Genomic DNA, 144,179 nt, shown 5'->3' with positions numbered 1-144,179 from the left:
AAAACTCACCAACGCCTCTTCTTCTTCAGGCTTTGGCACATTTCCAATTTTTATTAATACGTCCTATCCAGGTACATTCCGTTTGATATGGCAACCGGTCTTCCTGTGACCACCAGAAACAGCAGAAAGCTACGGGCACACCTCAGCACATCACAGAAGCCAGCTTCCCCGCTACGGACTCTGTCTATACTTCTCACTAACATAGCAAAACATTCCGCAAAATCAAAGACCCAATCCTCCCCTGACATTTTCTCTTCTCCACTCTCCCTTAGGGCGGAAGGTACAAAAGCACATATGTCTAGGCTTAATGACAGCTTCTGCCCTGTTGTTATAAGACTTCTGCATGATACCCTAGTATAATAAAGTCAACTCTTGACCTCACAATCTACCTCATTATGATTTTGTACTTTATTGTCTACTTGCACTACACTTTATTTTGCATTGTTATTGTTTTCCCTTGTACTACCTCGATACACTGTGCAATGATCCGATCTGGATGAACAGTTATGCAAAACAAGCTGTTCACTCTACCTGGGTAAATGTGACAATAATAAGCCAATTCCAATTACCTCTTTCAAAGACCTGACAGACCCAGCAGAAATCTTCTTTGCCTCCAATTTGTCTTTGGATGAATCTTGACTTAATTTCTGGTTGGATGCAGGTTCACAGCATGGCTTGTGAGGCATCGCTGTGGCTGTTTGACTTGATTTGTGCTGTATGTTAAGGGCCTTCATGTTTTCCTTTCCTGTTTCTAAATAGAAATTTTTTTTTAACATAAGAATTAATAACATTGCTCAATGGTCATAAAGTTCCTCTATTTTCAGTCAAAATAATTGGTTAATCTGATTTAATTTGAAGAAAAATAGAAATACATTTCAATGAATGAACCAACATCGACCAGATTTAATTTTCATAAATTCAACCTTCTCCTTTTCCTACTTTGAGTACTTTTTCCTGATGTAGGAAACACAAAAACATTCCTTGAAAAACAGAAATGCAGAATATTCCCAACAATTTTAAAGAAATGTGCATTATCCAACTTGACAGGACATTGGACACCTGGAAGGTTCATACAGCCAACTGATTAGAGCTAGGCAGGTGGTCACGTGACTGGCAGGAAATGACAAAGTAGTGGTGGCTGGAGTGTGGAGGAGGGGGTCCATACAGCTAGGCACATGCTCGTGGATTAGTTATAAAGTGACACTAGGCACAGGAGTGTCTCTACATCAGGTGACTGGCAGAAAATGATACAGTAATGATGGTTGGGCTGTGGTGGGGGGGTGGTGGTGGGTTAGTGGTTGGAGGTGTTGGCCAGCCTTACTGCTTTTGAGTCTGGTGGTGCTGGCATGGATGCTACTTGAGAGTGGGACTAACAACGTCATGTAGTTTCTGAGAGATCCAGCTTAATGTTTTTCATTCTTCCACAATCCATCCTGAAAACATTCATGCATTAAGCCATTATTCAAGGCAGAGCCAAGACAGTTAATACATCAGATAACTATTGAACAGGGAAAGGACAGCAAAACTCCTTCCAGAATGCCATGCATGCCTATTTCCAGTAGGAGGGCAACCAAGAGTAGAGGGTCTGGATTTCCCTTCATTAAAGCCTAGTGCTTTTGTTACCATTAACGAAACCATCACTGACTGTCAATCAAATTGAGTTAATATTTGCCTTGACATTTCTGTCCTTTTCTCAGATCCCACCCATCTCGCTCATGGACTGTTTGTTCCACTCCCGTCAGAGGGGAGGCTACGTACCATACACACCAGGACCACCAGTCTCAAAAACAGTTACTTTGACAGTTTCTATTTGCATAATATCCCTTCTTTTGCACATTGCTTGACTGTTAGTGTTTGGTTCTTTATGTATAGTTTTTTTTTAAAAAAGGAAATTCTGATATATTTCCATTTGCCTGTAAATGCCTACTAGAAAAGTGAATCTGAAAGTAGTATCTGGTAATATGGACCCAGTGGTCTCTGCTAGATACCTCCTGTACCTAACAAAGTACGTTCATGGTCTTCTGCTGCTGTAGACAATCCACTTCAAGGTTCCAAATGTTGTACATTCACCATTCTCTGTAAACTCCAGAGACCGTGTGCATGAAAATCTCAGAGGATCAGAAGTTTCTGAGATACTCAAACCACCTCATCTAGCACCAAGAATCAATCCACAATCAGAGTCACTTGATCACATTTCTCCCCCATTCAGATATTTGCTCTGAACAACAACTGAACTTCCTGACCATGTCTGCCTGTTTTGACGTATTGAGTTGCTGCCACATGATTGGCCGATTAGATACCTGCAGTAGTGAACAGATGTACAGCTGTACTTAATAAAGTGGCCACTGTGTACATGTACTTCGAAAATAAAATTACTTTGAACTTTGACTATTAAAATATTTAGAACAATATGGACACTTCTATCGTCAGAACTTTGGGTACAAGGTAGCAGGTGTTAAATAGCTCAGAATGTGATTAAAGAGATGGGATGACAACAAAAAAAAGAAATAGTAAAATGTTAACAAGACACACAAAATGCTGGAGGAACTCAGCAGGCCAGACAGCATCTATGGAGAGGAGTAAACTGCACTGATGAAGGGTCTCGGCCCGAAACGTTGACTGTTTACTCTTTTCCATCGATCTGCATGGCCTGCTGAGTTCCACCAGCATTTTGTGTGTGTTGCTTGGATTTACAGCATCTGCAGATTTTCTCTTGTTTGTGATTAAAAACTTAGTAATGTATATAGAGTCCCTGACAAAAATGTCCAAAATAAAACAGAAAGCAGAAAGCAAACATGCACTGGAAGAAACGAGACATGATAAAAAATTATCAAAATATGGCAACAAAAAAATTAATACCAGAAATTAAACCTCAAATAGTTTAACATTCTTAAAACAATAACAGAGGATTATGAGGTTAACAGACTTACAGAATTATAGTCCAAACAAAAGGAATACATTTATAATGAAGACAAAAGTAGAATTCATATGGATACCCCATCTAGTAAAATGCAGACAAATTGGAAAAATATTCTAATTTGAATTAGAATAACTCGTGTTATTCTGTCATTATCTAATGATAAAAATGACACTGCTCTGACATTAAATAGATAGAAAATGGCAGGGTTCAAAGTTCAAAGTGCATTGATGACCAGAGTATGTATACATTATACAACCTTGAGATTCATCTCCTTACAGGCAGCTACAAAACAAAGACATATCCACAAACACATTCTATGTTTTCAATTTACTTCATGAATCACAAACGATACAAATGCACAAAATGCTAACTACCTTTCATTGCTTTCTCTTTCAGAGGGAGTGAAGGTTTGGTTGTTCTTTTTAGCTCTGTCGCCTGAATGCCCAAAAAACTTTTGGTGCTTGAAGTTCTGAGAAGTGAAAAAAATTATTAGCAGGCACAATGACTATATTCTATATCCAATGTTCAGAAGCAATTTTAGCAAACAGGATTTCTTAAGTCAGAGAAGGGTACGGGTAACACATTGACTTATTAACTTGCTTCAGAAATTGGCAAGTTTGTATCACAAAACCAATTTGTTTAAAATTTCACTTGTTTCTTAGAGCACTAATAACTGCTGAGTAGTTTATACAGGCCTTACATGCATGAAGGTGGATAAGTCACCTGGACCATATGGACTACATCCCAGGGTCCTGAAAGAGATGGCTGAAGAGATTATGGAGGCATTAGTAATGATATCTCAAGAAACACTAGTTTCTGGAAGGTTCTGGAAGACTGAAAAATTGCAAATGTCACTCCACTCTTCAAGAACAGAGAGAGGCAGAGGAAAGGGAATTATTGGCCAGTTAGTCTGACCTCAGTGGTTGGGAAGGTATTGCAGTTAATTATAAAGGATGAGGTCTCAGGGTACTTGGAGGCACATGATAAAATAGGCCACAGTCAGCATGGTTTCCTCCAGGGAAAATCTTGCCTGACAAATCTATTGGAATTCTTTAAAGAAATAACAAGCAGGATAGAAAAAGGAGAATCGGTTGATGGTGTCTACTTGGATTTTCAGAAGGCCTTTGGCAAGGTGCCACACATGAGACTGCTTAACAAGCTACGAGCCTACAAGCCCATAGTATTACAAGAAAGATTCTAGCATGTAGCTGATTGGCAGGGGGCAAAGAGTGAGAATAAAGGGAGCCTTTTTTGGTTGGCTGACGGAGACTACTGGCGTTCCATAGGGGTCTGTGTTGGGACTGATTCTTTTTACGTTATATGTCTATGATTTGGATGATGGGATTGATAGCTTTGTTGCAAAGTTTGCAGACAGTATGAAGATAGGTGGAGGGGTAGATTTGAAGAAGTAGAGAGGCTACAGAAGAACTTAGACAGATTAGAAGAATGGGCAAAGAAATAGCAGATGAAATACAGTGTTGGAAAGTGTACAGTCAAGCACTATTTTCTAAGTGGAGAGAGAATACAAAAAAATGAGGTGCAAAGGGTCATGGGAGTCCTTGTGCAGGATTTCCTAAAGTTTAATTTGCAGGTTGAGTCTGTGGTGAGGAAAACAAATGCAATGTTAGCATTCATTTCAAGAAGGCTAAAATATAAAAGCAAGGAGGTAATGTTGAGGCTCTGTAAATCACTGGTGAGGCTTCACTTGGACTATTGTGAGCAGTTTTGGGCTCCTTATCTGAGAAAGAATGTGCTGAAACTGGAGAGAATTCGAAGGAGGTTCACTGAAAAGATTCCAGGATTGAATGGCTTGTCATATGAAGAGCGTTTGATGGCTCTGGACCTGTATTCACTGGAATGCAGAAGAATGACTTCTCCGTGGATTGTCACCTTGTCACGGTGGAGAAGCTTGTGTGGTCCTGAGATCCTGAGAGCGATGCTGTCTGGAGCTATGCTCCTGGTGGGGTCACCCATGGCGGTAAGGTCGAGGGTGAGGTCCCTGACAAAGAACAATCCAACCAAGACCTCAACGGTGGAACAGGCGGACGAAGTTACTTCGAACTCAACGGCTGTGAAGGCGGATGAAGGCTGCAACAAATCCATCAGCTCCAGTTGTCGTGGTTTCCATGCCATTGAATCAGTTGGTTGATTTGTGGAGTATCATGTGCTTCTTGGAGTGCAACATCAAGTACACATTAAACAAATACACGCACAGGCGTCTTCACTCTGTGGGCCACTTCTTCAGAACGAAGACCATCATCCTTGACCTCAAGGGATAGCCACGACAACGAGTAGAATGAGGGGTGACCTCATTGAAACCTATGGAACGTTGGAAGGCCTTGATAGGGTGGATGAGGAGAGGATGCTGGCTGATGCAGTCAATGTTCGAAGGGTGTGTTGCATTGAGTTTTGTCACACAGAGATATATCAAAATAAATCTCTCTCTCATGCACGTAAAGACTCCCGGGCACTATTTTGAACAGCAGAAGAGCTCTGCCACGTGTTAAGACTACTAATTCTAAAATGACTTATCTGGCCATTACCACATGGTGGACAAGAGAAAATCTGCAGATGCTGGAAATCTGAGCAAAACACACAAAACACTGGAGGAATTCAGCAGGCAAAGCAGCATCAATAGAGTACAGTACTCCAAGTGGGATCTGACCAGGCTCTGATATAGTGGTAACATTACTCTTAAGCTCAATCCTATGATTGATGAAGGCCAATGCACCGTATGCCTTCTTAACCACAGAGTCAACCTGCGCAGCAGATTTGAGTGTCCTATGGACTCGGACGCCAAGAACCCTCTGATCCTCCACATTGCCAAGAGTCTTACCATTAATACTATATTCTGCCATCATATTTGACCTACCAAAATGAACCACCTCACGCTTATCTGGGTTGAACTCCATCTGCCACTTCTTAGCTCAGTTTTGCATCCTATCGATGTCCCACTGTAACATCTGACAGCCCTCCACACTATCCACAACACCCCCAACCTTTGTGTCATCAGCAAATTTATTAACCCATCCCTCCACTTCTTTATCCAGGTCATTTATAAAAATGACGAAGAGAAGGGGTCCCTGAACAGATCCCGGAGGCACATCACTGGTCACCACCTTCCATGCAGAATATGACCAGTCTACAAACACACTTTGCCTTCTGTGGGCAAGCCAATTCTGGATACACAATGCAAGGTCCCCTTGGATCCCATGCCTCCTTGTTTTCTCAATAAGCTTTGCATGGGGTACCTTATCAAATATCTTGCTGAAATCCAAATACACTACATCTACTGCTCTACCTTCACCATTGCTTTTAGTCACATCCTCAAAAAATTCAATCAGGCTCGTAAAGCTCAACCTGCCTTTGACAAAGCCACATTGATTATTCCTAATCATGTTATGCCTCTCCAAATCTTCATAAATCCTGCCTCTCAGGATCTTCTCCATCAATTTACCAGCCACTGAAGTAAGACTCACTGATCTATAATTTCCTGGGCTATCTCTACTCCTTTTCTTCAATAAGGGGACAACATCTCCAACCCTCCAATCCTACGGAACCTCTCCTGTCCCCACTGATGATGCAAAGATCATTGCCAGAGGCTCAGCTATCTTCTCCCTCACCTCCCACAGTTGCCTGGGGTACATCTCGTCCAATCCCAATGACTTATCCAACTTGATGCTTTCCAAAAGCTCCAGCACATCCTCTTTAATGTCTATATGCTCAATCTTTTCAGTCAGCTGTATGTCATCCCTATAATCGCCAAGGTCCTTTTCCGTAGTGAATACTGAAGCAAAGTATTCACTAAGTACCCCCGCTATCTCCTCCAGTTCCATACACACTTTTTCACTGTCACACTTGATTGGTCCTATTCTCTCACATCTTATCCTCTTGCTCTTCACATACTTGTAGAATGCCTTGGGGATTTCCTTAATCCTGCTTGCCAAGGCCTTCTCATGGCCTCTTCTGGCTCTCCTAATTTCATTCTTAAGCTCCTTCCTGCTAGCCTAATAATTTTCTAGATCTCTATCAATTACCTAGTTTTTTTAACCTTTCATAAGCTTTTCTTTTCTTCTTTACTAGATTCTCAACAGCCTTTGTGCACCACGGTTCCTGTACCCAACCATCCTTTCCGTCTCATTGGAACGTACCTATGCAGAACCCCACGCAAATATCCCCTGACCATTTGCCACATTTCCCTGAGGACATCTGTTCCTAATTTATGTTTCCAAGTTCCTGCCTGATAGCTTCATATTTCCCCTTACTCCAATTAAACGCTTTCCTAACTTGTCTGTTCCTATCCCTCTCCAATGCTATGGTAAAGCAATTAGAATTGTGATCACTATCTCCAAAATGCTCTCCCACTGAGAGACCTGACACCTGACCAGGTTCATTTCCCAATACCAGATCAAGTACAGCCTCTCTTCTTGTAGGCTTATCTACATATTGTGTCAGGAAACCTTCCTGAACACACCTAACAAACTCCACTCCATCTAAACCGCTCACTCTAGGGAAATGCCATTCAATACTGGGGAAGTTAAAATCTCCCACCACAACAACCCTGTTATCATTGCATCTTTCCAGAATCTGTCTCCCTATCTGCTCCTCGATGTGCCTGTTACTATTGGGTGGTCTATAAAAAACACCCAGTAGAGTTATTGACCCCTTCCTGTTCCTAACTTCCACCCACAGAGACTCCACAGACAACTCCTCCATGACTTTCTCCTTTTCTGCAGCCATGACATTATCTCTGATCAGCATTGCCACACCCCCACCTCTTTTGCCTCCCTCTCTGTCCTTTCTGAAACACCTAAAGTCTGGCACTCGAAGTAACCAGTCCTGCCCCTGAGCCATCCAAGTCTCTGTAATGGCCATAATGCGATAGCTCCAGGTATTGACCCACACTCTAAACTCATCCACTTAGAGCAGTGGGAAGTGGGGTGTAAATAGTCCTGTATAATTATAAATCTTCCCCTTGCTAGTAGTGATGTGGTTTTTAATGCATGTGTTGCCATCTCTCTTGAGAAGATGTTCTATTCACCAGGGTAAACTGCACAGCCCTCCTGGGGCTTCACCCTGTCAGGTCTGCCTGCGGTTCAACTTGCCGAATTCCTTTCGCATCTGCTTGAAATCCCTCTTTACTTTCACTTCACGATTTTTTAAAGGAAGATAATGTTCTAGAATACAGCCAATGAGCCATTTTGGGCATAATGCATCCTAAATTTCGCAACTCAGCAATGTCAAGTAACACTGGAGTTTTTCTGCCTGCCTGGGTCTGCTGTAGACCAATATTCAGTACACCTACACTATTGTTCATAGTAAGAGATGTGGAAAGCATTATGCATGAAAAAGGAAGCCTGGTTGCTCTTGTATTCATGGGTATTAAAGCTAAGGATGAAGACGAAGAGGGCCCAGAAATCTCAGCACTAAATACTAATTAATGCAGTCCAACCAACAATGCAACAGATGTTGATGCCCTGTATATCTGTGGAACAATAGGCAAGGACAGATTCAAGGCTGGACCGTAATGACAGCCGTTTGAACAGCCTAATGTTTGCTTCCTACTTTCCACCTGAAATCATTGCTTCTCCCGGGGCACAGCTCCCCCTGTTAGCCACACCAGAGATCACAATAAGCCAGCTGCAAATGTTCAATATCAGCTGACAGCAATGTGGGGATTTTAATTTGTCTCCTAAGGGCTCAATGAAGCTGAAGAAAATAATGTTGGGAATACGTGGTGTAGATAGGTTGTGCTTAGCCAACATAGCTCCCAGATTTCATACCTTGTTCTAACCTGCAAACCACCCTAGTAACAAACAGCACTCTATAGCCTAGATTGTACTACAGGGAGCAAAGATCTGCAGCTAATCCTGCCTCTCACATCTTTCGATAATGCACGTTACCCTTTTGAAACATGCTCTCTGAAGTATTCTAAACTCTGCTAGAATGTTCTGGAATTAAGTACCACCACCTAGATATTTGTATTCACATTTCTGAGGGAATATGCATTCCCCCTCCCCCTCTTACTGCACCTCTACCACACACTTTCCCCCTCTCCCCTCCACCCTCTTTCCACTCTTTCCACCCCCTCTTCACCTTCTTCCCCTTCCTACCCCTCTGCCCCCCCTCTCCCCCCCCCACCACCTTTCACCCTCTTCTTTTCTGCCTCTCATTCTGTCAATGACAATAAAAATAGCTGAAACACAGAGCAGGCCAGGCTGTATCTGGAGAGTGTGAAACAGGTTTAATATTTCCAGTCATAATCCCTTTGTCAGGAGTGGGAAGCTCATTCTGCCAGTTTTCCTGTCCCTCTTTCTATTTGTACTCTCCTTTTCTCCCCCATCTCTCTTTGTTTCATTATCTCAGTGTCAGAGTTCTATCCTTTGCCTCTCTCTCCATCCCCCTCAGTCATCCTGTTCTACACCGGTGTCAGATTTACTGTAATGCCTCTCTGTTCCTTCTGCTTCTCATCAAGGTGCAGCTAAATGAGAAGGAAGGGGCTTGGGGCCGACTGGGGGCAGAGGAAGACCCCCGGGTTCTCAGTGCACTGATGTGGTGCTGGCTGGAACACCTCAAGGTCAGTAATCTGTTGAAGTAAAAGACAGCCCAGGTTTGCTTTGGTTCTTACAGTCTGCCACACCAACACTAACATTTGTGCATTTGCCCCAAATTTTACCCTTCATGGTTCAGAAGAAAATCCAAAAAATTACTGGTAACCTTTACCTACTTTTTTATTTCCTGAGTTTTGAAAATCAGGGAGCAGAACAGTAGCGTAATGATGAGTGCAACTCTTCCCAGGACCAGAAACCTGGGTTCAGTTACCACTGCTGCCATAAGGAATTTGTATGTTCCGCCTGTGACCACGTGGTTTCCTCCGGGTGCTCTGGTTTCCTCCCACAGTCCAAAGACAGACCGGTTGGACGGTTAATGGGTCATTGTAAATTGTCCCATGATTAGTTTGGCATTAAATCCAGGGTTGCTAAGCGGTGTGGTTCAAAGAGCCGGAAGGGGCTACTCTGCACAGAATCTCAATAAATTAATTAAACTCAAGCTCTCAAAGTGTACTAATGGGATTTGAACTCCTGTTTACTGGTTTATGATTCTATGCTTCCCACCCAGTAACACATCAAATAAATCCCCCTACTGCCCATGCTTGGTGGAATCTGCCTGTTTTGTTGGTCCATTCAAGTTGGGAGTCTGTGCAGGTCAATTCACACACATGGACAGGGTGAACCAGTAGAGAGCACAAGGACTGTATCCACACGAGGAGCCTGCTTCACTGGGAAAGAGGAAAGGAAATTGGGGAAAGGGATGGGAGACAGAGAGAGAGAATGAATGGGATTGGACTGGCCTCTTGATTTGCTGCTGACAAATCTTTATTCCCCTCACAGGAGCCAGTGCTGAGATCAGACGATGTGGTGACACTGTTGTCAAAACCAACAGACAAGCATAATCTGTGGGGTTTGGAAAAGGTGGGTGCTTCTTAAAGTTGGGTTGATGCACCTCGTGACCCTGATTTTGTGCACTTGTCTGAGATTATTTAAACCTCAGGATTGGTCTCACAGTTGGAGTGTCTGTGTGTGCGTGCGTGTGTCTGTGTGGTTTACCTGTGTACATGTGAATTGATTCCCTCCAATAGCAGATTCTATGAAGAAAATTATGGTTGTGAAGCATTTATGTTTCTATACTAGTAAGACAAAGACCTGCACTAAGATTAGACAAAGAGGTTAAAATTTTACTATGGCAACTAATCAATCTGAATTTAGCAAGTTGAACAAATCAGACAAACATTGGGTTACTTGTAAACTTCATCCAGTGTCTGGTATCCTTAGCAATGTCTTTTCCAACAGAGATAGTAAGACATCATAAATATCGTAATGTGTGTGTCCCTGCAAGCCCTCAGCATAAACCATGAAGCTTTATAATCGCAGATCCATTGTGGAAACATCACCCTCCCTCGCCTGATAAATGACTGTTCTGCAGAGGTTCAAGAAGGCTGCTCACCACCGATACTTCTCTCAGAGCAATCAGAGATGATGAATGAATTTGGATATTCCTTTTCACATGCTCAAGTTGTATGATTGAGTTAATGAAACATTTTGTTCTCCAGGTGTTCTACAGACCCTGCACCATGAATAGAAAATAAAGTCCAGTATACTTTTTGTTTGGTACCCTCTAGTTTTACTCTGCTTTATGGTCCAAGTGACGTTGGGTCTCTGCTTGGAGTCTTTGCCCCCAGTTGGACCTCCTCCCCATCGGCAGGTCAGGGGGAAGGTGAGGTTGCACCCATTGTGAGGCCGTGGGAAGGTGCTTGGATAACACGTTGGAATTGGCTGCCGTGCTTCTTTTTGGTCCATTTTTTGTGCCTAGATCTGGAAATATGGTGCTTATTGCTTCTGCGTCACAGACTGATCCATGCTTTTCCCCAACTCTTTTGTCTCTCAGTGCCAGGAAGAGACAATAAACTGCATCTTGGATTGCATCAGTAAGTTCACTGGATTGCCCTCTGCATTGGAAGATCCCATAGTCTGCAGGTTGATCCAAGCACTGACTCAGGTAGGAACTTTCAACCCCCATCCCAAGTCAGATAAGGAGCAAGAGCTCAGTGGGCTGAGGCTTCCTGTTTCAATTCTGCAGTCTTTCATTTCCATTTAGGTAACAGGAAATTACACAAGTTTCCATGCATTGAAAGCCTGCTTGCTCTTACAATGACCACTGTCAAAGGTCTGAAATTTAATTCACTGTTGGTGCAATCTTTTGCTCAGTGGATCACAGTTTCAAATGCAAATTCAAAAGCTTCAGCCCACAAATTAGGTCGACTCACTTCCGTGTTGTTCTGCGTGGCTGGGCAGTCTTTCAGAAGAGGATTTAACCTGTCCACTCATGTCTGTGTTAAATAGCCAATAATTATATTTCACACAAGAGCTGCAGAATCTTACCTGATATTTTGCACACTGCAGTTCTGAGGAGACATTGGATTGCATAAGAGGAAGGGAGAGTTTAAAAGAAGCAAACGGGGCAGTCGGCAGTTAAGACCATCAGACAAAGGAGCAGAATTAGACCAATGGCCCATCGAGTCTGCTCCGCCATTCAATCATGGCTGATCCGTTTTTCCCCTCTTCAGCCACACTCCCCGTCCTTTTCCCTGTAACATTTGATACCGTGTCTAATCAAGAACCTATCAAGCTCTGCCAAAAATACCCTCAATGACCTGACCTCCACCGTTGCCTGTGGTAACAAATTCCACAACTTCACAATGCTCTAGCTAAAGAAGTTTCTCGCATCACTGTTTTAAATAGATGCCCCTCTCTCCTAAGGCTGTACTCTCTTGTCCTGGACTCCCCGACCATGGGAAACATCGTTTCCACATCTATTCTGTCTAGGCCTTTCAACGTTCGAAAGGTTTCAATGAGATCCCCCTCAGCATTCTAAAATACAGCGAGTACAGACCCAAAGCCATCTAACATTCCTTGTATGATAACCCTGTCATTCCTGGAATCATCTTTGTTTACCTCCTCTGAACCCTCTCCAATGCCAGCGCATCTCTTCTAAGATGAGGGGCCCAAAACTGTTCACAATAGTCAAGGTGAGGCCTCGCCAGTGCCTTATAAAGCCTCAGCGTCATGTCCCAGCTCTTGTATTCTAGACTTGAAATGAATGCTAACATTGCATTTGCCTTCCTCACCACTGACTCCACCTGCAAATTAACCATTAGGGTGATCTGCACAAGGACTCCCAAGTCCCTTTCATCTCAGATGTTTGGATTTTCTCCCCGTTTAGAAAACATTCTGCACATTTATTTCTGCTACCAAAGTGCATGATAATGCATTTTCCAACATTGTATTTCATTTGCCACTTTCTTGCCCATTCTCCTAATCTATCTAAATCCTTCTTGATCCTACCTGTTTCCTCAACACTATCTGCCCCTCCATCAATTTTCATATCATCTGCAAACTTGGCAACAAAGCCATCTGTTGCATCATCTAGATCATTTATATACAGCAAAAAAAGAAGTGGTCCCTAAACCAACCCCTGCGGAACACCAGTAGTCACTGGCAGCCAACCAGAAAAGGGTCCTTTTATTCCCACTTGCTATCTCCTACCAATCGGCCAATGTTCTAACCATGCCAGTAACCTTCCTGTAATACCATGGGCTCTTAACTTGATAAGCTGCCTCATGTATGGAACCTTGACAAAGGGCTTCTGAAAATCCAAATATACAACATTCACTGCACCCCCTTTATCTACCCTACTTATAATCTCCCCTAAGAATTCCTTCAAGTTCATCAGGCAGGATTTTCCCTTAAGGAAACCATGCTGACTTTGTCTTAGCTTGTCCTGTGTTACCAAGTACTCCATAACCTCATCCTTTACACTTGGCTCCAACATCTTCCCAACCACTGAGGTCAGGCTAACTGGTCTAAAATTTCCTTTCTGCTGGCTTCCTCTTTTCTTGAAGAATGGAGTGACATTTGCAATTTTCCAGTCCTATGACACCATGCCAGAATCCAATGTTTTTTGAAAGATCATTACTAATGCCTCCATAATCTCTACCACTACCTCTTTCAGAAACCTAGGGTGCAGTTCATCTGGTCCAAGATACTTATGTACCCTTAGGTCTTTCAGCTTTTTGAGTACCTTCTTCCTTGTAATAGTAACTACACTCACTTCCCTTCCTCAAACCCTTCAACATCTGGCACACTGTTAGTATCTTCCACAGTGAAGGCTGATGCAAAATACTCAGTTAGTTCATTTGCCATCTCCTTGTCTCCTGTTATTATTTCTCCTGCCTCATTTTCTAGCAGTCCTATATCCTCTCGTCTCTCTTTTATTTTTTTACATACTTGATAAAGCTTTTCCTAACCACTTTGACATTGTTTGCTAGTTTGCTTTCATATTTCATCTTTTCTCTCCTAATGGTTCTTCTAGTTGCTCCCTGGAGGGGTTTAAAAGCTTCCCAATCCTCTATATTCCTACAAATTTTTGCTTTGTTTTATGCCTTCTCGTTTTTACATTAGCTTTGGCTTTCATTGTCATCCACAGTTGTACTATTTCACCATTTGAATATTTCTTCATTTTTGGAATACATCTATCCTGCACCTTCCTCATTTTTCCCAGAAACTCACACCATTGCTGCTCTGCTGTCATCCCTGCCAGCATCTCCTTCCAATTTACTCTGGCCAACTCCTCTCTCATACCACTGTAATTTCCTTTACTGCACTGAAATATAGTTACATCAGACTTTACTTTCTTCCTATCAAATTTCAAAGTTAAACTCAATTATATTGTGATCACTGCCTCCTAAGGGCTCTTCTACCTTAAACTCCATAATCACCTCTAGTTCACTAAGTAACCTCCAATCCATGTAGCTGATCCCCTAGTCGGCTAAATGACAAACTGCTCTAAAAAGCTATATCATAGGCATTCAACAAATTCACTCTCAAGATCAATTTCCAGCCTGATTTTCCCCAACCTACCTGCATGTTGAAATCTCCCATGACTATCATAACACTGCCCTGTTGACACACCTTTTCTAGTTCCCATTGTAATCTGTTGTTCACATCCCAGCTACTGTTTGGAGGTCTGTATATAACTGCCATCATGGTCCTTTTACCCTTGTAGTTTTCTAAACTCAACCCACAAGGATTCGACATCTTCCGATCCTATGTCACATCTCTCTATGATTTGATGACATTCTTCACCAGCAGAGTCACACCAGCCCCTCTGTCTGCCTCCCTATCCCCTGTGATACAACACGTAACCCTGGCATTCTTCAGACACAATTCACTGATGGCCCAGCATCATACCCAAAAAGTGTAACATGATCATCCACCTTATTTCTTATACTCCGTGCGCTTATAGATAACACTTTGGGTATTATATTTGCTACCCTTTTTGATTCTGCATTCCTAATGCACTGATACTCACCTTGCTGCCTGCAATCATGTCCTATCATCTGCCTGCCCTTCCTGACAGTCTGACTGCACACTATCTTTACTTTTTTACCACCTGTCCTATCCTGAGTCCCTTCACTCCGGTTCCTAACCCCCTGCCAAATTAGTTTAAACCCTCCCCAACAGCTCTAACAAACCTGCCCATGAGAATGTTGGTCCCCTTCAGGTTCAGGTGCAACCCGTCACTTTTGAACAGGACATACCTCCCCCAGAAGAGATCCCAATGATCCAAGAACCTGAAGCTCTGCCCCCTGCACCAGCTTCTCAGCCACGCAATAATTTGCCGAATCATCCTGTTTCTATCCTCACCGGCACGTGGTACAGGCAGCAGTCCAGAAATTATTACCCGGGAGGTCCTGTTTCTTAGCTTTCTACCTAGCTCTCCAAATTCTCTTTTCAGGACCTCTTTGCTTTCCCTTCCTATGTCATGAGTAACAACATGTACCAAGACATCTGGCTGCTCTCCCTCCCTCTCCAAAATGTTGTGGACATGATCCAAGACATCCCTGACCCTGGCTCCTGGGAGGCAACATGCCATCCGGGTGTCCCGTTCATGTCCACAGAGCGTGACATAGGATCAGAAAGTGTTGAATCATTGTGGATAGAGCTAAGGAACTGCCAAGGTGAAAAGACCCTGAAGGGAGTTGTGTACAGACTCCCAAACAATAGTAAGGTTATGGACTACAAATTACAATTGGAGATAGAAAATTCATGCCAAAAGGACAACGTTACAATAGTGATCAGGTACTTCAATATGCAGGTAGATTGGGAAAGTCAGGTTGGTGCTGGATTACAGGGCAGACAATTTCTAGAATGCTTATGAGATGGTTTTTTTAGAGCAGCTGTGGTTGAAGCCACTGGAGGGTCAGCTATTCTGGATTGGTGTTGTTTAATGAACCAGAATTAATTCGAGAGCTTAAGCTAAAACAACCCACAGAGGAAAGAGATTATAGCATGATTAAATTTACCCTGAAATCTGAAAAGAAGAAGCTGATGTCAGATGTATCAGTATTACAGTGGAGTAAAGGGAATTACAGAGGCATGAGAGAGGAGATGACCAGAATTTATTGGAAAAGAGCACTGGCAGGGACGATGGCAGAGCAGCAATGGCTGGAATTTCTAGAAGCAATTAGGAAGGCACAAGATATATATATATCCCAAAGAGGAAGGTGTATTCTAAAGGAAAGATGGCACAATTGTAGCTAACAAGAGAAGTCAAGGCCAACAAAAAAGCTAAAGTGAGGGCAGAAAATAGAGCAAAAATTAGTGGGAAGTTAGAGGATTTGGAAGCTTTTAAATACCAACAGAGCAGAACTAAATTAGTCATTAAGGTAAAGATGGAATACGAAAGTAAACTAGCCAATAATATTAAAGAGGACACCAAAAGTTTCTTCAGATATATGAAGTGTAAAAGAGAGGCAAGAGTGGATATCGGACAGCTGAAAATGATACTGGAGAGGTAGTAATGGGGAACAATAAAATGGCAAACGAACTGAATAAATATTTTGCATCAGACTTCACTGAGGAAGACACTAGCAGTATGGTGGAAGTTCCAGGTGTCGGGGGCATGAAGAGTGTGAAGTTACCATTACTAGAGAGAAGGTTCTTGGAAAACTGAAAGGTCTGAAGGTAGATAAGTCACCTGGACTAGATGGTGTACTCCCCAGAGTTCTAAAAGAGGGGGCTGAAGAGCGTGGAAGCATGAGTAGTGATCTTTCAAGGAATCACTAGATTCTGGAATGGTTCCAGAAGACTGGAAAATAGCAAATGTCACTCCACCCTTCAAGAATGGAGAGAGGCAGAAGAAAGGAAACGATAGGCCAGTTAGTCTGACCTCAGTAGTTGGGAAGATGTTGGATTGTTCAAGACAAGATCTCAAGGTGCTTGGAGGCACATGATAAAATAGGCTGCAGTCAGCGTGGTTTCCTCAAGGGAAAATCTTACCTGACAAATCTGTTGGAATTTTATGAAGAAACAATAAGCGGGATAGACAAAGGAGGATAGGTTGATGTTATGTGCTTTGATTTTCAGAAGGCCTTTGACCAAGTGCCACACATGAGACTGCTTAACAAGCTACAAGCCCATGGAAAAATTCTAGCACGGATAAGGCAGTGGCTGATTGGTAGGAGGCAAAGGGTGGGAATAATAGGAGTCCTTTCTGGCTGGTTTCCAATGCCTAGTAGTGTTCCACAGGGGGTCAGTGTTATGACAGATCCCTCTACATTAAACGTTAATGATTTGGATGATGGAATTGATGGCTTTTTTTTTTTTGCAAAATTTTACAGACGACGTGAAGATAGGTTGAGGGGCAGGTAGTTTTGAGGAAGTAGTGAGGCTACAGAAGGACTTAGACAGATTAGGAGAATGAGGAAAGAAATGTCAGGTGGCATAGTGCTGGGAAGCGTATGATCATGCACTTTGGTAGAAGAAATGAAAAGATTTGACTATTTTGTACATGGGCGGAAAATACAAAAACCTGAGGCTCAAAGGGCCTTGGGAGTCCTTGGGCAGGATTCCCTCTCGATTAATTGGCAGGTTGAGTCTGTGGTGAGGAAGACAAATGCAATGTTAACATTCATTTCAGGAGGTCCAAAATATAGAAGTAAGCATGTAATGTTGAAACTTTATAAAGTTCTAGTGAGACTTCACCTGGAGTATTATGAGCAGGTTTGGGCCCCTTATCTTAGAAGAGACATGCTGAAACCAGACAGGGTTCAAAGGAGTTTCATGAAAGTGATTCTAGGATTGAATGGCTTGTCATAGGAAGAGCTTTTGATGGCTCTGGTCTGTATTCACAAGAATTCGGAATCAGAAGAATGAGGGGTGACCTCATTGAAACCTATCAAATGGTGAAAGGCCTTGATAGAGTGGATGCTGAGAGAATGTTTCCCATGGGGGGAAGAGTATAAGACCAGAGGACACAGCCTCAGAATAGAAGGGTATCCTTTTAGAATGGAGATCAGGAAGAATTTCTTTAGCCAGAGAGTAGAGAATTTGTGGAATTAGTAGTTGCCGAAGAGGTGGTAATGGGGGACAATGAAATGGCAGACAAACTGAAAAAGTATTTTGCGTCAGTCTTCATGGTGGAAGACACTAGCAGTATGGTGGAAGTTCTAGGTTTCAGGGGTCAAGAAGTCTGTGAAGTTACCATAACTAGAAAGAAGGTTCTTGGGAAACTGAAAGGTCTGAAGGTAGATAAGTCACCTGGACCAGATTGTATACACCTCATGGTTCTAAAAGAGGTGGCTGAAGAGATTGTGGAGGCATTAGTAATGATCTTACAAGAACCAGTAGATTCTGCAATGTTTCCAGGAGACTGGAAAATTGCAAATGTCACTCTACTCTTCAAGAAGGGAGAGAGGCAGAAGAAAGGAAACTACAAACCAGTTAATCTGACCTCAGTGGTTCAGAAGATGTTGGAGTCGATTATTAAAGATGAGATCTCAAGTTACTCGGAGGCACATGATAAAATAGGCTGTAGTCAGTATGGTTTCCTCAAGGGAAAATCTTGGCTGACAATTCTGTTGGAGTTCTTTGAAGAAATAACAAACAGAATAGACAAAGGAGAATAGGTTGATGTTGTGTACTTTGATTTTCAGAAGGCCTTTGACAAGGTGCCGTACTTGAGGCTGCTTAACGTGCTACGAGCCCATGGCATTACAGGAAAGATTCTTACACGGATAAAGCAGTGGCTGGTTGGCAGGGGGCAAAGAGTGGGAATAAAGGGAGCCTTTTCTGGCTGTTTTCCAATGCCTAGTAATGTTCCACAGGGAGTCTGTGTTGTGACAAATTCCTGTACATTAAATATTAATGATTTGGATGATGGAATTGATGGCTTTTTTGCAAAGATTGCAGACGATATGAAAATAGTTGGAGGGGCAGGTAGTTTTGAGGAAGTAGAGAGACTACAGAAGGACTTGGACAGATTCGGAGAATGGGGAAAGAAATGGCATATTGAATACAGTGTTGGGAAGTGTATGGTCATGCACTTTGATAGAAGAAATGAAAGGGTTGACTATTTTCTAAATGGAGAGAAAATACTAAAAAAAAAATGAGCTGCAAGGGGACTTGTGAGTCTTTGTGCAGGGTTTCCTAAAGGTTAATTTGCAGGTTGAGTCTATGGAGAGGAAGGAAAATGTGATGTTCACTTTCATTTCAAGAGGACTAGAATATAAAAACAAAGATGTAATGTTGAGAAGTTATAAAGCACTATAGAGAGCGGTTTGAGCCCATTATCTTAGAAAGGATGTGCTGAAACTGGAGAGGGTTCAAAGAAGGTTCATGAAAATGATTCCAGGATTGAATGGCTTGGCACATGAAGAGTGTCTGATGGCTCTGGCGTTGTATTCACTGGAATTCAGAAGAATGAGGGGTGACCTCATTAAAACCTATCGAATGGTGAAAGGCCCTATAGAGTAGATGTGGAACGGATGTTTCCTTTGGTGGGAGAGTCTAAGACCAGAGGACACAGCCTCAGAACAGAGCAGTGCCCTTTTAGAACAGAGATGAGGAGGGATTTCTTTAGCCTGAGAGTGGAGAAGCTATGGAATTCTTTGCCTCGGGCAGCTGTGGAGGCCAAGTCTTTATGTATATTTAAGGCAGAGGTTGATACATTCTCGATTGTTCAGGACACAAAGGGTTATGGGGAGAAGGCAGGAGACTGGGGCTGAGAGGAAAATTGGATCAGCAATGATGAAATGTCAGAGCAGACTTGATGGCCTAATTCAGCTCCTATATATTATGGTCGTATGCTAGAACATTAGAGACTGGAACTGGAGATCCTCAGGGATGAAATTCATGCCAGATGATGTTTTGGATGAGGGGGATTGAGGGGCTTTAAAGGGCCGAAGCATAAAATAGCAAATAAGAAATGACTGAAGAGCAATCAGCCAGTATTAACAGAAGAGATATAAAGCAATTCAAAAAGAAAGGTTAGGAGCTTACCATATACATTAAAGTTAGTGCCTTTGACACTTGGAACGACATCTTAAACATCCTGGTTTCAGACAAACAGTCCCCAAGTCACAAGTACCCATATTTCCATTTTTGGATAACTAACAATGTCTGAAATCTGTTGTGTTAATACAAGTTGCAGTGCAATTAGAATCAAATTTAATATCACCAGCATATGTACTGTACAATGCAATACATAACAGAATGGAAAAGAAAATAACTGAATTACAATAAATCAATATATAAATAATAGTTGAATTAAATTAGCACAAAAATAGAAATTAAAAAAGTAGAGAGGTAGTGTCCACAGATCAGATGGCAGCGGGGAAGACGTTGATACTGAATCACTCAGAGTCTGCCTTCGGGCTTCTGTACCTCCTTACCTGATGGTAGCAATGAGGAGAGGGCATGTCCTGGGTGAAGGGGTGAAGGGGCCGCTTAATGATGGATGCCACCTTTTTGAGACACTGCACCTTGAAGATGTCCTGGATGCTATGGAGGCTTAGTGCCCATTTGGAGCTGACTAAGTTTACAACTCTCTGCAGCTTACTTCAAATCAGTAACCAACGCACCCCCCCCCCCCCCACCCATACCTGACAAGGCAAGGTATTCTCTTAGTAATTGTACAAGGTTTTGTTTTGTGTTTCCTTCCGTCCGGTTGCATTTACTCAGCCTGGAATCAATACAGATTATTCTAAAAGGTGAAAAGGCTTCCCAAAAGGAAATGAAACTGAGAAACATAAATCCATGCTCACTGGGGTTTGGATAATCTAATTGATAAGTACAAAGTTCTGAAAAAATTTGATTGATTTGGTGTTAAAGAGGCTGTTTTCTCCTGCTAACACACACACAAAATGCTGGAGGAACTCAGCAGGCCAGGCACCATCTGTGGAAAAAAAGTACAGTCAAAGTTTCGGGACGAAACCCTTCGGCAGGACTCTTGTCAACAGCGTTTCAGCCTGAAACGTCGACTGTACTTTTCTCCACAGACGCTGCCTGGCTGCTGAGTTCCTCCAGCATCTTGAGTGTGTTATTCCGGTATCCAGCATCTGCAGATGTTCTCATTTCTTCTTGCTGAGGTTCTGGAACAAGGAAGCATTGTCTCAGGATGAGTAAAAAAGCTCTGGAAAATACATCTGGGCAATCATCTGTAATATTTTCATTGTCATCCAATCTAAGTATCATATAATGTGTTTACCTCATTTCCTTTTTAACCTTGTTAGATTTAGAAGAGTCATCCTCATCAGTGTCCCAAGGACTTGAATCGACAGCACTTCCCTAAAACAGTCACTTACATAATCAATGCCAAAAATAAACTCCATCACGGACTTTTTTTCATTCAATACACTGCATGAAATTCTTCAGTTAAGAAAAAAAGCAGTATTTTGTTAGTTATAATTCCTCCTCCTTACTTTTTAGAATAAGAAAGCACATCACACCACTATGAAAATAAAAAAAACTGCAGGTGCTGAAAATCTGAAATAAGAATTGAAAAATACTGAAAACATTCAGCAGATCAGAGAGTATCTGTAGAAAAAGGAAAAAGAATTAATAATTCAGAGCATTGAATTAGATTGGATACCCTAACAAAAGTTTTAAAAACACATCCAAGTACACACTAACACTCAATAATTCCATCTGACATTTAAACCGCCAGCTTAATTGTTTCTACATTAAGAATGAGTGCCACAGTGATGAGACTTTAATCTAGAAAAACTTTCATGATGTGCATTAATTCCACATGCTCTGCAAATAAAGTTTATCTGCAACACGAATAGTAACGTGCGACTTAATTCTGCACGATTCTGAAAATCCGATCAGAACCTTTCAAACGACTGTGGATTCTGGTTAACTGGGCCATCGGTTAATTGGGACAGCTGTTTACTTGGGACAACTCCTAAAGAACAAAAACTAAATTGTGAACGTGGCCAAGATTCCTTCATTTATTGGGACACTATGCCACTCAATTGTGACAGGAAACTGTTGCTGAACAGTTTCTAACTAGCATCAGCCTTATGTGGCCATTAGACACTACACCATGCTTAGAGTGAACAGTTTTTAAATGGTGTCAGTTGCATGTGTTTGTGTTCCAAAAGTAGTGATTTTTGTCACTCATAGTCATCAAGAAATAAGCAATAAGAAATTCAGAACTATTTTGCTCACCACAGTTTCCAGCATTCAGGCTTGGAGATACCGGAAACAGATACAAGTGATAATGAAACAATTTCACTACTTCTACAAATTAAGAAGTATGAAGAATTTGAAAGTGTTGACAATCATCCTGAATGTTACAATGAAAATGAAGATTTGGAGGATGTAATCATTGAAAATTGTATGGAGGCAGTCCATTATCTGCACTAGGTGTCTGTGCTAATTTTGTTCATATACAGTCAATCAAAAGAACACAGCAGATGAATTCCTCCATTGATAACTATTAGGAACCAATACATAGTTTCATAGTAATAGAGATGTATTGGTAGTATTCTAATTTGTTCTGTATTTCATTTAAATACATAAATTGTTACTTCAGTTAAATGGTAGTTATCTTTTTTAAATCTTTTAAATATTTCCATGAAAACTAATTTGGGCAGCCACTTAATTGGGGCAAAATGTATGGTCCTGATGTGTCCCAATTAACTGGAATGCCCTGTATGTGCTTCCTACTGGGTATCTAAGCAAAGTTAATAAATGTAAAGTGAGCTAAGTAACTTCACAATGCAAATCCAAGGTAAAATGCACAAATTATACAATCTTTAACTACTCATGAACAGTTGACAAATGGCAGAAAACTCAATGAGTTTTTCCTCTAGTTTGCATTTGTTAAAAGGCCCAACCTTTATTGGGCTAAGCCCAGGAAAATCAGAGTCATTAATCTTCCTGTTTAATATTGAAACTGAGACATCACTCCTTCCCGCACCTCCTACTGTATTCCCCTCCATTCATCCTTTGATAGTTTTCAATGCCCTCAACAGTCCCCCGCTCCTCAGACTTTTCCCCCAGTCTCTGATCTGCTTATTTCTCTAAACTTTTCTTCAAATTACTTCAAGATCCTAATCCAATCTACTCCCCAGCATTCCTGTTTTCCTCCTTACATCCTTGCTCATGCTTCCGTGGTCTTCCTTCTGATCTTCACCATGTTCCCCATTATTTTCCCCTTACCAATCATCTCTACCCCTTAGCCCCACCACTCTCCCTCATGGTGTCGGGTACTAGGGAAAGATTGCCTTTGAGAACAATTATACATGCGAGGGCTGACCTACAGCAGACAAGACTTTGAGCCACATTCAGAAGAAAACAAGACACTCCTGAACTTGATCTTTTAGATCCAGACACACTATACCACTGTTCTTCTGTCAAGACATGAATTACAAAAGACCCACACCATGGTTAACCAAGCTCTCTTGGCTAACATCCATTCCATAATACAATTTAGAAGAGATTAGCTGGATTGCCTTTATGCTGCTCAAAGAGCATCAAGAGGCGCAAGATGATCACTGTATTTACAACAATACAAGAGTTGTACCTCATAAAGTTAAATGTCTGTTAAATACTGGCTCGTCCTGAACACAAGAAGGTGTCAAAGGTACAAATCCTTTCACTCAGATCCATTTTCAAAATAACAAAAATGTTTGAACTGAATACACTATAACGCAAAATTCAATAGGGCAGTTACTTTCACATCAAATTTCCATACCTGTAGAACAGAAGCCTTGAGCTTGCTTATAGCAATGTTCTGATTGCTGGAAACTCGGCTTTCTATAGAGCTGAATTCAGTTTCACTATCCTGCTTTACAAGCAAAAAGAGGTGTTTGAGAATTCCGGAAAACTTGTCTCACACTGACATCTGATCCACCATGCACTGCACTTCGTTGAGATGGAAACTGATCATTCAGTCACACAGAATATCATGGAAGATAAAATCAGCAAAATATATCCTTATCCAAGCTGGAAAAAATAGTGGAATATTACTTTAGGCAAACACATTTCTAAGACACAAGTGGACATTGTAAATCCATAGCACTCTTTGAGAAGTCAATCAATCATATCCAAACCTGCTTTTACACAGGTAATTGAAAACTATCTACATTGTCCTCCTGTTTCCTCCACTAGCTTTATCTTTCTTTTTTAAATTAATACACAAATGAGATGGATATCTGAAATTTGTATTAATTCTTTTCATAGTCTTGAACCTCCAAATCTATAATTCTACGCGATAGGGCCCGAAATACAGTGGACAGCAGAGGTGATTAAGAGTGAAAGTATGTGAATTCATGGTAATAACTATAAGACACTCCTTCTCTTGGTCAACACAATGTGAATATTAAGAGATGATAGCTCTTATGATTCACAAAGAGCTGAATTAAGTTACAGGAATCCACGAACCACCACAAGAGCAGTCTATACAACACTCAAGTCTCGCACATCTGCTGAAGCAAATGTAGATCTATTTTAAAAAATAAACTATATTGCCTCTATTTAGAGTTGTTCAATCTGTACACTCACAATTGTATTATTTTTTACTTATAATAAAGTTAAATTTTAAAGTTGGAAAACAGAGGGCATCTGTATTTCCTTCAGAAGAGATGCAAGGTTTGTGACTCTGGAATGGCTAGTTCACATCGCTCATTTTACATCCCACCTCTTCATCGAGGCCTTGCTACAGTCAGACACAGGCTGCATGATGAGAACCTGCATATGGATCTGAATGTGATACTAACATGGGGGGCCTGCGGGGCCACCAGTAGGGATAATTACCTGAAATTTGTAAAATCCAATGTTCGTGCATTAATCATATGTCATATCACTGGGTTGTGGGCTACCTAGGTTGAATATGAGGTGTCCTTCCTGCAGTTCGCGTTGAGCCTCATACTTACAGTGGAGAAGGCAAAGGACAGGAAGTGAAATTAAGCTGCTATGCAACTAGTCGTCCAAGTAGAAGATGAAAAGAGGTGGGAGGAGAAGATATGACTAGTGGTCAAATCTTGTTGCATCTGGCGAAAATCTGGAGGAACAGAGGAAATGTGAGCAAAGGTTCCATCGACCACAGAAGAAGGGTAGCCACATTTTCTAAAAAGTAGGAAATTACAGATTTTTTTGTCTGCCTCCACCTAACAGACATATGACTGTCTCCAAACTCCACCTGTTTCCCTTATCCAGCTCACTCAATCTGCCTGTCATCATTCACCCCTCCATGATCTACTAATAAACCACAGGCTCTTTTCCTACTTTCAAAATTGCTGGTGAACGCCGCAGGCCAGGCAGCATCTCTAGGAAGAGGTACAGTCGACGTTTCGGGCCGAGACCCCTTGCCAGTCCTGACGAAGGGTCTCGGCCCGAAACGTCAACTGTACCTCTTCCTAGAGATGCTGCCTGGGCTGCTGCGTTCACCAGCAACTTTGATGTGTGTTGCTTGAATTTCCAGCATCTGCAGAATTCCTCGTGTTTATCCTTTCCTACGTCTCTCTCTCTCTCTCTCTCCACCACCCCCCCCATCCCGGCTATCTTCCCTTTCCATTCTTAATCCTAACGCAAGGCTTCAACCTGAGCCAACATTTCCTTTGTCCTACAGATGGTCCTCAACAGACTGAATTCCCCCAGCAGACTGTTGCTCCAGATTCCAGCATCTTCAAATAAAGCCACATATTAAATAGAGGTTTTCTTTACAAAAGATTCCCTGTACAACTGTTGTCTTCCAACCTCCAAGAGGACCACAAGCTCGTTGTGGTTTGGTGGCTTGCATGCCTCAAAGACCTGGAGAGCTGTGTTGGCTGGAGTCAGGCTTTACACTTCGGCTCTTGGTAGGGTCACCCATGCCAACCAGGTCAAAGGGTGAAGTCCGGGCTCACAGTGGTCCACCAGTCCTCCAGGTTTGGAGGTTCAGCTTAGGGCTAACAACCCTGACCGGTCAAACAAAACTGTTAGGGAAACAGCAATGAAGAATCCTTCAGCTCCTGAGTGCGATGGTAGTCCTGAGTCTCCACCCGAGACTTGTGTGACTGACAATAGTGAAAACTGAAGCCTTGAACACCACCAGAGACAGAGGACCTTCATTGCTGCCCTAACGGGCTGTAAGTAAATTGACTTCCAAATGTTAAAAAGGACATTTATAAAAGAGGTTTTGCAAATACTATTATATTAAAGAAGAAAAATTAACAGCTTAGTGCAACAAAATTCATTTAAAGATTTGGGTACAAGTGTTTCATGGATTTACAGGATGTAATTTAGCTTCCTACATAAAACAGAGAGTTTTAGTCTGTTGATTATTGCCACTGAGCAATGACATGAACCGCAGCAGAACAGCAAACCGGTAACTCATTCACAGGACCTGTGCGGAAAGCGACGAGGTGAAGGCGGCATCCACTGAAAAGGAGTTAGATAGGTGGGTAAAAATTTGTAAGGACACTAACAATAGGGAGTTCCTTTCATAGAGTGTCAACACAGCCATGACAGGGCAAATGGCTACAATCATTCTATAATCAAATTACTTAAACCAAATCTAACACCAACTTCAGTTCCATTACAGAAAATATTGAGTATGTAAGGTTAATTAGCCATCCCCATGGCCGATTGTCAGAATAGTACATTTTACACAGAAAATCTCAATGTAAGCATTTCTAATGTAGATTAATTCAGCTCTTGCGTACAATATTTCTGAAATATTTACCTGGATAACATAGTTAAGATTCCCTCTTTAAAAATAAATTCCATACATATTATAAATTAAAATATGATTCAATATTAAGTGAAAATATGATTTCATTTTAAATTAAAATATGATAATATTTTAAATGAAATACATATATTTTTTAAATCCTGCATGGTTAATGTTTCTACGATTCCATTCTTTGAAAGGCATGCACCCTTTGTTGTTTATGACTTTACAGCTTCTGTCATGTTTCCACTCCCTCTCTATATTTACTTTATATTCAAGTCCAGGAAATGACCATTAGCACATCGTAGGACGCAAGCCTGCAAAAGCTTAACTCTGCAGCCTGTTTATACTACAGATTGTTTCGGAGTCCTGTGACTGAAGGGAGTGGAAAGGGAGAAATGTAGCTATACTCCTGCCAAAAGATTGATGGTATAAAGTCAATCCAGGAATATTTACAGTTATATTTCACCATTGCCAAACAGTCTGTTAAACCTCATTGTCTAAATGAGGAACGCTCACTAGAATAATATGCAGTCTCATGTGTCTCCAAATAAGAAGAATGGTTGTCAATATCAATGGAATCTTAAAACAAAACTTCACTTTCAAGAAATATAAAAAAGGCATGGCACAGTACTGGAGTGGTTAGCACAATGCTCTACAGCACAGACAACCCGGGGTAATTCCTGTCACTGCCTGTAAGGAGTTTATATGTTTTCCCCATGACTGCATGGGTTTCCTCAGGGTGCTCTGGTTTCCTCCCACAGTCCAAAGATGTACGGGTTGTTAGGTTAATCGGTCATTGTAAATTGTCCCGTGATTAGGCTCAGATTAAATGGGACATTGCTGGGCGGCGTGGCTCGTAAGGGCTGGACGGGGCCTATTCCGTGCTGGATCTCAATAAGTAAATATTGTAGATTATGAGAACAAACATAAGGTACAAATTTGGAAATGATATGATAGTTTAAAAGGAAAGAAATTTTCTTGGTAAATACTTACTGAGATACGTGACTGAGCAGAAGCTGCAAAATTCTTGGCTCTATCTTTCTGACCCAGATCTCTGTGAGCCATTGTGTCAAAAAAAGCAGTTTGCAAGGACTGAGTACCAAGATGCCTTTACGGCTACTGTATGTCTATAACAATCCAAAGAGAGGTATGTGTTAATTGCGGGCCACAAACATGAGAAAATCTGCAGATGCTGGAAAGCCAAGGCAATACACACAATGTGCTGGAGGAACCCAGCAGCCCAGGTAGCATTTATGGAAAGGAAAAACAGTTGACGCTTTAGGCTGAGACCCTTCATCAGGCCCGATACAGCAACTGTTTATTTCTTTCCATAGATGCTGCCAGGCCAGCTGAGTTCCTCCAGAATTTGTGTGTTGCCTATTAATTAAGAGCATTCTTTGACAATGGTTTTCTTCTTTGAATAGACACACTAAGAAAAATTATTACTTATTTGTTCATTCAAAGGACAAGCTGTAGAGATTTTACAGATTTTTACAAATAAATATTAACACCATTATACAAAATTAATTTATAAATTTTGATGCAAGTACTTCATGGACACAAGATGCAAGTTAACTAGGTCTGAACTTTGTATACAAACTAGAAATTCTTATTTCAGCTTCTTATTGCCATTGGGCAATGGCAGAAACTGCATCAAAATAGTAAACTTGAAAACTGATGCGCAAGAGCTGCTATGGGAAATACCAACACTACCATTTAGAAAACAAGCATTTATTCTTCACCTATTAATCAATGTCAGATCTCCAACCATCTGCGGCTAACAATCAGTATCTCACAAGCTGGGGAATCTCAACGTGACTGGTTCTATCTTTGGACTTCATGTGAGGTCCAATCTATTCAAAAGACAACTAGTATTCCTCTAAACTAATAATGTTAGTTATTAGTTATTTACAGTAATTATTAGGATGGCACGGCAGCATCGTGATTAGCACAATGCTTTACAGTACCCAGGTTCAGCTCCTGCTACTAACTGGAAGGATTTTGTACATTCTCCCTGTGACCATGTGGGTTTCCTCTGGGTGCTCTGGTTTCCTCCCACAGTTCAAAGACATACCTGTTTGGTAGGTTAATTGCTTGTTGTAAATTGTTCCAGGATTAGGCTGGCATAAATTGGGAACTGCTGGGAGGTGTGAAGGGCCTACTCTGCACTGTATCTCAATTAATAAATTATCAACATTTTCCTACTTTTCTGGACTAACCATTACCTACATATATTGGGTTTAGGAGACAACATAGAAGGGAAGTTACTGTTAAATAGTCTCCAAACATTTGAAAAAGAATAACGACCCTTTATAAAGCCTGTTTGATCTTTAAAAATAATTTTACCCAAAATATTCTCCAACCGATTGTCCATTAACATAGAACATAGAATAGTACAGCACATTACAGGCCCTTCGGCCCATAATGTTGTGCCGACCCTCAAACCCTGCCTCCCATATAAACCCCCACATTAAATTCCTCCATATACCTGTCTAGTAGTCTCTTAAACTTCACTAGTGTATCTGCCTCCACCACTGACTCAGGCAGTGCATTCCACGCACCAACCACTCCCTGAGTAAAAAACCTTCCTCTAATATCCCCCTTGAACTTCCCATCCCTTACCTTAAAGCCATGTCCTCTTGTATTCAGCAGTGATGCCCTGGAGAAGAGGCGCTGGCTGTCCACTCTATCTATTCCTCTTATTATCTTGTACACCTCTATCATGTCTCCTCTCATCCTCCTTCTCTTCAAAGAGTAAAGCCCTAGCTCCCTTAATCTCCGATCATAATCCATACTCTCTAAACCAGGCAGCATTCTGGTAAATCTCCTCTGTACCCTTTCTAATGCTTCCACATCCTTCCTATAGTGAGGCGACCAAAACTGGACACAGTTGTTTTTTTTTTGTTTTTTTTTACAGAATTAAGAAATAGAAGCCTCATAGAAAGTAGAGGGTAAATTACCTTTCACAAAAGAATCCTTAAGCATTTCCAACATATACGGAGTAAGCAATTTTCCAAATTTTTTGTAAAATTCTACAGGATAGCCATCAAGTCCAGGGGCCTTACCAGATTGCATTGAAAAAATAGCTTTATGAATTTTGGCTTCAGTAATTTGGGCATCAAGAGCTTTTTGATCTTCAACAGAAATTTTAGGAAAAGCAATCTTTCATAAGAAAGCATTCATTTTAGAAGAACCTACTGGACATTGAGATTTATAAAGTTCAGTATAAAAATCTTGAATTTCTTCATATTCCCAAGCCAGGGTACCATCTTTCCTACAGATTTTCAAAATTTGCCTTTTGGCTCTCCAGGTTTTTAATGGAGATACAAGCAGTTTATTATTTTTATCTCCAAACATATAAAATTGGCTCTTTAACAAATCAGAATTAATTTCATTTCCTTTATCTTATTTGCACCAAGCAAGAAAAACTGAAACATAATTAGAGGTCTTATGGAAGGCAAATGCTACCTTCCAACTTCGGTGATTTCTCAGGGCTGTTTTGGGAGCAAGGCCTTTTCACTGCACACTGGTAATACCAGAAATTATTTTAAAGAAAATTGCACATGTCCTGGCAATACCTTTTTCCAGCCCTGTCATCACCCTCTTAGAGGAAGAGAACATTAATTTTGATGAAACAAGGCATTCAGGTGTGGAAATATTTTGTTTCTTTTCAAAAAAATATCAAGATAAAGTATAACAACAAAAGTTTCTCTTGATTTGCACATGTACTCTGCTATTAACATAAAATTCCCCCCCCCCAAAAAAAAATAACAGTACCTAAAACAAATGGCTTACAGCACCAACAAGAAAAAAAATACGTCGATGCTGGCTATCCGAGCAACACACACATAATGCTGGACTACAGCACCATCTTACATGTGATTTTTCTCTGTCTATTACATTTCCCCTCTATTTCACTTTCTGGATCTAGAGCACAGATGTTCTACGGTGGTGCAGCAGGCTCTCAGCTCCAGCAATCTGATCGACAGGGGTAGTCGGTGTGCAAACTGAACACTCTGCCTGTGACTTTGTGCGTTTCCCACCGGCGTTCTGATTTCCTCCCACATTCCAACGATGGGCCAGCTGTTTCTGTACATTGCTCTTGTTGGACTGTGTGGTGAAAATAAGCGGAGTGTGGAGAGAAGTTTGGTGTTGGTTAATAAGTAAGGGAGAAATTAGGTTATAAGAAAATATGGCAGAGAATTTGACTGATGGAATTGCTCTCGGTTTGCATGGACACTTTCTGTATCATATGGAAATATGAAATACTGTACTTCAATCCTAAATCATTTTATTTCAGTCTCCATTGCTCACTTTTGTTAGTCAAGGAGATACCTTTTAAGCACAATTTTTGTGAGATTCCCAGGTGCAACATGACATTTCTGTATTATTATTATTACTTCAGTAATTTAGACCATCATCATCATCATCATCATCAGGTGCCGTGCCCAGTTTGAGCTTTGACTGCCATGGCCCACACACTCCTGTTTCGGGTCAAGTGGATCAATTCATTGGTACTCATTTCTAGTTCTCTGGCTGCTGCCTCCAACATCATTTGTCTTTGTCTTCCTCTTGCATTCTTCCCTTCAATCTTTCCCATATTTACCGTGCATTCCAACTCCTCTTTCCTAATCACATGTCCAATGAAGTCATGTTGCCTTTTCATGATCTCATACATTGTTTCTCTTTTTGTGCTTGCTCTGTTCATGACATCCTCATTAGATATTCATTTTATCCATGATATTCTTTGCATCCTCCTCAAAAACCACATCTCTGCTGCTACGATTCGTTTCCTCATGTTACTAGATATTGTCCAACATTCTGAGCCATATAACATAACTGGATAAGCGTAACATTTCAGTACTCTGAGGCTGGTTGTCATGCCTAGTTTAGTGTTGGTCAGTATACTCTTCATTCTCGTAAAGGTGTCTTTTGCCATCCCTATTCTTCTTTTGATGTCCATGTCGCACCTGCCATCTGGTGTCACCCAGCTTCCTAAGCAGCAAAAGTTCTGTACTTGTTTTATGTCTTCCCCGTTTATTCTCAGCCTGCAGATGGAATTCTCCTTCTTTTTGGATATCACCATACATTCTGTCTTTTTGCAATTGATAGATAGACCCATTTTTGCACTTTCTTCAACGATTATATCAATTAAATTTTGTAGTTCTTCCTCCGTACTTGCAATTAACACAGTGTTATCTGCATATCTGAAATTATTGATGTTTTCACCACCAACTTTGATTCCCAAAATGTCTCTTATTTTTTTGTAATATTATTTCACTGTACACATTAAATAAATCAGGGGAGAAAGCACACCCTTGTCTAACGCCTCTCTTGATTTTCGTAAACTGACTCCCTCTCCATCTATTCTAACAGCGGCAGTTTGTTCCCAGTACAGATTTCTGATTAGGTGGAGGTCTTTCAAATCTAGATCTAGAGTTTTCTGTAATATTTCAAATAACTTATTGTGCTTCACTTTATCAAATGCTTTGGTGTTGTGACGATATCCTGAGTTATTCATTATGGAGTGTGAGTGAGTGTGTGTGTGTGTGGGGGTGGGGGGGCGGCAGGGAGACTGACCGACTTACTTATTTGATTTGATTTCTGGTGCTATCACTTGGACTTTTCCAGATCCACAAGCATCTTGGATGGTCTTTAAAGTCGGTATTCATAATGACCTGATTATTCATCTTGTACCATTCTACCCATTTCTCACCTCTTTCATTTCTTTCCCCTAGTCCAAATTTTCCTATAGTATTTCCATCAGCACCTTGTCCTACTTTAGCATTTAGATCTCCCATGACAATAACAATATCTTGAGATTTGTGTCCATTCTTTGCTTGTTCAAGCTCTTCATAGAATTTATCTACATCTTCATTTGTTCCATCTGTTGTTGGTGCATATACCTGTATAATTGCTAAATCAAATGGTTGTCCTCTGAATCTAACAAGGAGCACTCTTTCTGATATTGCCCAATGTCCTAAAACACTTTTTGCGATGTTTTCATCCATAAGAATTCCTACTCCATTAGTATGGGATGTTCCACAAGGATCAATTAGTGTTTTATTTCTATTCTGACATGTTCCAGCACCTATCCAACAAACTTCGCTAATTCCCATGATATTAATCTTTAGTCTTTCCATTTCATTTATCACATTCTCCAGTCTTCCTGCTTGATATAGGGTTCTTACATTCCAAGCGGCAATAATTTTCTTTTGAGTTACTTGAATTTTATGAGCAGTGGCTTGATGACGGTCGGGGATCCCCTGCCGGCCAGAATCAACCCTACCGAGCGAAGCATCTTCAGAGTTGTCTTGAAGATCCTTGTGACACTGTTGTTGTGTGATACATTTTGTGAGTTTGACCATGGTTTTCTTAGCAAATAGATTCTAGGAAACCTAGTATCTAGCAATGGTGGGTTGCTATTGCCTTCTGTTGGGCAAACTAAAGAAATCAGCATTTCTCTTCCCAAATGTTCATCTGCCTGTACTATAGCCATTGACATTTGAGGTCCTAGCTCATCCGCCTTCTCCGTCATAAGTTCAGTTACTGAACCTGCCGGATCTGCCATTGGCCTTCACTCGTATCCTGAGCAGGAACCCTTGCAGGTGCTACCGTTCCGGGCCAGAGCAGCCCTGGGAGCAATGAATGACTAAGGGGTAACTCCACTTTCCCCAAAGCTCTGAAAGTCTCCAGTCAGAGCCTCATTACCAGTTGCAGTTTAGAGTCAAACCCAGGTCAAAATGTAGACCATAGGATCATAAGATATAGGAGTAGAACTGGGCCATTTAGGACCATTGAGCCTTCTGCACTGTTCAATCATGGGTGATCCAATTTTCCTCTCAGCCTCAATCTTCTGCCTTCTCCCCATATCTCTTCATTCCCTGACCAATCAAGAATCTATCAATCTCTGCCTTAAATAGACCTGATGATTTGGCATCCACACCCACCTGTTGATTGATAGATTATTGATTAGTACATTTCCACTAATTTGCTATGTGGGAAAAGAATGAAGTTTGGAGAATGAAATAAGACGAAATACAATATTTCATTTTCCATGTGACACAGGAGGCCATGCGTATAATTGAAAGGGTAATGTAAAATGTTCAATTCATACCAACTTCCATGTGGTACATTATCTGATCAATGGAGAAAAACACAGATAAAATTAGACCTGCAGGCCTTGTGCGTCTGTGTAAGTTTAGACAGTGAGGAAAAGCAGCATTAATTCATCAAACCTGTGGTGAGAAAAGTATCGACAAGGATGGCAGCAATGAGAATGTGAGAGTCAAATGACTGGGAGAATGGAGTAGGTGTACAAATAGACATAAAGCAAAAACAAATCTTGTAAACTCCAAAAGTAAAACACTTCAGATGGAAGGCCAGTGAAAGGCCAATGCTAACAGTTTCTCAATGAACAAATGCTACGAATCAGTTGAGTACTTCCAGATTTTCTGGCAGCATTACTTATTAAATGGTCTGTTATAAATAAACTGCCCCAGTTAAATCCTGACCCCCAAGTGCTGTCGACGTAAAGTTTACACATTGTCCCTGGGATCACCACGGTTTCAGCTTCATGCTCCAGTTTCCTATCTCATCCCAAAACCATGTGGACTGGTAGGTTAATTTACACAGCCTTTGTGTAGGCCAGGTGCCCCTCAATCCTGCTTTGCCATTTAATATTATCACAGCTGATCTTCCCCAAGTCTCTACCTTCTCTGTGCCAAGTGCTCATGGCCTTTGATCCTCAAACTTTCATAAACATATCTACCTTTACTTTAAATACTTCTAACTCATGGGTATCCACTAGGATCTGGGGCAGAGAATTCTACATAAAACCCCCTTTGCAAAAAAAATTTCTACATAAATCAGTTTTATATGGCTGCCCCTATATCATGAAACCATGTCCCCGCTTCAAGGTTTTGTCTAGTTAAAATATTTCAACATACACCCTGTCATCCCTTTGGATCAATTTTTTCAATAAGATCACTCCTCATTTTTCTCAGTTCCCACAGTGTAGCCCTGATACAACAGAACTCTTATTTCTTGAAATTTGTGCTTTTAACTGCCTCCAGCGATGCTATTTCCTTCCTTAAATAAGGAGATTAAAACTGTGCACAATACTACAGGAGTGACCTTATAAACACACTGTACAACCGTAAAAAAAAAATCCCTATTTCTAAACTCCAACCCCTTTGCAATAAAGGCCAATATGCCATTGACCAATTTGCCTGATAACCTTCTTGACTCATGCACAAGAACAGCTGAGGTTCCTCTTTGTCCACTTGTTTAACTTTCTGCCTTTTAATTCTTCTCAGCAAATTGCACTTCCCACATCATCATAGACAATAGGTGCAGGAGTAGGCCATTCGGCCCTTGGAGCCAGCACTACCATTCATTGTGATCATGGCTGATCATCCACTATCAGTATCCAGTTCCTGCCTTATCCTCATAACCTTTGATTCCGCTATCTTTAAGAGCTCTATCCATCTCTTTCTTGAAAGCATCCAGAGTCTTGGCCTCCACAGCCTTCTGGGGCAGAGCATTCCATATATCCACCACTCTCAGGGTGAAGAAGTTTTTCCTCAACTCCGTTTTTACTCTTAAACTGTGGCCTCTGGCTCTGGACTCACCCATCAGCGGGAACATGCTTCCTGCCTCCAGCGTGTCCAATCCCTTAATAATCTTATATGTTTCAATAAGATCCCCTCTCAGCCTTCTAAATTCCAGAGTATACAAGCCCAGTCGCTCCAATCTTTCGACATATGACAGTCCTGCCATCCCGGGAATTAACCTTGTGAATCTACACCGCACTCCCTCAATTGCAAGAATGTCCTTCCTCAAATTTGGAGACCAAAACTGCACACAGTACTCCAGGTGTGGTCTCACCAGGACCCCGGACAGCTGCAGAAGGACCTCTTTGCTCTTATACTCAATTCCCCTTGTTATGAAGGCCAGCATGCCATTAGCTTTCTTCACTGCCTGCTGTACTTGCATGCTTGCTTTCAGTGACTGATGTACAAGAACACCTAGATCTCGTTGTATCTCAGCAAATTTTTATCCACTGATGATTCTCTATCTATCCCAATGCAAGTCACAATAGACCTTGATCTACTTTCACATCATTAGCCACTGCCAGACTTTACAGTCTACCACCTCCTCCAGGTTATAAACATATAAATAACTCATGGCCAAGAACCAGTCCCTGGGGTTCTCCACTATTTACATAGTTTCAACCTGAAAAAGGCCCATTCATTCTAAGTTTCTGTTGTTACTCAACTTTCAATCTAAGCTAACACACTTCATGTAGCACGAACTCTTCTCATGCACCATTTTATGTGGGACCTTGTCAAACATTTGAATACTCAAATACAACACATCTATAAATTATAATTGGTGCACCCTGTACTTCATAAAAAAAATCAAGCAAATTTGTTCAATATAATTTTCCTTTCATGAAATCATGGTTTGATTAGATTAACCTTTCCTACAGGACAGGCTTTCTTCTTCTTTGATTATTGACTCTAGCATCTAACCAATAATACATATAAATTTAATACATTTATATAAATATTTACTGTATCTAACAACTTCACTTTATATCTTTCTTCCCACCCTATCCACCTGTACTGCTGCCACAAAACAGCAAATCTCACAACAGATACCACTGATGTGAAACACAAAAAAATGTTGTCAGATTGTTAAAAGTCTATTGTTCTGTGTTTGAAAATAGGTATCAGTGAATCTCCATTGTCTTTTTTAATGCAAAGTTCCAAATATTCATTGTTGGTAGATGAAGAAGCTATTTCTTCTCTCCCCTTGGTGTTTGACCCTTTATCCTGAGAACTCCTCGTTCTAGATACCTCAGAGGGAAAACATAATCTTCACATCTACTGTGTTAAACCCATTAAAAACTTTGTACACTTCAGTGAAGTGGTAATACTGAATTCAATGCAAAATTGAATTTGTCGTGTGGCTGAATAAGGATCTGGAATACAAAGCATCTTGTCCAACTTTTAACATCCTCTCCAAACAAAAACATTCATGCTCATTGTGCTTTAGACGGTATTGTGTATTTGCCTAAATAACGAACGATTAATTGGAAACAAACAAGAGAAAATTTGCAGATGCTGGAAATCCAAGCAACACTCACAAAATGCTGGAGGAACTCAGCAGGCCGGGCAGCATCTACGGAAAAGAGTACAGTCGATATTTCTGGCCGAGACCCTTTAGGTCGTGATTAATTGAATGCTTGCTTTGCAAATAAAAAATGGTCTTGAGTGTTTAAATTCACAACACTATTCTCTTCTATTTTATAGTATATAATAAAAATGGGACTGCATTGTTTCCGAAAGATTTAGCAATGAGCCCAAATACGGTATTTCTATTCTTGTTGCTAAAGTCTTATTCATAATTTTAAAGTCGTATTGTTAATTCGGTGCAGGGATAAGTGGATCCCTCCAAAGTAAGACTAACTTAACAATATTTTTAATTGTAAAAGTCTCTGAAGAAATCAACGTTACCAGGTTTAAACTTAGAGCTAAAGGAAATTAGCTTCAAGATTTTGCTTTCCGGTCGGGGAAAAAGGGAAAACAAACAATAATTTTAATCCAATATACATTCATGGGTGAAACTGGTCAATGTTGGAACCACTCAACAGGTTAGGCATCTGCGCAATTTAGCTTTTAAAGTCATTCTAGGCTTATTCGTAACACCCCAACACCAAGTTGGTGGCTGCAAATTATAAACATAGCAACTTTCTGTCACAAATTACTTACATATATAAAAATATAAAAGAATTCGATAACTTCACAACAATGCTCTTCACGAAATACTTGTTCGGCCGGCCTATCCGCTCACATTGATGCCGCAAGACAACTTTCACGAGAGAGACACCAGTGATGTTATACCTGATCCTGATCAACACGCACAATGTTAAAAAAAACTCTATGTCTGGCGGCATCTACGGAAATAAATAAGCCAACATTCGTTGATGAACAAACACTCAATCACGAACAAACAAACATTCAATGATTCCGATTCTGATTCTAAATCATTGTCCTGGAAAACAGGCACCAACATGCAAACAACCGTCATATCTGGTCCAATCAAACGGCTCCTTCCTTTGAGCTCAATGGGAAGCTGTGAGAGCCAATCAGGAGTCTCGAACCAAGAGGTCTTGGTTTTCTTTGAATTGCCGACCGCTCTAATTTCACCCTCAGAATTGTAAGTATTTTTAAAAGATCTTTTTACGAAGGTCGCGGTCAGAGTTACCTGTTATGAAGTGGGATTCTCGTTAAAACGGATCCATTTTGCGTAATGGTTTGCTGTTGCACCGCTGTAAATAACATAATTACTGTTTTTTTCCCCAAAAAATACTTGTTGTAATGTAATTTGTTGTAATAGCAGCTCTAATGTAGTACTCGACTGAAAGTGCATCACAGAAACTATTACCAATGTTATCTCCTATCACACTGGAGATATACACCATAAGAACACAGAATTAGGCCACTCAGCCCATCAAGTCTGCTCTGCCATTCCATCGTGGCTAATTTATCATTCCTCTCAACTCGATTTTCCTGCCATCTCCCTGTAACCTTTAATGCCCTGACTAATCAAGAACCTATCAACTTCCACATTAAATACACCCAATGACTTGGCCGCAACAGCTGTCTGTGGCAATGAATTCCACACATTCACAAAGTTTTCCTCATCTTTGTTCTAAATGGGTGCCCCTCTGTCTGAGACTGCCTTCTGGTCCAGATTCATCACCATAAGAAACATCCTCTCCACATCCATTTAGGCCTTTCAATTTTAGCTTTCAGTGGGGTTCCCTCCCATCTCCCCCCCTCCATGCTTCAAAACGCCAGCAAGTACAGGCCCAGAGGCATCAAACACCACGTCATACATTAACCCTTTAATTCCTGGAATGATTCTTGTGAGCCTTCTCTGGACATTCTCCAATGCCTGGACATCTTTTCTAGGATATTGGTTGCCCATGAATCCATGATGACGATTCAGTTTGTGCAGTTCATCTGATGTGCCTTTGGAGGTGACTGCAGAGGCAATTCTTGACTGGCATAGACATTTCACAATGGGAACAAGGGAGTTTCCCTGATTCCGTGGCCACGGCTTTTAATGCTGCTTTCCTCTTCTGTCGGGTGGTCTCCAGATCCCCGTGACACATATCTTCTTTGAGCAAGTTTAACCAAGGTGCAGCAACCAGTTCTGTCTCTTGCCCTATGTTCCCAATGCCGGGGAGCAAGCTGTGTATAAGCTGGCTTTCATACAGTCTTCATCCCTGTTACAAGATCTTTCAGGGTGTCTGCTTCCCTATAATAACTGGCCATACAGCACCTGCTTAGGGAGTCCGGCTCCTCCATGCATGTAACATGGCCGGCCCTGTGCTTTCAGGAGTATGGTATCAACACTGTTAGCCTTTACCCTGTTGAGAACTTCTAGCTTTGTAAAATGGTCATGTCAGCCGATACCCATGACAGATCTCAAGCTGCCATGAGGAAGTACCCCAGCACTTTGAGTTGCCTTTTGTATACGGCCCACCATACAGAAGACTAGTGAGGACAATAGCCTTGTTGTACAAGTTGATCTTAGTGGACATCTGCTTAGCATGTGATCACAGGCAGCCCAGGCTCTGACTAGCCTCATCACTGGGCGATACTGCCAAGGTATTTAAATTCCTTTACTACTCTCAGTGTTCTGCCTTCGATGGTGATGGAATACGGCACGTCTAGGGATCCAAGAGCAGGCTAAAATAAGGATTCTCTTTTGTTCAGACAGATGGTGAGGCCAAACAGATGCAACATTTCTGCAAACCTGTCAATAACCAGTTGCAGATCTGACTCCGTGTGGCCATTAGAGTGGAGTCATTGGCATAAAGCATTTCCTAGCTCACAATACTCCCAGTGTGGTCCAACCAATGCCTTATAATGCCTCAGCATCACATTCTTGCTCTTGTATTTCCAGTCCTCTGGAAATGAATGCTAACATTGCATTTGCCTTTTTGAAAGTTAGATAAGTCACTGGGACCAGACAAAATATACCCCAGGCTATGTTGGGAAGCACAGAAGGAGATTGCTGAGCCTCTAGCGATGATCCTTACATTATCAACAGGGACAGGAGAAGTACCAGAGTATTGAAAGGTGGCAAACATTGTCCCCTTGTTTAAGAAAGGGAGTAACCCAGGAATTTATAGATCAGTGAGTCTTACTTCAAAAGTGGGCAAGTTGTTGGAGAAGATCTTGAGAGGCAGGATTTATGAGCATTTGGAGAGACATCATCTATTAGGGATAGTCAGCAAGGCTTTGTCAAGGGCAGGTCGTGCCTTATGAGCCTCATTGAATTATTTGAGGATGTAACAAAACACATTGATGAAGGTAGAGCAGTGGATCTAGTGTACATGGATTTCAGTAAAGCATTTGATAAGGTTCCCCATATAAGGCTCACTCAGAAAGTAATGAGGCATGGGATCCAAGGAGACCTTGCTTTGTAGATCCAGAATTGGTTTTCCCACAGAAGGCAAAGGATGGTTGTAGATGGTTGGTATTCTGCATGGAGGACGGTGACCAGTGGTGTTCCGCAGGGATCTGTTCTGGGACCACCCCCGCCCCCCACAAGTCTTGGCCTGGATTTTGGGTTCAAACCTGTGCAGGTGAAACTACTGGGCAGAGGTTTAAGGTGAGAGAGGAAAGTTTTAAAGGAAACCTGAGAGGCAGATTTCTCACACAGAGGAAGATGGCTTCCTGGAATAAACTGCCGGAGGAAGTGATAGAGTCATACTGTCCTTTGGTCGAGCTTCATGCCAACTGCGTTGCCCATTGAGCTTGTCTCAATTGCATGCATTTGGTCCATAGCCCTCTGAATTTCTCCCCTCCATCTACTTAACCAGGTGGCTTGTAAACAGTGCTAATGCTCCCCCCTCAACTACTGTTCATGGCAGCTCGTTCTAAGTATGCATCATCCTACTGTAGACAAGGACCGTATTCTCCAGAGTGGGAAGATTAAGGGGTGACTTGATTGAGGTATGTAAGTTCATGAGGGGCCCAGAGAGGGTGAAAGTACATCGTCCTTTTCCATTGAGGAGGTCCTAAAAACTTTGAAATAAATGTACTTTGAAGTAGGTACATGGAAGAGAGAAGTTTGGGGGGATATGAGGCAGATTTAGGCATATGAGACCAACTCAGAGAAGTGCCTTGGTTGCCATGGAGTGTTCCGACAAGAACTGTCCTTTGTTATTCAAATAACAAGCCATGGGTAACAAAGGACATTAAGAACATCCTGAACGCTAAAAAGAGGGCATTTAGAGATGGAAATAGGGAGGAGCTGAGGGCAATACAGAGGGACCTGAGAGCCAGGATCAGGGAGGCTAAAGACAGGTATAGGAGGAAACTTGAGTGGAAGCTCCAGCAGAACAACATGAGAGAGGTCTGGAGTGGGATGAGGAAAATCACTGGGTTCCAGCAAACTAGCAACAGCATTGCTGAAGGCAGTGTGGACAGGGCCAATGAACTTAACCTGTTCTTTAACAGATTTGACACTGTGGCCCCTGCCCATCCCCCACATGAGCCATCTGTTGTCGGCCCCCAACCAACACATATTCCACTCTCCCCTCCTACCCCTCCTCACAGTCCCCCACCCTGCTCTCATGACTATAACCCTTCCCCACACGAAACCACCACGGTGGGCTTCACAGCTGAACAGGTGAGAAGACAGCTGAAACATCTCAACCCAAGCAAGGCTGCAGGCCCAGATGCTGTCAGTACCAGGGTGCTCAAAGCCTGTGCTCCTCAGCTATGTGGAGTAATTCGCCATGTCTTCAACCTGAGCCTGAGTCTCCAGAGGGTTCCTGTGCTGTGGAAGACATCCTGCCTCGTCCCTGTGCCGCGCCTCAGCGGCCTCAATGACTACAGACCGGTGGCATTGACCTCCCACATCATGAAGACCCTGGAGAGACTTGTTCTGGAGCTGCTCTGGCCTATGGTTAGGCCACACTTAGATCCCCTCCAGTTCGCCTACCAGCCCCGACTAGGAGTTGAGGATGCCATCGTCTACCTGCTGAACTGTGTCTACGCCCACCTGGACAAGCCAGCGAGCACTGTGAGAGTCATGCTTTTTGACTTCTCCAATGCGTTCAACACCATCCACCCTGCTCTACTGGGGGATAAGCTGACAGCGATGCAGGTGGATGTTTCCCAAGTATCATGGATTCTTGATTACCTGACTGGCAGACCACAGTACGTGTGCTTGCAACACTGTGTGTCCGACAGAGTGATCAGCAGCACTGGGGCTCCACAGGGGACTGTCTTGTCTCCCTTTCTCTTCACCATTTACACCTCCGACTTCAACTACTGCACAGAGTCTTGTCATCTTCAGAAGTTTTCTGCTGACTCTGCCATAGTTGGATGCATCAGCAAGGGAGATGAGGCTGAGTACAGGGCTACGGCAGGAAAGTTTGTCACATGGTGTGAGCAGAATTATCTGCAGCTTAATGTGAAAAAGACTAAGGAGCTGGTGGTAGACCTGAGGAGGGCTAAGGCACTGGTGACCCCTGTTTCCATCCAGGGGGTCAGTGTGGACATGGTGGAGGATTACAAATACCTGGGGATACGAACGGACAATAAACGGGACTGGTCAAAGAACACTGAGGCTGTCTACAAGAAGGGTCAGAGCCGTCTCTATTTCCTGAGGAGACTGAGGTCCTTTAACATCTGTTGGACAATGCTGAGGATGTTCTATGAGTCTGTGGTGGCCAGTGCTAACATGTTTGCTGTTGTGTGCTGGGGCAACAGGCTGAGGGTAGCAGACACCAACAGAATCAACAAACTCATTCGTAAGGCCAGTGATGTTGTGGGGATGGAAATGGACTCTCTGACGGTGGTGTCTGAAAAGAGGATGCTGTCTAAGTTGCATGCCATCTTGGACAATGTCTCCCATCCACTACGTAATGTATTGGTTGGGCACAGGAGTACATTCAGCCAGAGACTCATTCCACCGAGATGCAACACAGAGCGTCATAGGAAGTCATTCCTGCCTGTGGCCATCAAACTTTACAACTCCTCCCTTGGAGGGTCAGACACCCTGAGCCAATAGGCTGGTCCTGGACTGATTTCCTGGAATAATTTACATATTACTGTTTAATTATTTATGGTTTTATTACTATTTAATTATTTATGGTGCAACTGTAACGAAAACCAATTTCCCCCCGGGATCAATAAAGTATGGCTATGACTATGACTATGGAGCAGTTCAGCTGGAGGTCCTGTTTTCCTGCAGTATAACTCTGTAACTCTAAACAGTATATATAAACAGTTTCTCTTCCTATTGAATCTCATTCGGAACACTCTGATTCCCTCGTCCTTCATTGTTCAGAGATTTATGATATTGGTTTGGCAGCTGTTACCATTATTGCAAACTCTGTCGTACATCAGGGAGAAATGCTGCCAGCTGTGTCATTTGCTAAGACACCCTTTGAATAATTAAATGCAATTAAATGATGAAAATAACATCCCATCTGTTTCAACCAATTATGAATGTAAGAAGATGTTTCAAAGGATTCCCATGAATTCTGAACCAGCCCAGTCAACTCTGCTTATGACAGCAGACTGCCCCTTTTACGAACTCAAAAGCCTCATACAGTAACTATTTTGCAAAGACCACAGAATGGAGCTTCTGCTCGGCTGAAAGGGTGTTGCTGTTATCAAAGTTAAAAATACGCGGCCCAGGACTGAGAGTCGTGTCCAAGGTTCAGATGATCAAAAGCTCAAGATGGATCAACAGGCATGGCAAAAGGATGAGTGAGGGGAGTGGGATTAGAGTGAGGGTAGGGATAGAGTGAGGGGAGTGGGGATAGAGTGAGGGGATTGAGGATAGAGTGAGGGGATTGGGGATGGAGGGAGGGGATTGGGGATAGAGTGAGGGGATTGGGGTTAGAGTGAGGGGAGTGGGGATAGAGTGAGGGGATTGAGGATAGAGTGAGGAGAGTGGCGATAGAGTGAGGGAATTGGGGATGGAGGGAGGGGATTGAGGATAGAATGAGGGGAGAGGGGATAGAGTGAGGGGAGTGGGGATAGAGTGAGGGAAGTGCAGATAGAGTGAGGGTGTTTCACGGTAGAATGAGGGGATTGGGGTTTAGAGTGAGGGGAGTGGGGATAGACTGAGGGGAGTGGGGTAAAGAGTGTGGGGAGTGCAGATAGAGTGAGGGGATTGAGGATAGAGTGAGGGGAGTGGGGATAGAGTGAGGGAAGTGCAGATAGAGTGAGGGTGTTTCACGGTAGAATGAGGGGATTGGGGTTTAGAGTGAGGGGAGTGGGGATAGACTGAGGGGAGTGGGGTAAAGAGTGTGGGGAGTGCAGATAGAGTGAGGGGATTGAGGATAGAGTGAGGGGATTGGGGATAGAGTGAGGGGATTGGGGATAGACTGAGCGGATTGGGGTTGGAGTGAGGGGATTGGGGATGGAGTGAGGGAATTGGGGATAGAATGAGGGGAGAGGGGATAGAGTGAGGGGAGTGGGGTTAGAGTGAGGGGAGTGGGGATAGAGTGAGGGTGTTTCACGGTAGAGTGAGGGGATTGGGGTTTAGAGTGAGGGGAGTGGGGATAGACTGAAGGGAGTGGGGTAAAGAGTGAGGGAAGTGGGGATAGAGTGAGGGAATTGGGGATGGAGGGAGGGGATTGGGGATTGAGTGAGGGAAGTGCAAATAGAGTGAGGGGATTCGGGGTAGAGTGAGGGGATTGGGGTTTAGAGTGAGCGGAATGGGGACAGAGTGAGGAGATTGAGGACAGAGTGAGGGGAGAGGGGATAAAGTGAGGGGATTGAGGGTTGAGTGAGGAGAGTGGGGTAAAGAGTGTGAGGATTGGGGATAGAGAGGGGATTGGGGATTGACTGAGGGAAGTGCAGATAGAGTGAGGGGATTCAGGGTAGAGTGAGGGGATTGGGGTTTAGAGTGAGGGGAGTGGGGATAGAGTGAGCAGATTTGGGGTAGAGTGAGGGGATTGGGGATAGAGTGAGGGGATTAGGGATAGAGTGAGGGGTTGGGGATGGAGGGAGGGGATTCGGGATAGAGTGAGGGGCGTGAGGATAGAGTGAGGGAATTGGGGATAGAGTGAGGGGATTGAGGGTTGAGTGAGGGGATCGGGGTTAGAGTGAGGGGATTGGGGTTAGAGTGAAGGGATTGAGGGTTGAGTGAGGTGATTGGGGATAGAGTGAGGGGAGTGGGGATAGAGTGAGGGGATTGGAGTTTAGAGAGAGGGGAGTGAAGATGGAGTTGTCATGGTCCGGTCCGTGAACTACGCATTCCAGTTCACGGTCCGGTCCGTGGACTCAGGACTCTGGGCCTTCCAGCTGTCCCTCACTTGATTGAGTTAAGCATAGGCACCTGATTTCCATCTTGGGGCTTGCAATATAAGTAGCCTTGGGGGTAAGTGTGGGCTGCTGGTTTGTCTTGTCAAGATTCCCTGGGAGTAACCTGCTGGTGGAAGGCTAGAGTGGCCACTTGCTGTCTTTAGGCTGTGTTGGGTAACCATCCCCTCATTCAGCCTTGCTGTCAGTAGTTGGAGCTGTTATTGTGGTATGGATTCAGCTGTTTCCTGGGCCAGCTGAGTGGCTGCCTGCCACTCTGAGCTAGGTAGGGATCTGGCTATTTCCATAGCCAACTGAGTCTCAGAGCTTCCCTGGAGCAGAGATGGAACTGTCTGTTGTTCTGTGGTGTTTGACTCTTCCTCGCCTCTGTGGGGTAAGCCAGGCTGTTTTGCTGTTGCCCTGGGGGGGGGGGGGGGAATCTGTCTTGTCTTATCCTTGCCTCTGTGGGGTAAGTCTGGATGTTCTGTTACTGGACGGAGGGACCTGTCCCACCTTGGTGTGGAGATGAAGTTGAATCCTGGCTCTGTCTGCGTAATGTCCTGTCTCATGTTGGTGTCATGTTAAAGATGAGTCCTGGCTTTTTGAAGGATGAGTCCTGGCTTTTTGAAGATGTATAGTTCCCAGTCTGTCTCTGAGTTCCAGCCTCTGAGTTATCAGCCTCCACAAGCTCAGGATCCTGGACCCTAGCTGGCAGCCAAGCTCTGAGGGTCCCAAGCCAAGCCCCAAGAACCTAAGACCCCAGCCTCAAGCCTCGAGCAAAGACCCCAGCCTGTGTCCAAGCTCAGGCCTCTAGACCCCAGCCACGTCCTGTCCTGAAGCCATGTCATGTCCTTGCCTGGTTCTGGGGTCTGAGCTCGAGGCAAGACCCAAGTTCTGGGTCCTTGTCCAGTCTCCGGCTCGGAGTCGAAGCCTTGTCTCCTAGTCCATGGTTTCTTGTCCTGGTCCCGCTTTCCCTAGCCCAAGTCTGCGTTCTTGTCCCTGCTCCTGGTCTGAATCCTGTCACGTCCCTACTCTAGTTAAGTCCTGTTCCTTGTACTCCTGTGTCTGGCATTTTGGGTCTGTTCCCAGCACCCCCCCAATTGTGAGGGGAGTTGGGGGGGGTGGAGTGAGGGGAGTTGAAGGAGGGACATGGAGTGAGGGGATTACAGGAGGGAGTGGGTGGGGTGGGGGTGAGGGTAGAGCGAGGGGGATTGGGGAGGGAGTGAGGATGAAGTGAGGGGATTAGAGCGAGGGTGGGAGCAAGGGGAGTGGGGGGTGGGAGCAAGGGGAGTGGGGATAGTGAGGGGACTGAGGGATTGGGAATAGTGAGGATAGATTGGGGTAGAGTGAGTGGATTGGGGATAGAGTGAGGTTAGATTGAGGGGGGGTGGGGTTGGAGTGAGGGGGCTTCATGTGAATCCATGGTGTAAAATCTTTTGGTGCTCAATGGCAGGGATAAAGGCCTGTTTTGATTACTTGGAAAATTCAACACAATGTCCCAAATATTCCATATATGAGGAATGACATCATTTTCTGACATCAATATTAAGATAGACATGCAAATTTGCATCAGAATCAGTTTTATTATCACCAGCAAGTGTCATGAAATTTGTCAACTTAGCAGCAGCAGCAGCAGTTCAATGCAATACATAATCTAGAAGAAAATAAGTACAGCATATGTATATTGAATAGATTAAAAATTGTGCCAAAAACAAATAACATATATTTTAAAAAGTCAGGCAGTGTCCAAGGTTTCATTTAGGAATCAGATGACAGAGGAGAAGTTGTTCCTGAATCACTGAGTGTGTGCCTTCAGGCTTCTGTATCTCCTACCCGATGGTAACAGTGAGAAAAGGGCATGCTCTGGGTGCTGGAGGTCCTTAAGGACGCTGCCTTTCTGAGACACCACTCCTTGATGGTATCCTGGTACTTTGTAGGCTAGTGCGCAAGATGGACACGACAAAATTTATGACTCTGCAGCTTCTTTTGATTCTGTGCTGTAGCACCCCCACCCCCACCATACTAGACAGTGATGCAGCCTGTCAGGATGCTCTCCACAATACATCTATAGAAGTATTTGAGTGTATTTGTTGACATGCTAAATCTCTTCAAACTCCTAATAAAGTATAGTTGCTGTCTTGCCTTCTTTATAACTATATCAATATGTTGGGACCAGGTTAGATCCTCGAAGATCTTGACACCCAGGAACTTGAAGCTGCTCACTCTCTCCACTTCTGATCCCTCTATGAAGGTTGGCATGTGTTCCTTTGTCTTACCCTTTCTGAAGTCCACAATCAGCTCTTTCATCTTGCTGACGTTGAGTGCCAGGTTGTTGCTGTGGCACCATTCCACTAGTTGGCATATCTCACTCCTGTACACCCTCTCCTCCATCTGAGATTCTGCCAATAATGGCTGTATCATCAGCAAATTTATAGATGGAATTTGAGCCATGCCTAGCTACACATTCACGATAGGGATAGAGAGAGTAGAGCAGTGGGCTACGCACACACCTCTGAGGTGCGCCAGTGTTGATCGTCAGCGAGGAGGATATGTTATCACCAATCCGCACAGATTGTGGTCTTCCGGTTAGAAAGTCAAGGATCCAATTGCAGAGGGAGATAGAGGCCTAGGTTCTGCAACTTCTCAATCAGGATTGTGGGAATGATGGTGTTAAATGCTATAGTTGATAAACAGCATCTTGACATAAGTGTTTATGTTGTCCAGGTGGTCTCAGGGTGTGAGAAGAACCATTGAGATTGCATCCGCCCAGTTCAGGGTGTGTCTAATTTTTCCAGTGATGAACAACAACCTGAAACTGTCACTGTCACACATTATTCTCAGTAAAATCAAATTTAAATTATGCATTACCAAAGAAAGCATCATGGAGTTAAGTTTCTTGCCATATAACTCCTGAAGGAAAAAGTTTTCTTGCAAAGTTATTTCAGTTATTTCTGTGAAGAGCTAGATTAAAGAAATCTATTTCACAACCTCACATTCTGGGTTAAAAACTGATAATAATAAAGTCCAGCAGTTGCCTTAGTATTGGAAAAATAACATGTTACTGATTCAAGTGGCTGCCATTCAATCAGAAGTTAACTTCCAGAATTTCTTGGTTTTTTTTTTGATATTCCAAATGTTGAAGATCCAGGGGAAAAAAAACTACTTAAAGTCTTTAGAGGCATAAGAGTACAGATGCTGCAAATGTGGAGCAATACATGAAAGAGCTGGAGGAACTCAGTAGGTTAGGCAGTGTCTATGGAGAGAACTGAACACTCGACATTTTGTGTTGAGGCCCTGTATTAGGGCTGGCTATCTTTCCTCTTTGTGTTGTTCTCTAAGTCACTCTCTAACGTCCTCTAAATGAGAAGCAGGAAAATGTTACCTCCCTTCTCTCTTCACCAGTACAGCCAAGGGGAAATTCCAATTCAATTAATAAAAAAAGCCAAAAATGTGAATAAGTAAAAAGAAATGTTTTGAGTTTTGAAGGTCAGATAGTAAGAAATTTGAAGAAGCATATGTAAAAAAGGGGAACTTACTCCGGAAGGAGCTCAAATGTGGAACTCTAATACCAAGCACACAAGTGGTTGCAAAAAAGTAACTAATAACAAAGTTGGACATAAAATCTAACAGTTTTATTTCCACTTGTGATCATTTCAGGTCTCCAAATTACAAAAAGGACGGACACAGAAGCAAAGGAAAAGGTGCAAAGAGAGTGCATGGGCCACTGACAGCAGCTCCCCAAAGTCCTCTGTCCTGGGCCAGTCTTTCCAACTGTCCCCAGGTGCAGCCCATCTTCTGAGATCCTTCCTCTCCCAGGGATGGGGTCTTTGGAGCTTCTGTTGGCGTTTCTGTAGCTCTGGGTTTTTAACGGGAAGGGGTTGCAAGCACCATGTCCAATCCTCCTCCTTTCACAACCAGGCTTGGGACCATCCATGGAGGAGTTGGTGTAAGCAAAGAAAAATCTCAGATTTGTTTCTTTTCTATTCATTACTGCTGACCAATATTCTCTGATCAACATGCCTCATTGGTCAATGTTAGACAACAGTCAAACATCAGCCTCATTGTTCCCACTTCAACTCTGCTTCCCATTCCCATTCAGATATGTCCATACATGGACTCCTCTGCTGCAATGATGAGGCTAAACTCAGGTTGGAAGAGCAACACCTCATATACCGTCTAGGTAGTCTCCAGCCCCTTGGCATGAACATTGAATTGTCCAACTTCCAGTAATTCCCTCCCCCTCGCTTCCTCTATCCCTATTTCACTCTGCCCCTTCCCCCAGCTGCCTATCATCTCCCTCATGGTTCCACCTCCTTCTACTACCCATTGTGTTTTCCCCTATTCTTTCTTCACCTTTCCTGCCTATCCCCTCCCCCACCCCTTTATCTTTCCCCTTACTGGTTTCTCACCTGGAACCTACCAGCCTTCTCCTTCCAACTCTTCCTCCATCTTCTTTATAGGGCCTCTGCCTCCTCCTTCTTCAGTCCTGACGAAGGGTTCCGGCCCGAAACGTCGACTCATCGTTTCCACGGATGCTGCCCGACCTGCTGAGTTCCTCCAGCGTGTTGTGAGTGTTGCTTTGATCCTAGCATCTGCAGATTATTTTGTGTTAGCCTCATTGTTCTGACTTTGGAGTCACAGAAAAACTAGAATAAGATGTCCTTCCCTGATGGGGAATAAGTGAACCATTTTAGATTTTAACGACAGCCCCATAGTTTCCTGGCTGCCACTCTGAGCCAGTTCCCAGCTGTCAAGTCAGGATTCAAATCCTGGTCTCAGTATCATTAGTACAGTCCATTGTACGCCAGTTCTGTGATTTAAATTGAATTCTTTCTTATAATCCCAGAACCTGCCAAAGAAAAGAACTACCAAGGTATTATTTTGAAGGAGAGTTGTTTTTAAAGGATAGCAGTTAAGTTGTGCACAGCGAAGTAATAATGATTACTTTCATTGATGCTGAGAAATAAGTATTGGCCAGGACACTGGAGTAAACTCACTATTGTTCTTTAAATTCCTCGGTGTTATCATTTCGGAGGATCATGTAAGTGCCATTCAAAGACAGCATGGCCTTGCCTCTACTTTCTTAGAAGTTTGTGAAGATTCAGGACTTTCATATGATGAAAGACTGGATCAACTAGGCTTATATTCATGGGAATTTAGAAGATTGAGGGGGGATCTGATTGAAACGTATAAAATCCTAAAGGGATTGGACGGGCTAGCTGCAGGAAGATTGTTCCCGATGTTGGGGAAGTCCAGAACGAGGGGTCACAGTTTGAGGATAAAGGGGAAGCCTTTTAGGACCGAGATGAGGAAAAACTTCTTCACACAGAGAGTGGTGAATCTGTGGAATTCTCTGCCACAGGAAACAGTTGAGGCCAGTTCATTGGCTATATTTAAGAGGGAGTTAGATATGGCCCTTGTGGCTAAAGGGATCAGGGGGTATGGAGGGAAGGCAGGTACAGGGTTCTGAGTTGGATGATCAGCCATGATCGTACTGAATGGCAGTGCAGGCTCAAAGGGCTGAATGGCCTACTCCTGCACCTATTTTCTATGTTTCTAAAACTTAGACAAATTTCCATAGATGTGTGGTGGAGAGTATATTGACTGGTTAAATCATGGCCTGGTATGGAAATAACAATGCCCTTAATTGGAAAAGCCCACAAAAAGTAGTGCATATGGCCCCATCCATCATGGATAAAGCCTTCCCCACCATTGAGCACACCTACATGGAGAGCTGTCGCAGACAAGGACCTCACCAATCAGGCCATGTTCTCTTCTCGCTGCTGCCATCAGGAAGGAGGCACAGGAGCCTCAGGACCCACACCACCAGATTCCAGAACAGTTATTACCCCACAACTGTCAGGTTCTTAAAAAGCAGGGATAATTTCATTCAACTTCACTTGACCCATTACTGAAATATTCCCACAACCTATGGACTCACTTTCAAGGACTCTTCATCTCATGTTTACTATTTATTGCTATTTATTTTTTATTATTGTATTTTTATTTCTTCTCAGGTTAAGCTGGGAAAACCTGAGCTACAGGCATAGCCAAGCATACTCAATTGTCAATTGCTAGGAACTTTCAGACTGTTCTAACGGTGTTTAATATTGTGGCTTTGTGAAGATTTACATAAATATTACTTTGTAGCCCTAATTGTTTAATGCTATTGAGTATTACTTTTGGGATGATACCAGTTGTACACATTACTATTGGGACGATATATACCCTGTTCATAAGACCAAAAGACCATAAGGTATTGGAGCAGAATTAGGCCATTCCGCCCATGGAGTTTGCTCTGCCATTCCATCACGGCTGATCCCAGATTCCACTCAACCCCACACACCTGCCTTCTCCCCATATCGTTCGCCCTGACCGATCAGGAAACGATCAAATTCCATCTTAAATATACGCACGAACTTGGCCTCCACCGTAGTCTGTGGCAGAGCATTCCACAGATTCACTACTCTCTGCCTAAAAAAAATTCCTCCTTACCTCTGTTCTGAAAGGTCGCCCCTCAATTTTCAGACTGGGCTCTCTAGTTTGGGATATCCCCATAATAGGAAACATCATCTCCACATCCACCCTATCTAGTCCTTTCAACATTCAGTAGGTTTCAATGAGACACCCCACCTCCCACATTCTTCTAAATTCGAGTGAGTGCAGTAGCAAAGCTGCCAAACACTCCTCATATGTTAACCCCTTCATTCCCAGAATCATCCTTGTGAACCTCCTCTGGACTCTCTCCAATGATAACACATCCTTTCTGAGATATGAGGCCCAAAACTGCTGACAATACTCCAAGTGCAGCCTGACTGGTGCCTTGTAAATCCTCAGCATTGCTTTCTTTTATATTCTATTCCCCTTGAAATAAATGCCAACATTGCATTTGCCTTGTTTACCACAGACTCAACCTGTACATTAACCTTCTGGGAGTCTTGCAATGAGGACTCATAAGTCCCTCTGTACCTCTGACGTTTGAACCTTCTCTCCAATTAAATAACAATCCGCACTGTTGTTCCTTTTACTACAATGCACTATCATACATTTCCCAACACTATATTCCATCTGCCATTTTTTTTGCCCATTCTTCCAATTCGTCTAAATCCTGCTGCAATCGTTTTGTTTCCTCAGCACTACCTACCCCTTCACCTATCTTTGTATCATCAGCAAACTTTGCCACAAAGCCATCAATTCCATTATCCAAATCATTGACAAACAATGTGAAAAATAGTGGTCCCAATTCTAATCCCTGTTCCAAAGAATTTCAACTTCCTCTTTTAATACAGCACATTTCTGGTGTTTTTCATTTATTGATTTCTGAAAGTTATGTGTGTTTGGAATGGCTATATCTATTAAATAATAATTATTATTTTATTATTTCTTTTCATTCTTTTTGTATTTGTACAGTTTGTCTTTTGTACATTGGTTGTGTGTCTGTCCTGTTGGACGCAGGTTTCATTGATTCTGTTGTGTTCCTTCTATTTACTGTGATTGCCGGCAAGAAAATGAATCACAGGGTAGTATGTGGTTATATACATATAGCCATGCACTTTGGTGACAAATTTACTTTGAATTTGGGGTCTTTAACGTCCTCCTGAGAAAATGGGCTTGTATTGAGATACCATGTGAAAGATGATCAAACAGTTCCCTCTGTACCTCCCAGAAGCCCCAGCCTTTATTTTCATTTTGTTTTTTTTTTAAAATCAGGGCATCACTGACAAGACCAGAATTCGTTACCCCTCCCTGATTGCCCTTGAGGAGTTGGTGAAGAGTTGCCACTGAATCAGCGAAGGTATTCCCACAACGTAGTTTGAGAGGGATTTCCAGGACCTGGACCTGGTTATGATGAACGTACTTCCAGGTCAGGATTGTATGTGACTTGGAAGTGAGTGTGTGGGTCGAGTGCTCCTGCACACCTGCTCCCTTTGTCCTCCTTCATGACAGAGAATCTACAAGTTCAAGTTTATTGTCATTCAACTGTGCACATGCCAAATGAAGCAATGTTCCTTCAGACTAAGGTACACAATACAGTACTTACAACTCACACACACAATATATAAAGTAATATTACCACAAATAAATTAACAAATAATAAGGTGCATATACAATACAAGTTAAAAAGTAAACAGTGTACTGCTACTGGCACTTCACATGTGATGAGACCTGGGTTGTGGCAGGGAGTTCGGTAGTCTTACGGCCTAGTGAAAGAAACAGTTCCACATTCTAACAGTTCTTGTCCTAATGATGATAGATAGTACACATTGCAGTTCTGTGCAGTGGTGCTGAAGGGGTTGAATGTTTAGTCTGGGGATGGAAAATGTCTAGACTGGGCGAATGGAATACTCATCAAATAGGCCGCCTTATTCTGCATTTCTTTGTAATCAGAATGGAACCTGAAACCATAAGCATCTGATTCAGTCAAGAGTCCAAATGACAAATGAGTGATATTGAGAAAAGACTGAACAGACTAGTTCACCTTTTTTTGGCAGGCAGTTCCCCAACGTTCCCTTTTCTAATGGTCTTTACCCAAAGAGCAATAAGAACTTGGAACTTATTGGCCACAAGGAACAGTTCAGAGAATTAGCATTCAGCAGTTAAGGGGAAATGGAAGAAAGTAACAGATTGATACATTGATGTATTTAGAAGAATGGAAGAAGGTTCATAGTCATAGTATTGATCCTGGGGGAAATTGTTTTTTGTTACAGTTGCACCATAAATAATAGTAATAAAATCATAAAAAGTTAAGTAGTAATATGTAAATTATGCCAGTAAATTATGAAATAAGTCCAGGACCAGCCTATTGGCTCAGGCTGTCTGACCCTCCAAGGGAGGAGTTGTAAAGTTTGATGGCCACGGGCAGGAATGACTTCCTATGATGCTCTGTGTTGCAGCTCGGTGGAATGAGTCTCTGGCTGAATGTACTCCTGTGCCCAACCAGTACATTATGTAGTGGATGGGAGACATTGACCAAGATGGCATGCAACTTGGACAGCATATTCTTTTCAGACACACCGTCAGAGAGTCCATTTCCATCCCCACAACATCACTGGCCTTACGAATGAGTTTGTTGATTCTGTTGGTGTCTGCTACCCTCAGCTTGCTGCCCCAGCACACAATAGCAAACATGATCGTACTGGCCACCACAGACTCATAGAACATCCTCAGCATTGTCCAACAGATGTTAAAGGACCTCAGTCTCCTCAGGAAATAGAGACAGCTCTGACCCTTCTAGTAGACAGCTTCAGTGTTCTTTGACCAGTCCCGTTTATTGTCAATTCGTATTCCCAGGTATTTGTAATCCTCCACCATGTCCACACTGACCCCCTGGATGGAAACAGGGGTCACCGGTACCTTAGCTCTCCTCAGGTCTACCACCAGCTCCTTAGTCTTTTTCACATTAAGCTGCAGATAATTCTGCTCACACCAAGTGACAAAGTTTCCTACCATAGCCCAGTACTCAGCCTCATCTCCCCTACTGATGCATCCAACTATGGCAGAGTCAGCAGAAAACTTCTGAAGATGACAAGATTCTGTGCAGTAGTTGAAGTCGGAGGTGTAAATGGTGAAGAGAAAGGGAGACAAGACAGTCCCCTGTGGAGCCCCAGTGCTGCTGATCACTCTGTCGGACACACAGTGTTGCAAGCACACGTACTGTGGTCTGCCAGTCAGGTAATCAAGAATCCATGACACCAGGGGAGCATCCACCTGCATCGTTGTCAGTTTCTACCCCAGCAGGGACCAATTGTGTCCTGATATTATAAATTTTTGGGGACACTCAGAAAATACTGAAGGAACTCAGCAGTCCAGGCAGCATCTATGGAAAAGGGTATAGCTGAGACCCTTCAGCTGTCCTGATGAGGGGTCACAGCCCGAAATGTTGACTGTACTCCCTTCCATTGGTGCTGCCTGGCCTGCGGAGTTCCTCCAGTATTTTGTGTGTGTTGCTTGGATTTCCAGCATCTGCAGATTTTCCCTTGTTTGAAATTCTTTGAGATCACAGACTGATTACAGCACCAATGAAACCACAAGTCTGCACTGAGCCTATGTGAGTGCAATACCCACCTTTCCCCTCACAGCCCCAATCTGTTTTTCCTTTTAGTTATTTATCCAGCTCTCTTCAGAATACCACAATTGAATTTGTTCCACATCATTCCCTTAAGGTGTATTTCAAAGACTCACTACAATATGTTTTTCTTTTGCAAATCATCTTAATGCCTCTGCCCCACAGATCTTGACGTCACTAAAAATGAAAGGAGTTTTGTGCTGACTACTTTTGCTACCCAGCCTTAAGAATTTTAAATACTTTTATCAGTTCTCGTTGTAACACTCACTCTTCCAGGCCGAGTACCCTCAGTGTCTAAAATCTGTCACACAATTAAAAGGAGTGTTTCGCTGTTAATTATGCCAAACATGCGAGAAAGACCTTAGGTTCCTTAGTGTAGGGGATTCGCAGCCCGTTCTTTAGCCAGAGCCTTCAGCAATTTGGGTATCGAGGGAGAGAGGAAGAGGAGAGCCATCCGCAGTACCACCGATGCGGCAGAGAGGGCCTCAAGATGTCTGTGGCTCAAAAGAGGGGAGCCATGGAGTCATAAGTAGCTAGCCATCTGGACACAAGCTGGGGTCTGATCAGCCCCGGCTAGGTCACCTGCAGGAGGCTGTATGATGTTGAAAGACCCGAAACACCCGATGATTCCAGGAACATCACTGAAGATGTGTTCAGAAGCATCAATAGATGTATGTACACAGGTCTCATTAAATCTCTGCGTTTAGGACTGACATTCCCACTAGGTCACTGGTTTGTTGAGAATAGCAAGTCAACGTAATATATATGGCAAAGGGTTGGAAGAAAATAGCTTAATATAATAACTTCAGTTGTTCACCTTCTCCCTGATATCCTACACTTTCAAGAGGCTGCATTGCAGGTGTTACTGGTTATAATAATCGAGTTAAAGTGAGTCAGTGGTAGAGAACAGAACAGTAAACAGTACATTATCTGCAGAAGAAAGCGTCCTCTATTCTGTCCCAGTGTCGTATTAATCCCATCTAAGTGTTCCTAAGGTTACAGAAACCAAGATGTCAAGTGTATTCTTGTGGACACAGTCTGTTTAGTCTCATAGGCTTGGATGGCCAGGTAAACAAAAGTGTGGAATTAGTGGGTCAAAAGCCCTGCTTCTGTACTTCAAGATTCTCTGAACGTTCAGGTGGATGTTAAAAAATTCAGAAGGCTGGGCTCATTTGTCCTGGCTTACATGTCTCACTCAGATAACACTATCCAAAAATAAAAACAGAGGGTCAAAAATCCACAGGTCTCATTTTTGATTCTACCCAATGACTGAGAATGTTTAGGACAGAAGATTGCAAAGACCCCAGCCTTCTAATTGTAGAAGTAACAATACTAAACCGCGTCTTAAACAGCCAGCACCCGATCTGACAGGCTATACGCTTCTACACTTTTTGGCCTAAGGAAAGAGTCTCTTGTTATCTTCCATGTCATGTGTTCCAATAAAAAATGTTCTTTCAGAGTCTTCTAAACACGAGAAAATATGGTTCCACATATGCCCTATTTGCCAATATAATATTTCATTAAGTACTGATAGTTTTAGTCGGGCATTTCTCTTTTCATTGTACCTTGCAACATGTGACAATAAATCAATTACCAAAATTAAATTTGAAAAATACGCTCGGTCGAGGTATTTCACAGCTCGGGTTGAGACCGCGTAAGTGTGCTGCAACTTTATCGCGAGTCCTGTCTCTCGCGGCTCCCGAGTTGTATTTAAGGTGGGCTGCTATCATCTTCCTTTAAATAAACTGCTGTTTCCAAGGCCTCACAATTCGACCTCGACAGTCGCTTTTCCTTGCCGGTTTCTCACCTGCGTTGGAAGAGCCCTGGCTCAGGAACCCGGAAGGGTGTGGACTCGGCAAGAACAGCTGTAGGGTCGGCGTCATTTTCACGGTCAGATTGTTTTAGCTCAGTTTGAAACTCAGGAAGTGAGGCTGGGTCTCTCACATCCTCTATCTGGAAGCTCAAGGAGGAATAAACTCCGCTTTCGATCTGACTGCCACCAAAGGATTGCCAGCCGAACAAGTAAGAGTACAGAGCAGACGTGCTGGGAACCAACAGCTCCTCTTGGCAACAACATAAAAACGCGGAGAAACACCTAGGTGAGAAGGGAGAAAATCTGACGCTGGCTCGCAAATCCGAATCGACCGGCTCAATGTTCCTGTGATCAGCTCGTCAATTTCCGGTCCTCTCTCGGGATTTGCGGTAAGAAAATCTGTAACTCGACCTTTTAGCTACTTTGGGAGTTATAGTGTGAATATTTTTTTTTAGCTCAAGTCAACAACTTCCGTGTTGTTTTTTGTACGATTCCAAGCGCGCTGCAGGTATAGTTACATCATTGTGTCTGCTGACAGCAACCGTCATGAGTTGACGGTATTTGCAAATGTTAGGAGCTGTCAGTTTGTTTGTGGGGAGGGCGGTAAAGTGATTTGAATATTTTAAACGTTTATTTTACAAGTTTGAATAATCTGTCGTTTTGATATTCGTGGGCTTGATCTTCACACTTCTGAGGCAGCAAACACTGCCGGTTTTCTGCAGATAATGGAGTTTTCTCCTTGATGATTGCCTTCAGTGAGAGATGGCTCCTGAAATATTGGAGATAGGTCTGGTTGTGGATTTTTACATTCGGACGGTGTTGTTGAATAACGAAGTGTCTCGGAGCGAAACGTCGACTGTTTACTTTTTTCCATAGGCGCTACCTGGCCCGCCGAGTTCCACCAACATTTTGTGTGTGTTGCTTTGATTTCCAGCATCTGCAGATTTTTGCTTGCTAGCGAGGATAGATGACACTTCTTCTTTTGTCGTTTTCAAGAATCCGAACCATTGTTTCCCATGCTTCATCGAATGAGTTAGTGATCGTTCGAAGTTTGTAGTGTGCGCAAACGAAATCACAGATGAAGCGTGGCTTGCAGTGAAGGTAAAGTAGGTTGTGCAGGTTCCCAGCAGGAAGCTTGTTGGAGGTAAGATGCAGAATTGTATCACGGAAGTTTTCAAGATTTAAGATTGTTTGATTGTTTAATATCCTGTACACCATAAGAGATAGGAGCAGAATTAAGCTATTTGGCCCGTCGAGTCTGCTCCTCCATTTCATCGTGGCTGATCTACTTTCCCTCTCAGACCCGTCTCCTGCCTTCTCCCGTATCCCTTCACGCCCTGACGAATCAAGAATCTATCAACATCTGCCTTTACATACCCAATGACTTGGCCTCCACAGCCATATGTGGGGAATTTCACAGATTCACCGATCTTGGGCTAAAGAAATTCCGCCTCATCCCCATTCTAAATGGACGCCCATCTATTCTGAGGCTGTGTCCTCTGGTCTTAGACTCTCCCACCATGGGAAACATCCTCTGCACACCCACTCCGTCTAGTCCTTTCAACATTCAATAGCAGTAAATGAGATCTCCCCCTCATTCTTCGGAGTCCCAGCCTATCAAATGCTCCTCATGTGACAAGCCATTCAATCCCAGAATCATTTTCATGAACCTCCTTTGAACCCTTACAGGTGGAAAGAGAACAAAATAAATGTTACTCCTGATCTAATGCAGCACAAAAAAACACAAAAGATAAAGAGCATAATAATAATGAAAAGCACGATAAGTATAAATATATAAGATAGCTGACACAGAGATGGATTGTATGTCCATAAAGTGACATTAGGCTGTACATAAAGTGAAATAATAAAATACTGGGGCAGTTAGTAAGTGGAAGTGTTGCTCAGCCTTACTGCTTGGGGAAAGTAACTGTGTTGAGCCCAGTTGCCCAGGCGTGGATGCTATGTAACCTCCTTGCTGGTGGGAGTGGGACTGACTTCATGATGTTACTGGCCCCTTTCCAGCACCTTTCTGTGTATACGTCCCTGATGGTGGATAGGTTGTTGCCGGTGATGCATTGAGCAGTTTTGACTACCCGTTGTAGAGCCTCCTTGTCCCTCACAGTGCACTGGACATAAGTGTTGGGACGGTACCAACGATCCTTCCTCAGCACCAGTTTAGGAATATTATAAACCTGATGGTTAAGATCACAGCTTGCATGCCATCAAGAGCCAGACAGAAGTTGGAGGCAAATTTCGGCAGCCTGTCAGAGTTGAAAAGTTTGGTCCATATTTTCTTCTTAAGTGACAGGGTCAAAGCTTTCATCAAACGGAAAAAGACTATGGGTGGTACTTGATGCTATTCCTGCATTTCTCCTGAAAGTAATAAGCAGTGGAGCTCTTGTCCACTGTGCCTGTAGTTAGACAGAATCCACAATGGGTCAAACGAGTGCATCTTTGGCCATTGGGGGAAGACAGTTGAAGAGGAGCTGCTGGTGATGACTTTGGCCAACAGCTGTTGTTATTTCTGCAGATTTGTTTCCTTTCTTGAAGATGCTCATGATTACAGACTGTCTGAAGTCCCCTGCAATGTCCTTCTATTCCCAGATGTTGGACATAAAGTTCTGAGTTTGTTCCACTGAAACTCTTCCTAGCATTTCTCCAGGGTTAGCAATTACCCCTGGGCCTTATTTTCTAATTGTCATGTAGCCTTATCTAGTGTTTGTTGGTCAGGTGTTGCAGTGACTTTGTATTGGATAGTTTGCTGTGGATGGATTCAAGAGCAATCACCGGTAAGAAAGTTTTGAAGCAGTTCCTTCCTGTGACATAGATTGCTTCTCTGTTCCTTAATTAGTTCACCTACATTTTTAGCTCTCAGTGTTTGCACTGCAGATGACCTTGATAGATTCCATTCTTGTCATGGTTGTCAGCACATTTCTGGATCCCCAGTACTTTTTTCCCCCCAATCAAAGGACACTTTATGTTTGTGATTATTTAGCTTCTGATTCTCCCAGACATTCTTGTCAAATGTCTTGATAGAAAAGCCAAATGCCACCTCCTTGGTGCTAATTCAAAGTAGTCCAGGTGCAGATGCAGTGTGTACACTCTACAGCGATAGTCACTGGCTTGCTTAGATGATATCTAAGCAAAGCAATTTTTGCCGGTTCTTTGAGGCCATCCACATTAATTTTCTGGCAGCATTGTTCCTTTTACTACCATTGTTATAGACCAAATTGCGAGACATAAGAGAGCAGGTTAGACAGTGGTCAGTACAACAGCCTTATCATGGAAAATGATGTGGACATCATTGTGGTCTCTCACTCTGATGATGGTAGTGTCACATTTTACAGTGCCAGTGACTGGAAGATAGGGTTCAATTCCTGCTGCTCTCTGTAAGGAGATTGTCCATTTTCCCTCTGACTGCAAGGGTTTCCACCAGGTGTTCCAGCTTCTCCTACATTCCAAACGTGCATATATTGCAACGTACTACTACTACAAAGCAACAAATTTCACAGCATATGTCAATGATGTTAAACATGATTCTGAGGGTTCTGATTCTGGGAGTTGTGGATAAAAATGGTGACACTTGTGGGCTGTCTCCAGCACATCTCCAGACTGTGTAGGTCACTGAGAGAAACAATCAGCTTCACTGTATGTTTCAATGTACGTGGCAAATAAAGCTCATCTTTAAATCTTAAAATCCAACAGGTGCCAAAGTATATTTAATGGTCACCTGAAGCCCCATCTGCAGTCTCAAGTTTATATGAAAGTTACTTTTGAAAATCCATGGCATATCAGCATCCACCCAACATTTCTAGAAAAGCTTTACCTGACATTAACGAACGATGCTGATGATACTAAACTACTTGAGATTATGAGTTAAAAGGAAGGAGAATGTAAAGAGAGGACAAGATGATACAGATAAGATGAGTGATTAAGCAAGAACGTGCAGGTAGAACCTAGTATGGAAAAATGTTAAGTCATCCATTTTGCTGGATGTTACAGAAAAACATTATTTGTCAAGTGGTGGGTCTGCTGATTTTTGAAGTGATCTTGGTGTGCTAGTAAACAAATCAGTAAAGGCCAACGTGCAGGTAAAGCAAATGGAATTCTGGCCTATTGCTCAAGTCCTGATATGATCATATTATTGTTTGTGGGAGCTTTCTGTGTCCACATTGACTGAAAAAAATCAGTAGTGTTTTACTGCCTTCAAAGTGCTCAGGTACTTCCTGGAATCAGGAAAGAATGTAACAATGGACAATAAGGACAGTGTATTTGTGCACAAAGTATGAATATTGGGAAAACTTTTGATAAATCATCAAGGGTTCCAAATTGGATCCAGAATTAGCTTTGTATCAGAAAGCAAGGAATAAATGCTTAGCAGGTGTTGCTGTTACTATGAGTTAAAGTAAAGGTTCGATCTTCCTGGATTCCTTTGTCCAGCACTTTTGCTCCACCTGCAGGAAGCAGGATTTCCTGATGGCCAACTACTTTTAGTTCCACTACCATTCCTATTCTGACATGTTGTTCTATGGTTGCCTCTACTGGCATGATGAGGCTACCTCATTTTCCATCTGGATAGCTTCCAATCTGATGCCATGAATATCACTTTCTCCATCTTCCAGAAATTTCTCCCCCTCCTCCCTCTTCCTTTTTCTATTCTGATTCCCCCAGAAAATCTTCTCTCCTCCTCACCTACCTATTACCTTGCTCTGATGCCCTCCTCCTTCCCTTTCTCACATGGTCCACACTCCTTTCCTATCAGATGACTTCTTCTTCAGCCCTTCACCTCCCAGCTTCTCATGTCAACCCCTCTCCCCCATCCACTTACCTTCCCTCTTACCTGGTTTCACCTATCGCCTTCTAGCTTGTGCTCCTTCCTCTCCCCCTCCCGCCACACCCACCACCTTTTTATTCTTATTCTGGCTTCTACTCCCTTCATTTCCAGTCGTCATGAAGTATATCAGCCCAAAATGTTGGCTCTCTATAGATGCTTCTCGACCTGCTGAGTTCCTCCACCATTTGGTGTATGCTGATCTGGATTTTCAACATCTGCGGAATCTCAAGCAAGAGAAAATCTGCAGATGCTGGAAATCCAAGCAACACGCAAAATGCTGGAGGAACTCAGCAGGCCGGGCAGCATCTATGGAAAAGATTAGAGTTGATGTTTTGGGAACTTTTGTGTATCTGGTACTGGAAGACTCTGAAGAGTGTGATTCCACAAGGCTCAGTACTTTGTCCCCTCCCTTTTGTAATATCCGGGAATTTAAATGTAGAGACTAGGATAAAGAAGTTTGCACATTATGTTAAAAAATGGTCATGTGGTTGATGGCTGAGGAGCAAAGCTTTAGATTGAGGTCTGATCAGTTGCACAGAAAAGTGATGAATGGAATGTGATCCAGAGAAAAGCATTTGGAAACAAGGGAATAGATAGTAAATGGACTGATTTTAAGGAATTTTTAAAAATAGAGGGACCTTAAATTTAATAGAACATGCTTAGAAATCCTTAAAATGACAGGATGTTTCCTTTTATTAGCCAAGGTATAGCATACAAGAGCAGGAAAATTATACCAGAATTGTTTATAACAGAGCAGTGTTAATCTGTGTACAGTTCCCGTCACCAGGTTACAGAGAAAGTGTGTTTTTTGCGGTGGAGGCTATGCAAAGGAACTTTACAAGGATATTGCAAAGGCTGGGAATGTTATTTGTGATGGGAAAACTGGATGGGCAGCAATTATTTTCTTTGGAATAACAAAAGCAGAGCAAGATTTAAATAAGGTGTAAAACACTGAGGAATCTAAAAAGAATAAACAGGAAAGAGCTATTTTCTATAGGTGAGGAGTCAAAAATGGGGGCTGTGCATTTAAATTACTAATGGAAGGGTTAGAGGTGAGATGAGGTGAATCTCATCACCTGAAAGAGTGTCACAGACAGAAACCCTCTTCATTTAAAAAAAACTGTACTTAAGAAATGAACTTGAAAAGTTGTGACCTGCAGGGCTACAAGCTTTGCAGTAGAAAGAGTGATTGACTTGCTTTTCTTTCTGTTGACTGGCCTAGATACAGTGAGCATTATGTGTTGTAAACTTTCAACAATATTGATACATTGTCTAGTGGGAGGACATTTCCCCCAAAATGTCAAAGCACCTCCCAAATTGGATGGTAAATGTTTACTGGCAGTCAAAGTGGTAGGATATTTGATGTGTGATACTCTATCAGAAACTCAGATGGCTGGTTAGATTTTCATAACGACAGAGAAGATGAGCTAAACCAAGATGGAACTGAGGTGAAGTCAAGCCTGGCTTTTTAAGGCCCGTTATTTGAAGCGAATGATGCACACCAACAGTCTGGAGGTCCTGAAAGTGTAGAAACAGGGATGTTTTAAGGTATTGCAAATAGACACTAGGTGCAGGAGTAGGCCATTCGGCCCTTCGAGCCAGCACCGCCATTCACTTTGATCATGGCTGATCATCCACAATCAGTACCCCGTTCCTGCCTTCTCCCCATATCCCTTGACTCCAATATCTTTAAGAGCTCTATCCATCTCTTTCTTGAAAGCATCCAGAGAATTTGCCTCCACTGCCTTCTGAGGCAGAGCATTCCACAGATCCACAACTCTCTGGGTGAAAAAGTTTTTCCTCAACTCCGTTCTAAATGGCCTACCCCTTATTCTTAAACTGTGGCCTCTGGTTCTGGACTCCCCCAACATTGGGAACATGTTTCCTGCCTCTAGCGTGTCCAATTCCTTAATAATCTTATAGGTTTCAATCAGATCCCCTCTCATCCTTCTAAATTCCAGTGTTTACAAGCCCAGTCGCTCCAGTCTTTCAACATATGACAGTCCCGCCATCCCGAGAATTAACCTCGTGAACCTACGCTGCACTCCCTCAATAGCAAGAATGTCCTTCCTCAAATTTGGAGACCAAAACTGCACACAATACTCCAGGTGCCCCACCAGGGCCCTGTACAACTGCAGAAGGACCTCTTTGCTCCTATACTCAATTCCCCTTGTTATGAAGGCCAACATGCCATTAGCTTTCTTCACTGCCTGCTGTACCTACATGCTTACTTTCAGTGACTGATGAACAAGGACGCCTAATCTTGTTGTACTTCCCCTTTTTCTAACTTGACACCATTCAGATAGTAACCTGCCTTCCTGTTCTTGCCACCAAAGTGGATAACCTCACATTTATCTACATTAAACTGCATCTGCCATGCATCTGTCCACTCACCCAACCTATCCAAGTCACCCTGCATTCTCATAACATCCTCCTCACATTTCACACTGCCACCCAGCTTTGTGTCATCCGCAAATTTGCTAATGTTACTTTTAATCCCTTCAACTTTATCATTAATGTATATTGTAAATAGCTGCGGTCCCAGCACTGAGCCTTGCGGTACCCCACTAGTCACCGCCTGCCATTCTGAAAGGGACCCGTTAATCCCTACTCTTTGTTTCCTGTCTGCCAACCAATTTTCTATCCATGTCAGTACCCTACCCCCAATACCATGTGCTCCAATTTTGCCCACTAATCTCCTATGTGGGACCTTATCAAAGGCTTTCTGAAAGTCCAGGTACACTACATCCACTGGCCCTCCCTTGTCCATTTTCATAGTTACATCCTCAAAAAATTCCAGAAGATTAGTCAAGCATGATTTCCCCTTCGTAAATCCATGCTGACTCGGACCGATCCTGTTACTGCTGTCCAAATGTGCCGCTATTTCATCTTTTATAATTGACTCCAGCATCTTCCCCACCACTGATGTCAGGCTAACTGGTCTATAATTCCCTGTTTTCTCTCTCCCTCCTTTCTTAAACAGTGGGATAACATTAGCTACCCTCCAATCCACAGGAACTGATCCTGAATCTATAGAACATTAGAAAGTGATTACCAGTGAATCCATGATTTCTAGAGCCACCTTCTTAAGTACCCTGGGTTGCAGACCATCATGTCCTGGGGATTTATCAGCCTTCGGTCCCATCAGTCTATCCAAAACTGTTTTCTGCCTAATGTGAATTTCCTTCAGTTCCTCTGTTACCCTAGGTCCTCTGGCCACTATTACATCTGGGAGATTGTTTGTGTCTTCCCTAGTAATGCCTAGTATTGGCATTAAGAATAAGAATTGGAAGGTGGGAAGGGTTGTAGTGAGTGTGTCTGTCCCCCCCGTCACAGGAGTATCCTTCTGGGGTATGGAAATATTCTTATCAACTGTGCAATGTTTTTCACAACTGCATAATGTGTCATAAATCTTCATGGTTATAGAACAAACAAATACACTAAAACGTCAGGCAGCAGAAATTTATCTGGCCTACTAAACTGTTGTCAGTGTCAATGTGATCAAACGTCACCCAGCTGTCCTCAGTCAGGAGGGGCTATCTGATTTTCTGAGAGAGGCAGAACCATGGCTAACCCATTACTAATTTCAAGCCTTCAGGTGGTGAAAGTTCATTTAGGAGTGTGCATTGAAATGCTTTCTCTTTTAAAATGACTTATACACTCGACCAGGAACTTGTTTTGAAAGTGAGGAAAATGTTAGAGCTTGCTGCACAAGCAAACAATTTGTTTATTTTTCATAAATTCGTCAGCTTCTGGTTTAAAATCGCTATCGAAACAAACCCCACCGGTTGAGATGAAGGGTGTGGAGCTGAACTGTCGACTGTCTACTTCTCTCTACATGTGTTGTCTGACTCACCAAGAACATCCATCTTTAACTTCGCGTGGTATTTCTTATTTTTCCCCAAATCTTTCAAAGTGAAATAAGTAGAAATTATCATGCAGATTATCATAAACCCTCCAGCAAAATTAGATGCAAGATTTCAGTCTTTTACATATTGGTGTACGCCAGTGTTTGTTTATGCATAGTTTTCGTAAATGTTATTGCATTTCTGTGTTTTCCTGTAAATGCCTATGGGAAAATGAACCTTGTGGTGGTATATGGTAACTACTGCAGTTGTACAAGGTCTTGGTGAGACCACACCTAGAGTATTGTGTGCAGTTTTGGTCCCCTAATCTGAGGAAAGACATTCTTGCCACAGAGGGAGTACAAAGAAGGTTCACCAGATTAATTCCTGGGATGGCAGGACTTTCATATGATGAAAGACTGGATCGGCTAGGCTTATACTCTCTGGAATTTAGAAGATTGAGGGGGGATCTTATTGAAACATATAAAATTCTAAAGGGATTGGACAGGCTAGGTGCAGGAAGATTGTTCCCGATGTTGGGGAAGTCCAGAACGAGAGGTCACAGTTTGAGGATAAAGGGGAAGCCTTTTAGGACCGAGATGCGGAAAAACTTCCTCACACAGAGAGTGGTGAATCTGTGGAATTCTCTGCCACAGGAAACAGTTGAGGCCAGTTCATTGGCTATATTTAAGAGGGAGTTGGATAAGGCCCTTGTGGCTAAAGGGATCAGGGGGTATGGAGAGAAGGCAGGTACAGGGTTCTGAGTTGGATGATCAGCCATGATCATACTGAATGGCGATGCAGGCTCGAAGGGCCGAATGGCCTACTCCTGCACCTATTTTCTATGTTTCTATACTTTAATAATAAATTTACTTTGACTCTTGTCAGCTCTTTTGTTGTATTTGCATAAATCTAATGCTCGCTAATCAGAAAGGTCTGCAGGCAAATGTGAGAAAAAAGTCTTTTGCACAGAATTACATAGAATGAACAACACAGAGACAAAAAAAAATGCCCTTACTAGTTCATGCCAGTGTTAATGTTGCAGTGGGTGTTCTCCCACCCCTCTCAATCTAAACCTCTCAGCATAACCTTCCATACCTTTCAGAGATTCAGGGAAATTTTGTGGCCACTTATTAAGCACAGCTGTACCCCTGCTCATTAATTCAAACATCTAACCGGACAATCATGTGGCAGCAACTCAATGCATAAAAGCAAGCAGACTTGGTCAAGACGTTCGGGTGTTGGTCACTCTAAACATAGAATTGTGATCAATGTGACCTTGATCGTGGAGTGATAGTTAGTGACAGAAAGGGGTGGTTGGATTACCTCAGAAATTGCTGATCTCCTAGGATTTCCACATACAACAGTTTCTAGAGTTAACAAAGAATGTGTAAAAAAAAACAACAAAAACATCCCCAGTGAGGGTCAGTTCTGAGGGTGAAAACCTTGTTAATGAGAGAGGTCGGAGGAGAATGTGGGTGGAAACACCCCGTTAATGAGCGAGGTCGGAGGAGAATGTGGGTGGAAACACCCCGTTAATGAGAGAGGTCGGAGGAGAATGTGGGTGAAAACCTTGTTAATGAGAGAGGTCGGAGGAGAATGTGGGTGGAAACACCCCGTTAATGAGGGAGGTTGGAGGAGAATGTGGGTGAAAACCTTGTTAATGAGAGAGGTCGGAGGAGAATGTGGGTGGAAACACCCCGTTAATGAGCGAGGTCAGAGGAGAATGTGGTGAAAACATCCTGTTAATGAGAGAGGTCGGAGGAGAATGTGGGTGAAAACATCCTGTTACTGAGAGAGGTCGGAGGAGAATGTGGGTGAAAACACCCTGTTACTGAGAGAGGTCGGAGGAGAATGTGGGTGAAAACACTGTTACTGAGAGAGGTCAGAGGAGAATGTGGGTGAAAACACCCTGTTAATGAGGGAGGTCGGAGGAGAATGTGGGTGAAAACACCCCGTTAATGAGAGAGGTCAGAGGAGAACGTGGGTGAAAACACCCTGTTACTGAGAGAGGTCGGAGGAGAATGTGGGTGAAAACACCCTGTTAATGAGAGAGGTCGGAGGAGAATGTGGGTGAAAACACTGTTATTGAGAGAGGTCAGAGGAGAATGTGGGTGAAAACACCCTGTTAATGAGCGAGGTCAGAGGAGAATGTGGGTGAAAACACCCTGTTACTGAGAGAGGTCGGAGGAGAATGTGGGTGAAAACATTGTTGTTAATGAGAGAGGTCGGAGGAGAATGTGGGTAAAAAGTCTTGTTAATGAGAGAGGTCAGAGGAGAATGTGAGTGAAAACACCCCGTTAATGAGGGAGGTCGGAGGAGAATGTGGGTGAAAACATCCTGTTACTGAGAGAGGTCGGAGGAGAGTGTGGGTGAGAACACTGTTAATGTGAGAGGTCGGAGGAGAATGAGGGTGAAAACACCCTGTTAATGAGAGAGGTCGGAGGAGAATGTAGGTGAAAACAACCTGTTAATGAGAGAGGTCAGAGGAGAATGTGGGTGAAAACTCTTGTTAATGATAGAGGTCAGAGGAGAATGGCCAGACTGGTTCAAGCTGACAGGAAGGCAACAGTAACTCAAACAACCACCTGTTACAACAGGGATGTGTCGAAAAGCATCTGTGAACACACAGCATACTGAACTTTGAAGTGGATGGGCTACAGCAGCAGAAGACCATGAACATACACTCTGTGGCCACTTTATTAGGTACAGGAGATAGCTAATAAAGTAGCCATTGAGTTTATGGCACCGAGGAGAAGCTTTGGACCATCATACCTATGCAATTTCTCCTCTCTTTGTCCCTCAGCTTCTTTCAAGAAAGGCTTAAACTTTATATTGTAGAAAGCAGGATGAGGCTGTAGACCATTGAGTCCCTGTGCCAGGTCTGCCATTCAATAAGATTAGAGCTAATCTTTTGTATTAGTGCTATTTTCCTATGCTTATTCCATGTTTCATGATTCTCCTTAACATCCAAAAATCTATTGATCTCCGTCTTCATTGAGCCTTTAAAGCACTCATATAGAGGATTCCAAATACTTACCACCTTTGTATAAAGAAATTTCTTAGTAAATCTGTGGTTTCCATTCTGGCCTAGTGAGTCACTTTAGTGCCTGCAGAAGCAAGGCATCCTTGATGACATTATCTAAGAAGAATAATTTCCCAAGTTATCACAGCCTACTCATGTCTCATACCTTTGTACTTTCCGATTAAAAAACATAATTTTAAACTTTCATGTAAAATTCTGTCACCTTCCCTAAATGTCCCTTAACATTATTAATTAACCCATACTTGTTCATCAATACTGGATCTAAAATGGCGTGAATGCACTTTGGTTCCAGAACATTCTGAATTAGAGAACCATCCTGTATACACCATGCTATTGGTGCAAATTTAGTTTCTTTATAGTAAATGTAAACTAAAGTCTCCTATGATTATTGTATTACTTTGGCTCCTTGCACTTTTAATTTCCTGATTTATATTAATTCCTGCATTTGTATCATTCTTTGAGGGCATGTAAATGACAATTGTTCTGCACCTTGATATTTCTCATCTTTTTCTAACTGACTAACTAATTTTCTCCCCTCTTTTCTCCTCCAACTTTTTTTTCCCCTCTATACTGATGACCCCATTCTTGATCATCCAAACCCTTGCTCCATTTAAATACAGGTTGAGTAGTCCTTGTCCGAAAACCTCCAAAATCTATTTTTTTTAAAAAAACACTGACGTAATGTCACAAGTGGAAAGTTCCACAAGCACAAGGAAGTTTCCCAGGCGATGTGCTGGTCTGTGCGTGCCACAGACAATTCTGGAAAGTGACCTCACATCTGTAACGAACAGAAATTAATGACAAATAGAAAAAACACTGCATAAAGTGAAAAATGAAGATCTTGATCGTGTATTGAAAGAATGGATTCATCAGCATTGAGAGTGAACATATGCCGCTTACTGATATTAGCAAAGATCATGAGACTAGCAAAGCTCTATCGTGACAAACTGAAAATTGAATATTCAGCAGGCTGGTTGCAGAAATTTAAGAAAAGTCAAAGCATTATTTTTTTTTAAATTTTAAAGAAAGCATCTGCTGATCATGAAGCAGCAGAGAAATTCATTGATGAATTTGCGAAGATTGTCGTTGGTGAAGCTCTAACACCTGAACAAGGCTACAACGCTGATTGTTTTTATACCTTACATAAAACCTTTAAAAAAAAATACAAAAGCAACGTACTGCAATACGGCATCGTAGGTGGGGACTGAAAGCATGCCATTGTTTGTTCTTCAACAGCTGATTCAGGTATTCTCCCGATGCTGCTATGCTGCATTTGTTATCCTGCACACATTATACTTTCATTATATTAATGGTCTGTAATAATTTTTACTGTTAAGTATATTTGTGTGATGAGCAGAAATAGGGCAAAGACTGCTTACCAGTAGCACATACAGTCAGTCATAAATGATAGTGATCCCAAACTATCACATTATACACTCCAAAATCCAAAGAAATTGGAAACATTTCTGGCCCCAAGCAATTTGGATAAGGGTTACTCAACCTGTATTTAATTCCACACCTTGGTCTGTTTCTAACTCTAAAATAACTTGCTTCTAGATTGTGCCCATTTATTTTTAACTTCTTACCACATAGTTTAAAATTCAAGTTTAATTGTCATTCAACCATACATGAATACCCATGAATACAGCCAAAGAAAACAACGTTCCTCTGGAACCACGGTGCTAAAAACAGTACTAACAGTCATACACAGCACAAGTACATATAAGCTAACAGTAAAATACAGTCACACAAAAAAAATAGTCCAAGCCCTTGAGTCCATGGATGTTGCAGCAGTCTGCAGTTGAACACAATACAGCCTGTTACATACCTCCTGGATGTCTTGTGACTGTCTTATGACCATGATGTAAGTGAGTATCTTATGAGCATGATGTAATGGTCTTGCGGAGGTCACATGATGTAATTTTCCCGCCAGTGAGGTCACATGATGACCTGTTCTCAACAGGTGTATAAAGGAGAACTCTGGTGTGACGCAGTTAGTTTTCAGTTTAGTTTTGTGTTAGTTACTCTGTATTGCTGCGTATTCGGATTATGACGCAGTTTTGTTTTAAAGTGGAGTTCTACTTTCTATTGTAAGTAGTGTTGGAGAGTGAAGACCTTACTAAAGTACAGGAATTTGCCGAGTCGAGTAAAGCTGATATCGTTTGGCGGTGTTGGAGAGGATCGACCTTTATTGGGTCTTCATTCAAGAAAAAGTGACATGCAACTGAGATATTCCCTGCTAAAGTAGTAAGGATAGTGCAGTGTCTATTCTCCAGAGGAAAAGGTCAGCTCCTTTAAACCATTTTATTTCCGTCGTTGTGAGTCCTGCAGACAAGGCAGGTTCCAGCTGGGATCAGCAGTACCGTCACATCTTCGAGGAATTCTTTGCTTCAGGAAAGTCTCTCCTAATTGACTGTATAAATCTCTTGGACTTTCAAATTTACCATTTTAAGAACTGTGTTCGAATTTACCACTTTAAGAACTGTTCCAGAGTTGCCGTATAGCAGTTAACTTCCGGTTAAGTTAGTCGTTCAAATGCATTTCGCTATTTTTGAGCAGAGTTTAATAAATGTTTGTTTGTTTTTATAAAACCTGACTCAATTCTATATTCATTGTTGCCGGTCACGTGACACTGCCAAGCAAACACTGAGGGCCAGCATTGACTCCACCTAAATGCCATGCCACACCAACCCTGGTGGGGCACATCGACTCTGCCCCTCTTCTGGCCGACTGCAAACAGGCGATGCTGCCGCTTGAGTCCGAGGCCTTTGATGATGGATGTCATGGTTTGGAGCTGTCACCTTTTGAATGTCTCTTGGATGCTGAGGAAGCTGGTGCCTGTGAGGGAGCTGAGAGAGTTTACAACTTTTACAGATTTTTCCAATCCTGTACAGGTGCCCCCTTCCATACCAGAGAATGATGCAACCAATTAGAGTGCTCTCCATGGTACATCTTTAGAAATTTGTGAGCGTCAATACCAACTCTCTTCAAACTCCTAATGAGATATAGCTGCTACTTTGCCTTCTTGGTAATTGTATCAATATTCTGGACCCAGGAAAGGTCTCCAGAGATGTTAACACTCAGGAATCTGCAACTGCTCGCCTTTTCCACTTCTGATCTCTTCTGAACGGTAGTGCACAAGTTCGGTGAAATTCCTATGCACTCTCTTATTATGTTTCCTGGGGGATGGACACAAAGGCAGATTTAGACTTGGATTTAATGCTGTCTAAGTAGAATAATGACTCGCGCCAACTTAAAAGACTGAAAAAAACAGAGGAAATAACAGAAAGTGTCACTGTCTTCGTACCCAGCAACTTCAGGAGTAGAAGCGAAAGTGGTGTCATTCAGATAGAAGAAGTGGTTGGCAGAGAGACATGCTACTTATCAACAAATCATAGTAATTATTGTGTTTATTTAATCACTCATGGACTTTTTTTATTGAGGTCATAACTATTCAGTGTTGATCATTACAACTGAATTGAAATGTGTGTGTTCACATGGAATTGTGACTCTATTTCTGTAACAAGAGAAAACCTGCAGACGCTGGAAACCTGGCCAGCACACACAAAATGCTGGAGGAACTCAGCAGGCCAGGCAGTATCCATGGAAAAAAGCACAGTCAACTTTTCGGCCCGAAACATTGACTGGATTTTGGTGTTTTGTCTGGAGTGGTTGTTTGTATTCACCCTGAAATGATAGTGATCTGAAGAGAAGGAAGTAGTATCTATAAAGTACATTTCTCTCTCTACCAACCTCCAACTCTGCACCCCATTATGTTCCGGTATTTAAACTGAAGTCGATAGTGTAGACTAGAGCTTGCAGCTCCTGGGAAGCTAGTTCAATTCTGACCTCGAGCTGTCCACGTGGAGTCTGCCCATTCAGCATGTGACATGCAGGTTTCATTCAGGTATTCGAATTTCCTTTCACGTTCCATACAGTGCCTATAAAAAGTATTCACTCCCCTTGGAAGTTTTCATGTTTTATTGTTTTACAACATTTAATCACAGTGCATTTAATTTGGCTTTTTTGACACTGATCAACAGAAAAGGCTCATGTCAAAGTGAAAACATATTTCTACGAATTGGTCTAAATTTATTACAATTATTAAACACAAAATAATTCATTGTATAATTACTCACCCCTTTCAAGTCAGTATTTAGTAAATGCACCTTTGGTGGCAATTACAGCCTTGAGTCTGTGTGGATGGGTCCCTTATCAGCTTTGCACATCTGGACACTGCAATTTTTCCCTTTTCTTCTTTACAAAGCTGCTCGAGCTCTGTCAGATTGCATGGAGATCATGAGTGAACAGGCCTTTTCAAGTCCAGCCACAAATTCTCAATTGGATTGAGGTCTGGACTCTGATTTGGCCACTCCAGGATATTAACTTCCCTTTTTTTTAGTCTTTCCTGTGTAGCTTTGGCTTTATGCTTGGGGTCATTGTCTTACTGGAAAACAAATCTTCTCCCAAGTCGCTGTTCTCTTGCAGATTGCATCAGGTTTTCCTCCATAATTTCCTTGTATTTTGCTGCATTCATTTTACCCTCTACCTTCACAAGCCTTCCAGGGCCTGCTGCAGTGAAGCATCCCCACAGCATGATGCAGCCACCACCATGCTTCATGGTAGGGATGGTGTGTTTTTGATGTTGTGTGGCGTTTGACTTACACCAAACATAGTGTTTAGTCTGATCACCAAAAAGCTCAATTTTAGTTTCATCAGACCATAGAACCTTCTTCCAACTGACTTCAGAGTCTCCCACATGCCTTCTGGCAAACTCCAGCTGAGTTTTTTTCAACAGTGGCTTTCTCTTTGCCACTCTCCCATAAAGCTGTGACTGGTGAAACACCTGGGCAACAGCAGACTGTTCTATGCCCAGTCTCTCCCATCTCAGCCACTGAAGCTTGGAACTCCTCCAGAGTTGTCATAGGCCTCTCAATGGCCTCCCTCACTAGTCCCCCTCTTGCACGGTCACTCGGATTTTGAGGATGGCCTGCTCTAGGCAGATTTACAGCTGTGCCATATTCTTTCCATTTCTTGATGACTGACTTAACTGTACTCCGAAGGATATTAAGTGACTTAGAAATTTTTTTGTATCCGTCTCCTGACTTGTGCTTTTCAATAGCCTTATCGCGGAGTTGCTTGGAGTGTTCATTTGTCTTCATGTTGTAGTTTTTGCCAGGATACTGACTCTCAAGCAGTTGGACCTTCCAGATACAGGTGTATTTTTACTACAATCAATTCAAATCCTGAGACACACACAAAATGCTGGTGGAATGCAGCAGGTCAGGCAGCATCTATAGGAAGGAGTACGGTCCATGTTTCAGGTCAAGACCCTTCATCGGGACTAACAGAAAAAAAGGATAGTAAGAGATTTGAAAGGGGGAGGGGGAGACCCAAAATGATAAGTGAAGACAGGAGAGGGAGGGAAGAAACTAAGAGCTGGGAAGTTGCTTGGCAAAAGGGATACAAGGCTGGAGAAGGGGGAGGATCATTGGACGGAAGGCCTTGGAAGAAAGAAAGGGGGAAGGGAGCACCAAAGGAAGATGGAGAACAGGTAAGGAGTTACTGTGAGAGGGAAAGAGAGAAGAAGAAAAAAAAATTAGAGATGGGGTAAGAAGGGGAGGAGGAGCATTAACAGAAGTTAGAGGAATCAATGTTCGTGCCATCAGGTTGGAGGCTACCCAGACGGAATATAAGGTGTTGTTCCTCCAACCTGAGTGTGGCTTCATCTCGACAGTTGAGAAGGCCGTGGATAGACATATCAGAATGGGAATGGGACATGGAATTAAAATGTGTGGCCACTGGGATATCCTGCTTTCTCTGGTGGACAGAGCGATGGTGTTCAGCAAAACGGTCTCCCAGTCTGCGTCGGGTCTCGCCAATATATAGAAGGCCGCATCGGGAGCACCGACGCAGTATATCACCCCAGCCGACTCACAGGTGAAGTGTCGCCTCACCTGGAAGGACTATCTGGGTCCCTGAATGGTGGTGAGAGAGGAAGTGTAAGGGCATGTGTAGCACTTGTTCCGCTTACAAGGGTAAGTGCCAAGAGGGAGATCGGTGGGAAGGGATAGCGGGGAGCGAATGGACAAGGGAGTCGTGTAGGGAGCGATCCCTGCGGAAAGCCTCATTCTGAGAGCAGATGCGGCGGAGACGGAGGAATTGCGAGAAGGGGGTGGCATTTTTACAAGTAACATGGTGGGAAGAGGAATAGTCCAGGTAGCTGTGAGAGTCCATGGGCTTATAGTAGACATCAGTAGATAAGCTGTCTCCAGAGACAGAGACAGAAAGATCAAGGAAGGGGAGGGAGGTGTTGGAAATGGACCAGGTAATTTTGAGGGCAGGGTGGAAGTTGGAGGCAAAGTTATGAATGAGGCTTTTCACTCCAGGATGAAGGAGATGTCTTCCTCTTTTAAAGAAAGGGGCTTCCCTTCCTCCACCATCAACTCTACTCTCAAACTCATCTCTCCCATTTCACACACATCTGCTCTCACCCCATCCTCCCGCCACCCCACTAGGGATAGGATTCCCCTTGTCCTCACCTACCACCCCACCAGCCTCCCACTAGGGATAGGATTCCCCTTGTCCTCACCTACCACCCCACTAACCTCCGTGTCCAACATATAATTCCCGTAACTTCCACCATCTCCAACAGGATCCCACCACTAAGCACATCTTTCCCTCCCCCCACACTTTCTGCTTTCCGCAGGGATCGCTCCCTACACAACTCCCTTGTCCATTCGTCCCCTCCATCCCTCCCCACCGATCTCCCTCCTGCACTTATTCTTGTAAACGGAACAAGTGCTACACATGCCCTTACACTTCCTCCCTTACCACCATTCAGGGCCCCAGACAGTCCTTCCAGGTGAGGCGACACTTCACCTGTGAGTCCGCTGGAGTGATATACTGCGTCCGGTGCTCCCGATGCGGCCTTCTATATATTGGCGAGACCCGACACAGACTGGGAGATCATTTCGCTGAACACCTACATTCTGTCCGCCAGAGAAAGCAGGATCTCCCAGTGGCCACACATTTTAATTCCACATCCCATTTCCATTCTGACATGTCTATCCACGGCCTCCTCTACTGTTGAGATAAAACCACACTCAGGTTGGAGGAACAACACCTTATATTCCGTCTGGGTAGCCTCCAATCTGATGGCATGAACATTGATTTCTCTAACCTCCTCCCCTTCTTACCCCATCCCTAATTTTTATTTTATTTTTTTCTCTCTCTTTCCCTGTCACAACAACTCATTGCCTGTTCTCCATCTTCCTCTGATGCTCCCCTCCCACTTTCTTTCTTCCAAGGCCTTACGTTCTATGATCTTCCCCCTTCTCCAGCCTCGTATCCCTTTTGCCAATGGACTGTCCAGCTCTTAGCTCTATCCCTCCCCCTCCTGTCTTCTATCATTTCGGGTCTCCCCATCCCCCTCCCACTTTCAAATCTCTTACTATCTCTTTTTTCAGTTAGTCCTGACGAAGGGTCTCAACCTGAAACATCAACTGTACCTCTTCCTAGAGATGCTGCCTGGCCTGCTGCATTCACCAGCATTTTGTGTGTGTCGCTTGAACTTCCAGCATCTGCAGATTTTCTCGTGTTTGGGGAAATACCGTGACTGTACACAGGAGATCTCTATTTAACTGAATGTGTGTCTTCTAAAACCATTCGGCTGAACTAGTGATGATGTGGTGTGTTGCATTAAAGAGGGTGGATACTTGTGCAATCAGTTATTTTGTGTTTGATAATCTGTAATTAATGTAGATCACTTTATAGAAATCTGTTTTCACTTTGACAGGGAAGAGCCTTTTTCTGTTGATCAATGTCAATTAAAGCCAAATTAAATCCACTGTGATTCAATGTTGTAAAACAATAAACCATGAAAACTTCCAAGGGACAGGAGCAAACACTTTTTATAGGCACTGTAAATGTGTGGATTGGTAGGTCAGTTAGTTTCCCTGAGTGTGTACTTGAGTGATGGAAACTGGGGGGAATTGATGGGAATGTGGAGAATATCAGATGGATTTGTGGAAAGTGAGTACTTAGTGGTCTTGGTGAGCAAAAGGACTGGTTTCAAAGCTGTATCTCTCTGACTGTAATCTTTCAGCAAGACAGCATACTGTAAATCTGAAAGACTAACAGAAAATGTTGGAATCATTCTTTAGCTGAGGTAGAGCGTTTATTATCTATTTAATTATTTATGGAGAAACAGTGTGGAACAGGGCCTTTCGGCTGCTGGCCCCACCTCCCAACCACCCCCAATTTAACCCTCGTCTACTCACAGGACGATTTACAATGACCGATTGACTTCTGCTGGACTGTGGGAGGAAATGGGAGCACCTGCAGCAAACCTGCACGTTCCACGGGGAGGATGAACAGCTTCCTTACAGATGATGTTGGAATTGAACTCCGAACTCCAACGCCGAGCTGTAACAGCGTTGCGCGACCCACTACGCTATTGCAGCGCCTACTCTTTGTGGAAAGAGAAACAACAAAGAGCTTTCGTTAGCAGTTTCGGGTTGGTGACATTTTGGCATAACTGAGGCAGAATGTTTAAGTACAAGGCCAGAGAAAGGAAAGTGGGAGGTGGTATGGGAGTGGGGGGGAAGAAAGAGAGATCAAACAAAAGGGAAGTTTGGTTAAAAGAGAAAGCAAGACTGATTAAATAAACACAGAGATTATTATCGAGACCTGTTAGGCAATGTTATCGGAAGTTATGGAACGAAGTATTAGTCATGATCTACTTGAAAGGTGGAAGGTTCTTGAGAAATGAATGATTCCCTGTTCTCTAAGCCAGCGCTGATGTTACCAGCTCTTTATGCTGTGCTATAGGACCTGAAGCTCTAGCTACGTTCGACTGTTGGCTGCATTCCCAAGCCAGCCTGGTCTCTGATGAACAAGGGGTAAATAGAAAGGAGGGACCTTTCTTTTTTGTTTCATTTCAACTCCTCCCAAACAGGTCCAAGCAGGAAGTAAAAATCAAATGGCAGAATCTCATGCACTAACTAGAAAAAATCTGCAGATGTTGGAAATCCAAGCAACACACACAATGCTGGAGGAACTCAGCAGGCCAGGCAGCATCTATGGAAAGGAGTACAGTTAACGTTTTGGGCCGGGACCTTTCTCCAGTCCTGCTGAAGGGTCTCAGCCTGAAACGTCAACTGTTCTCTTTTCCATAGGTGCTGCCTGACCTGCTGAGTTCCTCCAGCATTTTGCGTGTACTGCTTGAATCCCATAGACTAACTGGGAGGCAAGTGCTGAACAGAACTAGAGTCATGGAAAGAGCTGCTCTGTAATCACACTGTCCAATTTGTCCTGCATGAGACACAGAAAGCAAGGAAAAAAGAAACAATATTTGCATTATTATCAAAACAACTCATTACATCAGCAGGCCTACTGCACAGATAGCGAATTGGTCAGCATCACCGATCCGTCGGGTGTTTATACTATGCACAACTTCCTCCCACTTCTCTTCATCATTTCATCATCTTCTGTTCCTTTCTGCTTTGTAGTTTCGCACAAAATATTTCTGTGCTGGGCCGGCTGGTGGCGCAATGACATCAGCGCCGGACTCTGGAACGGAGGTTCCCGGGTTCGAACCCAGTCAGAGCCGCTCCTGAGTACGCTTTCCATCCGTGCCGGGTTGAGTGTCGAGATCGCAACTTGACCTCGCAAAATAAAGGGAAAAATACTGCAAAATTGTCTATGAGGAGTGGTGCGCCACACAGTCTCTCTCTCTCCCTCCGCGCCTTGTAAAGGCATGAAAAAGTCATCATCCCGCCAACATTGCACACGCACGCAGATGCACATGCACAGACACACACACACGCGCACACCAAAAAAAAAATATATATCTGTGCTATTTGATTCAACCATGTTCTGTGAAAGTAAGTTCCACACTCTCTCCAGTCTTTAGATAAAGGAATTTTTACCAGAGTCCTAACTGCCCATATCCTTACCTAAAGTGAAGACCACCTCCCCCACCTACCTGCTTAGTTTATAATCTATTTCTTCTGATTCCTTAGAACAATCAAGATTTAACAGCAAGGAAAGCCTTAACTGAAGCAGAATGATGTATTCCGTTCCTGTGACGAGCACTGGTTTGTATCCATTGAAATGTTGTTCTCGAAGGAAAGGGAAAAGTCAACAGGCCACTCATTCAACATCTGCTCCAATTCTACTATCAATTCTGCTATTTCACCTCTGCTTCTGCTCATCTGCTGGTTATTTCATCCATGCTTTTAATCTCTATGGATTTGGTTATTCCAATATTCTGTTTATTTGAATATCCCTGCATTCAACATACTCTGGTCTCTTGCATATTTTACTTTGAATCACCCTACCAATGCTGGTCATGTCTTCAGCAGGTTTATCTGCATAGTTATTCTTGTGTTAACTATAGTCATATACTACAGACACAAGCCGTTCACTGCCAGCCATCAAATATATTTACACAAATCACACTATTCAGGAGACAAGTGGTCTGACTTGTGCTTTGTAGATTGTGGGAATGTTTTGGGGGGAGTAGGAAGTAAGTCCCTGCTGTGGTCAATTCAGACTCTTATGTGATCAAGGAGCCACAATGTTGATCTGACTAGACTATTTAATTTTTTGTTTAGTGGAAGGCCATGGTTTGTTGATGGTAATGCCATTGAGCATCAGAGGAAGTTTGTTTCCTTTCTGCTGCTGAGACCATGATATGAGCTGAAGCTTGTATGTACTGTAATGCCCTGGTTCATATTAACATCATAAGAACACAAGAAATAGGAGCAGGAGTAGGCCTCCAGCCCATCGAGCCTGCCCTGCCATTCAATAAGATCATGGCTGATCTGTCCGTAAACTCAGCTCAATCTACCTGCCTTTTCCCCATACCCTTAATTCCCTTACTATGTAAAAACCTATCTAACTGTTTCTTAAATATATTTAGTGAGGAAGCCTCAACTGCCTCCCTGGGCAGAGAATTCCATAGATTAAACACTTTGTGGGAAAAACAGTTTCTCCTCATCTCCATCCTAAATCTTCTCCCCTGAATCTTGAGGCAATGTCCCCTACTTCTAGTCTCACCTGCCAATGGAAACAACTTTCCTACTTCTATCTTAACTATCCCTTTCAAAATTTTGTATGTGTCTATAAGATCCCCTCTCATTCTTCTGAACTCCAGAGAGTACAGTCCCAGGCGACTCAATCTGGAGTTCAGAAGAATGAGAGGGGATCTTATAGACACATACAAAATTTTGAAAGGGATAGTTAAGATAGAAGTAGGAAAGTTGTTTCCATTGGCAAGGTAAGGAGACCAGAAGAAGGTACAGGTGGGCCTCACCAGTACCCTGTATAGTTAGATTAGATTAGATTATGAAGACACGCAGTCCTCTTTTATTGTCATTTAGTAATGCATGCCTTAAGAAATGATACAATATTTCCTCCGGTGTGATATCACAAAACAAACCAAGACTGAAAAAACTAACAAAACCACATAATTATAACATATAGTTACAACAGTGCAACGATACCATAACTTGATGAAGAACAGTCAATGAGCACAGTAAAAAGTTCAAAGTCTCTCAAATGTCCCACATCTCACGCAGACGCAAGAAGGAAGAAAAACTCTCCGTGCCATGCCTGACCACAATCCGACTCTGAGTCACCCGAAAACTCTGAGCCTCCAATCAGCTCTCCAACACCATCTCTGTCTGAACGGTTCGACCTCTATCTCGGTCGCCAACAGCAGACAAAGCCGGGGATTTTGAGGCCTTCCCTCCGGAAGATTCTCGATCGCCCAGTAACAACGGCAGCAAACACGCGTTTCAGAAATTTCTCCAGATGTTCCTCTGTCCTTTCACATCTGTCTCCATCAAATCAGAATTGTCCACGGCCCCTATTTAACGGATACGATATCATTTTCACCGGAGAGCTGTGCACGCGCAGCGCGCTGCTATCTCTCCTCCCGCATTAGTTGCAGCATGACTTCCCTGCTCTTGAATTCAATCCCTCTAGCAATGAAGGCCAACATTCTGTTTTCCTTCTTAATAACCTGTTGTACCTGCAAGATTTTTACTGTTACCATATTGTTACCATGACAAGGTGCATATGAAAAAGAACTATTTCATTATCTGAGCAGTTGTGAATGGAACGGACCTGCCAATCATTCACAAACATGTTACCTTAAAGACACTGCCTTAAATAATGACTAGCTTGGGACTAAGATGATTAGCATCCAAAAACACAGCCATTCTTCTTTGTGCACGGCTCAGCTGTAGCCAAGGGAAAGCTCTCTGATTGTTTTTGGTCCCTTGAAGTCTCCTTGGTCGAATGCTATTTTGCTGTCAAGGATACCTACCTCTATTACCCATTGTTAGAATTCAGCTCTTTGGCCATGTTGGGATCAGCACTGCAAGGAATTATAGAATGAGTAGTCCTGGAGATCAATGAAGTAGTCCTGGAGATCAAAGAACTATGGAATGAGTAGTCCTGGAGATCAATGAAGATGTTGTTGATGAGTAACTTGTGCTTGATTGCTCTTTCAGTGACAACTCCAATCATTTCATTTCCCTGAGACATTCAGTGAGTGTGATTTGATGTTTAATTCGGGTGAGGCGATGAAGGGAATTATTGTGACGTGAAAGAGTTGCACATATTCGTTAATGCAGATGGGAGGTTCTAGTGACTCTACTACACACTATGAACTGTATATGCCCATCACCTACATTCCTATCTACATGGGTCAATCCTTGAAGCTGAGTCTTTGCATCTTCTTCAAGGCCTTCCCTTGCAAAGCAATTAATGCAATGCTATTACAGCTCGGGTGTTAAACAAATAAATAAAGCATAGTGCTCAGAAATGGACTCAAACTTTTCACTGGACCCAAAGTTATGAGCTGTAATAATTTGGCATATTTTATCCAGATTTTAAAGAGGGTTCAATATAAAAGTCCCTGTGTATAAATGTAATAAAAAGTAAGGTAGAGGGAGGTGAGTTATACAGCTCTCATCACATGCAAATGCAGTTCAACTCTTTGAATGATTATGCAGAAGGTTTGAAGTTAATAACTCATCTCCTTCTACCTTAGGCCACAAGCTTATCAATCACCCCTGATAAGTTATTAACCTCAAACTTGCTGCATAATCACTCAGAGTTGAACTGCATTTGCATGTGATGAGAGCTGTATAATTCATCTCCTTCTACCTTAGGTCACAAACTTATCGATCACCCCTGCTGTGGATACTTTCTGGAGGTCCAAGATCCGTATGCTCCACGACTGCTGGACTAAGTGTGTAAATGTAGGAGGGGACTATGTTGAAAAATAAACGTGCTAGGTTTTCTAAAATTGACTCCTTCCACCTTAGGTCACGAACTTATCAATCACCCCTCGTAGAAGACAAATAAGAAGGGTCTCCCCTGGTATAACGTAGCAGACAACATACAGTCACATGAAAAAATATAATATAGCCCACGTCCTGAGTGTCATATCCTGTAATTTGATGGTGCATGGGATGTTGTCAGCAAGAACAATCCCCCAGCGGTCGGATTATCACGTGCTGGTGCTGGTGCAGACGAACACAATCCAGTTTCTGTCCCACTGAGCAAACACTGGAGAGAAGCACTGATGGAAGGGGCTGGCCTCCAGCATAATCCACTGAATCGAATCGAATCGAATAACGGATCTTCAGCTTAGTGTGAATCAGCAAGATAGTGAAAGATGCCAAAGTATTTGACAGAATGCTCACAAACAAAATTTGACACCAACCATTGGACACGTGCAGGTATAGGGAGGGAAGAGATAATACTTGGGTACGGCCCTAAAGCTTATAGAAAATGAAGGTGAGAATTTTATAACTGAGGTTTGGTTTAACTAGTAGCCAAAGTCTTTTCCAAGCACAAAAGAAGGTTGCAGAAGAGTTTGCACAAGGGCACAGAGTTCTGCAAAGCAGAATGCATTGGAGTGAAAGCAGAATCAGAATAATGCTCAGTGCCTGTCTCTACAGTTCATTTTCTCAGGTTTATTTATTTATTTGTACTGTTTGTCTTCTTTTGCCCATTGGCTGTTTGTCAGTCCTTGCTTATGTATGATTTTTCCTTGATTCCATTGTGTTTCTTTATTTTCCTGTGAATGCCTGCAGGAAAATGAAGCTCAGTGTAGTATATGGTAACATGTACGTACTTTATAATAAACTTACTTTGAATAAGTATGATGTGAAATCGGTCGCTTTGCAGCAGCAGCAGTACAGTACAAAGACATAAAAGTACTATAAATCCCAGAGTAAATAGTGCGAAAGGGAAGGAACAATGAGGTACTGTTCATGGGTTCATGGACCATTCAAAAATCTGATGACTGCAGGTAAAAAGCTGCTCCTGAATCATTGAAAATAGGTCTTCAGGCTTCTGTACCTCCTCACTGATGGATTAAACAAGAAGAGGACATGTCCTGGATGGTGAGTATCCTTAATAATGGATGCCATCTTCTTGAGGTACTGCCTCTTGAAGATGTCCTCAATAGTTGGGAGGTTTGTGCTCATGATGGACAAAGCTTGAGTCTACAACCCCCTAATCCTCTTGCAATCGTAGAACATAGAACATAGAACAGCACAGTACAGGAACAGGCCCTTCGGCCCACAATGTTGTGCCGAACTAACTAAAAAGTAAATCAAAAATTCTCAAACTACTAATCCCTCCTATCTACACAATGTCCATATCTCTTCATCTTCCTCATATCCATGTACCTATCTACATGTCTCATAAAGACCTCTAATGTATTCGCCTCTACCACCACACCAGACAGTGCATTCCAGACATCCAGCACTCTCTGAGTAAAAAACTTAGCCCTCACATCCACTTTGAATCCTCTGCATTGAAGCCTCCGTACCAGATAGTGTTGCAACCAGTCAGAATGACCTTCACCATACAGCCCCCCCAAAGATGTTGATACACAGGAACGTAAAGTTACTCACTCTTTCCTCTACAGGTCTCTCAGTGAGGATTGGTACGTGTTCTCCCATCCTCTCTTCCTGAAGTCCGCAATCAGTTCTGCACTGACGTTGAGTGCGAGGTTGCTATCGCAACCCCACTTAAGTAGTTGATCGATCTCACTCCTGTTCACCTCTTTGGTGTCATCGGAGATCTTACCAACAATGGTGATATCTGCAAGACTATAAATGTCATCTGAGCTATGTTTAGCCACGCAGTCATGAATGTGGAGAGAGTAGAGCAGTGGGCTGAGCATGCATCTCTATTAATTGACAGTGAGAAGGAGACATTTTCACTGATCCTTACTAACTATGGTCTCCCAAAGAGGAAGTGAAAGACCTGGTCAGGAATTAGATCAGGAAGAAACAAAAGCATGGTTGAGGGTTTCTGTATCAGCTGAGTTGAGGTAAGAACAAAGTTGGATGATGCTACAGAAATGGTGATTCTGGTCTTGGTGAAGGGCAGGGGCAGACTTGATGAGCCAAACGGTCTCATTCTGCTCCCATGTCCTGTGGCCTATGGATATACAGTGGTGCTAGAAAGTTTGTGAACCCTGTAGAATTTTCTCTATTTCTGCATAAGTATGACCTAAAATGTTATCAGATCTTCACGCAAGTCCTAAAACTAGGTAAAGAGAACCAAATTAAATAAATAACACAAAAACATACATGTTCATTTATTTATTAATTGAAAAAATGATCCAATATTACTTGTATTTGTTGGAAAAAGTATGTGAACCTTTGCTTTCAGTAACTGGTGTGACCCTCTCTTCCCACCCGCCCCCCCCCATACATTAATAAGTTCTACCCCAAACAGATGCTGGAAATCCAAGCAACACACACAAAATGCTGGAGGAGCTCAGCAGGCCAGGCAGCATCTATGGAAAAGAATACAGTCGACATTTCAGGCCGAGACCCTTCAGTAGGACACATCGGTTTGTTAAATTTACACAGTAATGCCCCTCCCCTTCTCTCTTTCACCGTTCCCTATCCCCTTTTCTCCCCCTCACTTTATCTCCTCGCCTGCCCATCACCTTCCTCTGGTGCTCCTCCCCCATTTTTCTTAATGACCTTCTGTCCTCTCCTATTAGAGTACCCCTTCTCCAGCCCCGTTATCTCTCTCACCAATCAGTTTCCCAGCGTTTTACTTCACCACTCCTCCTCCCAGTTTCACCTATCGTCTTCTATTTCTCCCTCCCCTCCCTCCACCTTTTAAATCTACTTCTCATCTTTTTTTCTCCAGGCCTGCTTAAGGGTCTCGGCCCAAAACGTCGACTGTTCTCTTTGCTAAGGTTCTCCAGCATTTTGTGTGAATAACTTCAACCCAACATTTCTGGTAACTGTTGAACAGTCCTGCACATCGGCTTGGAGGAATTTTAGGCGATTCCTCCTTACAAAACTGATCCAACTCTGGGATATTGGCGGGCTTTCTTGCATGAACTGCTTGCTTCAGGTCCTTCTATAGGATTAAGGTCAGGACTTTGACTCGGCTATTCCAAAAAATACATTTTCTTCTTTTTAAACCATTCTGTTGTTGATTTACTCTTGTCTTTTGGATCATTGTCTTGTTGCATTATCCAACTTCTATTAAGCTTCAGGTGATAGAAGGCTACCCTGACATTCTCCTGTAAAATGTTATGATACAATTTTGAATTCATTGTTCCCTCAATGACTGCAAGCTGTCCAAGCCCTGAGCAAAGCCAGCCCAAACCATGATGCTCCTTCCACCATGCTTCACAGTTGGGATTAGATTTTGGTGTTGGTGTGTAGTTCCCTTTTTCCTCCAAACATGGCAGTGTGCATTTCTGCCAAGAAGTTCAACTTCTGACTCATCTGTCTATAAAACATTGTCCCCAAAGTGTTGTAGAACATCCAGATAGTCTTTTGCTAACTTGAGATGTGCAGCAATTTGTTTTTTTCTTTGGAGAGCAGTGGGTTCCTCCGAGGTGTCCTTCCAAGAAAACCGTTCTTTTTCAGTGTTTTTCTTATACTGGACACATGAACAGAGACTTTAGCAAGTTCTAGAGGTTGCTCCAGGTCTTTTGCTGTTACCCTTGGGTTCTTTTTCACCTCCTTCAGCATAGCAACTTGTGCTCTTGGTGTGATCTTTTTAGGATGCCCACGCCGAGAGTAGCAACAGTACTGAATTTCTCTTACTGCGGACTGATGAACACTCAGGTCTTTAGAAATGCTTTTGTAGCTTTTTCCAGCTTCATGCATCTCTACAATTCTTCTTTTAAGGTCCTCTGAAAGTTGTTTTGATCGAGGCATGGTGCACATAAGCGAAGAGGTCCTTCTGCAGCTGTACAGGGCCCTGGTGAGACCACACCTGCAGTATTGTGTGCAGTTTTGGTCTCCAAATTTGAGGAAGGACATTCTTGCTATCGAGGGAGTGCAGTGTAGGTTCACAAGGTTAATACCCGGGATGGCGGGACTGTCATATGTTGAAAGATTGTGGCGACTGGGCTTGTATACATTGGAATTTAGAAGGATAAGAGGGGATCTGATTGAAACATGTAAGATTATTAAGGGATTGGACATGCTAGAGGCAGGAAACATGTTCCCAATGTTGGGGAGTCCAGAACCAGAGGCTACAGTTTAAGAATAAGGGGTAGACCAATTAGAACGGAGATGAGGGTAAACTTTTTCACACAGTGGGTTGTGGTTCTGTGGAATGCTCTGCCTCAGAAGGAGGCAGGAGGCCAATTCTCTGGCTCCTTTCAAGAAAGAGTTAGATAGAGCTCTTAAAGATAGCGGAGTGAAGGGATGTGGGAGGAAGGCAGGAAAAGGGTACTGATTGTGGATGATCAGCCATGATCACAGTGAATGGCGGTGCAGGCTCGAAGGGCTGAATGGCCTACTCCTGCACTATTGTCTATTGAGAAGAGCAGGTTCTGTCAGTAACCTGACTTGGTGTGTGTTTTTTTATAAGGCAGGGCACCTCTACAACCCAAACCTCGAATCCCTTCTCATTGATTGGAACACCTGACTCCAAATAGCTTTTGTTGAAGGCATTACACCAGAGATTCACATACTTTTTCCAACAAATATATGTAATATTGGATCATTGTTCTCAATAAATAAATGAACAGGTATAATGTTTTTGTGTTATTTATTTAATTGGGTTCTCTTTATGTAGTTTAAGGACTTACATGAAGATCTGATCACATTTTAGGTCCTAATTATGCAGAAACAGAGACAACTCTAGCACCACTGTATACCTCTAAAAGTTTTACTTTGAGGCCGGATATGATGCCATATTTACTGATTCTAGTTCATTCACTTGCCAAGAAGATTGAAATGGGTAATTGAGAAACGGAGTTGTGGCAAAGCCCTGGTTTTAGATCTGAACAGGGTGCCATACTATTTAGAGATGGTGGCAGAGCGCTTAAGGAAAATACCTACAACAGATTCTGACTGCCTTTTCAATCTTGCCCGTCTCAAGTCCAAAACGAAGACATCCACGAGTTCCCTCATCAAGTTCCAATACGCAGATGACAACAGTGTTGCAGCTCTTTCAGAAAACCACCTACAACAGATTCTGACTGCCTTCAACCATGCATACACGAAACTTGGACTTGCCATCGATTCCAAGAAGACTCAGATCATCTATCAACCGTCACCAACTGAGACAAATCAGATAGAACCATCAATTCAACTTGGCAAAATAACCCTGGAAAACGTGGACCACTTTCCGTATCCCGGAAGTCACCGCTCCTCCAATGTCGACCTTAATGATGAGATCCAACATCATCTTAAATGCGCTGGAACAGCTTTTGGACGTCTCTGAACAAGAGTCTTTCATGATCGTGACATCCGAACAGACACCAAAATGTTGGTGTACAAAGCAGTGGTAATCCCAACACTCCTGTATGCATCAGAAACCTGGACAACATACCGACGACATCTGAAGGCACTTGAAAAGTTCCATCAACGCTGTCTTCAAAACATCTTAAATATCAGCTGGGAGGATAGACGAACCAACGTCAACGTGCTAAATGAAGCAAAAACAACAAGCATTGAAGCCTACGTCATCAAGAACCAACTAAGATGGAGCGGTCATGTTGTTCGGATGAAAGACGGATGTCTGCCGAAACCAATCTTCTACTCCCAGCTTAAAGAAGGCAAACGTAAAAGAGGAGGACAACAGAAGAGATTCAAGGACGTCTTAAAAGCCAACATGAAGAAATGTAACATCAACATCAACTATTGGGAAACAAATGCCAAGGACAGGAAACTCTGGCAAGCCATCATCCGAGAAGGAACAGGAACTTTCAAAGCCAACAGATGTGCAGAATTAGAAGAGAGGAGAAGAAAATGGAAAAAGAGGCAGCGACAACCAAAGCCCGATCTGCCATCTGGAACTACCTGTCCTGAATGCGGAAGAACTTTCAAAGCCATAAGCCACTTGAGAGCCCATAAGTAGATCTACAGAATGAAGACCATCACCCTCGACCTCGAGGGATAGCCACGACGACGAGTTGGGTACAATCGGATGCGGCTGTAGTGGGTTTAGAAAGTGATACTTGAGTTGAAGAGCCTTTTACTTTCACATAATTCATCTTATTATTTACTAACTTGTGACTTATGACAAAACTCCTCCCACACAAAATCAAAACTGGATTCTTCAAAGGGTTTGGCTGATGATCTGTTACTGGAAATACAGGTTGTTGTGTAATTGGTTTCTTTCAGTGTTGCAAATTTAATGATTATTTAGCTTATTAAAAATTCAGGTATCTGAGCGGTTTGTATCCAACCTGATGGCATGAACATCGACTTCTCTAACTTCCGCTAAGGCCCCACCTCCCCCTCGTACCCCATCTGTTACTCATTTTTATGCACACATTCTTTCTCTCACTCTCCTTTTTCTCCCTCTGTCCCTCTGAATATATCCCTTGCCCATCCGCTGGGTCCCCCCCCCCCCTGTCTTTCTTCCCGGACCTCCTGTCCCATGATCCTCTCGTATCCCCTTTTGCCAATCACCTGTCCAGCTCTTGGCTCCATCCCTCCCCCTCCTGTCTTCTCCTATCATTTTGGATCTCCCCCTCCCCCTCCAACTTTCAAATCCCTTACTCACTCTTCCTTCAGTTAGTCCTGACGAAGGGTCTCAGCCTGAAACGTCGACTGCACCTCTTCCTACAGATGCTGCCTGGCCTGCTGCGTTCACCAGCAACTTTGATGTGTGTGGTTTGTATCATTGTGTATTTTCACTGAGATACCAGGATAGGCGAATAAAAATGCACACTATAATTCAATTGAATAGTAAAATGAGGTAAGTCAACAGACGTTAGTTAGTTCATGCAAGTTACTGCCTTTGGATAACAAGAGGAAAGGAAAAACCAGTTCAGTGATTTTTGTTGATTCCTGGGTGGAATAGTTTTCACTCAGAGTGGGTAAGTTTTGATTTTAGTGCACCAAGGATGTGGAGAGGAAGATAAGGAACTGGTTTCAGAGGATTAGCTAAGAAGAGGGAAGTAGTTGAACACTGAGGAAAGCAAAGGATGAATTTACTGCTGTGAGTAATCAACAGACACCAGCCCAAGCATGCAAGCTGTCAAGGGGCAAAATGTGGGGAAATCCACCTTGCATTGCAAGTAGCAATCAGGAGCTTGCATCTCATCTTTCAATGGACCTCGTATATCATGTGAGTGTGTGCATGTGTATGATCTTTAACTTTTTTGTGCTTTTATTAATAAAGTGTGTGTGTGTGTGTTTGTGTGTGGATGATGGCAGATGATTTTCTTTCATGATTGCTACTTACAAGAACATGGAACAATACCGCATAGACACAGACCCTCCCTTTGGGCCACAATATCTGTACTGACCATGGTGCCAATTTGAATTAATCCACTCTGCCTGCTCTATATCCCTCTATTCACTGCCTCTTCATGTACGAGTGTAAATGTCTCTAAGCATTGCTATCATACCTTTTCCTTGGCAGTGCATTCCAGGCAGATACCTACCACTCTCCGTGAGAAAAAAGTCTCTCAAATCTCCTTTTAAGCATTCCTCCTCTCATCTTAAAGGTATGTCCTCTAGTATTTAACATTTCCAGCAGGGGGAAGAAAAAGCCTCTGGGTATTTGCTCTATTTATTCTATCAGTATCTCTCTGAAGCCATGCTATCTATATGGCATCTTATGCACAAGTTTTGCCATTTGTTTGTACAGTGTTCTTCAGGAGTTAGCCAGCTGCAGGGTGAAGTTCCCTCTGCTCTTCCAAGCCCATGCACCCGAACCCCAACCTCAGAGAATACTTTCATTTCCCACAGTGGCCATCCCTGCGGTTTCTCGGCACTGGATTTCCCATTTCACGCTGCTTGCACGCCATTCATCAGGAAGTGAATTCAGACAATCACTGTCTCATTTAGTATGAGCAACTGGATGCAGTAGACTTTAACTATTGTAACATTGCCCTGTTCTCTGCTTGTTATTGTTGGCATACTTAAAGCCTTGCTAGCTGTTGCCACACATCTGTTGGATCATTTGAGCTTTGGACAAAAAGGATTTCTCACCCTCCATTTTAAGTATTTCAACACAGTTAATAGTGTGTGTGCATTGTTTGTTTAGTGTTGCTACGCCTTGCATTTACTTACTTTAAAGTTCATCCAGTGTGATACTGAAGGCCTCACCAGTGCCTTATAAAGCTTCAGCGTCACATCCCTGCTCCTGTATTCTAGACCTCTTGAAATGAATGTTAACATTGCATTTGCCTTCCTCACTACTGACTCTACCTGAAAGTTAACCTTCAGGGTTTTCTGCACAAGGACTCCCAAGTCCCTTTGCATCTCAGATTTAGAACATAGAACATAGCATAGTACAGCACATTACAGGCCCTTCGGCCCACAATGTTGTGCCAACCCTCAAACCCCGCCTCCCATATACCCCCCCCCACCTTAAATTCCTCCATATACCTCTCTAGTAGTCTCTTAAACTTCACTAGTGTATCTGCCTCCACCACTGACTCAGGCAGTGCATTCCACACACGAACCACTCTCTGATTGAAAAACCTTCCTCTAATATCCCCCTTGAACTTCCCACCCCTTACCTTAAAGCCATGTCCTCTTGTATTGAGCAGTGGTGCCTGGGGAAGAGGTGCTGGCTATCCACTCTATCTATTCCTCTTATTATCTTGTACACCTCTAACATGTCTCCTTTCCAAAGAGTAAAGCCCTAGCTCCCCTAATCTCTGATCATAATCCATACTCTCTAAACCAGGCAGCATCCTGGTAAATCTCCTCTGTACCCTTTCCAATGCTTCCACATCCTTCCTATAGTGAGGCGACCAGAACTGGACAGAGTACTCCAAGTGTGGCCTAACCAGAGTTTTATAGAGCTGCACCATTACATCACGACTCTTAAACTCTATCCCTCGACTTATGAAAGCTAACACCCCATAAACTTTCTTAACTACCCTATCCACCTGTGAGGCAACTTTCAGGGATCTGTGGACATGTACCCCCAGATCCCTCTGCTCCTCCGCTCCTCCACGCTACATTTCTCTATTTCCTCCCCGTTTAGAAAATAGTCTGCATATTTATTTCTACTACCAAAGTGCATGACCATGCATTTTCCAACTTTGTAGCCCTTTTGCCACTTTCTTGCCCACTTTTCTAATCTAAGTCCTTCTGTCCTTCTGCATCCTACCTGTTTCCTCAAAACCACTTGCTCCTCCACCAATCTTTGTAAAATCTGCAAACATGGCAACAAAGTCATTTTCACCTCCTGAATCTGAGAGATGTGGTCTTGATTGTTGTATTCTCTCCATTATTTTATGTGGATTAATGGATTGGAGATGTCAGTTAAGTGACTTTATAAGGACCTTACAGGATTGCTTATAAATCCACCTCCTCGTTTACCCCGATCTGTCACTCAGCACTGTGCAGTAAGTGCCAGCTATTCTGACCTGTTGAATACACTTATTTTTGATGTAACGAACTCATTCAAACTCCTTCAGTCTTTTGTTACTTCTCCCTTCCCTTCAGCAATGATCCTATTGAATTGTAGAGGATTAGGGGCTGAATAGGTTACTACTACTGTGACTTCTCAATGTCATTATACTTACAACAGACCCTCCACTGCGCTCTTAGGAATCATGTTCCAAAATAACAAGACATTTCTGGATGAAGAAACATCTGTCGTCTTTCTTTCAATTGAGATCTTGACCCTTGGATCTAAACACACCAGGAGCACCACACCATGCTTCTAATCTGTCTTCCCCCAAAATAATTTTGTATATTTCATCTTGGATTCTGATTTTCTAATTATTGAAGTAAGCTACAGGGTTGGTGCCATTCAGAAATCATGATCTGACGGAATCTTGCAGTCTTCCCTTTTCACTTTATATTTGCATATCTGTAGCACTTCTTGTTTTTATTTTACATTTATGGTGTTTGGGGTTTGTTAAAATTGAGGGTTTTTTTGTATGATTCATAAATTCAAACGACAAATCTCAGGGATGCTTTATATTTTTAAGCAGTATCTGATCACACCAACAGTTCCAGTAGCCAAAACTAACTTTAGCCTCCCCTGGAAGTAGAGGCGTTGATAGCTTTCCTGGCTGTGCCATCAATGTAGTCGGACCAGGGCGGGCTATTGGCGAGCCTGATCCAAGGAACTTGGAAGCTCACTCTTTCGTTTTGCCGACCTTGAGGGGAATGATGTCCTTGCACCGTGTCACTAGGCTCTCTATCTCCCACCTTCGTTATTTGAGACACGACCCCCAACAGGTCACCCGCAATTTGTCAATGAGTAGGAGCAGAATCTGTCCATGCAGACATGAGCATATAAGGAGTAGAGGAGGGATTGAGGATGCAACCTTGTTGGGGCACCAGTGTGTAGAATAATCGTGACAGAGGAGTTTCTGCCTAACTTTACTGATTGCAATCTGTAGGTTAGCAAGTCAAGGATCCAGGTGCAAAAGGAGGTGTTGAGTTTGGAGATGTTTTTGCTTAGAATTACGGTATTGAAAGACAAGCTGCAGTCACTAGCCAACAGTCTGACATAAGCGTCTTTACGTCGAGATGTTTCAGAAGTGAATATAGAGCCAGGGAGATGGTGTCTGCTGTACCTAGACTGGAAATCCATCCAACTTCATACTTCCTACAACCTTTTGGAACAAACCCATCAGTCCTATTTCCTCTCTGTTCCCCTGTGGCCGAAGCTTTTAGAACATAGAGCACAGAAAATCGACAGCACATTACAGGCCCTTCGGCCCACAATGTTGTGCCAACCATGCAGCCTACTCTAGAAGCTGCCTAGAATTTCCCACCACATAGCCCTCTATTTTTCTCAGCTCCATGTACTGTCTAAGAAGAGTCTCTTAAAAGACCCTATTGTAACCGCCTCTACCACCTTCACTGGAAATGCATTCCACACTCCCACCGCTCTGTGTGTGAAAAACTTACCCCCGGCATTCCCCTTTTACCTACTTCCAAGCAACTTAAAATTATGCCTCCTCATGTTAGCCATTTCAGCCCTGGGAAAAAGTCTCTGGCTATCCACATGATCATCTATCACTTCTATCAGGTCAACCTGTTCTCATAAGGATTACTCCCCAATCCAGGCAACATCCTTGTAAATCTCCTCTGCATCCTTTCTATAGTTTCCACATTCTTCCTGCAGTGAGGTGACCAGAACTGAACACAGTACTCCAAGTGAGGTCTGACCAAGATCTTATATAACTGTAACATTACCTCACAGCTCTTGAACTCAATCCCATGGTTGACGAATGCCAACATACCATACACCTTCTTAACCGTACTGTCAACCTGCGCAGCAGCTTTGAGTGTCCTATGGACACAGGCCCCAAGATCTCTCTGATCCTCCACACTGTCAAGAGTCTTACTATTAATATTATATTCTGTCTTCATTTGACCTACCGAAATGAACCACTTCACCCTGATCTGGGTTGAACTCCATCTGCCACTTCTCAGCCCAGTTCTGCATCCTATCGACGTCCCGCTGTAACCTCTGACAACCAGACTGTCCACTACTCTACCTTCATCAATGTTTTGTTACATCCTCAAAGAATCCATTCAGGTTTGTAAGACATGACCTGCCCCTGACAAAGCCATGCTGACTATCCCTAATCAGATTATGCCTCTCCAAATGTTCATAAATCCTGCCTCTCAGGATCTTGTCCAACAACTTGCCCACCACCGAAGTAAGACTCACTGGTCTATAATTTCCTGGGTGTAGGGTACAAATAGTGCAGTGGTTAGGGCAACGCCATTGCAGCTCAGGGCATCGGAGTTCAGCGTTCAGTCCAGATGCCCTCTGTAAGGAGTCTCTGTTCATCCTCCCCGTGGAATATGTTCCCCACAATCGGGTCGGTTAATTGGTCATTGTGATTAGGTTAGGGTGAAATCGGGGTTGCAGGGCAGTGCAGCGAGGAGCAGGAATGGTCTGCTCTGTGCTGTGTCTCTGAACACATAAACAAAATTAGCTTTCCCCTGATCCACCTACCACCCACATAGACTACGTGGTCATTCACAGGTGCCTTAAATAAGCTCCCCATCCTTAAGTTTTTGGGAAACGACTGTACCCAGGGAAAAGTCATGCTGTCAGATGGAGAATGTGCAGACTTCACCTGAACATGCCGGAGGTCAGGATCGAACCTGGGTCACTGAAGCAAAGCAGCAGAACCACCACTGTGCCGCTCCACCTTGCTGTCAGAAACCCAAGGAGGTTACTTCTCTATCTACATGATACCATCTCAGGATGTCTTATATAGTGCGAATGCTCTCATCCATTACACAGAGGGGCAGAGTTAGGCCATTTGGACGATCAAGTCTGCTCCACCAATCCATCAAGGCTGATTTATTATCCTTCTTGACACTCTTACTTTTCAAGAACCTATAAACCTCAACTGTAAGTATACTCAATAAGTTGGTCTCTACAGCCATAAGACCATAAGACATAGGAGCAGAATTAGGCCATTCAGCCCATCGGGTCTGTTCCGCCATTCCATCATGGCTGATCCCGGATCCCACTCAACCACATACACCTGTCTTCATACCGTATCCTTTGATGCCCTGACCAATCAGGAATCTATCAATTTTCACTTTAAATATACCCATGGGTCTTGCCCTGTACAGCTGTCTGTGGCAAAGCATTCCACAGATTTACTACTCTCTGGTTAAAAAAAATTCCTCCTTACCTCTGTTCTAAAGGGTCGCCCCTCAATCTTGAGGCTGTTCCCTCGAGTTCTGGACACCCCCACCATAGAAAACATCCTCTCCACATCCACCGTATCTTGTCCTTTAAACATTCAGTAGGTTATAATAAACAATTCCCCCCACCCCCGCATTCTTCTAAATTCCAGTGAGTACAGGCCCAAAGCTGCCAAACACTCCTCATGTGTTAACCCTTTCATTCCCAGAATCATCCTCGTGAATCTCCTCTGGACTCTCTCCAATGATAACTCATCCTTTCTGAGATATGGGGCCCAAAACCATTGACAATACTCCAAGTGTGGCCTGACTAATGTCTTATAAAGACTCAGTATTATCTCCTTGTTTTTATATTCTATTCCCCTTGAAATAAATGCCATCATTACATTTTTCTTTACCACAGAGTCAACCTGTAAATTAACTTTCTGGCACTCCTAAGTCCCTCTGCACCTCTGATGTTTGAATTTTCTCCCCATTTAGATAATAGTCACACTACTGTTCCTTTCACCAAAACTCATTATCGTACATTTCCCAACACTGTATTCCATCTACCACTTATTTACCCATTCTGCCAATTTGTCTAAGTCCTGCTACAATCGCATTGCTTCCTCAGCACCACCTACCCCTCCATCTGTCTTTGTATCATCTGCAAAACTTTGCCACAAATCCATCAATTCCATTTTCTAAATCATTAACAAAACATGTGAAAATTGGCGGTCTAATTACTGATCCCTGAGGAAGACCCCTCATCACTGGCAGCCAACCTGAAAAGGCCCCTTTTATTCCCACTCACTATCTCCTGCCTGTCAGCCATTCGGCTATCCATGCCAGTATCATTCCTGTAACGCCATAGGTTTTTACCATGTTAAACAACCTCATGTGTGGCACCTTATCAAACACCTTCTTAAAAGCCAAGTGAATGACATCCACTGCCTCTCCTTTGTCCCCCTGCTTGTTACTTCCTTGAAGAACTCTAACAGATATGTCAGGCAAGATTTCAAGATTTCTCTTTACAGAAACTATGCTGACTTTGACTTATTTTATCATTCGTCTCCAAGTACCCCGAAATCTCATCCTTAATAATGGTCTCCAACACTTTCTCAACCACTGAGGTTAGGTTAACTGGCCTACAATTTCCTTTATTTTGCCTTCCTCCCTTCTTAAAGAGTGGATTGACACTTGCAATTTTCCAGTTCTCTGGAACTCTGCCAGAATCAAGTGATTTTTGAAAGACCCTGCCAATGCATCTGCTATCTCTTCAGCAACCTCTCTCAGGACTCTGGGATGTAGTCCACCTGGTCCAGGTGACTTATCCACCTTAAGACCTTTCTGTTTGCCTAGCACTTTTTCCTTTTTAATAGCAGTGGCACTCACTCCTGCTCCCTGACACCCATGGACCTCCGGCACACTGCTAGTGTCTTTCACAGTGAAGACTGATGCAAAGCACCCATTACGTTCATCTGCCATTTCTTTGTTCCCCATTTCTACCTCACCAGCATCATTTTCCAGTGATCCAATTTCAACTCTCACCTCCCTATTACTCTTTATATAACTGAAAAAACTTTTAGTATCCTGCTCTATATTATTGACTAGTTTGCTGTCATATTTCATCTTTTCCTTTTTTATAGCTTTTTTAATTGCCTTTTGTTGGATTTTAAAAACTTGCCAACCATCCAACTACCCACTTACTGTACTTTTGCTAAGTTATATGCCCTCTCTTTAGCTTTTATGCAATCCTTAGCTTCCCTTGTCAGCCACAGTTGCCTACCCCTGTCATTTCAGAACATCTTCCTCTGTGGGACATATCCATCCTGCACCTTGTGAACTATTCCCAGAAACTTCAACCATCTCTGCTCTGCTGTCATCCCTGCCAGTATCTCCATCCAATCCACCTGGGCAGGATCTCTCATGCCTCTGTAATTCCACTTATTCCATTGTAATACTGATACATCTGTGCTTCTCACTCTCAAATTGCAGTATGAATTCAGTAATATTATGATTATTGTCTCCTTAGCGTTCCTTTACTTTTGCATCAATATTCACTCAGGAAACTGGCATAGCGTATATGGAAGGAAGGGAAACAAGCAGTAGTGTGATGGAACATATAGAGATTAAAGAGGAGGAGGTGCTTGCTGCCTTACAGCGAATAAGGGTAGATAAATCCCCTGGGCCTGACATGATATTTCCTCGGACCTTGAGAGAGACTAGTGTAGAAATTGCAGGGGCCCTGGCAGAAATATTTAAAATGTCCTTAGCCACGGGTGCGGTGCCGGAGGATTGGAGGGTAGCTCATGTTGTTCCGTTGCTTAAAAAAGGCTCCAAAAGTAAAACAGGTAATTACAGACCAGTGAGCCTGTCATCAGTAGTAGGTAAATTATTGGAAGGTGTTCTGAGAGATCGGATATACAAGTACTTGGACAGCCAAGGGCTGATTAAGTATAGTCAGCATGGCTTTGTGTGTGGTAGATCATGATTAATGAATCTTGTAGAGTTTTTCGAGGAGGTTACCAAGAAAGTAGATGAAGGAAAGGCTGTGGATGTTGTCTATATGGACTTCAGTAAGGCCTTTGACAAGGTCCCACATGGGAGGTTAGTTCAGAAAGTTCAGATACTAGGTATCCATGGAGAGGTTGTAAACTGGATTCAAAATTGGCTGTGTGGGAGAAGACAGAGAGTGGTAGTGGATGATTGCTTCTCAGACTGGAGGCCTGTGACTAGTGTAATGCCTCAAGGATCTGTGCTGGGACCATTGTTGTTTGTTGTCTATATCAGTGATCTAGATGATAATGTGGCAAATTGGATCAGCAAGTTTGCTGATGACACTAAGATTGGAGGCGTTGTGGACAGAGAGGGATCGCTTGCAGAGGGATCTGGACCAACTGGAAAAATGGGCCAGAAAATGGCAGATGGAATTTAATGCAGACAAGTGTGAGGTGTTGCATTTTGGAAGGACAAATCAAGGTAGGACATATGCAGTAAATGTTAGGGCACTGAGGAGTGCGGAGGAACAAAGGGATCTGGGAGTTCAGATACGTAATTCCTTGAAAGTGGCGTCGCAGGTAGACAGGGTTGTAAAGAAGACTTTTGGCATCCTGGCATTCATAAATCAAAGTATTGAGTATAGGAGTTGGGATGTTATAGTGAAGTTGTATAAGACATTGGTGAGGCCAAATTTGGGTTATTGTGTGCAGTTCTGGTCACCTAACTATAGGAAGGATATCAGTAAGATTGAAAGAGTGCAGAGAAGATTTACTAGGATGTTGCTGGGTCTTCAGGAGTTGAGTTACAGGGAAAGATTGAACAGGTTAGTACTTTATTCCTTGGAGCATAGAAGAATGAAGGGGGATTTGACAGAGGTTTACAAAATTATAGACAGAGTAAATGCAAGTAGGCTCTTTCCACTTAGATTAGGAGAGATAAATACGAGAGGACATGGCTTTAGGGTGAAAGGAGAAAGGTGTAGGGAGAATGTTAGGGGGAACTTCTTCACTCAGAGAGTGGTGGGACTGTGGAACGAGCTGCCATCTGACATGGTAAATGCGGGCTCACTCTTAAGTTTTAAGAATAAATTGGATAGATACATGGATGGGAGAGGTCTGGAGGGTTATGGACTGGGTGCAGGTCAATGGGACTAGCAGAATAAAGATTCGGCACAGACTAGAAGGGCCAAATGGCCTGTTTTCTGTGCTGTAGTGTTCTATGGTTCTATGGTTTACCTTAAACTCCCTAATAAAATCTCGTTTATTACACAACCCCAATGTAAGATAACCTTTCCCCAAGACTCAAGCACAAGCTACTCTAAAATGCCATCTTTTACGCGTTCAACAAATTCTCTCTCTTGCAATCCGACACCAAGCTGATTTTCCCAATCCCCTTGCATGTTGGATTCCCTAATACCATTTGTGACATAACCCTTATTACATTCCATTTCCAGTACCCTTTGCAATTCAACCCCACATCTTTGCTAATATTTGGAGGCCTATATATGATTCCCATAATGGTTTCTTTACCCTTGCAGTTTCTTAACTCCACCCACAAAGATTTGATATTCTCCGACCCTATGTCACTTCTTTCTAAAGATGTAATTTCATCTGTTGCCAACAGAGCCACACCACTGCCTATGTCTTCCTGCCTGTCCTTTTGATACAAAATATATCCTTTGATGTTAAACTCCCAACTATGACCTTCTTTCAGCCATGACTCTAATTGCGCCACAAGTTCGCCCACCTTATTCTGAATGCTACATGCATTTAAATACAGCACCTTCAGTTCTGTATTCTTGCATGTGTACCCAATCACTGGCTTGTCCTTCCTTACATTCATGTTACACCCATCATCTACTTGTAAACCTGCTGGCTCATCCTCAGCTCTATCGTACTGGTTCCCATCAATCTGCCATGTTGGTTTAAATCACTCCCAACTGCTCACGCAAACCTGGCCACAAGGATAGTTTTTCCTCTTCGGATTCAAGTGCAACCCATCCCTTTTATATAGGCTACACCTGCCTCAGAAGAGGTCCCAATCATCCAGAAATCTGAATCCCTGCCCGCTGCTCCAATTTGTCAGCCACGCATTTATGCACCACCTCATTTTATTCCTATACTCACTGCCACATGGCACAGGCAGCAATCCCAAGATTACTACCTTTGAGGTCCTGCTTCTCAGCTTCCTTCCTAACTCCCTGTAGTCTGTTCTCAGGACCTCCTCCCTTTTATTTACCTACGTCATTGATATCAACATGTACTATGACTTCTGGCTGCTCACTCTGCCATTTCAGGATACGTGGACATGTCCTAGGAGGCAAACCACCATCCGTGTTTCTTTCTTGCATCCACTGAGTTGCCTCTCTGTCACCCTGACTATAGAGACCCCTATGGCTGCTGCCAACCTCTTCAGTCCCTACTCTTCTGAACCACAGGGATGGGCTCAGGGCCAGAGGCACGGCCGCTGTTGCTTCCCCCAGATGCCCCTCTCCGCCAACAGTACTCAAAATGGAGTACTTATTGTTGAGGATGACAGCCACAGGGGTGCTCCCTACTATCTGACATTCCCTCTTCCCTCTCCTGACAGTCTCCTGTAGCCTCAGGATCACCACCTCCCTGTAGCTCCTGTCTATTACCGCTTCACTTTCCCTAACAATTCCAAGGTCATTGAGCTGCAGCTCCAGTTTCCTAACTCGATCTCTAAGAAGCTGCATCTCGATGCACCCAGTGCAGATGTGGCCATCAGGGAGACTGGAAGTCTCCTGGAAATCCCACATCTGAGACCCAGAACAGAACTCTGGCCCTGCAGAAACACCCCTTATTCTTTCAAGACTTAAATGAGAAAAAGAAATAAGAAATAAACTTAAACACGAGGAATTCTGCAGATGCTGGAAATTCAAGCAACACACATCAAAGTTGCTGGTGAACGCAGCAGGCCAGGCAGCATCTCTAGGAAGAGGTACGGTCGATGTTTCAGGCCGAGACCCTTCGTCAGGACTAACTGAAGGAAGAGCTAGTAAGAGATTTGAAAGTGGAAGGGAAGATCCGAAATGATAGGAGAAGACAGGAGGGGGAGGGATGGAGCCAAGAGCTGGACAGTTGATTGGCAAAAGGGATATGAGAGGATCATGGGACAGGAGGCCCAGGGAGAAAGAAAAGGGGGGTGGGGAGAAACCCAGAGGATGGGCAAGGGGTATAGTGAGAGGGGCCTCCTGTCCCATGATCCTCTTATATCCCTTTTGCCAATCAACTGTCCAGCTCTTGGCTCCATCCCTCCCCCTCCTGTCTTCTCCTATCATTTTGGATCTTCCCCTCCCACTTTCAAATCTCTTACTAGCTCTTCTTTCAGTTAGTCCTGACGAAGGGTCTCAGCCCGAAACATCGACTGTACCTCTTCCTAGAGATGCTGCCTGGCCTGCTGCGTTCACCAGCAACTTTGACGAAATAAACTTACCTACTTATCTCACCTCCACCTGTTCTCGCCAAAGACTGTCGAGCCAAAGCCTTACCACTCTGACTCAGACCACTCCCACAATGGCCACTCCACCTGACGGTACCTCTCTTTTATGGAGAACTGGGTTTTTCAAGCTCTGTTCCGGACCTGCACGGGAATGCTTCCACTGCGTCTGCCCCGCTGTCCAATCAAAGACTCCTGCTAAAACTGGCTGCGTTTTCAAGCTGCACTCCAGACCTGCATGGGAACACTCACTACCGCATGAGTACCAGTGTCCAGTCAAAGACTCCTGCTAAAACTGGCTGCTTTCTCAAACCCCGCTCCGGCCCTGCACAGGAATGTTTTACTGCGTCTGCACCGCTGTCCAATCAAAGGCAGATTCACCACCCTCCGACTAAACAAATTCCTCCTCATCTATGTTCTAAAGGGATGTCCCACTATCCTGAGGCTGTGCCCTCTAGTCCTAGACTCTCCAACTCCCTCTCTACATCTACTTTATCCTGGCCCTTCAGTATTCGATAGGTTTTTATGAGATTCCCCCAACCCCCATTCTTCTAAACGCCAACGAGTACAGGCCCAGAAGCATCTCTGCTACAACTCTAGTAACTCTCTTCTGTATCTCGCTGCCGAATTGTATCACCTCCTACTGCTGTGTGTTGTATTTGTCCTGCTTTGTGTCATCCCACTTAACCATTCTGTCAAGGTGCTGCTGATGTCTGCTTTCTTTTTTAATTGAAACATTATTGTTGCCTCTTGGAGTCTAGTTCATCTCAGGTAAAGCCCTCCCCACCAACACGGAGCTCTGTCGTAGGAAGGACCTCCACCACCCAGGCCATGCTGTCTTCACACAGCTCCCATCAGGAAGAATGTATAGGAACCTCAGGATTCACACCAGTGGGTTCAGGAACAGTTACTACCTTTCAACCATCAGCCTCTTAAATCAAAAGAAATAAGCACTCAACCTCACTTGCCCCATCAAGGAAATGTTCCCACAACCTATGGACTCATTTTCAAGGACTCTTCATCTCATTTTCTGAATATTTATCATTTTTTAAAATTTCTTTTTGTATTTGCACAGTTTGTTGTCTTTGCACATTGTTTGCATGTCCGTCCTGTTGGATGTGGTCTTTCTTTGATTCTATTGTGTTTTTTGTATTTATTGTGTATGCCTGCAAGAAAATGAATCTCAGGGTTGTGTATGGTAACATATATGTACTTTGATAATAAATTTACTTTGGAGTTTTTGTACTTTGATTACTAAGAGCTACAAGATAACCAATTATCATGTATTTTAATCACAATGGCTACTTTTACAAGTTGTCTCCCTGTTCATCTCTCTGTGTCATACTAATCAGTTTGGTTTCGTTGGTAGCTCCCTCATTTGAGAGTGAACATTGAGTTGAACCCACATTCTAGAGCCATACCAAAGAATTCTTGCCATGTCTGAGGAGACTGGTCTTTGAAATGTTAAGCTGTGATACTATGTTGGGCAGAATGGTGGTTTGTCTTGAAGTCTTGACCAACATTCATCCCTCACCCCAATCTGTCAATGCTTTCTTCTGAGTGGTCAATGCTACATTTGCCTGGATACAATTCAGTCTTCACCATGAAAAGCAAGAGGTAAATCTTGAATTGATTGCAATTTGACACATTTTACGTACTGTTATAAATAAAAAGAGAATAGTAGTAAAGTATGAAACATACGTGAATTGAAGGGAAAAAGAAGAAAATTCTAGAAAAATTATTTTTGAATGTAATTGAGGGTTAGTGTATTTTGGAGAACAGAAAAAGTGGTCAATCTTAAAATAGAAGAGCACCAGAATGTGCTGATTCATGTGATATTTGAAATAGCACCTGAAGCACAACGTGGTGAGTAATTTAAAGCAGAGGTTTTACTTAAGAACAAGTTCAGACTCGAGTCTGAAGGAAAATAGAATCCGTGTGCCTACTTGGGATTGGGATAGCTGCTTATGTGGCCGATAAATACTGCCAAGGACTAGGACAATTACTTCAGAAACAGGTTTATTATCACTGTCTTCTATGATTTGAAATCAGCTGTTTTTAGCAGCAGTATGGAGCAAAGACATGAAATTACCATAAATGATAAAATAGTGCAAACAAAAAGGAATGAGGGGCTAGTGCTGATGGGATCATGAGTTGTTCAGACATTTGATACTGACGGGGAAGCAGTGATCCCTGAGTCATTAAATGTGGCTCTTCTGGCTCCTGTTCCTCTTCACTGATGGTCGCATGAGAAGCCTGTAAGGCTGTACCTTCTTGATTCACCTTGCCCTGGCTTGTTGTTCTGTGCTATGAGCATCGCCCCTTTGCCCAGAAAGTATCAGTTTCATATACTTAGAAAAAAAGGGAAGTGTGGTGTAATGTTCTTAGTGCAGAGCAAGAATGGAAGTTTGAGATGAATGGGTGATTTGAGCTGACTTAATTTTGTCAGCAACAAATGGAAATACTGCTTTAAAAGGCTAGTAATTTTGGTGTGAGGAAGTTACTTTTGGGTAATCAGTGTTTTCATTTTCAGTCTGGCTGAATCACAGCTCATGAAGTTGTTGCTTCCTTTTAAAATTTGCAAAATAGAGTTTCCAACAGAAAATCTCAGAGTGCCAACTCTACAAGCCTCCAAGGTCTGTACACTCCTTTAATTCTGCCCCTCTCTGTACCTCTGTTCTCTGCAACATTAGCGCCTTTAGTCTTCATGTGCCTGGGCTTTGGATTTTCCTCCTCCTATCTTTTTATACGTCCTTCTTCTTAAGCCCATCACCCTTACTCGAGCAAAGGCAGCTTGCCAGAGTGCTCTGTCCTGGGCCAGATATTCAAGTTGTCCCCAGGTGTCGCCCATCTTCGAAGAGCCCTCCTCTCCTGAGGGCCAGGTCTTTAGAGCTTCTGTTGGGATTTCTGTAGCTCTGGGTCTTTACCAGATGGGATTCTTGGCCCCATGTCCAACCCTGCTCTTTTGCAGCCGGGCTTGGGACCGTCCATGGTGGAGTGTTTTATCTGTACTTCAGAAGCTCCTTAATTTGTTTTTTGACCAAGTATATTGCTGCTAAAATTTGCTTATGAGACAGTATCAATTTTTCTTTGATAATATTCAAGTGCCTGAGGAGTCTTACTATTTTCTGTGCTATATAAACCATAGATTTTTGTGTAATATTCATTACCATTGTCTTCACTATTTTCAGATTGGACGCTGAGGAGCCTAGAGTGATGGCCATGCACCCACGCAGGATTCGGTTAAAACCATGGCTCCTGGCACAGGTTGACAGCGGGCATTATCCTGGGCTCCAGTGGTTAGATGATCAACGGAAGCATTTTCAGATCCCATGGCGGCATGCCACCAGGCACGCCCCTACCCAGGATGATGACAACACCATTTTCCGGGTGAAGTAGCAATTATGGTTTACTTTGTGCTAAGTGTTTCTGTTGTAATGGAGATGCTGAGGGAAGTTCATAGTCATAGTCATACTTTATTGATCCTGGGGGAAATTGGTTTTCGTTACAGTTGCACCATAAATAATTAAATAGTAATAAAACCATAAATAATTAAATAGTAATATATAAATTATGCCAGGAAATAGGTCCAGGACCAGCCTATTGGCTCAGGATGTCTGACCCTCCAAGGGAGGAGTTGTAAAGTTTGATGGCCACAGGCAGGAATGACTTCCTATGACGCTCTGTGTTGTATCTCGGTGGAATGAGTCTCTGGATGAATGTACTCCTGTGCCCAACCAGTACATTATGTAGTGGATGGGAGACATTGTCCAAGATGGTGTGCAACTTGGACAGCATCCTCTTTTCAGACACCACCGTCAGAGAGTCCAGTTCCATCCCCACAACATCACTGGCCTTACGAATGAGTTTGTTGATTCTGTTGGTGTCTGCTACCCTCAGCCTGCTGCCCCAGCACACAACAGCAAACATGATCGCACTGGCCACCACAGACTCGTAGAACATCCTCAGCATCGTCCGGCAGATGTTAAAGGACCTCAGTCTCCTCAGGAAATAGAGACAGCTCTGACCCTTCTTGTAGACAGCCTCAGTGTTCTTTGACCAGTCCAGTTTATTGTCCGTTTGTATCCCCAGGTATTTGTAATCGTCCACCATGTCCACACTGCCCATGGAGTTCATGGAGAGATTTAAGGCTAGAGTTATTTTAACCCAAGTCTGCTTTGAAAGGTCAAGAAGCCTGTGCTGACTTTATACCCTGCTTGCTGAGGGTGCCACAATAGTATGGTAGCTAGCGCGATACCACCGTAGCTCAGTGCGTCAGGGTTTCAATTCCAGTTTCCTCTGGAAGCATGGTATGTTTCTTCCCACGTGCACATGAGTTTCTTCCAGGTGCTCCGGTTTCCTCCCACGGTCCAAAGACATCGCAGTTAGGAGGTTTATTGGTCGTTGTAAGTGTCCTGTGATTAGGCTAGGGTTAAATCGTTGGGTTGCTGGGAGGTGAGACTCGAAAGGCCAGAAAGGCCTGTTCCACACTGTATCTCTAAATAAAATGAAAAAATGTTTCTTATCACTGATTTAAGGGTTGCTAACTCATCATGTCAACCAGACTCCATGACATTCTGATGGGTGGCTTTGGTTAAATATGTTTCCCTGGGAATTTGAACTGAAGTTAGTCAAGAAGCAGACTCTGAAAACTAGCTCCTTCTTTAATCTTTATCTATAGCTGTGAGAGATGCCATAAAAATAAGTCTATGAAAACAGTCCTGTTTTTGGTTCTCCCCACCCCCCCCCCCACCAAAATGTTATCCTTTCCTTGAATTTCTGTCCCTAAATTGTAAGGTTAAAGGTAAAGACACAGAGAAAACATGGTGGCCAATCAGGGCAGCTCTGTAGCAAGGTGGCTAGTGTCATGCTATAGAACAGGCCGGAGACGCGGGTTTAATCCAGCTGCTGCCCGTGGGGGGTTTGTACGTTCTCCCTGTGGCCGTGTCGGTTCCTTCCAGGTGCTCTGGTTCCCTCCCACAGTCCTAAGGCCATCAGACGTAAGAGCGGATTTAGGCCTCTTGTCCCTTTGCGACTCTTTGCCATTCCAGCATGGCTGATTTATGATCATTCTCCCACGTATGGGCTTTTAGATGAATTAGTCTCAGGGGTGCAATTGGGCAGTGCAGGCTCGCTGGGCCAGAAGGTCCTGTTAATGTGGGAAGGGGAACATTGACTCAGACCATGAAAGGCCTGCGTTGGGTATTTTCATGCCTTTACAGGCGCAGATTGGAAGTCTGTGTGGGGCGCCACTCCTCGCACAGATACTAGAGCAATGTGTGGTTACGTGCCTTGCTCAAGGACACAAACATGCTGCCACAGCTGAGGCTCGAACTAGCGACCTTCAGATCACTAGACGAACACCTTAACTACTTGGCCATGTGCCCAACACAGTGTTGTATCTCTAAATAAAAAATAAATGAGAAGACACCCAGGGCACTAAAGCAAAATGTTTTGCCTCTTTGGAAAACTGTCATAAACTTTATTAAGAACGGGCATGTGTGGATCAAGGCCTAAGAAAGTATTTTAGGAGGATGTGTAACAGCTTGGTCAAAGATGGAGAGACTACTGAACTTAAACCACAGCTGATTAGACCATAAGACATAGAAGCAGAACGAGGCCATTCAGCCCATCACGTCTGCTCTGATCCCAGGTCCCACTCAATCCCACACACCTGCCTTCTCACCATATCCTTTGATGCCCTGACTGATCAGGAAGCTATCAACTTCCACCTTAAATATATCAGCAGACTTAGCAAAATCCACTGTGATGACAGAACATTCCATAGATTCACTACTAAAAAAATTCCTCCTTACCTCTATTCTAAAAGGCCACCCCTCAATCTTGTGGCTGTGCCCTCTAGTTCTGGATAAGTTATATTTGTTTTATGTCTCCTGGGTGACCTTGTATTGTTGTTTCCATACCTAGGCTTGGGCAGTGGAGACAGGCAGATATCAGCAGGGGGTTGATGGCCCAGATCCTGCTAAATGGAAAGCAAATCTGCGCTGCGCACTCAACAAGAGCCGTGAATTCAAGCTGATCTATGACGGTACTAAGGAAACCCCAATGCAGCCATACAAGATCTACCAAGTGTGTGACCTTCAGCAGTCTAATGGAGGGAACAACAGTCCAGGTGGGGACTTCAGGAAAACAATAGACTACTTAACACCTCTGCTCCCCCCTCCCCCCAATTCCATTCTGTTTTATTCTTCTCTCAGATGTAAACTGTGTAGAGCTGATTTTTTGCCTTGTAAATCTATTATTTCACTTTCTGGCATCAATCTGAAAGCAGTTTAGCTAAAGCTCATAGGTGTTTGAGCGCTGCCCAAACCCCCTCTGGCAGGAGGAACTGGTGAATTCAATAAGCGTGGTTAGCTGTGGCGTGTAGCCAAAACGCCTGTGACTGCAGATATTGAAAAACATCAGGTCTTTGTAAAAAATGAAGCACAATTAGTTCCCTAATCTGTTATTAATATCGGATCTAACCTGCATGTCACACACATCCCACATTTTCAATTTGACTCCTAATAGTGCAGAATTCTACCTCTTCACTGTCTTCAACATTCCTGGGACAAAAAATGTTTGTGTGAGATAAACGTCAATTTTTATTGGCTTGGGGGGAGGGGTGGGGGGGTTGAAACAGATAATTTACAAGGAGATGAGTTGTCTGGTTTTCATTACATTTGGGTCCACTGGGAAACAAAAATTAACATGTTCTACATTTCCTAGTTCAATCACAGTTTCAAGGAGAGAGATGTAAATACAAACTAGGAAGTGGTAGTTTCCAGAAAGATGTCTATAAACACAACAATGTAAGTCCCTACCTGTGTTGCCCAGCACCTTGCTCTCTTCTCGTTGACCACTGCACGTCTTTCCTGCCTTCCACTTCAGGGAGGAGTGCACAAGAACACTTGCTCTTCTGTTTGCAAGGTCTATTTGTCATTCTTGATCTTTTTTGTCTTTAAGTTCAAATGCAGACTAAGGATCATGCACTTGTGTTGATACAGAATCTTACATCAGACGTTATGAATCTATACACCATCTCTTCAACTTGACCTAGGAAACGTGCGAATACCAATTTCAGTTTTTGTGAGAAATATGGCTTGGCTCCAATAGTATTTGTTGCATACAGTCACACAAAAATATTTCTCCTGTTGCATTATGACCTGGTCTTTAAAACAAACCTTACTTTTGAAAGTTTCATAAAATAATGATCTGACATGTACTGTCCACTGTTGAAAGTCTTTTGCAAAATGATTATATATTGCACTTAAAAGGTGGTCATATGGCACATCGTGCCAATGGTAGATCTTTGAAAGATTTGTTAAGAAGTTCTCTTTCCCCATGCTCTTGCAAGTGCTTCTTAATCTAGTATTTATCTAAGGCGATGTGCAGTCTTTCAGCAAGTGATTGTCTTGGCCATTTTTCTTGTGATCGCAAACCCCTGTCAGACACTGCTAATGTAAAATGCTGCAAGTCTGCTCCACTGGTTTATTGGTGAGACTGACAGCAGGGGGAAGCTGTGTGGCCTCGTGCCACAGACTCACCTGTTGTAGCTGTCCAGGAGTGCAGATGTCAGAGGCAGTGTGGCACCGCACCCATGCTGGATTGGGGGCTGCACCTTCCGTTTGTGCTGCCCTTTCGACCAGCCGGATTGTGTGCTTGCATGTGTACATTCGACTGAGAACAGCTTGTTCTTGCCAACAACACCCATGCACCATCAATTTACAGGACATGTCACTTAGGAACTCGGGCTGTAGAAATATTTTTGTGTGACTGTATGTTCGCTGCTGCCTTATATGTGCCTTGTGCTATATATGACTGTTGACACTGTGTTTTGCACCTTGATGTAGAGGAATGCTGTTTTGCTTGGCTGTATTCATGCATGGTTGAGTGATAATTAAACTAGAATTTGAACTTATTCAATTTCTTTCCCACAGAAAATAGTACCATTGAGTTTGTATCCATTGCTCCCTAATCATCATTGGATTTCCTGTAGACCTAGATCGGCTCATGCAATGACTTGCAAAGAGAACGTCACTGTTTTGCCTGCTAATTATTGCATTTTCGTTTCCACTGAACCTGCATCCAACTACCATATTCCTTATAGAAAGGAAATGTGAACTGAATTTGTTGGAACCACACAGCTAAACAGACGTCCATTAATAATTCTGGTTTCAGCCCTCTGGTTGAATTTGGATTGCTTCCAGGAGCCAGTATTGAATGTAACATTCTTTTAACCATGATCTTGTGTGTTTTCTCTTTCCTCTCAGAGGCCAACGACTATGAGTGGGACGATGAGGATGAGGTATGTACAACTGCTACGCTAAGAGTCAGTGTCATTAATACATGAGTGATAGCAATTGGCATTCAGCCAGATCCTGTCCCAACAAAAAGAGACTGTGGATGATAGAAATCTGAAATAAGAGCAGAATATGCTGTAATTACTCAAAAGGTTTATATCTGTTAGAGAAAAACAGACCTAATGTTTAAATTCAACCTAAAACCATTAGCTTTGTGTTTTCTATTTTGAATTGTCCTGTTGATTTTACAGGGTTAAAATCTGTTTAATCCCACAGTTGACAATGAACTCTTTATGAATCAGACATAAATTTTCAGTCCAAGAAATAATAGTTATCGAGTGCAGAAATAGCAGAAGTATTTCCGCTATTGAGGAAGTCTAGGACAGCGGGATATAGTACAATTAACAATAGTGTTGAAGGAAATAATTTCTTCAGGTGAAGGGTTAAGGAAATCAGGAAATCTGTTTTCTAAATCCCATTGATTGCTGTACATGAACTGGAGCTTCCCGGATGAAGAATGAGTGGTCGCCAGTATTTTCAGCAATACAGAGAAAAGGCAGATTAGAGATATTAAGGTGAGAACCACTGGTGATCTAATAGACTTGAAGAGCTGACTGATATCCTGCTGTCCCTCGAGCAGGGACGTCAAAGCCATTTGCTAATGTACTAGCAGCTCCACCCCTGAGATCAGCCACAAACAGTGAACAGAAACTAAGACTCCTGTGATAGAACGTAGAACAGAGGACTGCAGAAACAGAGCCTTTGACCCACAATATCTACACCATGATGCCAAGCTAAACAAATGCCATCAGGCTGTACGTGGTGGTGAGGAAGGCAAAGGTTAGCATTCATTTCAGGAGGTCTAGGATTCAAGAGCAGGGATGTGATGCTGAGGTTTTATAAGGCACTGGTGAGGCCTCACCTTGAGTATTGTGAACAGTTCTCGGCTCCTCACCTCAGAAAGGATGTGCTGGCATTGGAGATAGTTCAGAGGAGGTCCACAAGGATGATTCCAGGAATGACAGGGTTATCATTACGAGGAATGTTTGATGGCTCTGGGTCTGTACTCACTGGCATTCAGAAGGATGAGGGGTGATCCTATTGAAACCTTTTGAATGTTTGAAATGCTTGGACAGAGTAGATGTTGAAAGGAAGTTTCCCATGGGGGGGAGTCTAGGACAAGAGGACACAGCCTCAGGAGAGAGGGGTGTCCATTTAAAACAGAGTTGCTGAGAGATTTCCTTAGCCAGGGGATGGAGAATTTGAGGAATTTATTACCACAGGCAGCTGTGGAGGCCAGGTCATTGGGCATATTTAAGGCAGAGCTTGATAGATTCTTGATTGGACATGGCATCAAAGCTTACAGGGAGAAGGCTGGGGAGTGGGTCTGAGGAGGGGAAAATAGGATCATCTATGATTGAATGGCAGAGCAGACTCGATGGGTCTAATAACCTAATTCTGCTCTTGGGTCATACGGTCTACCCTCTAGTCCAAATGTCTCCTTACGTATTGCAATCATACCATCTCTCTATTGCTTTAGTTAAGGTCCATTCTTGCCAACTCACGGTAAGTGATTATTACTGAGAGACATCACGATAGCATAGCTCTTTGCTCAATGCTATTAAGTGTGAGGTGGGTCATTTTGGTAGGTTAAATATGATGGCAGGATATAGTATTAATGGTAATGGACTCTTAGCAGTGTGGAGGATCAGAGGGATCTTGGGGTCCGAGACCATAGCACACTCAAAAATGCTGCGTGGGTTGACTCTGTGGTTAGGAAGGCATACGGTGTATTGGCCTTCATCAATCGTGGAATTGAATTTAAGAGCTGAGAGGTAATGTTACAGCTATATAGGACCCTGTCAGACCCATCTTGAAGTACTGTGCTCATTTCTGGGCGCCTCACATCAAGGATGTGGAAACCATAGAAAGGGTGCAGAGGAGATTTACAAGGATGTTGCCTGGATTGGGGAGCATGCCTTATGAGAATAAGTTGAGTAAACACGGCCTTTTCTCCTTGGAGCGACGGAGGATGAGAGGTGACCTGATAGAGGTGTATAAGATGATGAGAGGCATTGATTGTGTAGATAGTCAGAGGCTTTTTTCCAGGGCTGAAATGGCTAGCATGAGATGGCACAGTTTTAAGGCGCTTGGAAATAGGTACAGAGGAGATGTCAGGTTTAAGTTTTTTACGCGATGGTGGTGGAGGCGGATACGATAGGGTCTTTTAAGAGACTCTTGGAAAGGTACATGGAGCTTAGAAAAATAGAGGGCTATGTGTAACCCTAGGTAATTTCTAAAGTAAGTACATGTTTGGCACAGCATCGTGGGCCGAAGGGCCGGTATTGTACTGTAGGTTTTCTATGTTTCTCTATGTTTTATTACAACTCAGGATGTTAGTGTTCGGTGTTTAATTCCAGCATCCTCTGTAAGCAAGTTTGTATGTTCTTCCCATGTGCATATGGGTTTCCTCCGGGTGCTCTGGTTTCCTTGCACGTTCCAAAGACATACTGGTTAGTAGGTTAATTGGTCATTGTAAATTGTCCGGTGGTTGGGCGAGGGTTAAATTGGTGGGTTACTGGGTGACGTGGCTCGAACCAACCCAGGGTCTATTCCATACTGTATCTTTATAAATAAATTAATTAATCTCAGGTAACTTCTCGAACCACCCGGGGGCCTATTCCATTCTGTATCTTTATAAATAAATTAATTAATCTCAGGTAACTTCTCGAACCACCCGGGGGCCTATTCCATTCTGTATCTTTATAAATAAATTAATCAATCTCAGGTAACTTCTCGAACCACCTGGGGACCTATTCCATACTGTATCTTTATAAATAAATAGATAAATCTCAGGTATTTTCTGGCTTCATCTAACTAACAGATTTTGTTGTCTTTTTCCTTACAGCGTCAACTCCAAACTTTGTTCCCATCAATGACCTTGGAAGGTGAGAATGAGCGGCATTTGTTGTTTTTCTCCCCTAGTTGTAGAGAGGGGGGAATGATTTGTCTTATTGAGATGTTGAGTAGTTAATGAGGAATTGACTTACTAACGTCTATGTGATTACTGTCATTATCAAATGTTCCCAAGTCTCACACACTGCACAGAGTAAAGCTCCATGAGATAGAGGAGCAAAATGAGACCATCTGGCCCATCAGCTCTACGCTAGCATTCAATCACAGCTGATTTATCTATTCCCTTTCATCCCATCCACATTGTCCCACCAAATGCTTCTCTGTAGATGCAGCCTGAATTAGATTCTAAAGCTTCCTCCTGGTTGCCTCTTGGAACACTCAGGTCCAGTGTGATGTGGATTAAATATAGAGTAACTATTACAACATAAAATGAGGCAATTGTTCCCTATTTTCCTGCAACCTTTACCTTCTCATGCACCCATCCATTCCACTTTGATTCTTTTGCCATTTTGGGTCTTTTGCAGTTACTGGTTACCTGCCAGCACAGTTCTCACAAATGGGGGGAAACCAGAGCCTTCGGCAGAAAAGCACAAGGTCACACGGATGTGCAAACCTGCCAAGATCAGGAGTGAACCTGGGTACCTGTAGCAGTAAGGCTGCAACATGCAGACTGCCACACTGCCGTCCTGTTCTGCCTCTCCACCAAATGCTCTGAGCCAGATGTAGCATGAATTCGATATGGGAATAAAGCCCCCTCTTCAGTGTCCCATCTCCCAGGTCCACGGTGATGTAGGTTAGATAAGCAGCAAAGATCCATTCACACTGTCACATGAAAATCTCCCCAGGCCACTCTCTGCTGCATCCTTGCCTGGCATGTCATATAAGATTATTAAGGGATTGGACACACTGCAGGCAGGAAGCATGTTTCCGCTGATGGGTGAGTCCAGAACCAGAGGTCACAGTTTAAAAATAAGGGGTAGGCCATGTAGAACGGAGTTGAGGAAAAACTTTTTCACCCAGAGAGTGGTGGATGTATGGAATGCTCTGCCCCAGAAGGCTGTGGAGGCCAAGTCTCTGGATGCTTTCAAGAAAGAGATAGATAGTGCTCTTAAAGATAGCAGAATCAAAGGTTATGGGGATAAGGCAGGAACTGGATACTGATAGTGGATGATCAGCCATGATCACAGTGAATGGCAGTGCTGGCTTGAAGGGCCGAATGGCCTACTCCTGCACCTATTGTCTGTTGTCTATTGTCATGAGTGATGAGGGTCCTTAATGATGAATACCACCTTCTCGAGTCATTGCCTTTTGAAGGTTTTCTGGATGCTGGGGAGACTCATGCCCACGATGGAGCTGGCTGAGTTTACAGCTTTTCCTGATCCTGTGCAGTGACCCCTCCAAACCAGATGGCGATGCAACCAGTTAGATTGCTGTCCATGGTATGAAGAACTGTATTTTGAATTCTCTTTTTCTGTCTTTCTGAAACCAGACAATCCCAGCCTACCGCCGTATCCAACCCAGACCTGGCCGAAGCAGGAGGTTGCAGCGTCAGATTCCTGCGTGAATGGACTTGCTCACCCAGCGCTGCCACAGGGGGATCTCTCCCAGGCGAACCTCAATCAGAGTGAACTCACACAGCCGAACCTTGCTCATGGGCTTGTTCAGCCAAGTATCCCTGCCACAGCTCAAGGACCACTTCATCCCCTGCCACTGCAGCAAGTGGATCAGTTCCCATCGCTGATCACTTCCGAGATGTTCATCAACTCTCTGCCACGTAAGTTACTGTTTCTCCTCATCGGGTTCCTCGCACAATAAAACGGCTTACAGAAATTTCCTGCTGTATGTCTCGAGGGTAGAAGAGACAACACTTCCAAAAGAATCCTATCCTCTCTGTCTTCGGGTATGGCTTCAAAAAACAAAAGAATAAGCTATAATTTCCTATATTTAAATGAAGATAAAACTAAAATACTTTTGGTTGGTCCCAAAGCCAAAAGAGATAAACTTCTTGATGACAAGCAACACACATCAAAGTTGCTGGTGAACGCAGCAGGCCAGGCAGCATCTCTAGGAAGAGGTACAGTCGACGCTTCAGGCCGAGACCCTTCGTCAGGACTAACTGAATGAAGAGTTAGTAAGAGATTTGAAAGTGGGAGGGGGAGGGTGAGATCCAAAATGATAGGAGAAGACAGGAGGGGAAGGGATGGAGCCAAGAGCTGGACTGGTGATTGGCAAAAGGGATATGAGAGGATCATGGGACAGGAGGCCCAGGGAGAAAGACAAAAGTGGGGGGGATCCCAGAGGATGGGCAAGGGGTATAGTCAGAGGGACAGAGGGAGAAAAAGGAGAGTGAGAGAAACAATGTGTGTATAAAAATAAATAACGGATGGGGTACGAGGGGGAGGTGGGGCACTAACGGAAGTTAGAGAAGTCAATGTTCATGCCATCAGGTTGGAGGCTACCCAGACGGAATATAAGGTGTTGTTCCTCCAACCTGAGTGTGGCTTCATCTTTACAGTAGAGGAGGCCGTGGATAGACATGTCAGAATGGGAATGGGATGTGGAATTAAAATGTGTGGCCACTGGGAGATCCTGCTTTCTCTGGCAGACAGAGCGTAGATGTTCAGCAAAGTGGTCTCCCAGTCTGCGTCAGGTCTCGCCAATATATAGAAGGCCACATTGGGAGCACCGGACGCAGTATATCACCCCAGCCGACTCACAGGTGAAGTGTCGCCTCACCTGGAAGGACTGTCTGGGGCCCTGATGAACTTGGGAACTTGGCCCCCCTTGTAAAATCGGTAACAAGCCTGGGTGTAATCCTAGATTCATATCTGAATTTTAAATCCCACATTAAGAAAGTGAGCAGAGCAGCATTTCTACACTAAAGAAATATTACAAAGGGACATCCGTTTCTGTCACGTAATGATGCTGTTAAACTTTATATCGATTAGACTAGATTACTGCAATGCACTCCTCACTGCCAATCTATTGATCAACTTCAGCTCATTCAGAACGCTGCTTTAACCAAAACCAGGATGAGTGAACATATCATTGGCTTCCAGCCCTTGTTGTTCCAGCCCTTTAACCTCCTCGAAATCAATCTAACCCTTTCCTCCCACATGATGTCTCTTACCTTTTAGAATTGATTTTAAAGTTCTCTCACTTTTTTTAAAGCTCTTAATTGTCTAGAACCAGAGTACATCACAGAATTGCTTTCATGTTACAATCCAGGTCTCCTTCTGCAGGTCTCTTAAATTTAAACTACCTTCTTTGAAAGATTATTGGCAGATCAGCTTTTCTGAACTTCACTCCTGAGCTGTGGAATTCAATACCTGAAACAGTAAGGAATGCAGACTCAGATGACAAGTTTAAATGCCAGTCCAAAACCTATTTATTTAACGTTGCTTTTATTTTTATTTTTGTTTTATTTTCATGTTTGTACTTTTGTCCCTTTGTGAAGCACTTTGAACCACATCATCTGCACGAAAAGTGCTCAATAAATAAAATTACTATGATTATTAATTGATCCTCTCCTCTTTTAAACCATGCAAGGTTAGAACTTTGACCTGGATGCTAGCAATGTACAGGTGTTACATTGTCAACCTTACAGAGATAGTTCTACTGAAGAAAATGGAATTGGTTGAGAGGAGAATATTAAATAGAGCATTTGAAGTATAAAGGTTCAAACAGGTTATTTGAATCACTTCTGTGCTTTAAACTCTGTGTAATTTTGTAACTAACATTATTACATTTCCAGAGCTTAACAGTTGTTAACAAGTGTTGTTTGTTTGCATTGTAATTGAGCTTCATCCTGACTAAAAACTGGCACGTGGACGTTGCCAGTAGGATGTAGCCCCTTTTTCACAGCTCTCTCTTTACTTAGATACCTTCTATCATCTCATCATGAGCTAAAGGCTGAAGTAACTGCTCACATTCTGAAGTGTACTCCATGTTGTAGGACAGGAAATGTGTCATTGATCATAGGACATTGAACAGGCTCTTCGGCCCACAGTGTTGTTCCAGCCCTTTAACCTCCTCGAAATCAATCTAACCCTTTCCTCCCACATGATGTCTCTTAGATGTCCCTAATGAATCTCCTTCTACCACCACACTGGCAGCACGTTCCACACACCTACCACTCTCTGTGAGGATAATCCTACCTTTGATAATCTCCCCTATAATTTCCTGTAAAGTTATGCCCCTGGTATTAACCATTCCTGCTCTGGAAAAAAGTCTCTGGCTGACTCTTGTCTATGCTTCTAATCATCTTGTACACCTCTATCAAGTCACCTTGCATCCTCCTTCTCTGCAAAGAGAAAAGGTCTAGTTCATACAACCTATCCACATAAGACCTGCTCTCTAATGCAGGCAGGATCCTGGTATATCTGCTCTGCACAACCAGAACTAAGCACACTACTCCAGCTGTGCTTTACCTAGAGCTGCAACATTACTTCATGGCTCTTGAATTCAATCCCCTGACTAATGAAGGCTAACACCTTTTTAACCACCCTTTCAACTTGCGCTGCAACTTTGAGGGATCTGTGGATATGCTCCTCAAGATCCCTCTGCTCCTCTACGCTGTTCAGAATCCTGTGATTAAGCTTGAATTCTGCCTTCATGTTTGCCCTTCCAAATTGAACTCCATTTGACATTTCTCAGCCCAGTTCTACATCCTATCAATGTGCCATTGTAACCTACAACAGCCTTCTACACTTTCCAGAACATCATCAACCTTTGCGTAATCTGCAAACTTACTAACCCACCCTTCCACCGCCTCATCCCAGTCATTTATAAAAGCTACAGAGTGCGGGAGTCCCATCCCAGATCAGATCCCTGCAGATCATCACTAGTTACTGACATCCAGGCAGAATACGCTCCATCTACTATCACCTTCTGCCTCCTGTGAGCAAGCCAGTTCTAAATCTGCACAGTCCCTGGATCCCACGCCTTCTGATTTTCTGAATGACACTATCATGGGGAACCTTGTCCAGTATCTTACTAAAATCCACATACGTAGTGTCAGCCAACTGATGGCAGATAATGGCTAACTAATGCTTTATTGTAGCATTTATCAAAATAGAAAAGGTTGGAAATACAAAACAGGTCAAGCAGCGTATGTGGAAAAAGGATCAGGGTGCACTCCCCAAGTTGAAGTCTCTGTCGTTACTTTAGTGATGTTGTTTAAGGGATAAATATTGGCTGGAACATTATAGAGCGCTCCCTTGCTCCTGTTTCAAATAAGTTTATGAAATCTGTTAGCCCACCCAGGAGAGTAATGTCTTAAATTAAAGTGGCTATGCTGGGATTAGCAACCAGGATGTGCACTCAAGTTTCTTGGATATAACATGAATCTACCACTTTCCAACCCAGTGCTGAGACAAGGATTGTCACCCACTAGCCTTACTAAATCCTTGATGATGTTTCTTCTCACCTGAGCTCTAAAACACAGAAACAGGCCGTTCTGCCTTGCTGGGCCACATTGGCACTTATCCTTCATTCAAACCTCCTTCCACCCCTCCATTCAAACCTCCTTCCACCCCTCCATTCAAACCTCCTTCCATCCCTTCATTCAAACCTCCTTCTATCCCTTCATTCAAACCTCCTTCCATCCCTCCATTCAAACCTCCTTCCATCCCTCCATTCAAACCTCCTTCCATTCCTCCATTCAAACCTCCTTCCATTCCTCCATTCAAACCTCCTTCCACCCCTCCATTCAAACCTCCTTCCATTCCTCCATTCAAACCTCCTTCCATCCCTCCATTCAAACCTCCATCCATCCCTCCATTCAAACCTCCTTCCATTCCTCCATTCAAACCTCCTTCCATTCCTCCATTCAAACCTCCATCCATCCCTCCATTCAGACCTCCCTCCATTCAAACCTCCTTCCATCCCTTCATTCAAACCTCCTTCCATCCCTCCATTCAAACCTCCTTCCATTCCTCCATTCAAACCTCCTTCCATCCCTTCATTCAAACCTCCTTCCATCCCTCCATTCAAACCTCCTTCCATTCCTCCATTCAAACCTCCATCCATTCCTCCATTCAAACCTCCTTCCATCCCTCCATTCAAACCTCCTTCCATTCAAACCTCCTTCCATTCCTCCATTCAAACCTCCATCCATCCCTCCATTCAGATCTCCCTCCATTCAAACCTCCTTCCACCCCTCCATTCAAACCTCCTTCCATCCCTTCATTCAAACCTCCTTCTATCCCTTCATTCAAACCTCCTTCCATCCCTCCTTTCAAACCTCCTTCCATTCCTCCATTCAAACCTCCATCCATTCCTCCATTCAAACCTCCTTCCATCCCTCCATTCAAACCTCCTTCCATTCCTCCATTCAAACCTCCATCCATCCCCCCATTCAGATCTCCCTCCATTCAAACCTCCTTCTATCCCTTCATTCAAACTTCCTTCCATCCCTCCATTCAAACCTCCCTCCATTCCTCCATTCAGACCTCCCTCCATTCCTCCATTGAATTAGATCTGATTTGTCCTTAAAGCCTTTTCTCTCTCTTGTATATCAAGTTACCCCTTCGATTCAAACATACCACTTGTCTAAAGAGGTAATGTTTCTGTTGCATAGCTGTACTGATCCAAGTTCCACCCTGGTTTCGGGTGTGGACTGTGTGGAGTTTGCATGTCCTTCCCTCCCCTTGACCACATGAGTTTTCCTTGTGTGCTCCTATTTAATGGTATGTTGGTAGGTTAATTGTCAACTCTAGTGTTGGTCAGAGGCGGAATAATTTCAAGATGAGCTTTGTTTGTCACAGTTACGTCAAAACCTGCAGTGGAATGTATCATTTTCACCAAATCAAATCAGTAACGATTGTGCTGGCAGTCCGCTACTTGGGGCATGTGATGGAGAATAGATGTAAGTGGGATTGCACAGAGTACCTGCTCAGAATGGATGTCTGTATCAGTAGGAAATGAAACTGCAGAATAATTCATGTATATTCTAACCGTTGATCATTTTGGTGCTGCTCTGCTTTGAATGAAAATCTCCACATTAACCCTATAAAACATTCCCAATTCCAGGAGCTTCTTTCAAGTAATCTTTAGCCTTCACTGTCCTGACAGAATTGCCTCTTTGTTTTGATTTTTATTTATTTCTCTTTGCATTTTCTCTAATGCCTCTGGCATTATGGTATTGTGTGAGGACCCGGTCTGTTCACGGAAATCTCCCAGTGGTCTAACAACTTCTGTCTTATCCTTTAACACAGTGACGGACCTGGATGTGAAATTCCAGTACCGAGGGAAACAGATGGGATCATTGATCACGGTCAGCAATCCTCATGGCTGCCGCCTGTACTACGGTGACCTAGGCCCTATCCCGGACCAAGTGGAGCTCTTTGGACCCGTTACCCTGGAGCAGGTCCGTTTCCCCGGCACAGAGCAGCTATCTCATGAGAAGCAGCGATATTACACGAACCACCTGCTGGATGTCATGGACCGGGGCCTGATCCTGGAGATCCACGGGCAGGATATCTATGCTATCCGTCTGTGCCAGTGCAAAGTGTACTGGTCAGGACCGTGTGCTAATGGAGCTTCACGACCCAACCCCATTGAGAGAGAGAAGAAGATCAAGCTCTTCAGTTTGGAGAACTTTCTTAGTGGTGAGTTGACTACATTTAAATGTTAGTATTTAACGTGCAAGTTATTCTGTTGTTTGTGCTGCAAGTGTGGATGGAGTAATTTACATTCTACCTCTGTTATCTCAGATGGTTGTACTTCATCCTGCCAACAAACCTTGAACATTTGCAGACGCCACTCAGAGACTTGGGCTATATATTTTTCTTTGTGACTGTTTTTTTCTGAAATCATAACCAAACATGCTACTTGTGCTTTGTCATAGCCATACTTTATTGATCCCAGGGGAAATTGGTTTTTGTTACAGTTGCACCATAAAAAATAAATAGTAATAAAACCATAAAAAGTTAAATAGTAATATGTAAATTATGCCAGCAAATAAGTCCAGGACCAGCCTATTGGCTCAGGGTGTCTGACCCTCCAAGGGAGGAGTTGTAAAGTTTGATGGCCACAGGCAGGAATGGCTTCCTATGACGCTCTGTGCTGCATCTCGGTGGAATGAGTCTCTGGCTGAATGTACTCCTGTGCTCAACCAGTACATTATCTAGTGGATGGGAGACATTGTCCAAGATGGCATGCAACTTGGACAGCATCCTCTTTCCAGACACCACCGTCAGAGAGTCCAGTTCCATCCCCACAACATCACTGGCCTTACGAATGAGTTTGTTGATTCTGTTGCTGTCTGCTGCCCTCAGCCTGCTGCCCCAGCACAAAACAGCAAACACGATCGCACTGGCCACCACAGACTTGGCCCCAGATGAACCTTGTTTTGTTTGGTTATATTAATGTATGGCTGAATGATAATCAAACTTGAGCTTGAACCTGGATCAGTAAGTCCTGCATGTTTCACACCAGGTGACACAGCGGCCCAGCACGCTGCAACTACAAAATGCTGGAGGAACTCAGCAGGCCAGGCAGCGTCTACGAAAAAGAGTAAACAGTCGACACTTCAGGCCCGAGACTCAACTGGAAAGGAGGGGGAAGGATTCAGAGTAAGAAAGTGTAGCGGGGTGAGGAAGAAGGACAAAGCAGCAGGTGATCGGTGAAACTGAGAAAGGGGGAGGGAGGTGAAGTAAAGAGCTGGGAAGTTGATAGGTGAAAGAAATAAGGGATAGAGAAGGGGGGATCTGATAGGAGAGGAACGAAGACCATGGAGGAAAGGGTAGGGGGAGGAGCACCGGAGGGAGGTGATAGGTAGGTAAGGGGAGAAGGTGTTAGAGGAAAACAGAAGTGGGGAATGGTGAGGGGGAGGGGGTGGAATCAATTACTGGAAGTTTGAGAAATTGATGTTCATGCCATTAGGGTGGAGGCTGCCCAGACGGAATATGAGGTGTTTCTCCTCCAAACAGTGTCTGGTCTCATTGTGGGAGGCCATGGACTGACGTGTCAGAATGGGAATGGGAACTAGAATTGAAATGGGTGGTCACCGGGAAATCCTACTTTTTTGTGCAGCATAGGTGCTCAGCGAAACGGTCTCCCAATCTACGCCGGGACTCACCAATATACAGGGAGCACCGGACACACCCCAACAGACTCACAGGTGAAGTGTTGCCTCACCTGGAAGGACTGTTTGGGGCCCTGAATGGTAGTGAGGGAGGAGGTGTAGGGGCAGGTGTGGCACTTGTTCCGCTTACAAGGGTAAGCACCTGGAGGGAGATCAGTGGGGAGGTGCGAATGGACAAGGGAGGCACATAGGCAGTGCTCCCTGTGGAAAGCCGTTGGAGATGGCAGAATTTGCAGAGAATTGTGCTTTGAACTCCTTCAGCTCCGAAGACTCTGACTCAATTCATTTGTCTGTATGGAGTTTGTATGTTCCCCCCTAGACTGCTTGGGCTTACATGGGACATGCCTATGACAATAAAATGTACCAGTTAATCGGTTGTCTACTGCAAATTACACTTAATAAAGTGGCCACTGAGTGTGTGTTCATGATCTTCTGCTGCTGTAGCCCATCCACTTCACGGTTCGACGTGTTGTGCGTTCAGAGATGCTCTTCTGCTCACCACTGTTGTAACGAGCAGTTATTTGAGTACTGTCGTCTTCCTGTCAGCTTGAACTAGTCTGGCCATTCCCCTATCATCTCTCCAATTAGCAAGGTGTTTTCAACCACAGAATTGCCACTCACTGCATATGTTTTGTTTCTCGCACCATTATTTGTAAACTTTAGAGACTGCTGTGCATGAAAATCCCAAAAGTACAGCAGTTTCTGAAATACTCAAATCACCCCATCTGGCATCAACAACGATTCTATGGTCAAAGTCACTTAGATCACATTTGCATAAGATCATGAGACATGGGAGCAGAATTAGGCCATTCGGCCCATCGTGTCTGCTTTGCCGTTTGGTCATGGCTGATTTATTTTCCTTTTCAACCCCCATTTTCTTGCCTTCTTCCCATAACCTTTGATGGCCTTACTAATCAAGAACCTATCAACTCCGCTTTAAATATACACAATGGTCTAGCCACCATAGCACTCTGTGACAATTAATTCCACAGATTTACCCCCTTCTTCCTCATTTCTGTTCTAAAGGAATGTTTTTGGATCCTGAGACTGTGTCCTCTGGTCCTAGATTCTCCCCGTATTGGAAACATCCTCTCTATGTCCAATCTACCTAGGCTTTTTAATATTCAGTATGTTTCCATGAGATGCCCCTCCCCTTTCTTCTAAACTTCAGTTTACCAGGATGCTGCCTGGATTACCTTCCCTATTCTGATGTTTGGTCTAAGCAACAACCGAACCTCTTGACCATGGCTGCATGCTTTTAGGCGTTGAGTTGCTGCCATGTGATTGGCTGATTAGATATTTGCATTAGGGTGTACCTAATAAAGTGGCCACTGTGTGTAAATGAGTGACAGGAGAAAAGGGCCAGGATGGGCATGTGAGGGAGTTAAAGGACACAATAAGTATAAAAAACACAATAAATATAAATACATAAGATACATAGATTGATTGTGTAACCATAAAGTGATGCAAGGCTGTCCTGACAGGAAGTAATATAGTCGTGTTGGAGGTGTTAATTAGCTTTGTTGCTTGGGGAAAGTAACTGTTTTTGTGTCTGGTGGTAAATTAAAATAAATTTATTAATATTGGGTCATTCCAAAAGACTTTGCAGCTAGTTAAATAACTATTTTAGAGTGTGTTCATTCCTGTAGTGTTTGAAATGTGGCACAAAGCCCCACAAACAGCAATTTGATAATGAGCAGAATCTGGTTTTAGTGATGAGTACATGTTAAATATTAGCCTGAATACAGAGAAATTCTCAATGTCTCCACCTTGAATAGTGGCGCTGGATGGATTTTGTCCCCCTGAATGAGCGTATGAAGGTTTATTCCAACAAAAAGTCCAACAGATCTTGTGTGCATGGAGCCAAAAAACCATGCTGAAACCCAGAAATGCTGGAAGTACCCAGCATCAATGGAAAGAAAGAGGGAGAGTTTCAATTCCATAATGTTTCATCAGAACTACAATCATATCACAACTTCCACTTACAATATGACTTCCTTCGGAGCAGAGTCTGAGTCACAGAGGTAGACAGTAGATTTTAATTACAGAACCAGTAATTATAAAGGGTGAGTATAAAGGGAGAGGTAGAGAGGCGAAGGGATTTGGAATCAGAGCTTCAGGTCCAAGTCCATACAGCAATGGAATTATTAAAATCATCAAAGATACTAGAATTACAGCATCTCAGAAATCTCTGAGTACTGTTAGCTGGAGATTCAAGTAAACGGAATCAGATCTATTGTCCCTGATTTACAGGACATGAAATTTATTTTTGTTTTGTAGTAGCAGTACAAAGCAAAGGCATAAAATTACTGTAAATAAAAATAAATAGTGCAAAAATAAAATAATAACAAGGTTTTGTTATTCATGAACCGTTCAGAAATCTGATCGTGCTCTGGAATGAGTTCTTTTGGAATCGTTGAATGTTGGCCTTTGGGCTTCTGTTCCACTTCCAAGAATTAGAACATAGAAAACCTACAGCACGTTACAGGCCCTTCAGCCCACAATGCTGTGCCGACCATGTCACCTACTATGATAAAATTTTAATGTTGAATTTATATTTATTTATCACTAATTTTTTCTCCTACAAAATATTAGTTTGGTTTAATAGTTAGCACCCTTCGTTCCGAATTAGATTGCAGGCTGAGCACACAGTCTGGATAATGGTTCAAACCTTGTCCCATCCATCTGCTCAAACAGTGACAGTCACAAGCATCCTATTGTCCAGAGTTGGCATTCATTCTTTGAACAATACTATCAAAAATACATTCACTTCAAAACCCTTAGTAAGATCAGTCACTACAGAACAATAACTGTATTGTTTTTGTGCTATGGTTCCTTAAAACTCTTAGCCAGTACTTTTTCTTCTCATTTCTTCTGAGTTTTTTATATTGCTGTTGAGGATTTAGCTGCTTTGTAAAAACTGCCCATTGGCAAGGGTGATATCTTGAAGATTATTTTGCTTTTGATGACAGTTTCTCCATAAAATTATACCTTTCACAGCACATCTTCCACCATCATTTCAAGTTAGCATTTAATTTAGCAATGTTAGCATTCATTTCAAGAGGTCTAGAATAGAAGAGCAGGGATGTGCTGCTGAGGGTTTATAAGGCACTGGTGAGGCCTCACCTTGAGTATTGTGAACAGTTTTGGGCCCCTCATCTTAGAAAAGATGTGCTGGCATTGGAGAGGGTTCAGAGGAGGTTCACAAGGATGATTCCAGGAATGAAAGGGTTATCATACAAGGAATGTTTGATGCCTCTGGGCCTGTAGTCGCTGGAATTTAGAAGGATGAGGGGGAATCTCATGAAACCTTTCGAATGTTGAAAGACCGAAGCAGAGTAGATATGGAAAGGATGTTTCCCGTGGTGGGGGAGTCTAGGACAAGAGTGCACAGGCTTAGGATAGAGGCGTGTCCATTTAAAACAGAGATGTGGAAACATTTCTTTAGCCAGAGGGTGCTGAATTTGTGAAATTTATTACTGCAGACAACTGTAGAAACCAGGTCATTGGGTGTATTTAAGGCAGAGCCTGATAGATTCTTGATTGGACATAGCATCAAAGAGTATGGGGAGAAGGCCAGGGACTGGGGCTGAGGAGGGGAGAAAAGAATCAGCCATGATTAAATAGCAGAACAGACTCGATGGGCCAAATGGCCTAATTCTGCTCCTATGTCTTATGGTCTTATCATTGCTTCAAGTGTGGATCACTTTACCACACAGTTAGCGTCGATATCAGATTTGGATGTTGTGACCAACTGTAATCTAGGACAACTCTCCAGAACAAGAGCTATCTCAAAGTCCTCTTCTCAATCATCAGCAATCCCACAATCATGTGGATGCTCTTGAATTCTTTCTCTCTGGTGCAAAATGCAAAGACTTCTGAACTTCTGTATCTGAAAGACTGAGTCTGCCTGTGTCTTGTACCTTTCCCAAGGAAGAGGATAAGGGAAAAAAAAGAACAAAAGACAACAATAGCCAGCCTCTATTAACCAAAAGAAATGGGAGCTGACTGTTAAATTCAGGATTTTGAGAGATAACTGTTGATCTGATTGCTGAAGTATGTAATTGGTCCATGGCCCCGGCTGCTTTTGATAGGGACCATATCCCTATCTTGCAAACAGGTTGTTTAAGATGACGGTGAATCCGTGAGTTTGAGAGGTATTATAAAACGTGAGGAGCAGGGTGTCAATAACTTCTGCTGGAAGAGTGGTACATGACACAAGCTTTCTCATGACCAATATATTGCTTTAATTTTGAATTTTTTTTTGTATTTTACAGAATTGATAATGTACCAGAAGGGCCAGGTGAGTGTTGCCCCGCTGTACGAGATCCAACTCTGCTTTGGTGAGGAGTGGCCCGATGGGAAACCCAAGGAAAAGAAGCTGATTATGGTGCAGGTAAAGGGTTAATTTGCAGTTGGAGAAATGTTCAGCCTCTCCTGATGGGAATCTTGTAAATGCTGAATGTTTATTATTAAAATAATAAAAGGGAGGACGAGTTTGGTTAGATCTTGTTGATTCTCTTTAGGTTGTACACAAAAACCCACTAATGAAATTGCCAGAGGTTGTCATGCCTAGATGTAGTCCCCTGCAGCAAACCTATTGTCTGGATGCTCTCAATAGGGCAAATTGCAATAACTATTTACACTTCCCGATTTACCTGTGGCAGCTTTCACTGTCTGGATCCCTCACCTGCGAGGACCTTGAAGCATGTATAAATGCCTTAGGAGGGTCCAAATATCTCGAAACTTTCCCTAGAAAGCATCCTTGTATCTAAACTTGTCCCATGGAATATCACAGCCTATGTGCTTCCCCCAACTCGAGTTCATTATGAGAATTGTAGAAATGTGAGTCATGGGATTCCTTCTGTACAGATGTTTCATTGTATGTTTGTCTTGTGACATAATTAATCTTTTCCTTTCCTTTCTTTCCTCGGGGCTGACACCAGGTGATTCCAGTTGTGGCACGGATGATGTTTGAGATGTTTTCTGGAGAACTCTCATTTGATAGCGGGAGCATCCGTCTCCAGATTTCCAACCCAGACCTTAAGGACAATGTGGTATTTCAGTTTAAGGAACTCCACCGGTTGCTGCAGTCCCAGCAGGGGCAGTGGCTAATGCAACCTGCTAACCCACAGTGAATTGGAACGCCCACAAGAAGAGGAAACAAGCCCTCCAGAATACTGCCAAGCTTGTTGGATCATGGATTTAAACCTGCTGCTAACATCTTTTAAGAGGAAAGTTTCAAGAGTTTAAATGCAGACAGACTAAGGCAACCACCAGAGCGTTCCACACCTAGTGTTGGAACTGGCTGAACACGCAGTTTGAAAGAGAACTCATTCCTTGTCATTTGCCTTTCCATTATCACCTTCCCTGAAAGACAAAGGGCTGATTCACCAGGGAGGGGACAACAAATGCTCAGAGAAAAACGGCAACATTTTCTTTATTAAGAGGAAAGTGTCTGTGTCTAGTTTCAAAGCCCAAAATTGTGTTGCAGTGTGAGACCTCATGTTGTACAAATAGCTTTGAGTATGATGAGTGTGTTTCATATCACAACACAAAGTGGACACACTGTGACACTCCTTTTGTAACTAGTCTTCTTGCTGATTGCTACCATTATGTTTGAAAGCAACCAGAGCTACTAACAACAGCTTATCCTCTGGCATACCTACTCCATGCACTTTTGATTGGAATGCTTCTGCAATACAAGTCTTTTGTTTAATTTTTCTATGTATTTCTTTATGAAATTGTCAGTTAGATAATCGTGAAGCCCTAGATAGACTATCTCTTCAAGTTAATTTTCTGTCAGCTGGATCTGTGCAGATTGTATGTGCATATATTAATGGCTGACTGGCTATCAGCGGAGTGAGAAATGAGGAAAGGAGGTCGAACTCTCACACTGAAGTTAGTGATTTAGACTTTCTGAACATGGCATTTGTCTGGTGAGAGTTCAATTTCATGTTTATTGTCTTCACCCCTACACATGTATGCTGCCAAGGTTCCTCCACACTAAGGTGCACACTACATAAAACCACACACGTAACACAAAGTAATATTACCACAAATAAATTAACAAATAACGTGTATATATGATACAAGTTAAAAAGTAAACAGTATAACACTACCAGTGCTTCATACGTGATGGGACCTGGGTCATGGCAGTGAGTTCCGTAGTGTCACGGCCTGGGAAAAGAAGCTTTTTCCCATCCGAACAATTCTTGTCCTAATGCTACAGTACTTCCTGCCATAGTGTGGGTCTGTTATTGTACAGCAATTGAGAGGCACAGGATGCCACTGCATAACAGTGGGATGGGGTACTTCTGGGTAGAATATTGTCAGTTTTCAATACTGAGATATGATTCTCGTGGGAGCAAATCTATCATCCCTTTAGCGTTTTTTTGCGGGGTCTGCCCTGTATAACACAGGGGCACGGTACAGATAGACCAGGGTTGGCCCTCCCCCATATCACAGTGATGCGGTAGGGTTAGTTACAGTGTTATTTCAGTGTATCATCAGACTACAGATACTGGTCACAAGCCCATCCCTAGATTAATACTGGGACAAAGATTACAGGGTATAGGTCAGTCTGCTTCTGCGTCAGATTGAATAAACAGGAATATGCCTACTCTGATATTCATTAGAATCAGATTTAATATCACTGGCATATATCATGAAATTTGTAAGATACAAGTTCCTATCTAATAGTCAGAGTTGCCCAATATGGAAATTGGCCTTTCAGCCAACTCATCCATACTGACCCCTTCATTTGCCAGTGTCTGGCCCACACCCTTCCGAAACTTTCCTATCCCTGTACCTGTTCAGCTGTCTTTGAAAAGTTGTTATTGTATCTTCTGGCAGCTGGTTGCAGGTGGATAACACCCTTCGTGCTTTCAAATAAAAATGACCCTCAAGCTTCTCTTAAGTCTTTCCCTTCTCACCTTCAACTAGTTCTTAATTCCCCAACTCTGCAGGGGTTGGGGGGGGGGGATAAACTGAGTGCTTTCACCTTATTTATGCCCCTTATGATTTTATACACTTCTGTTTCTTCACCTCTCAATCTATACACTGGCACTGAGGAATAAAATCCGACCGCTCCCTATAACTCAGTCCCTCATGTCCTGGCGCACCCTTGTAAATCTTTTCTGCACGTTGTCCAGTTTAATATTGTCTTTCGTATAAAACTGATAATAATACTCAGAGTGCAGCCAGCTTCCTGTACAAATGCACTATGAACTCTCAAGTTTGACATGCAATCACTAACCCATCCTTCTGACTGAGACTTGGTGATGGGCAGGTTGTTCTGCAATAGAATTCTATGGGGTCCATTTTTTCTTCTGGTGTATGTCAATAATGTGAATTTATACCTCACAGTGATGGTACATGGGATATTATAATGGACAAGCAGTGAACATAAAGGCAGTGGATAAATACAGGTTAGTCCACAGCTTGAGTTATATTGAGTGCATACGGTTCTATCTGCATGCTTCAGAAAGGATTCCAAAGCACGAGAAAAGATTCAAAGGAGATTTCCAGGAATGTTGCCATGGCTCTTTAGAACAAAGTTCACATTCTTTAAAACAAAGGAAATGGAAATGAGATTTAATTGTAGTTATAAAGTTCAGGGATGCTTAGATAGGGTGAATAAAGCAAACCTTTTCCCTTCAGGGGAGAGAACGTTAACCTGGGACATAAATTGGATAATTAGAATTAGAATTTTATTTCTTACATCCATCTCACAACATGAGGGAGTAAAAATCTTTATGTTGCATCTCTGTTGCTGTGTACAAGCAATAAGGGAGGAAACTGAGAGGATATTGCCCAAACACTTAAGATCATATACATAATTGTTTTGTATGCATGTCTGTACAGTCAGATACAATGTGCAGTCAGATTTGCAGGCAGATCAATGTGTATTGATAAATCTGATGACCAGGTGAAAGAAGCTGTCCGGGAACCTGCTGGTCCTGGCCTTGAAGCTGCGGTACCGTTTGCCAGACAGAACAGCTGAACCAGTTTGTGGTTGGGGTGGCTGGAGTCCCAGATGATTCTCCGGGCCCTTTTCACACACCTGCTGCTGTAGCTGACATGAACAGAGGAAAGTTCACATCGGCAGATGTGCTGGGCTGTCCGCACCACTCACTGCAGTGCCCTGTGATGGAAGGTTGTACAGTTCCCACACCAGCCAGTCAGGATGCTCTCGATGGTGCCCCTGTACTACCGTCCCATTGACAGCTGTCCTGAGCATTTGGGGACTCATGCCAAACTTCTTCAGCCGTCTGAGGTGAAAGAGACGCTGTTGTTGATTTTTTTCACCACACATCTGGTACGTACAGTCCAGGAAGAACTTGAAACTACTTACCCTCTCAACTACTGTCCCATTGATGTCAATAGGGGCTAGCCTGTCTCCTGTAGGCCACAATCAACTCCTTTGTTTTTTCAACATTGTGGGGGAGGTTGTTTTCTTGGCACCACTCTGCCATTGTGTAGGTAATTCAGCGTAATAGGGATGTGAAAGGAGTTGAATATTTGTTTCGGCTGCCTGAAAGTCTGGTTGAGGGAAATACCCTCTCTGCATTTTAACAGGCACTGAGATGAGTACCTTTAACAATGGACACAAGAGATTCTGCAGATGCTAGAAATCTAGAGCAACACATACAAACTGCTGAGAAACTCAGCAAGTCAGGCAGCATCTATGGAGAGGAATAAGCAGTCAACGTTTTGGGCCAAGATCCTTCATTGGGACTGGCAAGGAAGAGTGAAGATGCCAGAATAAGAAATTGGGGGAGGGGAAGTAAAAGCTAGAAGGTGAAAGGTGAAGCTAGATGGGTGGGGGAGGTGGTAATGAAGTAAGAAGCTGGGAGGTGATAGGTGGAAATAGTGAAGGGCTGGAGAAGGAGGAATCTGATAGGCGAGGAAAGTGGACTATTGGGGAAAGGAAAAGAGGAGGTGCACTGTGGAGGTGATAAGCAGATGAGGAGAAGAGGTAAGAGGCTAGAATGGAGAATTGAAGAAGGAGCAGGGGGAAAATTACTGGAAGTTGGAGAAATCAATGTTAATGCCATCAGGTTGGAAGCTACCTAGGCAGATGCTGTCTGACCTGCTGAGTTTCTCCAGCATTGTGTGTGTGTGTTGACCTGGTACCATGGATCAAAAACGGGTAAGTGGATTACGACATTTTGGTTTTCCCTAGCATGGGCTGAATAGCCTTATATGCCAAAAGTGTTAATGGTTCTGTAAATCCCAGTTGTTGAATTAACCTGTCTCAACCACCAATCCTCTTGAAGTTTGCCTTTCCATGATTTATTTTTCATTCTCTCAGTAGAAATATAAATTATGTTGAGTTTAACCATACAGACTCTGCCAGCAGCTTGCATGGCTACCCGTTCTTTCCATGCAGTTTTACACGGGTGGGCAGGAATCATTATTGTCCACCTAACCTCTCCCATAGGATGTGCTTGTACTATTTTGTGCAGCAATGCCTGGTATATTCCCCACAACCACCCTCTGTCCCACTCATTCAGATTTTGACTGAGCTTACCACCTGCCCTCAAACTTAATTCAAAATTTAAAGTAAATTTATCATCAAAGTACATACATGTCACCATGTACAACGGAGCTTCATTTCCTGTGGGAATTTACAGTAAATACAAGAAACACAATAAAATCCATGAAAGACCACACCCAACAGGACAAACAATGTGCAAAAGAACGAACCGTGCAAATACAAAAAGAAAGGAAAAAATAATAATAAATAAACAAACAATAGAGAACATGAGATGAAGAGTCCTTGAAAGTGAGTCCATATGTTGTGGGAACAGTTCAGTGATGGGGTGAGTGAAATTATCCCCACTAGTTCAAGACCAGCTGAAATATCTTCCTTCAAAGAGTGGCAATTCCCTTCCCCTCCTATCGAAGCCGCGCTCACCCACATCTCTTCCATTTCCCACACATCCGCTCCCATCCCAACTTCCCACTGCCATAACAGGAATAGAGTCCTTACCTACCACCCCATGTCCAGTACGTCATTCACCTTCATTCTGTCCACCACAAACGCTGGGATTTCCTGGTGGTCACTTATTTCAATACGACTTCCCATTCCCATGTGTCAGTCCACGGCCTCCTCAGTAGTCATGCTGAGGCCTCTCTCAGGTTGGAGGAGTAACTCTTCATATTCTTTCTGGGTAACTTCCAATCTGATGGCATAAACATCAATTTCTCTAACTCGTGTAATTTCTCCACCCCTCTTTTTCCATTCTGGCTCTCTCTCCTTTTACCCCTGCATTTCTCTTCATCTGGGCATCACCTCCCTTGAGTGCCCCTCCTCCTGCCCCTCTCCCATTGTCCACTGCCCTCTCCTATCAGATTCCACTTTTTTCAATCCTTTACCTCTTCCACCTATGACTTCCCAGCTTCTTTCTTAATCCCTCCTCCCCACCTACCAATCCCTTTCTCCTCACCTCACTTCAAGTATCACCTGCCATCCTAGTAGTAGTCATAGTCATACTTTATTGATCCCGACGGAAATTGGTTTTCGTTACAATTGCACCATAAATAATTAAATAGTAATAAAACCATAAATAGTAATATTAAATTATGCCAGGAAATAAGTCCAGGACCAGCCTATTGGCTCAGGGTGTCTGACCCTCCAAGGGAGGAGTTGTAAAGTTTGATGGCCACAGGCAGGAATGACTTCCTATGACGCTCTGTGTTGCATCTTGGTGGAATGAGTCTCTGGCTGAATGTACTCCTGTGCCCAACCAGTACATTATGTAGTGGATGGGAGACATTGTCCAAGATGACATGCAACTTGGACAGCATCCTCTTTTCAGACACCACCGTCAGAGAGTCCATTTCCATCCCCACAACATCACTGGCCTTACGAATGAGTTTGTTGATTCCGTTGGTGCCTGCTACCCTCAGCCTGCTGCCCCAGCACACAACAGCAAACATGATCGCACTGGCCACCACAGACTCGTAGAACATCCTCAGCATCGTCTGGCAGATGTTAAAGGACCTCAGTCTCCTCAGGAAATAGAGACAGCTCTGACCTTCTTGTAGACAGCCTCAGTGTTCTTTGACCAGTCCAGTTTATTGTCAATTCGTATCCCCAGGTATTTGTAATCCTCCACCATGTACACACTGACCCCCTGGATGGAAACAGGGGTCACCGGTACCTTAGCTCTCCTCAGGTCTACCACCAGCTCCTTAGTCTTTTTCACATTAAGCTTGTGAAGGTGTACACCTTCATCCTGTACACCCTCCTCACCCCCACCTTCTTATTCTGGCTTCTTCCCTTTTTCCTTTCCAGTCCTTTTGAAGGGTCTCAGCCCAAAACATTGACTGTTTATTCCCCTCCATAGATGCTGCCCGACCTGCTGAGTTCCTCCAGCACTTTGTGTGTGTTACTCTGGATCTCCAGTATCTGCAGAGTTTCTGATTGACTGAGCTTGATATTTTCCTAGCTATTGTGAAGTAGGTAATTGGAAGTTAACTTTCTCCTAAAGTACATGGCACTCACCGGAGAGTGAGCCCGTGCTTGGATTTTCCTTCCCTCAATCACAAAATGGTTTAGTGCACATTGTTCATTACTTTCTGCTGTAATCAAAGTGTGAGTTCAGTCAGATTGATTGTACTAGGGGAATTCCTTAACTTCCTCTTTCTATTGTCACTAACTTAGAACATATGCTATATTTTTTCACTGTTTTTTTTCTTTAGGGGGTTGAACTGAAAAGTACATTTGCTGAAAAAAAAATCATTTTCATTTCACTATGGTTGGTGCTTCACTTCCCTATTTGGACTATTGTATGGTGTTATTGGTAAGTTAGGGCTGGACATGAAGCAGGGAGACCGTTAAAGGAAACTCATTTTATACCATTTACTCTCTTGCCCAAACTGAATAGTGCTAAAAACGAGTATTTAACCAGCATCTGCTTGATTTGGAACAAAACCATAAACTACTAATACAATCAGCAGCTCAAGCAGAGTCTCTTCAGAGAGAAAAGTTAATGCTTTATCTCAGTGGCTCATCTACAGTGCTGTAGAAACCATGACACCTGCTCATAGTAATGACTTACTACAGTGAGAAGTATTGAGTAGCTTTCTTTATCATAAGAGCAGATTTTGTAAATTGCTGATATCAGGCTTATGTGACGTAGTCTTCATCTCTTAAAGAAAGTAAGTACACCCTAGTTGGAGCAAGGACTTTGTCCTCTGTCCCCTCTCCCAGAAAAAAATTTTAGGATGTTGGAACTATAAAAAGCGTGCAGAGCAGAATTACTGTACAAGGATGTTGCCTGGATTGAGAATAGGTTGAGTGAACTTGGCCTTTTCTCCTTGGAGCGACGGAGGATGAGAGGTGACCTGATAGAGGTGGACAAGATGATGAGAGGCATTGATCGTGTGGATAGTCAGAGGCTTTCTCCTTGGGCTGAAATGGCTAGCACGAGAGGGCACAGTTTTAAGGTGCTTGGAAGTAGGTACAGAGGAGATGTCAGGGGTAAGTTTTTTTACACAGAGAGTGGTGAGTGTGTGGAATGGGTTGCAGGCAACAGTGGTGGAGGCAAAAACGATAGGGTCTTTTAAGAGACTCCTGGATGGCTACATGGAGCTTACAAAAATAGAGGGCTATGGGTAAAGCTCAGGTAGTTCTTAGGTAGGGACATGTTCGGCACAGCTTTGTGGGCTGAAGGGCCTGTATTGTGCTGTATGTTTTCTATGTTTCTATAACATTAATATAAAGTGCCACGCAGTTTTCAGGCTGTAAAAAAATTTCCTGATTAGTGCAATGTTTCTGGTCTCCACAGCTGTAAAAAAAAATTAGAGGGAATGTCACCTCCCTAATGCAACGTTGTGCAGTTAACCAAGATTTGTTGCAGAAATTACCCACTACAAGGCCACACTTTATTAAATAACAGCAGCTATGAAATTACAGAGGTACAGAGGAGATATCAGAGGTAAGTTTTTTTTACGCAGTTAGTGGTGAGTGCATGGAATATGCTGCCAGCGGTGGAAACGATAGGGTCTTTTAAGAGACTCCTGGATGGATACATGAAAAATAGAGGGCTATGGGTAAGCCTGGGTAATTCTAAGGTAAGGATATACTTGGCACAGCTTTGTGGGCCGAAGGACCTGTATTGTGCTGAAGGTTTTCTATGTTTCTATTACAAGGGGCATAGTTTGAGATGTGGCTGAAGCTAGTGGAATATCTGATATCCATCCACCCAGATTCATCCAGAAATTCTCTCAAGTTTTGATGTTCCAACAAAAAGGAAAGATCCTCCCTACATACACCTGTCAAGATCTTTCCTACTGAATGCAGTCACCTATCAGTACATATAACTCTGGTCCAACCAATAGTTCCTCATAAAACAATTCTCTGATTCCAAGTATAAGTTCAGTTAACCTTCTCTGAACTGCTTACAACAGTAACATCCCACCTTAAATAAGGAGACCAATTTTTAAAAATTTTATTTTGAGATACAGCCCTTCCAGCCTAACAAGCCTGTATTGTCCAATTACATCTGTGTAAACAATTAACCTCATAACATGTCTCTCTTTGGAAGGTCAAAGCTAAATTGGATAAGACCATAAAGACATAGGAGCAGAATTAGGCCATTAAGCCGATCAAGTCTGCTCCACCATTCAATCATGGCTATTCTTTTTTCCCCTCCTCAGCCTCACTCCCTAGCCTTCTCCCCATAACCTTTGATGCTGGTTCCAATGAACCTATCAAGCTCTGCCTTAAAAACACCCAACAACCTGGCCTCTATAGCTGCCTGTGGTAACAAATTCCACAAATTCACCACCCTCTGGCTCAAGAAATTTCCCCATATCTCTGTGTTAAATGGACGTCCCTCTATCCCAAGGCTGTGCCCTCTTGCCCCCACCATGTCTACCCTGTCCCCACCATTTCTACATCTACTTTGTCTAGGCCTTTCAACATTTGAAAGGTTTCAATGCGATCCCCCCCATCCTTCTAAATTCCAGCGAGTACAGGCACAGAGCCATCAAACGTTCCTCATATGATAACCCTTTCATTCTTGGAATCATCCTTGTGAACCTCCTCTGAAACCTCTCCAATGCCAGCACATTTTTTCTTAGATGAGGAGCCCAAAACTGTTCACTATACTCAAGGCAAGGCCTCACCAGTGCCTTACAAATCCTCAGCATCACATTCCTTCTCTTATATTCTAGACCTCTTGAAATGAATGCTAACATTGCATTTGCCTTCCTCAACATCGACTCAACCTGCAAGTTAACCTTCAGGGTGTTCTGCTCAAGGACTCCCAGGTCCCTTTGCACCTTGGATTTTTTAATTTTCTCCCCGTTTAGAAAATAGACCACACATTTATTTTTTCTACCAAAGTGCATGACCATGCATTTTCCAACATTGTATTTCATTTGCCACTTTCTTGCCCATTCTCCTAATCTGTCCAAATCGTTCCGCAGCCTTCCTGCTTCCTCAACACTACCTGCCCCTCCACCAGTCAATGTATCATCTGCAAACTTAGCAACAAAGCCATCTTTTCAATCATCTAAATCATTGATATACAACATAAAAAGAAGTGGTCCCAACACTGACCCCTGCGGAACACCACTAGTCACTGGCAGCCAACCAGAAGAGGATCCTTTTATTCCCACTCGCTGCCTCCTACCAATCAGCCAATGCTCTAACCAAGTTCATAACTTTCCTGTAATACCATGGGCTCTTAAGTTGGCAAGCGGCCTCATGTGAGGTACCACGTCAAAGGCCATGCTGACTTTGTCCTATCTTGTCCTGTGTTACCAACTACTCCATAACCTCTTCCTTAATAATTGGCTCCAACATCTTCCTATCCACTGAAGTCAGGCTAACTGGTCTATAATTTCCTCTTTGCTTTCTTAAAGAGTGGAGTGACATTTGCAATTTTCCAGTCCTCTAGCACCATGCTAGAGTTCAATGATTCTTAAAAGATCATTACTAATGCCTTCACAATCTCTAGAGCTATCTCTTACAGAACCCTAGGGTGCAGTTCATCTGGTCCAGGTGACTTATTACTTTTAAGTCTTTCAGCTTTTTGATCCCTTTCTTCCTTGTAATAGTAACTGCACTCACTTCTCTTCCCTTACACCCTTCAACACCTGGCACACTGCTAGTGTCTTCCACAATGAAGACTGATGGAAAATACTCATTTAGTTCATCTGCCATCTTCTTGCCACCAGTTATTATTCCTCCAGCCTCATTTCCTAGCGGTCCTATATCCACTTTCAACTCTCTTTTAACTTTAACATACTTGAAAAAGCCTTTACTATACACTTTGATGTTGTTTGCTAGCTTGCTTTCATATTTCATCCTTTCCCTCCTAATGATTCTTTTAGTTGCTCTCTGTGGGTTTTTAAAAGCTTCCCAAACCTCTATCTTCCTGCTAATTTTTGTTTTGTTGTATGCCCTCTCTTTTGCTTTTACGTTAGCTTTGATTTCCCTTGTCAGCCACGTTTGTACTATTTTTCCATTTCAGCATGTCTTTGTTTTTGGAATACATCTATCCTGCACCTTCCTCATTTTTCCCAGAAACTCAAGTCATTGCTGCTCTGCTGACATCCCTGCCAGCAGCTCCTTCCAATTTACTTTGGCCAACTCTTCTCTCATACCACTGTAATTTCCCTTACTCCACTGAAATACTGCTACATCAGACTTTACTTTCTCTCCGTCAAATTTCAAATTGAACACAATCATATTGTGATCAAAGCCTCCTAAGGGTTCTTTTACCTTAAGCTCTCTAATTGCCTCTGGTTCATTCACCCAATGCAGTATAGCTGATCCCCTGGTAGGCTCAATGACAAACTGCTCCAAAAAACCCATCCTACAGGTATTCAACAAATTCACTGTCGAGATCCATTACCAACCTGATTTTCCCAATCGACCTGCATGTTAAAATCCCTCATGACTATCATAACATTGCCCTTTTGACTCGCCCTTTATATTTCCTGTTGTAACCTGTGGTCCACCTCCCAGCCACTGTTGGGACGCCTGTATATAACTACCATCAGGATCCTTTTATCCTTGCAGTTTCTTAACTCAGCCCACAAGAATTCAACATCTGCCAATCCTATGTCGCATCTTTCTACTGATTTGATGCCATTCTTTACCAGCAGAGTCACACCACCCCCTCTGCCTACCTTCCTATCCCTCCAATACAACATGTATCCTTGGACATTCAGCTCCCAACTACAACCATCCTTCAGCCACAATTCAGTGATGGCCACAACATCATACCCTACAATCTGTAAAAGTGCAACAAGATCATCCACCTTATTTCTTATACTCAGCGCATTGAGGTATAACACTTTGAGTGCTGTGTTTGCTCCCCTTTTTGATTCTGCATCCCTAATGCACTGATACTCACCCTGCTGGCTGCAATTTTGTCCTATCATCTGCCTACCCTTTCTGACAGTCTGACTGCACACTATCTTTGCTTTTTTACCATCCGTCCTGTCCTAAGTCCCTTCACACCAGTTCCTATTCCCCTGCCAAATTAGTTTAAACCCTCCCCAACAACTCTAACAAACCTGCCCGCGAGAATATTGGCTCTCTCGGGTTCAAGTGCAACCCATCACTCTTGTACAGGACATACCTCCCCCAGAAGATATCCCAATGATCCAAGAACCTGAAGCCCTGCCCCCTGCACCAACTTCTCAGCCACACATTAATTTTCCAGATCATCCTGTTTCTACCCTCACTGGCGCATGACACAGGTAGCAATCCAGAAATTACTACCCGGGAGTTCCTACTTCTCAGCTTTTTGCCTAGTTCTCTAAATTCTATATCTAGGACATCTTTGCATTTCCTTCCTATGTCATTGATACCAATATGTACCATGTCATCTGACTGCACTCTCTCCCTCTCCAAAATGTTGTGCATGTGACCTGAGATGTCCCTGACCCTGGCACCTGGCACCAGTGAAAATCATGACTGAGAAGGTGCTCAGGAAGCTTACTGGTCTGAGGGTAGATAAATCTCCTGGACCTGATGAAATGCACCCTCGGGTTCTGAAGGACGTAGCTGGAAAGATTGCGGAGGCATTAACAATGATCTTTCAAGAATCGATAGGTTCTGCTGTTATACCGGATGACTGGAAAATTGCAAATGTTAGTCCGCTATTTAAAAAGGGTGGGAGGCAGCAGAAAGGAAACTATAGACCTGTTAGTCTTGCATCAGTGGTTGGAAAGTTGTTGGAATCAATAGATGAGATTATGGAATACCTGGAGGCACATGACAAGATAGGCCAAAGCTAGTATGGTTTCCAGCCTAGCTAACCTACTTCAATTTTTTGAGGAAATTACAAGCAGGGTAGACAAAGGAGATGCAGTGCATGTGGTGTGCTTGGATTTTCAGAAGGCCTTTGACAAGGTGCCGCACAGGAGGCTGCTTAGAGCCCATGGAATTACAGGGAAGTTACTAGCACGGGTGGAGCATTGGTTGATCGGCAGAAAGCAGAGAGTGGAATAAAGGGATCATATTTTGGCTGGCTGCCGGTTCCCAGTAGGATTCCACAGGGGTCAGTGTTGGGACTGCTGCTTTTTACGATGTATCTCAATGACATGAACTATGGGATTAATGGATTTGTAGCTAAATTTGCCAATGATACAGAGATAGATGGAGGAGAAGGTAGTGTTGAGGAAACAGAGAACCTGCAGAGAGACTTAGATAGTTTAGGGGAATGGGCAAAGTAGTGGCAAATGAAGTACAATGTTGGAAAGTGTATGGTCATGCACTTTGGTGGAAGAAATAAATGGGCAGACTATTATTTAGATGGGGAGAGAATTCAAAATGCAGAGATGCAAAGGGACTTGGGAGTCCTTGTGCAGGATACCCTAAAAGTTAACCTCCAGGTTGAGTCGGTGGTGAAGGCAAATGCAATGTTGGCATTCATTTCCAGAGGTATAGAATACAAGAGCAGGGGTGTGCTGCTGAGGCTGTATGAGACACTCGTGAGACCACACTTGGGAGTATTGTGTGCAGTTCTGGGCTCCTTACTTTAGAAAGAATATACTGACATTAGAGATTTTTCAGAGAAGATTCACGAGAATGATTGCAGGAATGAAAGGGTTACTGCATGAGGAATGTCTGGCAGTTCTTTGGGCTGTGTTCCCCGGAGTTCAGGAGAATGAGGGGGGGATCTCATAGAAACATTCTGATTGTTAAAAGGCCTGAACAGATTAGATATGGCAAAGTCATTTCCCATGGTAGGGGAGTCTAGAAGAGGGCACAACTTCAAGATTGAAGGATGGCCATTTAGAACAGAGATGTGGAGAAATTACTTTAGTCAGAGGGTGGTAAATCTGTGGAATTTGTTGCCATGAGTGGCTGTGGAGGCCAAGTCATTGGGTGCATTTAAGACAGAGATAGATAGGTTCCTGATTAGCCAGAGCATCAAAGGGTAAGGGGTGAAAGGGGAGTTGGGATGACTGGAAGAATTGGATCAGCCCATGATTGAATGGCGGAGCAGACTCAGTGGGCTGAATGGCCTACTTCTGCTCCAATATCTTATGGTCTTAACATACCATTCGGGTATCCCATTCACATCCACAGAATTTCCTGTCTATTCCCCTGACTATTGAGTCCCCTATCACTACCACTCCCCTCTTCACCTTCTGCACCACGGATACATGTTCAGCGCCAGTAACCTGGTCTCCATTGCATTCCCCTGGGAGGTCATCCCCCACAACAATATACAAAACAGTATACTTGTTATTGAGGGGAATGGCTATATTGGTGCTTTGTGCTAACTGCCTATTCACATTTCCATTTCTCCCAACAGTCACCCAGCTACTGCAACTTAGGGGTGACTACTTCCCTGAAACTCTGATCAATTATCTCCTCACTCTTCCATACAAGCCGAAGGTCACCCAGTTGCTGCTCCAGATGGTCTTCAAAGAGCTGCAGCCAGATGCACTTCACACAGATGTAGTTCCCTGGGAGAGTCTGGGTCTCCCACGATTCCAACATCTGGCATGAAGAATGCACAACGGCCATTTAAACTACACTAAGTACCCCTGATGCAGTAAGAAAACATTCTACCAGGGAAACTACTCATTCCAGTGAGAACATATATACTCCTTACAGCCATTGTCAGAACTAAACTCTGGTCACTGGCACTGTAAGAGTTATACTAACCACTACACTACCACGCTGCCCTAAGACTACTTACAAAATACTTCAGCCTCGCAATATCTTTCCTGCCTGTGTTTTCCACATTTACCCACATTTGTCAGATCTCTGTCCATTCAATTAACCTATCTCTATATTCCTTTATCCTGTTCACAACCTGCCAATGTGTCACAAGCAAATTTAGCAACCATACCTATGGAGCTTTCATCCAAGTCATTGATATGAACTTTAAGTAGTTTGGGGCCTGATACCATCACTTTGGTGCACTGCTCCACAAATAACGCTTGCCTACTTGACACTCTGTTAGCTAGCGCTTTTGTTATCCTTAAAATATGTTCATTCTCCCATTCGTGCTGAAGTACTAACAGAATGGTTACTGAAACACCTTTATATGGGGCCAGCAGGGATTTGTGTAAGTCCTAAAGTCAAGTTAAATTCACTCAGCTCCTGTTTCTCTTCTGAAGATTTCAGTAAGGAGCAACATATGGTTGAATAAAAGAAACTTTAAGGGCTTATTCAATTAGCATCTAACTCGAAAGAACAGTCTTTTAAATTATGTTGGCTAGGTATACTATGCAGTAGTGTGTGGTAATGACTGACCTTGTGTCATATCAGGTTCCAGTTTTCAGTGTTGTCATCAATTCAGCATTCCACACTAACCAGAATTTGTGCACTCAGTATTTTCAGAGCCAGTTGTGCTAACACCCTTCTCAATAGGTTGACTGCATTGACTCGCACTGCAAATGTGTCTGGATGAAACAATAGTATATTGGAAAGTGATGGCTGTAGCACAGACTCAACTGAATTTTGTTACTTGGCAACTCTCGCACAGCAGAATTAACGTTGTCCCAGATACTTCCATTCTGAAACACCAGTGTTACTCCACATCTGTCATGTGTCTTCCACTGTTACAGCACAATGAAGCCATCAGTAGTCTGTGTTAAATACAAGGGCAACATGTATTTTAACACATCGACTGAGAATTATGAAACAAAGCACATGTCTCTGGCCAAGAACCTTCCTTCAGAACCAATAAAAGGAAAAACAAAACAAGTTAGATCTAAGTCACAGAGAAGGTGGGTAGAACAAAGGGAATATCTTTAGTAGAGTGAAGTCAATGTTATCCTGGGGATTAAGTCATCCAATCCACAGGCTCATGGAGACACAAGAGACTGTAGATGCTGGAAATATGGAATAACACACATAAATTGTCAGAGTTCAGAAAGTCAGGCAGTACCTACGGGGGGGTAAACACAGTCAACATTTCAGGCCAAGATCTTTTATCAGGACACAGATGCTGCTTGACCTGCTGAGTTTCTCCAGCATTTTGTGCGTGTTCTGGGGGTTAATGGGAAAGTTCTTCCAATTCTAACAGAAAGAGTAGGGTCATAGAAAAGAAACAGGCCCATCGTCTATGTTAAAGCATTTAAACTGGCTAGTCCCATTGACCTGCACCTGGACCATAATCCTCCATAAACCTGCCATCTATGTACCTATTCAAACTTCCCTTAAACATTGAAATCAAGCTTCGATACACTACTCACACTGGCAGCTCTTTCCACACTCCACCCTCTGAGTGAAGAAGTTTCCCCTCAGGTTTCCCTTAAAATTTTCACCTTTCACACTTAACCCATGACCTCTACTTGACGTCCCACCCAACCTCAGTAGAAAAAGCTTGAATTTACCCTATCTATATGCCTCATAATTTTGTATACCTCTATCAAATCTCCTCTCAATTTTCTATGTTCCAAGGAATAAAGTCTAACCTATTCAATCTTACCTTATAACTCAGGTGTTCCAGTCCCAACAATGTCCTTGTAAATTTTCTCTGTACTCTTTCAACCTTATTTACTTTTCTGTAGGTAGGTGACATAAACTGCACACAACACTGCCAGCGACAGTGGTAGAGGCAGATACAGTAAGGTCTTTTAAAATACTTAGGTAGGTAATGGAGCTTAGAAAAATAGAGGGCTATGCAGTAGGGAAATTCTAGGCAGCTTCTAGAGTGGGTTACATGGTCAGCACAATATTGTGGGCTGAAGGATCTGTAATGTGCTGAAGATTTCTCTATGTTCTACGTAATACTCCAAATTAGACCTCATCAACATCGTATAAAACTTTAACACAACATCCCATCTCCTGTACTCTATACTTTGATTTATGAAGGTCAATGTGCCAAAAGCTTTCTTTATGACCCTACCTACCTGTGATGCCACTTCCAATGAAATATGGACTGGCATTCCCAGATCCCTTTGTTCAATCACACTCCTCCCCTACTGTTCACTGTATAAGACCTACCCCCCTGGTTAGTCCTACTGAAGCATCCTTTTGGAAGAATATTGGCTTGAAATATCAATTGTTCATTTCCTTCCATAGACGCTGCCTGACTTGCTGGGTTTCTCCAGCAGTTTGTGTGCAGCACACTGACTTCTACTTGTTCTCTGGTATCTCATACTTTACCCTGGATCATAACATCTGAATAAAACCACGGAAAACAAAACCAGCTCATCATTACAGATCCATCACGTCAGATCTCCAACTTGGATTTTGCTCAAGCCCTGCAATGTCCATTTCTATCTCTTACCCAAGATCCATAAACAGAACCGCCCTGGTAGGCTTTGACTGCTCTTACCCCACTGAACTCATTTCTTCATCCTAGACTCCATCCTAGCTCCCCTCATCTTGAATGTAAGCGAGAAGGAACCAGACACCTCTTATGCACTCCATTCAACAAAAACACGATCAGTTCCCTCCACTAACACACTCAGTCATTTGGCAGAACCTGTCCTCACCTTCAACAACTTCTCCAAACCAAATGTGTGGCATGGTCACTCACATAGGCCCCAGCTACGTCTGCCTTTTTGTTTGCTCCATTGGACCGCCCTTCCTCCAAACCTCCTTTGGCACAAATCCCAACATTTTCTTCACTGCATCAATTGCATCTGTACTGCTTCCTGAATTCATGCACCATCAGATTTGGCCCCAACTTCCCTTCACCTCTTCCTGCTTTTCAATTCACACGAGCTGGCTCTGACACTTCTGCTTCTATATCTGTCTCCAGCTCGGGAGGCAGATTTGCTACTGACATTTTCTATAAATCTGCCAACTCCCACAGCTACCTCAGTTGCACCTCCTTCCATCTGGCCTCCTGTAAGAATTCTGTTTCTCTGTGTTTAGAGTTAGGGGGCACATCTGTAGTCAAGACAGCTTGAGAGCTTCTGAAATGTCCTCCTCATTCCGACAGCAGGGCTTCCTCTCTGCTGTAGTTGGAGTCCTTACAGAGAAGTATTTCCTCCATTTCCTGCACATGTGCTTTGACCTTTCATGAGAAAAATCAGTTTCATTAGTCCTATCTTTCAACTTACCAGCTTCCACATCATGGTGCATCATTTCCACCAGCTCCAATTTGATCCCACTCCCAGTGACATCTCCTCATCCCCTCCCATTCTGCTTCCTGTAGGGGCCACTCACTTTGTGACTCCCTTTCCCTTTATATCTCTGCAATCACATCTGTCCACCTCCCTAACAATGATCCAGAGCTCAAAACAGCCCCTCCGGATAAACCTGCACTTTTTCCAACTTGGTCTACTACATTTGGGGCTCACAATGTGGCCACCTCTACATTAATGAAAACAAGCATAGACTAGGTGAATGCTTTGTAGAGCATCAGCACTGTCCATAAATGACTATCCCATGCTTCCATTTGCACATCAGTAAACTTTCCTTCCTATTCCCACACTGACCCGTCTGTCCTCGGACTATTCCGTTGCTAGAGAGGCCAAATGCAGAATGGAGGAACAACACTTTTACTTAAGCAGTGTACAATCTAATGGCATTAATGTTTAATTTTCCAGGATAATAGCCCCTTATTTCATTCTCCTATCCTGTCTGCCATCACCCACTCCATCTCATTCCACCCATTACCTCCCAGCCTGTTTCCATCCACCTAGGTTGCTGATTACTGGCAATCTTTCCATTGCCCTCAGTCCTGATGCAGGGCCATAAGCCCAAAAGCTGAATTAACTGCATCTCTACCTTTCCAGTTCTCACAAGGGGTTACAAAAAACAGGTAAGCAGCACAAGGCTAAAATGCACCACAAAATTGGTGTTCATTCAATGCTCTCATTTTGGATCCTGGATCCTGTCCTATTTATGATGGACAATACTAACGACCGAACATCTACAGTCCTTTTGGGCAGAAAATCCTCAAGGTT

At 43.1% G+C, this 144,179-nt stretch overlaps 1 protein-coding gene across 4 annotated transcripts; it reads left to right on the top strand.

Annotated features, from left to right (window-relative positions):
- The first annotated feature begins 56,674 nt into the window (after positions 1-56,674).
- Positions 56,675-126,726, top strand: LOC140186736 (interferon regulatory factor 6-like). 4 transcript variants are annotated; one of them, XM_072241249.1, is made up of 9 exons: positions 56,675-57,103; positions 103,703-103,901; positions 106,440-106,644; positions 108,785-108,819; positions 111,723-111,762; positions 113,220-113,504; positions 118,948-119,340; positions 125,096-125,214; positions 125,765-126,723. In XM_072241249.1, the coding sequence occupies exons 2-9, from the start codon at positions 103,728-103,730 to the stop codon at positions 125,954-125,956; spliced, it is 1,443 nt and encodes a 480-aa protein (XP_072097350.1). In that variant the 5' UTR covers positions 56,675-57,103; positions 103,703-103,727; the 3' UTR covers positions 125,957-126,723. The 4 variants fall into 4 exon arrangements, with proteins under 4 accessions (XP_072097350.1, XP_072097351.1, XP_072097352.1 ...); XM_072241250.1 differs by lacking the exon at positions 56,675-57,103 and adding an exon at positions 57,834-57,858 and having other exon boundaries at positions 125,765-126,726; XM_072241251.1 differs by lacking the exon at positions 56,675-57,103 and adding an exon at positions 78,516-78,539 and having other exon boundaries at positions 125,765-126,726.
- Positions 126,727-144,179: the final 17,453 nt, after the last annotated feature.

The sequence above is a fragment of the Mobula birostris genome, chromosome 23, assembly GCF_030028105.1.
Source record: "Mobula birostris isolate sMobBir1 chromosome 23, sMobBir1.hap1, whole genome shotgun sequence".
NCBI lineage: Eukaryota > Metazoa > Chordata > Chondrichthyes > Myliobatiformes > Myliobatidae > Mobula > Mobula birostris.
Note: the sequence above shows the minus strand (reverse complement) of the source record. Positions and strands in the feature narration are given on the sequence as shown.

Coding starts and splice junctions, on each gene's coding strand:
- LOC140186736 (XM_072241250.1), top strand. CDS start 103,728: ATGGCCATGCACCCACGCAGGATTCGGTTAAAACCATGGCTCCTGGCA. Junction 103,902..106,439: donor ATGACAACACCATTTTCCGG/GTGAAGTAGCAA, acceptor TTCCATACCTAG/GCTTGGGCAGTGGAGACAGG. Junction 119,341..125,095: donor TTTGGAGAACTTTCTTAGTG/GTGAGTTGACTA, acceptor TGTATTTTACAG/AATTGATAATGTACCAGAAG.